The following is a 119,612-nucleotide window of genomic DNA, read 5'->3' on the forward strand; positions in this document are numbered from 1 at the left end:
AGTGGGAAAAAGTGGTCTGGGAGCTGCCAGCCCCCTCCCCAGCTTTAATCCCCGGCAGCTGTTGCGGCAGAAACAAAGGTAAAATTACAGGCAGCAAAGCTGGGGTCTGCGTCTGCACCGTCACAGCCGGCGGTGGGGGGGAAAATGCAACAGCACGAAACCCCTTGCACAGAGTCAAGGCTGGTGGCAGTGCAGGGACTCTCCAAGCATCCCAGAGAAAGATTTATAGCTAAAATTTACTGCATATTCCTGACACGCTGATGATGGTTTCTATAAAAGCCAGGCACAATCTTGCTGGCAGGTATTATGGGCGCAGAGTTTAAGCACATAAAAAGCAGATGTGTGTAGGTGGGACCGCAGTGGAGAAGGGCTCTCAGCAATATTTGGTTCTTTTTCCTCCGGTGACAAGAGCTCTTCCAAAACATATAAAAGTATTTTTGGTGGTTTTCTGGCCAACCTGCAAGGTTATAAGGGGAAATTGCTTTAAGCTGAGAAAACCACAGACAAGTTGGGAAGTCAAGAATAATTTTGTTTGAGGCCAACACAAAAGAGATTTAAAATGAAATGTCCTTTCAGGGCTGGGTGTCTGCTTGCGTGCCTGAGTACCTCTCTGGACAGCAGGCTTCTTCCAGATGCCTCCTTCCAGAAGGGAGGGAAGATGACCCCACAACGAGTGTTGCAATGAGGTTCCCACACACCGAGGGGTTGGCCGTCCTTCGGGGACACCCTCCTCACCCACACCATGACAGTACCTATCCATTGCACAGTGTTTCATAAATAGTTATGCACTCTAGTATTTACAGGAGCAAAACCCCCTTTCTGCTAGGGCTCTGTTTGTAGTATCCCCATAAAAATGCCTTCCCTCCTCTGCAGAGCAGACGAACGGGGACCTGCGAAGGTGGCTCTACACCACTTAGAGACACACGTCTCCTCCCAGCACTCTTCCCACCTAACCTCTGGCTGGGGCTTTATGCTCCTCTCTTATGGTCACTGTCTGTCCTGACCATGGCCCATGGGCTTGCTCCCAGGTTCTCAGAAGAAGAAAGATGAGTAAAAAGCAGCAAAGCTTTTGGTTTTGTCCATCAAAGTGTCTCCGTGCAGCCCTAGCAGTGGTCATTAGAGCTTAAAAGCTGGGGGAGGAGTGTTAAAAATTTATTGTGCAGGCATTTTCTTTGCTGAGCAGCCAGGAGAAAGGTGGGCTCTTGTGAATCTCGGCAGACCAGCCTGCCTGTAAAATCAGATTAAACAGGTATAGCCAGGTGAGGGAGGAAGGAGGTAGCTGTGCAGAGGGGCTGGCAGGGGTTGTATGGGAACTCAGACCCTCTTGCATCACTTGTTTCATGAATCCATCAAATACTGTGAAATCAAACAATCCCCCTTGAAAGCAGGTTACAAAAAATGAGATCCCATCAATCCGAAGAGCATTGTCCCTATAACATTTTAACAACTGGCCCAGAGAAGCACAGCGTGTGAGAGACATTAAATGTCTCCCCTGTTAATAAAGAGTATTTACGGGAATACTTTTATTGCCACCCGACATTTTGGTATCCAGCACAATGGGGTGGTTGTCACTGAACAGCACTTTTTTCCCCCTTTTTTTGCATAGGGAATGCTAACTTGGTTTTCTCAAGTAAGTGACTGGGATCAAGGGACAATTCAAGGACTGTAAGGAAAACTCATCTCGGGAGGTGGGGAGCTGGCCTAGTTTCTTCTCTTCTCTCAGAGGAGTGGGACTGCAGGGGGGGTTCTGCAGTAGGACTTGGGTAGCTGAGGTGTAGAGCAGGACATGAGATCTCACTGAGCACCCAACACCCCCGTCCTCACATTACCCACCTTGTACACCTTCAGCTTGATGGTAGGTACTTTTCTAGACCCCCCCAAAAAAAGAAAAACCAAGGAATGTTTTACACCTTATTGTCAGCAAGGTTTCCAGGCTTTGGATGGGTCAGACATGGGCAGGCTGAACGTCCTACAGCCCAGGCCACAGTCAGGTGTCCTTCCTGGCTTTGAGCCTGGTCAACAGGCAGAGAAACGCCCAGTGCATGAACAAAAAGGTGGTAAACCAAGGGCTCTGAGTGCTTCCTTGTGCCCTTGAGTCTGCTCGTCAGCCTGCCGCAGTGATGTGACTGTCACCGGCAGCATGGAGAGGTGGTCGTTCCTTCAACCTTTCTTCTGGGGAAGGAGCATTCCCTAAGCCCAGCCCAAGACCAATGAACCAGAGCTCTCAGTCCCTCCTCTTCTAGATGTTAGCAGCAGCCCTGGCCTCAGCGTTGGAGTGACACAATCCACCTCAAAACCTTATTATGGACAGAAGCTGCGCTGAAATGGGTGTCCTGGGCATGACAGCTTGATCCTTGCTGGACAAGGGTATGATGAGAACCAACGGTATCTCCTGTTCCAAGTGCACATTTGGACTCAAATATCTCTGGGGTCACTGAGTGGATTTTCCAGGCAGAGGATTACTGCAGTCAGATGGATTTTGGGTTTTATCTTCTCTGCACGTTTTCTGCCTGGGCACTCCTTGTCATATATTTTTAAACACTGTTCTTTGAAAGCGCTACCAAGTAAGAGATGCAGAAAGGAAAGAGTCTGAGATGTACAGGCTGACCATCAATCTGATGAGCGAGGAGAGCATCTGCTCACCCCAGGGCTCTGTGCACCCTGATGCGAGCTGGTGGTGGCCCTTGATTTACTGAAGCAGCCGTGGCCAGCTGAAGTGGGTGAACAGACCCATGAAATCACCTCTGCTGGCCGCCAGCGCCTCAGATTCAAGAGACAGTTTATGGACTCACCTCCCAGCAGCTAGCCGGGATGCGACTGTCCAGAAGAGGCATATGCAGATAAATTAAGCAGATGGTGGGAAAAGCTCTGCGGAATTCAAGCCTGCATCAGGAGAGATGGGTTTGGTGATCTGGACAGGCTCTTCCACATCTGCCTGCTCATGCACGATCTCATGCCAGATCTCAAGCCAGGACAGGATGTGCTGGTAGGGAAGCAGGTCACAAACCACATGTATATCAACTTCTTGTTTGCTGAAAAGAAATTTATTTTTCTTACAAGTAAATATTGGCCACAGCTTCACCTCAATCAATATTTACTTCATGGGCCAGTAGAACATGATAATCACTTCAAGGGAAGGCAGTGTCGTTCAGCTTCTGTTTCTATTTATACTTCCTTCTTTTTTCTTGGGGAAAAAGTTCCTAGTTCCAGTGAGTTGGATGGTGGAGAGTTAAAAAAGCCCAAAATCTTCCTGAAATGCATTAAAAGGACACGCTCAAGTACTAGTATCCAAACTCTATAAAAAGCCAGGATACATGCATATATTCTCTTGAAATTTTTTTTTTTTTTTAGATGCATGAAAATTTCTTTTGAAATGTGGTGACCAAGGTTCTTTATTTCAATATTTCTCACGGAATGATGGGATCTGAAGTAAACCCAGTGCTTGCTAGTACATAAGGGAGAGCAGGGGACAATTCTAGTTTCCAGAGATGAATGACTTGCAAAAAGTCCTAGAGAGCTCACACTGAGAATAATTTAGACCTATAAAAAGTGTTTGCTTTTAGTCATTTAAAGCAATACTAGACTTTATTATAACTATTTATTTATTAAGAGTAGCAGGATTTATTCTTGTTTGTACCTCTGATTTCTGTTTTCAATTACTTGGGCACAAGCCTGGAGTCACTCCTTTGGCTTCGAGCTCCAGCTGTACACAGATGTTAATGGGAGAAGAACCCATAAAGGAACTCAGGCCTTGGTGGCAGCCTCCCAAGTTGACAGCTCACCCATCATCCAGAGAAACCAAAATGCAGACAAAAGCGATAAAGGACTGCCTGCTTGGCAGGAAAACGGAGACTGGGAGGCAAGCCTTTCTGAAAATAAACCCACCAAGCTCTATATTAGCCCTGAAACCACAGACTCAAAGATGGGTAGAAAGATGCAATTTCTATCTCCTGGGAAATTATTATATTTTGGATTTGTTGTTTTTTTTTTTTTTAAGACAAAAGAGGAATTATCAAAACTTTTTGCAAAACAAACTGTGAATCTCTTTGGAAAATGTTGAAATGGAAAATCTCTGACCTCGAGTCCTGAACAAAGGCTGTGCTAAGAGAAACCCCGAGTGTGCAAGGGAGGTAATCGGGAGCCAAAAGCCCTGGGTCTGCTTTCAGCTTTCTGGCGGGAAGACACAATGGCAAAGGGACAGAGCAGATGGTGGAAGCAGGAACAAAAGAGGAGCCCCACAGAGAAATCTTTGGGCAGACGGGAAAAAGACACAGAGGGGTTTTTGTAGGAGAAGAGAGGTGGTTTTTCTGCAGGAGTGACCCAGACAGAGAAAAAGCTGATCGGGGTGGGGACAAACTTGAGCTTCAGGAGGGCCGATGTGGACAGTCTCAGCAGATGTGATCGCAGACTCCCACCGATGGCAAACAGGCAGGGGGGATACCTGGAGAGGATGGGTCACTGCTGTGGGGGATCCAGGGGCATGGGGCAGCAATGGGGCAGTCCGAGCCATAACACCACCCCGGGCAGCGGAGCGGGTGCACAGCAAGCATTTGGGCTGAAACAGCCAAGGCTCCCACCACCAAGAGGTCTTGGGCAAAGCCATAGCGTGGCAAGGGCACAATGCACTGCCAGGCAAGGGGGACCTTCAGCCTAGCTGGAAACTTCATCAGGAGAGATACAGTTCCTCCCATTAAACGATCTTTATCAACTCAGTCCATGGGTGCCCTTCAGCAACGCTCACGCAGAGCCGGCAAACATCAGTGTCATTAATCTTCACAAACCTCACGTGGGAAATCATTCACTGTAAATACTACTGATCTCTTCAGTGTGTGTTGGAAACTGCTCAGGTCTGTAACGCTGAGGACAGTGGAAGGACCCACACAAGACACTGGGGAATATCAGGGCTCCAACAGACAGGACCAGCCTCCCCACAGGGCAGATAGGAGATGGTGCGAGAGTCTTACTTATGAGAGGATGGGTAGGAACACGGGAAGCAAATGGACCTGGCTGAGGAGAGAGGTCAGGCTATTGCCCATATGGAAAAGGCTGTGGGGGTATGGGCTGGGGCAAATGAAGCCGTGCAACGGAGGAAAGCATCAAGCAAAGGGCATCAGGAGCCCACACCCAGCACGGTGCCCTCTCCTGCCTGCCCCGTCACACACAGAGCTTCTTGCAGGCAGCAGGCTGAGATCATGGGCCAGAAACATCTTCTCTCCTCTCCTCTCCTCTCCTCTCCATTACACCAATATCTGCAAAGAGAACGGCAAGGGGGGATGAGGGAATGCTGCAGGATAATTTCAGGTTAGCATCCTCTCAAGCATGAGCACAGCAGCTTTTCTTGGGCTGGGACATTAGATCTGCCCCTTGTTGGCACCCCAGGGTGCTACAGCAGGCACAGGGCACATAGCCCCAGTGACAGCACTTCTGGGACGGACACTGGGCTGGTGTGAGAGACGTCTGGGAGCCAGGGACCTGCTGCTTCTCATGTAGGCAACCGGAGGTAAGGCTTGTGCGCTCCCCTGGGACTCTTTCAGCTCAGTATTTCAGATAGGATTTAACTCTTACTGCACACGAGCAAGCAAGCAAATCCCGGGCAATGCTCAGCACAGTCTTGCAGCACAAAACAATACAGAGCTAGCGGCTCCATGCAACATTAGCAAAACTGATGAGGAGCAGTATTAAAAACAAAAAAAATGCTGGAAAAACAACACCCTTGTTGGGGCCATGTCTGTCAGAGACACTTGCTGCTCTCTTTTCATGTTTCCACCGACTCCCTGGAGACCTCGCAACGAGGGAGGCACAGAGAAATGCCAGCAAACGAAATGCAAGCATTCACAAACCAGAAGCGTCTCATGTTTTTATGGTATTTCTTCTGACCACAGAGGAATGCCTTTGAAACCAAAACCTCCGGAAAAGGCAGCACTTGGGAAATCGTGTTGATATTACGTTTTTGAACTTGAGGATTCATGCTAATTAGTGCCCTGCTGAGCACTTGCAGCGCAGAGCACAGCGTGGTGGAAGGTCTCTCCTTTCTGGCCTTTTAGACACTGGCCACAACTTGTGGGCGAAAGGAAAATGAGGCATAGATGGCTTTGAGCAAATGATTGCTTAAATCATGATCTCAGCCCCAAATAAAGAGGATACATGTAATCAAAGGAGACAGCTTCCTACTTTAGCTAGGGAGCAGCAGAGAAAAACATGAAAAGAGCAGTGCAGCTCATCACCCGATTAATATATGCAAACAGAAATGAGCAGTTTCCCACCTCGCAGCAACACAATAGGATCCATAAGACACCACGCTCAAAGTCTCTCACCCTACCCTCAAGCCAAGCTTCACTGGGGAAATACAGGGTTGGTGCTGGTGGAGATGTAAGCAGGGTCTGGCCCAAAGACATCGGTGGGGCATAGTACAGGGCCATGATTTTCAGATGGGCTGGGGATTTCCAGAGCTGCATTTTCAGGGACCCAAGTTAGGATACTTAGAGGTGCTTGATTTCAGAAAATGTAGAGACCCTGCTTTCTGGTGAACAAAAAAAACTTGTGTGAGGACTCTTTATAAAAGCCATTGTGCATCACCCAGATGCTGCTGTGCCTGGGCTCAGGACATCTGGACCCCCGAGAAACCACTTGCTAAGACACAAACCCTTCCAGCTTTTACCGTGGGGGCTCCATGGGAGCTGCAAAGGGTCCTGGCACCCCCAGCAAATAGGGGCTGTGCTGACCCGGGATGGCGTGCTGGCGCCTGGGCACGCTTGCTGTGGACTTCCCACTCCCCTTGCATTTTCTCCTAGGAACAAAGCCACCAGCAGCCAAGGGAAAAAATCAAATGGCTGATGCTTTGCAGTCCTAGCTTCCTAAATAGTGTATGAAGAAGAGAGAGGCTTTCACGGCACATTTCTTCTGTCGGTTTAATCCAGCCACTCCTGAAGATATAAATAGCACCTGCGTGCTCCTCCACTCCCTCCCACCCAGAAGGGATGGGGGCTGATCCTATGGTCAGAGGCATCGTGCACAGTCAGAATAAAACCATCCTGTGTTTTGCTTACTGGTCCTGGATAAACTTGTGCTTTCCCCTGCAAGCCTGGTCTGAGCAGCGGCTGAGGTGGGCAATGTCACCCTGCTCCAGAGGCCCTCGGGAAGCTGGTCTAGGACCCCTCCTGCCACTCATCACACCTACAGCGTGATCAGCTCCTGTGCGGTGTCACCGCTGGCCTCGATATTGCTGTTGTGTCCAGTGCCAGAGATGTGTGAATTTCAGTGACATTTCTTGGAAAAATCCATTTCTGGACAGAACAAGTGATTATTGCCAAATAACAGCAAGACCTCAGGACTCTTTGAGGCAAACAACAACTTGGAAAATCAAGCACTGATTGTGTTTTGAAAGAGCTCCAGCCACGGATGACCAGATCTCCTTGGCCTGGACCCAGGTGAGGCCTTAGACATCCCATGGCAAGGGCTACAGTGAAAGGTGCAGGGGTGCTGGAGGCTAATATTTGAGTTTGGGCCAGTAGAAGTGCTTTGCAGGCATGAGCAGAAGGACCAGAGGCACAGCCACGGTGGCTCTTCAGGCCTCCTGGAAGAGAGGACACACAGAGGGAGGGAGGGAGGGAGGTTGTTCGCTCCTGCTGCTGCATGTCAAGCTGCCACCTTGGATTTCACGCTTGTGAAAGCACGAGACAAACGGCTCCCCAGCAGCAGCTGAGGACAGGCACCGCACATCCCCACACTGCTGCAGAGGAGCATCCACCCCGTGGTGGCCAGAGAGGATGGGAGGGTGGGCATCACACGGGCATCCCTCGCTCTCTGCTCCATCTCAGTCCAGAGACTGGTCCAAGTGCTGCAGCAACGGCCAAAGGATGGCGAGGAGTGGGGATAATGTGAATTCTCCCCCACGCCTCCCCACAATGAGTGTGCGAATACCTCTGCCACCTCCCAGGAGGATCTCTGAGCACGTGTGAATGAATAACTGCAGAAGCAGCCTGTAAACTCTGCCTTTTATTAATAAACATTAGTTAGTAATGAAGTGTCGATATGATCCCACGTCGTGTAGCAATCGGTACCTGCCTCCCAGCCTGCGAACCAATGCCCACAGTCATGCCGTAGGCAAAATTCCCATTCAAGTCAGCAGGACTGAGGCTCTGGGCTTTGCTCATGAATAACTCAGCTATCCCCAGCCTGTGCCAGAAACCTCTTATGCCAGCCCCTGCCTCCGCAGGTATTTCTGTGCCAGTCACAGAGGGAAATGCTGGGAGCAGAAACAGTACTTGCTCGGGCTCTGCTGGAGATGTTTGCTGGGATGAACTGGGGCATGGGTCTGGCTCTGACCTCTGGGTCCCTTCGGACTCCGCACACGTGGGGAGCTCTGCATGGATGACCCCGTCCATGCCAGAAGATGCTCCCCGACAGAAGTTTCCCAGGAGGCAAGGTTGGGGTTACCATTGGTCTACACGCTCTTCTGTCCTGATTGAGCTGCTTTGGGGACTAAGCCTCTAACAGGAGCCTAGAGCTGCTGGGACCACCCAAAATGGGCATTGCCTGGGCTGCAGTGGGGCTGCAGACAAGCAGGTTTGAGCACAGGTCCTCTCTGCTCAGCTGGGTCATACCATTTTTCTAGGGCACATGGAGACCGGTGGTCCTGAAGCCATCCTTGATAACGACGCAAAGGCACTCACCCCATTTAGCCTCCTAATGGCTGGGACAGTCTGGCCCTGATGCAAACTGCATCTGGGGTGCTCTGGGATGGGGAGGCACAAAATCACTGCCACATCCCACGGGGACCCCGTTCCTCTCACCCCATCTGGTTGGGATCTCCTTGCTCCCTGGGGCATACAGCAATGATTAGGTAAATAATTGTTATTTTCTCATGAGTGAGGAGCCTGCGGCCAAGCGGCAGCTCCATGACATGAGCCGCAGGAGGACCCCTAAAGGTGACTTGTCCCCAGGCAGGCAGCTCCCCAGGCACTGGGAGGCTCAACCGTTCACAGCTCGTGGCTTCCTGATTGCTGAACTGGTTTGGGTTTTTTCTCATGCTTCCGCTGTATGAAAATCAGAAGGAATATGGGGTCTGGGCTTTCCTGACACACACACACAAACAAGGAGATGTCAGGAGGTAATTCCTGTTATTAACCTTGACTGGTTTGTTTGTGCCTTGCTAACTGAAATAACCACCGAAGCCACGCTGAAAATACTGCTGTCAAAGCCCTGAGGACACCAACAAGCCTTAATGGCCCTGAGCAGCCTCACCTGGGGCCTCCACCCACACCCAGGCACCCAGAAGAGCTATTTAAGCTTGGCCCCAGGCTTTTGCTCCCTCCTTGAGCTGTGCTGGAGAAGTGCTGGTCTCCAGCTTCAGCCCCAGCTTGTGCCTGGCTACGGAGCCTCTTGATCTGGACCTCAATCTGCGGGCTGACCTCCTGGATTGACCTTGTCTCAGCCTTGTCACTATGGTCCTGCCTGATGCTCCTGAGCCATGAACTGACTTCCCAGCTTGACCTTGGACCTGCCTCATCACCATGGTGTTGCCTTATGATTTGGACTCTTGGTTGGACCTGACCACCACCTCTGTGTCTGTGCTGCTTGCCTTGCCTGGCTAATGTGGGACTGGGTCCTGGCTGGCCCCTGCCCTGAGGGCTGTGTGGTCCACCTTGGCTCTGGGGTCACCTTCCTGAAGGGAGCAGCTCTGCTTTAGCTGTTCCATGATGACTGGGAGCAAGTGGGTGGTTGCAAAGCTTCAGCTGCGTGTGGCTGTTACTGCATATATGAGTCCTCTGCTGGGAGCATAAAACAAGAAGAAAAACCTGAAAAAAAATGAGGTAGGTTTATGCATGGCGTATGGTCTTTCTTGAAAGTGCCTCGCATCTTTTGTAATGACAGAAAGCGTTTTGCTGAGTGAAACGAGGTTTTTGTCTAGAGTAAAATAAAAATGCAACTAGCCACACCTCCTACTTTCTCATTAACTTTCCAGCTACATCACAGCTCTCCCTCCTTGGCTAGATGCTTATCTATTAGTATGATTAGCTGGGTGGAAGTAGCAGCTTGCAGCCACTACCCAAGGAAATCTATTTTGGGATATTAGAAACACTGCTGTTTTTCAGCCACATGCTAAAATGCTTTGATTTCTGGACAGCTGAAGTCCTCTTTTTGTTGCAGAATAAATAGGATATGGCTTATCATATTTATCAACCCCACTATAGCAGGTGCCCCTTCTCTCATAAGAGGTAAGGATTGGCCTCTTATGGACCATCTAGACTCTCATCTCTCACAGGAAGGACATTTATTATGAACAGGTAACAACAGACAAAGGATTTCATGCTATCTTCACTGCTCCTTTCTCTCAGCCATTGCTGAGCTAGGGGAGGAACCAAAGCCTTCAGAGTCCTTGCCAAATCCCTTGAGCTCTCTTCAGCAACTAGGACATATCCACCAATTAATGAATATAGCTAGATTTTATGAAAAATGCATGATGAATGTACATCTCATATCAGAAAAGGAGATGTACATATCTTTCAACCCTGGAGATGCACCAGAACCTTGAGGAAGGTACCTGAAGTTCACCTGAATGACCTTGTAAATATGGAGAAATTATTCTGCCCATACAGCTAAGGACTTGAGTGCTCTTTGCTGCCTCTGGCTCACACAGTGAATGAGTAAAAATGTATAGTGTTGTCTTGCTAACATCCCTAATGTCAGGGGCACATCTGAGCCCTTCCATAATAAACATGGTGGTGGGAAAGGCAGTGTCACCTCCATTCAAGGGTGGAGTCACGCTCTTGGTGTCTTACTGTCTCTTCTGGAGACACAGCCTCTGCCCTTATGGGGAGGGACTCCTGGACACGAGCCTGAGAAACTGGACTCTACCTGGAGACCAGCAGCAAGTGGAGTACTTCAAAGGTCTATCCTGGGACCTGTCCTTTTTAATACCTTTAATGACCTGGAGGGGACGGAATACTTGCTCAAAGTTTGCAGATGACATCAAACAGGGGGGGAAGCAGTTGATATGCTTGAGGGCAGCATTATAGTGATTGAATATATCAATCTATTCCTTTCTTGGGAAGTTCCTGAGCCCTAGAAACTAAAAAAATCAGGAAAGCCTATCCTGCAGCCACAGACTGTATAATAAAAACCTGTGTGCACAATTAGGCATTTTTTCCTGCTTTCTGATTGTTCAGAAAGTATCAGGATCCTGAGTTTTTGGGAGAGAAGTGGCCCAGCAGCTAGCAGTGCTGGGGAGGAGAGCAAGAGGGAGTTTTGCCATGGAGCTGCTGAACAAAGCCAGCAGCACACGCTGGGGAGATGGCACATCCAGGGCTGCAAACATCACACTGAGTTCCTCTATTATATGCTTGTCGATGGCTTATTGCTTCGTCGACCAAGCTGGTGACCGGGTGTGAGTCACAAAGCCAAGCAGGCAGGGACAAATCAATGTGCTGTAATTCCTCCCTTCCTGCCTCTCTGGTGAGCACGTACCAGAGTTGTGCAATTGGTGCTGATGTTGACAGTGAGCAAAGTAAGGGAAAGGGATGCTTGCTCACTTGGAGGTCTGTGGTGTCTCCACATCACAGCTACTGCATTGCTGACTTGACCGTGCCAAGAGCTACATATTGCCCTAGAGAATTTCATGCTGCTGAACTTGGTCTTGACTGCTTACCATTTTAAGGCTAACCTTGAGCAGCTAATTCCATGCAGATTGTTTAGATATTCCCACAGTTGATATCAACCTACAATCAACGCTAGCTGGTGGTTGACCGTAGCTTACATGGTACATTTGGTCACCCACCTCCCTGTGCTCCTGACTGCACAGTTCATCCTTGGATGGAGTGATGAGGTTTTGGAGATTTAATTCCCCTGGATTTCTTAATATAATTATGTTTCAGATATTGATTCCCTTCAGGGCTGGAGCACTTAGATGTGCAGAGGACAGTTGTCTTTTTGTCACGAGAGCATCTTCAGGCCATCTTGCCTCTCCTGGTGCTGGTGAGGCACTGACAGACCTTCTGTCCTAGATCTACACTGGGGTGAAGCACACATCTCTGCTGCCCAGAGCTGTTAAAGACCTCTGTCCTGCAGCTGAATTGACTTACAATGCATCTAATTGAATTGTAGGAGGCATTGTTTACTGGGAATCCCACAAATTTCTCCCAGTCTTTTCTCCATCCTGAATTTCAATAGACGACTAATCTGCTTATCTGTCATGCTTGCTGTGATTCCAGATGGCCTCAGCTGAAGTCCATCTGTTGGGAAGAGACTTTTCCCCATGGATCTTCCCAGTAAGCAAGCATCTGCACACCTTTCTAACGTCTCCAGTTCAGAGTCAGGCTGATCTTGTCCCAGCACATCTTTTTGCACTTCCCCTAGGAGTGAGGATTGCCCTGCAAAGGATTATTACTTGAACAGCCAATGGCTTAAATACCTTTGTTAGCTTGGTAAGGGCATCGAGAATGGTCTTGGCTTCCTATTGCCACTTATCTCGTGAAAGATAACAGGCAAGTCTCTTCCCATATTCTTATTTAGGCTTTTGTTTGGTCTTGAGACTGCTTTGTGTATTGCTGCTCCTGCACAGGGCACTAGGTCACCAGAAGGAAGTCATTCAGAAGTCCCTACAAACCGATCTTTTTATTGGCAAATCAATATAAAGATTTCTCACTTTTTAAAAGAGCAAAAGAAAAACTCAGGGAAACTAACTTTTTTTTTTGCCTGCCTGGCTAAGTCAACAAAATTTGTCAATACACTAGACATCCATATCTCTCTCAATCATTCCCTGCCTCAAATAGTATCCAAACTAGATCACCACTTTCACCCAGTTTGAATAGAGGTGCAGAAGACTTTAGGACAGTCAGAGTCTTACTGACCTCGTGAAAAACAGTAGGTTAGAGTGTTTTTTCCACCTGGTCATCTTAACATGTTTTTTTTCCCCCCAGATTTTACTGGGGTGGGGGGAAAGGTTTCCTATAGCCGAAAATGTCATATGTGGGGTTTGTGGTTTTCTGCAAAAGTTTAAGAAAAATTTTCCATTTCTGCACCAGCTCTAATAAATAACGAAGACTTAAAGCCTCCGACTTAGCTAGAAGTGTTATTAGTAACTGGGAAATCTCAAGGTTTTTCCTGTTCACTCTTGCTGAAAGAAATGAATCTCATAATCTCCAATGGAAAAGCAGCAAAGCTAATGCATATCCATTGCCAGCCCAGGCTAGAAGGATAATTTTTTTGGCCGTGAGATTTTGGATGAAGCTCTCTCTGTGGTTCCTGTCTTTGTGGGAGATGAGTTTCATTCAGACCCTTCTGCAGGGGTCTGCTCCATTTCTTGGCTCTGTGTTATTTACTCTGAAAGCTGGAGCAGGTCTATAGTGCAAGAGAGAAGGCAGGGTCTTTTAATAAGTTCTAACAGCTTGTGCAGTCGGGGAGCCCAGAACAGGGAATTTATTACTTTACTGTCACAAAACCAGCAATACTACTACTTACATCCTGAGATGTAGGTGGACAGTGGGAGCGTCTTCACGACAGCCACTTCAGGCTGTGTCAGACACCTAACGCAGGATGCTGTGCCACAGCCTTGGCTGAGAGCACCATCTTCCTGCATGACCTTCATGGTGGCTTTGGCTGCCTGACTTGTGGAATGATGTGGATTTTGGTATTTCACCTCTCTCGGGTGACAGCAGGGCTCCTGCTGGCAGCCCCACCCCTGGGTCTGGTCTTAGGACAGGGGGTCCCATCTCAGAAGTGCTACTGCCCTATGATGGCACTGAGGGCTGCATATATACCCTCTGCAGCTTCAGCTTTATTTCAAATTGCTCTGAAAGGGGAGGTTTTTTCCAAGGAGCTTTTGTGCCAGGTCACCATTTTCCACTTCCACGGCTGTGGGAGGAGATGGGGTTTCACTCCTGATCTGGAGCTGAACAGAGGGATCCCTCTCAAGAGGCACTGGCTGCTGAGGAAATACAACTCCCGGCTGACATTTTCATCCATCTACTCATCCCTCACAGTCTTCAAGGTGGATTATGTGAAATTCCAGGCTGATATGGATTATTTCAGCCAACAGAAGTGTGGAACAAGCTCTTTGTGCATCGTGCACAGGATTGCTGTGCACAGAGACTGCACCAGTGGTTTTGGGCTGGGGGAGGCAGCACAGTTTCCTGCAGCTAACCCACCTCTTGTTTGTTCTGTTGGAGCATAGGGAGAGAGAAGGACATATGGAGAATTTTGGACAGGAGATCTTTTAATGTCATGCAACCAAGCAATCTTTTGAAGGCTGGCTGTACTAACCCAGCAGAAGGGGAAACTGGCTGAGGTTTAAGGACTCTTCCCTTGCTGATGGAGTCAAAACAGCCTTCACCCTTCTGGGGACAGCAGCCCTATATGTAGTCCCAGGGACCCTGCCAGAACAGCCTTTGTCCTTGGACAAAATGTGAGCCAGCTAGGAAGGGCCAAACTGAAAGATGGGGGTCACAAGTCTGCTTCAGTGGGATGGTTTTCCTGTTGGGTGGGAAAACAGAGCAAAACTACAGCAAAACAGTAAGGAAAAGAAAAAGCTCCCTCTTTGTGGGGTAGGCTATAAAGATAAACAGGCTTCAAAGGTCTGGTTGCTTCCACCTATTTGTAAATCAGCAGCACTGAAGTCAGTAGCCACCTCTGGCAGAGAAACTGGAAGATGGCTTTATCAAATCAGGCCTTTGAGAGCCCCTCATTTGAGTCGAAGTCTGCTCCTTGCCTGCTGTGTGCATTAGCATTGAAAAGGCCCCCACTGAAGTGCAGAGCAACCTTTGCAGCCACTGATTGTGTTTATAATTCACCAGGGCTGCAAAACCCAGCAGTTTTCATCCATGGCAGTGAGGCATAGCTCAGGCAAAGGAGTGCCCTGCCTGTGCAGAGCTTCCACCTTGCTGCTGGCATCCCTGTTTGTGTTTTCAGGCCGTGTGTCCTGGGAGTCAAAGGCACAGTACACTCACGTGAGCCATTTCCCCATCTGCAGGACCAATGTACAAAACCAAAAGGCCTTTTTTAAAATATAAGTAATTTTAATATGTCTGTTTTACCATCTCCACAAAAGCAGATGTTCTGCAATGTAACTCTCTTGGTACTCCATGGGCATGCAGGTTAAAATGTGCGTGTCTGGGGTTTGCATTCTAAATTTTGAGTGGAAGCTGGTGAATGTACATGCTGAGTGAACGTGATTATTGGTGATGTGACTGGCTCAGGGCCCAGAGTTGAAGATGCTCTGGAAAAATCACCATTAGGATGAGCGTTAACGAGGGAGGAAAAGGCAGGGTGGAGCAGCCCCTGGTGCATATGATCCTCTGCAAGGGAGTTCTTGAGTGCTAATTTGTTTCAAAGTCCATTGAAAGAGCGAGCTTGTGCCAAGCAGCTGTAACCCAGGGCCAGATCTGCAGGAGCTTTAATTTGTTTTGTTCTGCTCTGGAGGAAGAGTTGGGTGACAGCTTGCTGTTCACCACTGCATTAAATGACTGTCCCTCCTGCAGAATGTGTAGTTACAAATCAAGATAGTCTGTGGAATGAAATTGTCAAAACACTGAAAGTCCTCACCCAATTCCTGACCACCCAGGGAGGTTGGAGAAGAATCTGAGCTGGGGTGATAAGGGCTGGGATGCAGCTGATGGACTTGGGTATGTCAGAGAGAAACAGGAGATACAGCTTGTTGGGCCTGAAGAAGGTTTAAAGAGAAACCAGAAAGCCCTGGAAATGTGGAGGAAAAAAATGAATAGGTGAGTAGAGACCCTTGGGCTGAGGTGTTGGCTTTTCTTGCTTCAAAGAAACCTCACATCCAGTCACCTAGAGCCTCCAATCACAATTTTTAATGTCAGGGCAAAGCAACCCATCCCTTCCACAAGCCCTTGGAGAGAGGATGAAGGTTGAGGGCATGTGGGAGTCTGCTGCAGAAGAGGCATCTGCTCCCACCAACAGCTCTGGGGGTGGGTGGGACTGTGGTCTCTACTAGTATCTTTTCACCATAAAAAAAATGGAGCTAAACAAATCATTACTGAATCCTTGTAACCAATAGCCAGTGATCTGGTTTTCCAGAACATGAGTATATGTGGCAAAGATTTAACTTGGTATTTGAAAAGCACCTCTAGAAGTGCCAGTAGCCCAGCCTGGGCCAGCAGATTGGCACATCAGCCTGGAGGACATAACTGATCTGAAGACTCAGCATTGCCATCAACAACCCTTGAGGATTCATTCTAGCGTCTCTTCTGTTGACCACCATTTTTGGCAGGTTACAGCTCTCAGAGGAAAGGCTGTTGGTGAGACTCAATAACACCTAATAAAAATCCTTGATGATATAAGCCAACAGGACAGTCCCAGAGCTTGTGGCATTTGAGGCCACAACAGACAGGGAAGCCAAAGCAGGGAGAGCCCAGCTTGCTGGTGCCTACCATTTCTTGCTGAACATTGGTTGCTGCAGCAGTAGAAGTTGAAGTCTCCAGTGTTAGCTTTGAGAGACAGGCTGCTACCCCTGCCATGAAATGTTGGCAAAGACCCAGATGGGGTTAATGGGAAGCACAACTGGGAAAACAGTGGAGCTGCCAGGGCAGACTGCTCTGAGGACTGAAATAAAACCGAAATTTTGGAGGGAGGTTGGCTTCCATGATAGCCTGACCCAGGAGAGGTGACGGAGCAGTGGCAAGATGTGCCTGACATGGCTGAAAGAGATAGGGGGCTGCATTTGAGCACAAGCTGTGATGGGACAACCAAAGCCTGATGCATCGCTCTGGAGAAGTGCCTTATACAGCTCCACCCTGACCCCCTTGCTGGAGATTGCCCTGTTAAGAGTCACTGGAGGAGCAGCCCTCCTATGGCCAGACATCCCAGCAGCTTGCTCCAGCCCAGTGCAAGTTTTTTCTTGGCTGCTGGAGGGGCAGAGGAGCACAGCGCTGGTGTGAGCTGGAAAGTGTCACCGAGAGTGACCTCAGCTTACACAACATACTGAAATGTCTTCTGCTTTCTTCCAAAGACTTCACTCATGCATAAAACAAGAAGCTGGCCAAGATGTTTTTATGCTTATGAGGCTCTCGGGAGGGAAGACTGGGAACCTGAGGCTGGGGATGAGAGGAAGGACATGGCCCAGGCTGGCAGCAGAGGTGGAAGAGTGGTGACACGGCAAGGCTCTGCAAGGTTTCTGCCAGGGGTAAGAGTAGCAGGGGAAAATGTCTAGGAGTTTTTCTTGGAGGGTCACTCGATAGCTCGTGTTAGTCTCCTCTATTTCTGCTTCAGTTGGGTTTGATTTTCTTTTCGCTTAGAGAATTGACTCTCCCCTGCTTAGGCAGTTCTCCCCTAGAAAGCTGAGGAAAAGGGGTAAAAATAAGCATTGAAATTTCGGCTCTGCTTCTGTCATCAAGCAATGCAGGCACCACTATGACTGGGGGCAGCAGTCTGGCTTGGAAAATCACAGCTGAGTCTCAGCAGTTAAAAACACCCTGCAGTAAACTCTGCTTCCTTCTTCCTTCCTGGCAGCAGCAGGAGGATGGGTCCTCCTTCTCCCAGCTCACTTGGGCTCAGATTTAAATCTGTGTCCTCATTCATACCCCCTTGCTGCTTGCTAAGAGTTTTACAGCTCACCCTATCTTAAAAAAAAAAAAAAGAGAGAGAGAGAGAAAAATTCAATGAGCAAGGAGTTTCTTTGCTTTTTTTTTTTTTTTTTTTTTTTATTCCTGCAAAACTCCCCAGCTTGGTTGATCTTGAGCTTCATTATGTCACTTTTGGCTTACCGAAAGATGAAAATAATGAAGTAATAAATCCCCCTGAGGAGACAAGAAGCCACTGTGCTCCCACCTTCATAATGCCACATCCAGTCTAGGCTCATGGGGATACAACTAAGATGAAGATTGTCCTTGGGGCTTCCCAGGAACAACTCTTCCATGTTATCCTTCTGGTCAAAGGAGTTGTCAGACACCAGGAATAATGTGTGTTTGTGTACGTGCAGGGAGAGGTATCTCTTGCAAGGCTTTCCTGCCCGTCGATGCCTCTGAGACTGCTCTGTGCGTGCCATTAGGCCAAGCCGTGAAAGCAGCTCTGTCCTCAGGCTTTGCCCAAGAGGATGGAGAGCGTTAATGCGGCACTGGAAACCTCATGTTCTTGTCAAACCCCCAGTGATTAGTGTTCCCAGATTAATAGATACGGCTCTACTTAAAGCCAGATCAATAGTTTTCACTCACTTTTTTGGTCCCGTTCCCTGGAGCTGAGGCATTGAGTGATCGCTCCTGGAGATATATTGCACAAGGTGCAGTTCTGTATGGAAATGAGCTTCCCGAGGAGAGCAAATGTTCGGATAATAGCTCATGCCTTTGACCATGCCTTTATGGATGGCGACTGCCTGATCAGGGGTATGTATTATTTCAGGGCTGTGAATAATTACTAACCTCATTCGGTAACTGATGTAACTAGAAAAGTTTCTGGGGACTCAACCAAGTGTTAGTAAATAAAGGAATGTGTATCACTTGCTGTTCACAAATACAGGGAGTTCAATCATCCTGCCCAGAGATAAGCCTGGTGAATGTCGGGTGGGGTTGGGGGTGTTCTGCTGTTGTCCATCCCCTTACATCCATTTTTAGACTTAGATTTGTTTCCTTGAGACCCGCTTTGCCCTGACACCAGCTCGCTGCAGCAGCCTTGCAAGGAAACTCAGAGCACAGGAGATGTTTGGCTTTTTCTGCAGTTTAGTGACAAACTGTGGGGCCATGTGGCATCCTGTACATCTCAAATTCAAAGACTAAATACCCATTGCACAAGCACATCTGGGTAGCAAAGAGGGTTCTTGTGTTTCTGGTTTTCTCCAGGCAGGGATGATGCCTGCTAGAGACCATCGTCACAGGATAATGGGTCCCCCGCTGATGCATCAGCACCAAGGCAAAGCTGAGACACTTATTTTCCAAGCAGGAGATGCTCATCTTGTGACAGAGCTTCTTGTCTAATGACACTAAATGATTGATGCCGCAGATGCAATCATTTGCTTCGTTGGACATTGCGGGAGCTGTGGTGATAGACACTAAAACCCATTACTGAACTGCTCCGTCCTCATTGTCTCCCTCACGCTACAGGACTCTTCTTGAACAGACATCAGCCCATCTATAAAACAACTCCTCATCCAAAATGCATCTTGACTCGGTATCAGGAGGGCCCCTGACTGGCTAAGCTTTATTTTATCTTTTAAAATGTTTTCCTGTCTGCTTCTCTTCTTTTTGCAGGGTGACAATGTGTCCCTTGGAAGATATTGCACTCAAAGCAAGGCGGTGGGAACTCTGAAATGACAGTTTTGTGTGGGGGATCTGTTCCTTGTGCAGAGGCATTGCACAAAACAATAAAACCTTTCTGCCCCGGGGAGCAAAAAGCCCCCAAAAACCAATTTCTGCTATGTAAATGTTGACAGAAGTTTGCTTGTTTTTTTTTTCCTTTCTGTCTGGCTGTGATGATCTCTTTTTGGAGGACATAAACTTTGAATCTGAGTAGATTTATGTATGTTGAAGGGCTGAGTTTCTATAGGAAATGGCTTGGTCCTGACTGGACCCCAGACCTGCCCCGAGCCCACGGAGGTGCCCGATGCCCTTGGCTGGGGGCTGCCTACCCTGGAGAGAGTTACCAGGGTGTAGTGATACTTGAGAAGCAGGCAAGGGACTGGTTATCAATCTGTTACAACATTGCAGCAGGGCAAGCTGGTTTTAGACTTGCTTCAGCACTGTGTGTTGGGGAGCAGGCAGGAGTTTTAGCAAATGATGGTTTTTTGAGTCTCTCTTCCCCATGGGTGCTGCTGTGATGGGAGACCTTAAGGGCTGAGCCTGCTTCTTTGGGCAAAGACCCTACAGGAGCCAGTGGGGCTCATGTAGTGGGGTGCAAGTGCTCCACACCTCCCTGGGTGCAGCCGTGAGGATGCTGGGCTCAGTCCTGTAAGACCTCTTCAGGTGTTCTTCCTTTCCCATGAACCTCTCTGCAGGGGTTACATCAGCAATGGAAAGGAGGAAGGGAGACCAGGACAACTTCCATCCAAACCCACGTGCCCAAGCCTTGCCAAGAGGCTGCATGGCCCTTCCCCTTGTCCCGAGGAGTCTCTGTGCCCATAGAAAGAGGTGCAGACTGTGCCCAAAGCCTGGCACTCCTTCCTCCGGATGCACCCTTCTCCTGGAGATGACAGATCATAGTCTGTAGCACAGGTATGAGCAAAGAGCTGAGTCAAACCCTGGTCAAGGCTCAAAGCTCTGAGTTTCTTGAGGGCAGCAGGCAGCAAGGTGACAGACTGTCCACCCTCTATTGCCCCCGTTATTCTCCCTTCTCGGCACCCAGAGACATTTGCAGCTCTGAGCCCCCAGCAGCTGAATGTCCTGCCGTCTGGAGCTGTACAACCGTGTGCCTTGCTTCCTTCATCCCTAATTTGGTAGCCCCAGCCATGAGGTGATACGGGGTATGCTGAGCCTCCAGGAAGGAATGGGCTCTTGGGGCATGTCTGGGCACACAAAAAAGGAAAGAAAACAGAATGTTGTCCCCCTGAGCTAGCAACCCTTTGCATTGAGGCACATTGGGCTCTTTGGTATTTGCCCAAGGTCACAAGTTGAACCAGACTGAGAGCTGAGCATGGACCTCAGAGGCTTTGGCTTGGTCTCCAGCCCACAGCAGCTCAGGATGAGCTATGGTCTGTCCATGCAAACCCCACCAAGCACCTCTGACAATATTCCAGAGCTAGAGCAGAGGCAGGCAATAAATAAGATGTTTCACACAAGGCTGGCCCTGCTCTGAGGTCCAGAAAGCCTCCGTTCCGTTGTCACTTTCTGCATTCCTCCTCCCGTTTTTGCTGCCAAGTCTGGAGAAGCCTTAAACCATCACAAGGAAGGCTGCGAGCGTGTTACTGCCGGTCTGAAAGCTGCCCTGGCAGGGGCAGGGCTGTGGCTTCATTTAGATGAGCATCACTTGCCACACGGAGCACAGAAGGGTTGAAACTGGCTGATGGCAGAAGAGCTCCTGGTACTTTGTCTGCTAGAGGGAGTGCTGGGCAGAGGGGGCTTGCTTCACGTCCTCCCTTAGCTGGAGACGCTGGAAGTGCTGGGGGTCTGCCTAGTGCAGACATCCCATTTACTGTGAAAAACCCTTGGAATCTAGTGCATTTCCACTGAGTACTTCTGGAATTACCTTTTATTATTTCCAGTAAGCACAAGTTGTATTTTTAATGTAACACAAGCCACATGCTGTCATCAGCACACCACTGCACTCCTGTCAATATGAGTTAATTGGGGAAGCAACTTCCCCTGATAAAACAGCGCAGAGTGGAGGCATGCTGCAGTTCTTATGCAACGGGCCAAACTTTTTGCATTGCCGTTTAAAGTGATCAATGAGCCTGACACATCCTTGTAATTAGATTTTGTTGCTGATATCTAAGCTCATACTGAATTAGACTAATCTCTTGCTTTCAGAAGCAGATGCAGGTTATCTGCCATTGACACGCTCCAAGCGCAGAAGCAACTAACGGTTCCCAAAATGTTGATTTTGCGGCGCTCATTTTGATGGAGCAATTCCCTGCAGGGAGTTACCTCTCTGGGGTCTTGCAGTGTTTCTCCTTCCCCTGAAAACTCACAGATTTACAATTCACTGTGGTTCAGGGTGAAGTGCCAAGTACTCTTGGGAAGTTGCCAGTGGACCCAGCCAGACGTGGCCCGACATGATGTTCTTCCCCTCTGGCTGTTTCAGCTGGGATCAAGCCCCTGGTTGTCCAGGGCTTGGGAAATCGCATTTTTGCTGTGGCTGCAAGGTGCAGCATCCTGGAGGTGCAGGTTAGTGGCAGGTGAGTGATAACGAGGGTTAAGGGATTGCTGAGTAATCTTGGCATTGAGTTATTCTGAGAGCATCAAATTTTCTCTCTCCCTACTTTAGGGTCTAGCCCTGTACTAGTGCATGGGTGTTATCACCCACCAGCTACACCCATGTGCTTTCTGCTCTGGAGATGTGATGTTCTCTTCTGTGAGGTTCTTGCTGTCTGATTGCTCTTTTTGGTCTCTCTCTCTGCTCTAGCCACCTCTTTACAGCAGGCTTCAAGAAATTGGGAACTCCAGGGAACAAGAAACTCCACCAGAGGCAGGAGGATCTGCAGCCAGAGATGGGAAAAGCACAAGAGAAATAGTTTTCCAGGATGGAGCTCAGGGTGGCAGGTAGGAAGGACCCACCATGGAGGGTGGGCTCATAGTCTGCACCTCTGCTGGCAAGTAAAATCAGCCAGGGTTCGTCTCCGAGCCTTGGGGTCCTTGGTTGCGACAGCACTCGTATCGCCTCTGCTGCCTTCCCCCCAGACGGGGCATCCTCAGCCACGCTGACTTTTGGGAACGTACCCTGTTGGGATATGGGCTATCCTTTGGGAAGGTATCCTGTTGGGACATCCTTTTGGGAACCAGTCCCCAGAAAGGCAGCACAGCTCTGCCCTGCCCTAGCGCGAAGAAAACCAGCTCAGCCTCAGGAGGCAGTCAGGCAGGGATGGCCATCAGCAGCAACGCTCATTACTATGTGCTCCAAGGCGTGTTAAGTGATTTCCACAGACAAAAGCAGAACCAGGAAAGGTTTAGAGAACAAAATAACATCTTCCTAGAGGAATCTGAATTTCCGCTGCTGCACTGTGAAGCACACAATGTTTGGGTCACAGTGTTTGTTCTCCATTTTATTCATCTGTCAAAGGAAGCATCTTTTCTGAGCCAGAGGCAATAACAAAAGGAAAAAGCCTTGGAGAGAGTTTACAAAATGTTTTGGAGTAGCAGGAGAAAGGGCTGAGCTGGAAGTCCTCCCCAGGCCCTGCCAGCTTCATCTGGAGATGGGAGCCTGGTGAAGGGGGCCAGAAGCTGGGCTGTGTACCCACCCCGGGACCAGGAGCCCCCAGGGACACACCGCTGGCTCCCCAGCTGGCTTTGCTGGTCCTCAGGGGTGGGCGACATCTCTGGCTGCTGGGAATTTTGCCCAAAAAGGAAGGGAGGGGAGAGAGACCTCAGTAACTGCAAACTGAGGTCAAAGCTGACAAATAGCTTTAGTCCAAAACATGAGGGGAACCTTTTTGAAAGTGTCAGAACATCTTTTGTTGACATTTCTTTAAGTGTTTCCATTTGATCTGCTCTTATGATACTTCAGGATTTCCTGGCTTCAGGGCAACATTTTCTTCCTTTAAAATGACATCTGCTCTTTTTTTCTTTTTAAAGGTCCCCATAAAGTGCAGAACTCCAGTAACCTCAACACGATGCTTCGCTTCGGGCCATGTGAAGGGCTCTGGGACGACGCAGTGGTTTCTTCTTCTGCTGTTTCCAAACAACACCAGCCCCTAAATTCTGCTTGGTCGGCCCAAACCTTCTCTCTCTTCTTGTGCCTTGGCTGAGGGACCATGCTACTGCAGACTGAGTCTTCCCAGGGGGTGGGCAGTGGTGTGAGAAGCTGGACCACCTTCCCTCTCAAGTGATGCACTGCTTCCCATCACGGCGCAGCCAGGGGCTTTCCAGGTACCTTTCCCTTGTCCCAGTTTCCCAAGCCTGGGAATTTAATTATGAACCCAGTGCTGCCTCCGGCTTGTTTAGTCCCAGCAGCTTGTCAGCGTTTGCATGGCCCATGGGGCAGAGCAAGCCCAGGAGTCCCTCACCTCGCAGCTCCTCTCCTTTGGGGTGTGTGCAGCAGGTCTCCTCTGGCAGAGTATTGCCTGCTCAAAGCATGTAGCCGGAGGAAAAATGGGAGAGGGAAGGAAAGGGGGATGTGAACTGTGGGACCCTGGAGAGGCAGGATCGCCCCAGCCTCCTTGCTGAAAGCAGGGTCAGGAGAAGCCACAAACGATCTCCGTGTTTGCAATAAGGAGAACAGGAGAAAGAGAAATAGCCCAGATAATGTTGCTTTGCCGGATACATCATCCTCCCGGGACAGAGGTGGGTAGGCGCAAGCAAGAAAGGTGAAACCCCACCAAAGGAACACATCTCCCTCCCACCCATGGGCACTGGGTTGCTCCCCACGGGCGGCTCTCCCTTTCTGCTTGTTACCTGCTTAACTGAAAACAGATCACCAAATTTGACCCAGATCTTCCTTCTCAGAAGTGTAGGAGTTTGTGCCTGGAAGCACTTTGCCCTCCTTGCTCCCTTCTACAGCCCCATCTTGCCTTTCAATCTGCGGTGACCGCTCATTGCCAGGGTCCCCGACGTCCTCGTTAGCACCCCGGTGTGTGCTGACCCACCTCCCCCGTGCACAGAGACCTCAAGAAATGCCGCGTTAATGATGCTGCTCCCGCTCTCCCCAGCAGACTCAGCCTCCGCGCCCGGGCTCTCCGGGGACCTCCCGCCTGCGGGTGCCCTCAGTGGGGTTAATTGCAGCAGGAGCCCCGGCAGCTTTCCAAGGAGGCCTTTCCAGCAGGGTGCCAGCACAGTGGAAATCAAAACTTTTCCCTGTCTCCGTTGCTCTCTGTAGAGCTCAATTATGCCCAGGACGGCTGCCCTGCTGCTCCTGCAGCACAGATGGATGAGGTATCATGCAGCAGACACTGCTGCAAAAAACACGGTTTATTGTGTAACTGAATTTACCGTTTCCAGCCTGGATGGGTCTGCGCGAAAAGCACCATTTCACAGCATGCCTTTGTAAAAAGGAGTGCAGGAGAGGACAGGCGACCCAGGCAGAGAGCACCTGCGTGCTGCTGCACTCGATGCACGCACGGCTTGGCGGTCAGACAGCCGTGCAGAGCGTGCTGCCGCATCTTGCAGGCGAGACTGCATCGGGCACGCACATCCTCGGCAACACCGGCACGTACACAGCATGCACGCTTTCACCCAGCTGGCTGGGTGTTTGTGGCAGGCGGGTGGTCCCTCCACAGCAAAAAGGACATGCGTACAGCCCACAGCCACACACACCCAGGTGGGAAAAACACATATAAGCTACTGCAGTTGCTTCAAGCACTGATGCTATGGAAGGTGTCAGCGGGGAGAAGTATTTGATATACGTGGATGATGCCAAGGGGCCGGGACAGGGGAGAGCCTTTTCTCCTGCCTCAATTAGATGATTCGGGTCACAGAAAACTGGCTCATTTCAGGACATGCTACATGGATGCTCTTGGTCCTCAGAGAACATTCCCACCCTTCCCAGCTCAGCAAAACTGCATCAAACTGGGAGAGGAGGGTCTCCTAAAACTGAGGATCCTGACCTCTCTGCTTGAACATTTCAGTCTGCAGGACATCTGCAGAGATACACGGAGTTTGCCCAGATCTCTTGTCCTAAATTTCTCTTTTGTGGCCAGACATTCCCAGAGAAGCTGACACCCTCGCCCACCCAGCTCTGTCTGCATGGCGGGCAGAATGCTGTTATTTTAGCAGAACATAGGTGGTATCATGATAAGTTAGAGCAATATTGGCTGAGGGAAAGGCTTGCAATGTGTCCTATGCTGCCAAAGATGTAGGAAAAGATATGGCCACCGCAGGTGTGGCCTGGGGTTAACCGGTATTCCTTGAAGTTATTAAATCTGAAAAAATAGCTGTCAGGTGGCGTGTTGTGATTAGAGCTCTGCCCTCTTGGGAAGATAGGGATCTGTCAAGTGCTTATAGACTTAGAAATTCAAGAGCTGCTTCTGCTTCGGTTTAAAGCAACCATGTATAGATTCACCCGCGGGAGCTGTCTCCATCAGCTCCACCAGAAGTGGAGCTGTCTCCATCAGCTCCACCAGAAGTGGAGCTGCAGGTGAGCCGGGAAAGGGTGCTGGGCACGACTGCCTGTGCCAGGCAGAAGGTGAGGGCACAGCACAAGGTAGCATTTCCCAATCAAGAAATCGAGGGTTTGGATGAATAGCGGCAGCAGGCAGGGGACAAGAGGTGCCAAAATGCTCTGGGAGCAGAGCCGAGCTGGGCAAGGGCTCTGCATCATTCCCCGGCAGCGCACCGGTGCTGGGGGAGCCATAAATGCCACTCGTGCGATCCGCAGTCCCTGATTTATGAACCTCGCCTCCCTTCTTCCAAGCGACTTTCCTTTCTGCTCACGAAAGCAGCCACCCGGCTGCCCGGGAAGGCAGTGTCTGGGTGCCACCGCTCCCACCGCCTCGACACGGGGGAGCCTCACCCGAAGCATCCCCCCAGCAGGGTCCCGCCTGCCCCTCACTGCTGCCAGGTCCCCGAGCCGCAGGTCTGGCTCCATGCTGCATCCCAGACACGTCGTCCGGCCACGGGGATGAAGCAGTCGCTCCAGTGGGTACCCAGACCGACCCCTCTCGCCTCCCAGCCTGAGGAACGCTGCTGGTGCAGCTGACCACCCCCCTGCCTCATCTCCAGTGAGGACGAGCCCTAATTACTGCTTGTATCAAATAATTTATTATTTATTACACTAGTAGCATCCTAAAATGCACAAGCAATATCTTGTGGCTCTGTTCTGGACCGAAAGCCAATTGAGATTGCACTGCAAAGCTCTGTTTTATACAGAAATCTTCTCAGGCTTGTTTATTCCATGAGGCTGAATGGTATCTGCTCCTGGGGCACTTAATTTGTCCCTGTTTACTGGAGATCACCCTGGGCTCTTTCTTGCTTTCGGGGCTGTTCTTGCTGAGTAACCCTGCTGGATAGGCTGGCTGAGCTCTACAAATGTCCTGCCTCGGCATTTTCTGAGCAAGTGCAGAGAGTAATGCAAGAGCGAGCTGCAGTGCAGATAAGAGAGAGCTACCTGGGAGCTGGTGCAGAGGACTCTGCCCTTTATTTCCTACAGGCCAGCAAGCAGAGACGGACTTTTTTCCTTTTTTTTTTTTTTTCTGCAGTCTGCAAGAAGTTAGGTCTTGATAAATACCAGGCAGGTGACAGTGGCTGTGATGTGACTTAGAGAGAAAGCAAAGGTTTCTAACTACTGTGGGGACACAACTGCTCTGCAGGGAGCTGCCCAAGTCCCGAGGTGATGCCAGCAGCCTCCCAGGGCAGATGTGATACACCCGGTGTCAGCAGTGGCAAGGGAGCAGGTGAAATATTAGGATATTAGGATGAAATATTAGGATATTAGGATGAAATATTAGGATATTAGGATGAAGAAGCAAAGTGTATTCTCAAGGCTGCAGTCCCATTCGACCCAGAGAAGTGGTGCTCCCCTCCCAGGCACGTGGGAAGAGAAACCACCCGGTCTTGCCCACCAGCATGACAGGTCTTCGATGCATCATGCAGGGAGAATTCACAAAAAAAGCTGTGAATCAGCCCAAGGTAAAGCTCCTTTAAAAACAGCACCTGCACCTTTGTTCTGCTCCAGTTAGCTGAGGAAGGAGACCACCTCTTCAGGCTTCCCATACCATTAAACCCCCTTGGACTCTTGTAGCAGGTCTGCATGGGAGGATGCTGGGCTGCATCGGGGCAGCGCATTGACTGGGGTGTGCGTGAACGGGAGCAGATGCTGGATCACAGGCACGTGCACCTGAGAAGTGCCGGCACTGCTCAGCTGCCTCGGGAGAGCTCCAGCACGTCCCTCCAGCCAGCATCATCGCGAGGCAGGCTGTGGTAGGAACCCTAGCTTCATTTCCTTGCGGTGGCTTCTGCCAGGTCATGCCAACAGCTTAGACCGGCTGCAGGGAGATCAGCCACTCTCCTCCCGCCTTGCACGGCTGCAGCCAGGCAGGAGGGGGTACCACAACAGGCAGAGTGACCTGGAAAACCCAGCCTTTCATTTGCAATATCAGCACCACAAAGAGGAACCATGCAGTCCCCATGCCTCAGCTCCACCTATGCTCCTTGCTTTAGCTGTTGGAGGGGCCCAGGACACCAGCAACACGCTGCAGGTAGAGGCAGGGCTGCTGGCCAGTGTCGGAGGGGATACCCACATGGTGCCAGTGATGATGCAGCACGTCTTTCACAGGCTTACAGTAAAAATATCTCTTGCCAGCGAGGCTTGGTTGCATTGCTCCGGTCATCCCAGGCAAATGTTTCTCCTCGCAGTGCAATCCCACGAAGCACAGGTTTTCCTGGGGCCACCACGAGCAGCTGCCCGTCCCTCTGCCCTGCTCCAGTGCTGCCAGGCAGCTCTCAGGGCTGTAGGAAAGGGGAGGGCAGGGCAGGATGAAGGCAGCCAGAGGAACATGCGGACACCTTGCCCACCTTGCCATCTCCATCTCAACCAGCAGGTCCTCCATGCTGGCTGCTTGCTGAAGCACCATCCGTAGAGCAGCACAGCTCCATGAAACGGGGCTCCCCACCCAGCACAGCCGCCAGACCCGAGGGTGTCAGAGTTCAGCAGGATGAGCCGAAGCAGGGGGATGGCCGCTGACCCCACAGACCTTCTGCCCCAAGGCTGAGCGCAGCAAGTGATGGATGGCCTGACGGGCGCTGCTGGGGAGAGGCAGGGGGTGGAAGAAGGGTGCAGATAATTTCCACCACCCTGCAGAGCTGGCAGTCTGCAAGGAGCTCGCCAGGATCTGAGATGTTGGGGGTGGGGATGGGAGGTTATTTATTTATGTATGGCTTTCTTCCTCTCCACAAATCTAAAAATAAATCAATTGAAACAAATAGCGGGAGCAGATCAAGGCCAGAGCAGGCTCCCAGCACCTCTGAAGAGCAGCAGCAGCAGGAGCAAGCGGCAGATTTGGATGCAAAGCAGCCTGATGGGGCTGGCATTTTATTTCCAACTTCCTTTTGCCCAGGATGCAAAGGTCACCGCATCTGCTGCCTCTTTGTCTGCCTGCCCCTCTTCCCTCTGCCTGCTGGGATGAAGGCTTGCAGGCAGGCTTTGATCTTTAAACATTGCAAGCTGAAACCTCAAGTGTCTCCTCTTGGATGTGAACCCCTCCAGAGTTGCCACAGGCACCCTTGTGTGGGAGACTGCAGCATCCCAAAGGTGCCATCGGCTCCCCTGCAGACCTCCCAGCCCTGCCCCAGGCATAGGGAGGTGCCCACATCATTCCCAAGCCTTACCCAAATTCCCTCACCCATTCCTGGTGCTGTGGCCACCCCAGGAACAGGAGCACTTGCTGCTTCGGTGCATGCCAAGGGCCCCCAGCCCTGCCCTTCCCGCCCAGCTCCTCAGGGAAAGCCCCCAGAGATAAACTCACCCATCAGTCGTGGCCCATTACAGCAAGGCTTGTGATGGGTCTGGAGCCTGAGGAAAGGAGAAAATGAGAATATTTTCTTTTCTCCTTGTATTTTGCACCATTCACTGAAAGCTGAACTTTTCTGGGACTTTGGAGAAGAATTTTCACTTCTGATTATTTTTTTCCCTGAGGTTTGATGGGACAACACATCCTAGCTAGTACTTCTGCCCTTGGCTCCTAAAAGGCTTTGCAAAGTGCACTGGCTCTACTGTCATTTCTCTTCCCCTGGTCAACCAGGGACCCAGGGATGTGATCCCTTGAGCACAGGTCCCTGGCATACAGCTGACTCCTGGCAGTGGTATGACAAACCCTGCTTGGGTGGTGCCTTCTCCAGCAAGGTCAAGGAGAAGAGCGTTAGGGGCAGCACGAGCCCTTGGAGACCAAAAATCCTGGAGTTTAGTCCAAAATCTGAGGCTGAACTGCTGGCAAGGGTGGCTAAAAGTCCTTCTGCTGCTTCCCCACTGATAAAGGAAGGGACTTGATCCCTTTGTAGAAGGCCATTGCCACCTCTATAAATAGCAAGGGATTTTCTGATGGGCTTGTGCTAAGTGTCCTCCTTATGCCAAAGCTCTGTGACATTTAAATGCTGATTCACTACATGCCTCAAATACATTGTTAGGTATTTGCAGGGGAATCACAGTCAGTTACGAGGCTCCTGTAAAACCCCCCTTCCCACAAGGTGATCTTGCGGCTGAGATGGCGGCGTAGATGCCCCAGCAGGACGGCAGGGTGGCTGCACAGCCCTGTGCCGCTGCCTCCCTGCAGGAACTCATCGGGATGCTGAAGATAAGATTGAAACGGTCCAGGAGCCTATTTTCCAAATCAGAAGAAACATTTAAAAACAGACATGAAAGATTTAGACCCTTCATTCCCTTGACCCTTGAGTGGATGGCAGGAGCTTCAGACTCAGAAGCAAGTCAGCAGATTCGGATATTGTGTCCCTCCTCCATCCGCTACAGCCCTAAAAGATGCTTATTGCTCATCCCCGTTTTCAGAAGTGATTTTGGATTCTACTCATCCACAACCAGCAGTCCTACAAAGTCCAGGGACTTGGGCCACAGCCAGGAGCCCCTCTGGGAAGAGGAACCAGTATTTGCTTGGAGAGAGGGTCCCCCTCTTTCTTCAGGAGTCTCAAAGCCGCTGCCTTGCCTGAACCCCAAAACTTTGGCCACATTTCTTGCAGCCTCCAGATTTTTGCTGCGGACGAGATGTCCCAGCATAGTGATTCATGCCTTGGAGAAAACTAAACTGGGACAAAGTGGGAAATTCTGCCTGTTGGTTTCCATTGCCAGCAGTCCCGGGTTGAGCCGACGGTCAAGCACGGAGGCTCCTCTGCCTTCCCGTGACACGGGGAGCAGGAGGACTCACCGGTGCAAGGTGCTCACCGCACTTGCTTGCCGGTGGTCACTGAGAACCTGCTCTCCTGAATAACTCCCCGGTAACTCTCCCTGTCCTTCCCCGGCACTGTGATTTGTTCTGGGTGTCAGCGCAGCACTCCCCGGGAGCCATTAAGATGAATCTAATAAATATAAATATGACCTTGAAGATTCCTCCACCGGCAGAGGCTGGAAAGAAAAGAAAAAAAAAATTATTTTACATGTCAGTAGCACGGAGGACATGCAGCAAATGACACTGCTGCCACAAAGCACATTTGCAGTCATGGGTTACAATAGGGAAGGTCTCTGCTGGCGCTTGGCCACCCGCCGCTGCCTGCAGTGAGGGTCACTTGCACCCCCCATTCTGATGGACCCCATTAAGCCCCTGCGGGAGCAGCAGCGACAGGGTGCAAGGGAGCTGGCTGTGGCCATGGGATGCAGGGACAACGGCAGCACTGTGGGGACCGTTCATCCCCATTCCATGGGGACCCACAGCTAAAAGGGGGCTTATAAAGCGTCCCTAGGCTTCTGCCAGCTCCCAGAAGCAGGACGGGTCTGTTGCTACGCTGTGGGAAGAGCTGCCTGGGCTGGAGGTGTTGCTAACTACAGTTCTGCACAAAAAAAAACCCAAACCCAAAGTCTAAATCCATTCAGGACACGTGAAATACTTGGCTTTTTTGTATGTTTTGACCTCTACCACACTTAAAGCCAGCCTCTAAGCATCACAGATAGAAACACTGGCATGTTTTCATACAAGTGTACCGAAGACTTTGAAGAGTTTTAGGAAGTTATTTCTAGTGGGAGAAGTGTTGTTTTAGCCTCCTCTTGCCGACTGAGACTGTCCCCACGCCAGCCTCTCCGCACAGATCTGCAGCCTGCCAGGCTGGTTTCAGTGGGACCACGCAGCAAGGACGTGCTCTGAAATATGTGCTGCTCTGCTCTGCGTTGTAAAAATGGACAGATCAATGATGGATGGATGGATGGATGGATGGATGGACGGACGGACAGATGGATGGATGAAGAGACCCAAAAATGGCCCTTCTACAGAAAAAGCAGCACCCTGGGTGGTATGAACATCAAGGAATGAGATTATCCCCCTTTTGTTTGACCACGTCTGGAATATTTTGTCCAGTTTTGGGCCCCCAATACCAAGAAAGACGTTGATAACCAGCAGCAACTTCAGCAGAGGACCACAGAGATGGTTAGGGGCTGGAGCCCTTGCCCTGTGAAGGAGCTGTGGGACTGGCCCCCTTGTCCAGGCTGGAGCGGAGATGGCTTTGGGGGACCTGACAGCAGCTTTCCAGCCCCTGGGAGAAGAGCTCAAGAAGATGGAGCCAGGCTATCACAGCAGCACATGGTGGGAGGGTGAAAGACAACAGATGGAAAAGAAACAAGAGTGGGAGACACTGGATATAAAAGACTTTTTCACAGGAAGGACAGTTGGGTCATGGAGCACATCCCCCCTCTGGGGATGTGCTACCTCCTCCCTGGGAGGTTTCCAGGACCCAACTGGATCAAGCCTTAAGCAACCTGGTCAGGTCTTACATCTGGCTGTCAAGGCCCTGAGGACACTAATTGGCCTTAATGGCCCTGAGCAGCCTCACCTGGGGCCTCCACCCACACCCACGGTCCCAGGAGCCCATTTAAGCTCAGCTCGTGGCCACCATTCTCTCCCTGGGCTGGGCTGTAGGGGTATTGGCCTCCAGTTTATCTGCAGCCGTGCCTGTCCTTGGCCATTGATAATCCTGATCCAGACCTTGATCCATGGAGTGACTTCCCAGCTCAACCTTGGACCTGCCTCATCGCCATCAACTTGTCTGGTGATCTGCTCGTCTGACTGCAGGTGATGTCCCCATGTCTGCTGTGCCTGGAGGTGGTGGCACCAGGTCCCTGCCCTGCTGGCTATGTGTCCTTGGGTGGATCTCCTGGGGGGCTCCAGAGGGTTTAGTGCCTGAGGCTTCTCCTTGCAGGAGACCCTGTCCCTGCTGCAGGAGGCAGGGCAGGTCCCTGGGGCTATGCAGCATCTGCTCCAGCTCCTGGAGCTGCCTCCAGACATGCAAACACAGGTGAGGAGAGGCACCAGGGTGGGCATTGCTCCTGCTGCACTGGTCTTAGTGGTGCTATCCAAAGCAGAGGATATTTTAGACCAGTGTTTGCAAGGTCTGGTTTCTCCTTGCTGCAGTCATTGTGAGTTCCTGCAGGCGAAGCTGCTGTAGAGGAGTGGTGGGCAAGGGGAGTCTGATGTCAGAGAGGGAAATGTGGAGCCCACTCAAGCAAGTGTGGGTTCAGCTTGATGATGGGAGCAGCCATGGCTGGTGGCTGAAGCTTTTTTGGCAGTCAAGGAGAGCTTAAAGCAGTCCCAGCACCCACTGGGGAAGGGCTGAGTGCTGTGCATGCAGTGCAGCTGCTCCGGACCACCCAGGGGTCGGGGCTGGATTGTGCTCTCCCCTGGCGGCTGTGGTAATGAATATCGCCAGGGAGGTAGTACACAGATATTAGTACTTGATGGTGATTAATGGGTCTAATAGGATTCTACCAGCCAGTCATTTTTGTTTTCCACTGTGTCTTTCTGAGCCTGGCAAATGTAATAAAAACTCTGAAATAAAGACCATATTACTTCAATATTTCAGTGCTCTGTTATTGAAAACCATTAGTTGAGGCTTCTTGCCACTGTGAACTCACGCACTAGCGCAGCCCACCTCCCTGCACTGGAGGGATCGGTGATTTCCCATCCTACAGAGCCAGGCGCTGCTCCCACGCACGCACGGCCAAATCGCAGTGCTCCCTTTGATGCGAGCAGTTTGTCTCTCTGAGGTCGGAGGACCAGAGGGGACCTGTGAACCCAGGTCTACAAACCTGTCCTTCCCCAAGAATTCCTCCTTCTTTAGAGACTCTAAAGATCTTCACTTCCTCCCCAAAGCATATGTTAATCTAATTTAATTGTACCTAGTAATACTGAACATTAAGTCCTTGGTGAATTCCCACAGTGATTCTCTTTAGCAGCATAGCAGCAGGGCTGCTCTGCTGAGCAACTCTAATTCCTCTGCTGGAGGCAGTCACCTGCTGCAAGTAAAACAGCTCATTTAATGCATGGCTCCGGGCTGTGTATAGCTCTTGGCAAGAGCTGGCCTCCAGTAAACACTGCAGAAGCTGGAACCAGAGCTGTGTGGCAGGCTGTGCCTGCACAGCAGTGTTGTATGCTAAATACCTCCTGCTGAAGCACCTGGTGGCTCTGGAGATCATGTTGTGAAGTGGGGACTTGATGCTCTGTGCAGAAAGACCACCCTGGGTCAGCATTTCTGTAGTAAAAGGCTGCCCAGAGCCGTACTGGCCCTTCGGGCTGTCTTGGTGCAGGCTGATGCCCACCTCTTCCCTGGCAACTCCTTATCTCTGCTGCTTCCGCCTTTGGTTCCTGCCACAGTCTGGTTTTTGCATTACTTGCCCCTAAATGCATTAGCTGGCATCTCCCAAGCTATTCAAGAGGAATGTGGATACATGAGCTCCAAAATGGACCTTCCCAAACTTGGACTGGGGGCTTCTGCAGGCAATGCCCCCTCCACTGTTGCAGCTTGCTGCAGAAGGGGTTAACAGAATCCAGCTGCTGCCAGCAGCTCCCTGCCCATATTTCAAAGCTGTCCATGTCCTCCCCCAAATGCCATCCAGCTAAGGTGCAGCCTAATTGATTCTTTCCCCAGCCCCTGTTTTGTTCCTTGCCAATGAGTGTTATTAATTGTAGTCTGCCCTCCCTGTGGGTATAATCCAGCGAGGACAGCTGTGCCCTTCGCTCCATGGCAGAGCTCATGAATCTTCTTAGAGGAGGAATGGGAAAGCCCTGGAGGACCATGAGACCAAATGAGCTTCAAAGAAAAGTTCAGGATGTTTTGCAAAACCTCCTATAAGCCTTGGCATAACCTTAAAGCAGCAGGATTAGACTGGGATGGGAAAGCAAGCTTTGTGTGCACAAAGGAGGTTTTAAAACATCTGAAAGATAGGGTGGATGTGGAGTCCTTTTCCCCATCGTGCTGTGGAGAGTGAGCTTATCTTCAGTCTCCCCCGTTAGCACAGCTCAGGCACTGCTGTTGCTTTCTACTAGTGCTGGTCTTGGCAGGACTGTTAGTGTTACTTGTTTTAAAAGAGAAGTCAAATGCATCTCTCGACCCAAGAGAAACGTTCTGCCAAGAACTCCCTGATGTCTGCTGACCCCGTGCCCATGCAGAGCTCCCTCGCTCAACCTCACGGTCATGCAGAGCTCGCTGGGTTTGGCGCACTGAGTCTGCACTGAGCAGCGCCTTGGGAATGGCCGAGGACCAGGCACCGGAGTCGCCTGGGCGGCTCTCACAAGCGTGTCAATCTACCTGGTTCATCTCTCTTCTGTGCAGCTTTGAGTGCTGCCCACCCAGCTGGCTTGGAGCAGAGCTTTGCTGGACCCTCTGCGTGTCCAGGCTGACACGTTTCTGAGACCCCTCCATCATATCAAGGTGGGCTCTGAACCTGCTTGTGGAATGATGGTGCTGGTACAGGTGATCTGGGGCGGTCTCTGGAAGCTCTTCTCCAAGCAAAATGCATCTCTCTTCCAGCAAATTTGTGAAAGCTCCGGAGAGATCGATCAGCTCTGAAAGGACTGGGCTTATCCATTGGGCTTAGTGTTCAATTAATGCCCCAGATCTAATCACGGGGCCATTTTTCAAAAGGGACACCCCCCCCACTTAGGAGTAATGCAATAGCTAGTGCAACCTAATCACACTTCTCAATGAGCCCTGTCGCTGCTCGTGATGGATAGTGTTAATTACAGCCTGCCCTACGGGAGCGCGGGCCCAGCCCAGGGGAAGGGTCCTCCGAGCACTCAGCAAGGCACCGAGCGAGGATGTAAATGCTTCTTGCCAAAAAAGCTGGAGCCATCAGCATCAGGAAGAGTTGCCCTCGCAGCGGCCACATGCGGTCTTTTTGGCAAGCTCTTGTTCGATGGGCAGCTTTGGGATGTTTTGTACTGCAGCTCTGAGGCTTCCCGTGTGAGGCTGGTCTTGATCCTGCACGTGAAATGGGGATGGTTGCTGTGGCTCTGCAGTAAGTGTCTGACGATGTGGTGGAAAGAGGCTAGAGATTCACCTTCTGCCTAGAAGCCCACTACTTGACACAGTTGCTGATGTCTAAGAAAGTTTATCCATCCTCGTGGCATCTCACTGAAACGAAGCATTTTGAGTGGCAGCATCTCACTTTGATGAGATCTCACAACAGACTTTTCCTTCTTGCTTTTAAAGCGACTCTTCAAAGCCGAACTCTATCTGCTGTAGATAAGAAAACCAATAAATCAGCTTTTCCTTCCACAGGAACGCTGCTGGCTCTAGGAAAGCAAGACCTCCCTCCAGCTGAAATCCTGGTTGGAAGGAGTCACAGCTCCCCACCTGAGCCAGAGTCCTCCTGCGCTGCTTTTTTCCTCCAAACACTGCTGTGTTTTGCCCCAGGTTTGCTTGCCTGGGTATACCCAAACATATTTGCCCTAGGGAAAGGGGATGAGCACTTGCTGCCCGGGTCCGGCTGGAGGTGGGAGCTCTGCTTTGGTCCTCGGTGGTGGAGGGATGCACGCGGGCTTGTTTCTGGTGCTGCGTGCAGCAAATGCAGACCTTTGGAGTGGACTCTGAAAGCAGATTCAATTACTGAGAGAGCAATGATCTTCCCTTATTAAGTGTTCCTCTCCAGGCAGCTTCTGGAAGCAGCCAAGCAATGGTATTAGAGGCTTTTAATTTGTTTTTCTGGCCCTCCTGGGTGAATACGCATACCCAGTGCTAGCGTGGGGAGGGCTGGACTCGCAGTGTCCTGTCTAGTCCTGCCAGAGGGGACCTGACCCGGTGTCCCCTTCCCCCGGCTGGGCAGGGCTGTGGGGTAGAAATTGCCAAAAGATAAGTGGGGTTTTTCTGCCGCTGTCCTGCGGTATGTAAAATTAGGGTCTTGCTGGGGTATTGCAGGGGGCTGTGTTGGTGTCCCCAGCTCCAGAGGGATTTTCCCACTGGGGGAGCAGGGCCAGCATCCCACTAGACGGCACGGCAGGACAGTCAGGGCACTGCCCCCTCCCCAGCTGCCAGTCCCAGTGCAAGGGCCAGGGCGGCCTCCAGACCCCCCTAACTGCTCCGGCCTCCAGTTTCCCTAGCTGGGAAACAGCGAAGGAAAATATCCCAACGCCTTTGCGTGAAGCTTTGAACTCTGCCAGGAGCCTGAGCAAACCTGATGGTGTGGACATGCCCTGCTGGTGCCATCCATCTCCTGGGTGATGCTTTAAATGACAGCTTCAACCATGATTTGAGCCCCTGGCACAGCCAGGACCTCTCTCCACTTCATATTCCTCCTCTTCCAGTATTGTATATTTATGCAATATATAATTCTGACTGCTCTCCCACCCGGAGCAGCCGTGGGAGCCGAGGCAATGGGCTTTGAACGTGGGGCTGAGTCCCTGATCTTCCTGGGGGTCCTCCTCCCTCCTCAGGCTGCAACTCTTAACACTGCTTTCTGCGACGCTGCTGCCCCGGCGCTTGTCCGAGCATCCTCCTGCAGAGCTCCGCTGCGAATGGACCCAAGTGGAAAACACTGCCCACCTTCCCGCAGCTTTCCGCACCCTCGCTCAGGGCTGGGCGGAGGGGAAGAGGAGCTCCTCGGACGGGTATCACCTCTGCTGTCCCTGCTGCCAAAATTCACCCTGGGCTGGCCCAGCTCCCAGGACTTATGGCTGAAGCTCCAACCAAGAGCAGGGCTCTGCTGCCCCAAGTGCTGCGCAGACGAACGGCATCGGCAGCCTGAGCTGGGAGAGCCGATAGATGAAGCGGATGAGTTTGGGGAAGGTGAAGGAGCCGGGGCTGAAGACCTGGCTTCTGGCTCATCCTTGCCCTGGCTGGAGATGCGGGAAGGAGGCAGATCTCTTCTGCTCTTCCTCGCACCAGGGCTACTGGCAGATGCGTTGGTTCCTCCTAAGCATGGAGACCTGTCCTGAGCGAAGGGGGTGGCATCACCCCCAGAAACGAGAACCCCTCCCAGAATGCACAGCCCTCGAGCAAGGATGTCGCCCCTTCCTCCGGCATTGTGCAACTGCACCCCCGGTCTCCATTGCGCCCGGACGGGCTGGAGGACGTGCAGCCCTGTGGCTGGTTTGTTTGATCAGGGCATATTTGGCTCCACGTCTCCTCCCGCAAGGCGAGGCGTGCTGGCTCTGTTGCGGTGCCTGTTTACACAGGCCTCCCGCTCCGTGGCAGCTCCCCGGCGTTGCTGTGCCCGGGCGCTCCATGTTTCAGTTCACAGCGGGGGCAACCCCAGGAGCTGCGCCAGCGTCCCTGCCTTCGCACCCGGCCATCAGCTCTTTTGCAGGTTCTTTCCTCAAACATCAGCCCGGGTGATGCAGGGCCCCAGTACGGAAGGAGGGACCAGCAGAGACAGAGATTAATGTAACCACTGGAAAAATTCAGTTCACTAGTGCAATGAGTTGCAAGGTCTCTGTGCTGGCTCGGTTGAACTGGTGTCCAGTGGGAGGTGGTGGGAGCTTCAGTGGACATCCCCGCAAGTGCCCAGGGTGGGCTGCAGGGCCTGAAGTGCCCCATGGCCCTGGCGAGTCAGAGGAGATGGTGGGAGCAGAAAAGAGGTTCCTGTGCAGGGTGGGATTAATCCTCTTCTCATATAAAATAGAGTTTGCTCTCCTCCCCTGCACCCTTCACAGTCACGGGAGAAAGCCTGGCATGTTCAGAAGGCGAATGGTGTGGCAAGGGGGTTGAATCATCCTCTCCTGGCGCGTGTCCCCTCCTGGCCACGCAGGGACCCTCAGTGACGAGCCTGGGCTCCACATGCCCCTCCGGGTGCCTGTAAGGAAGCAAACAACCCCCTGTGTGTTTTGCACCCTCTGATGCTCTCCAGCTCAGGGTTTGTCCTCCCTTTACCATCTTTGTGGTGTTTGAGATAGATCTGAGCTTCAGCGGGGCAGTTCTCCATCTGGCTTTGAGAGCTCACATTCTTCCTGGTGCCAGCGGGGATTTTTTTCACCAAAATCTTACCCGGTTTGATTGCACCCAGCCACCTCTCTCTCCAACCCACCCACGATGAGGTTAGGGCAGAGCAGACCACCCCCCCCAGCAGTTCGAGGTCCCCATTTTCTTCAAACCAAAGCCAGCCCCGGGGGACACCTCCTGCCCTCAAAGGCACTCCAGAGAAAGGCGCTTTGGGAAGCAGGGATGGTTAAATCCTGCCAATGCCCAGGCCCAGGGAATCGGTATGGGAATGGGTTGTTGGAGGGTGCTGGAGCTGTTTGCTGAAGCAGCTCCTCCTTGGAGGAGCAGAGCAGAGCAGCCGTCTCTCTGGTCCTTCCCCTGGCCCTGCTCTGTCTGCCAGGAGTGTCGAGGTGAGCCAAAAAGCAACGGGACTTGGCAGGGGTGTGGGGAACCAATTATCCCGCTGCGGGGCCCCTCTGCTTCCCACAGTGCCAGGTAATGCTCAGGTCTCCTTGGTGATGGATTACGGGATTAAAGGGTTCAGGTGAGCCCTCCTGCATGCAATTCGATTACTCCTGGGAGCAGCATCGTTTCAGCACGCTGGGGGAAGCCTCCCCGCTGCTGCCGTGTGCCCAGGAGGGACCATGCACCAGCCGAGGGAAGGACCAGGAGGGCAAAGGATCCGTCCCACTGCCCGATGCTGTGGTCACGGGTGCTGGCACTGAAAAGCATGGGGATGTCCCATGTCCCCTTCCCCACCTCTCCCACCCAGGAGCACCCAGCCGTGCCCCCGCGGAGGGCAGGGACTGATGGGATGTACTCGTGGGGCTGCAAAAGCCACCAGTAAGGCTGGGGCTTCCCAGTCACTCCCTTCCCACTGCACTGGCTGCTCGCAGCAAGCCAAAATCAGTGTGAAATCAGCGCTCCCAGCACTTCCCCGCATTGGAGATGTTGCTCCCATCCAGGCCAAGCACCTGCAGGACTCCATCACTGGGGGTGGCAGCCCCCAGCTGTTTTTACACCCCCAGACTCACAGTTTGGGGGGCTTGCCCGGCTGGCGGCTCCCGATGGGGCTGTGGGTCCGTGGGCAGGGACAGGGCACTCCATGCATTGGGTCACACACCGGCCAAGCTCGGTGCCTTCGATGCCTTCCCACTGTCCTGGCGTGACTCTCCCAGTTGGCCTCTGTCCCCCAGTGCCTCCATGCTGGTCCTGCAGCCTGGGTGTTGCTGCTTTCCCACTGCCTGAGCCTTGCATCCCATCAAAAGCTGCCTGCTTCTCCAGGTCCACAACCCTTACAAGGCTTTCACAGACTGCTTTCATCCTTCTGCATCCCATCACCACTCTTTGCCATCCTTCCTGAAGGCCCTGGACACTTTCCTTGCTCTTCTGCTCTCCACGGTTTTCCCAAGGTCCTTCCAGAGCTGCCCATGGGTTCCCTATCGGGATCTTCCTTCAAACCTCCCCCCGGGCTGAGGCTGTGCAGACTGCCCCGTCTCCTTGCAAAACCCCCGCTGATCCATAAAGCCACCGCCACAGCAGTGACACCGAGACCACAGCATCTCCATGCACTATTACAATTTCAACAGGCAGACCTTGGATCATTTTTACCCCAAATCAACTGGCCGTAGCAGCTGTGGGAATGGTCCCTTTCTTGTCTCGGCTAGCAGGTCCTCTGCCCTATAGCAGCAACTCGCACAGGGTCCCCTCTGGGGAGAGGAGAGAGAAAGAAATGGTCTTGGGAGTGGAGAAAAAGGACTTATTCCAGGGCAGCAACTTGTTTGGGGCAGGGTTGGGACTGGGGATCCCTCTGCTTTGGGGATGTTCAGCTTCAGAGTTGAAGATGGGTGATGCCCCTCTACAACCCAAGGAAAGGTGTGGATGTGGATGTTCCCTACCCTGCCTCCTTCTTCTGCCTGATATCTGCATGGCTGATGGGGGTAGGGAGTGGGATGAGCAGCCGTCTGAGTGGAGACACAGCGTGGTCGGAGATACAGCGTGGGTGTGCGGGTGGAAGGAGAAAACATCTGAAAAGGGAGGATTTCTCCCCAAGGTTGCCCAATGACAAAAAGCCAGGGGAAAGCTTGTAGAGACCTTTCCTCCCACCGGTACAAGACAAACCCCCCTGTACAGGGCTCCCCGTGGGCTGGGGGGACAGCGAGGCGTCCCAGCCGTTCGGCTGCGGCTCAGAGGCCGGCGGTGGCCAGGGCTCTCCCATCCCACCTCCCGGCAGCACTGTTTGCTGTCTGTTATTTAAGCATTCATCTTGTTTAAGCACCACTTTAGCGCTGCGGGGCTGGCGATATCTTGTAGAAAAGAAACAAGAGCCTTCCTCCTCCCCTCCCTCACTTTCCCCCGGGCCTGTATTACCCCAAATAAACACTCATTTTGGGTAATAGTTAACTTTAATGGCTCAGTCCTGGCTTCAGCTGCATGATAGGGCACCACGGGGAGACTCGAGAGGTTGATAGTCCTCAGGATAAAGGAGATAAGGTCTGGGTTTGAAGGGCAGCGCTCATGGCTGCTGTCACGGCAAGCATGGCCGTTCCACAGGGATGGGAGCAGCCACTGGCACGTGCACCCCTCTGTCGCCCTCTCCAAAATTTAGCCTGCCTTTGGCATGCCCTTCCCAGCCCTCGTGTCTTCCAGGCGAGCAGATGGCAGGGGCTGACAGCAGCACCACGGGAGCTGGTCCCCCGTCCCCCAGCTGCCAGGCACCATCCCAGCCCTGGGGTGCCATCGGAGGCTTTGCCGTACCCACTGGTAGCCACATCTCTGGCCTATGCTGCAATCCTTCGCTGAGCTGCAGAGATACCTGAATAACCCGCCCAGCAGCTCTTTCTCTCTTAATTGTGTTTTCCCAAGTCAATGGATAACTTTACAGCCCAGGCCATGAAAACATCAAACAGAATAACCTTGGGGAGACAGCTATCTGCCACGGGGGAGAAGCGCCGGGTTAGTCACTTGGGGGGAAGGGACAATAAAGTTCAAAAATAAAACCATCCTGAAAGTCACTGCCGCGTCCGGCAGGCACCCGCGGGCAGAGGCTGGCACTGGGCTTGCTGCAACGACAGCGCTGCAAGGTGGGCATCCACGGCGGCGTCTCCAGATCCCAGGGGAAGCTGGGTTAGGTCCTCTCCCATCTCGGCCCACTACGCCTTGGGCATAGGGTGCCACTGCATCAGTGCTTCGCTGTCCCATAGCGGTGGGACCTTCCAGCCTTCCCCTCCAAAATCACCCTGGGGGGCAGAGGGAGACCAGAGCCTCACTGAGCCTCCCCCACCGAGCTGCCCATCTCCCCCAAGCCCACCAGGCCCTCCTGCCTTGGTGACTCCCATTGCTTCCCAGCTGCTAGCCACGGCATGGTAGCATCAGCGTTGCTTCCTTCTGGATGCCAAGCAAAAAAACCCAGAGCACCCTTGGGTGCTCTCCAGTTGGTACCTTCGCCTCCTGGCCATGCCATGCGAGACCATGCGGCAGGATCCCCTCCTTCAGGCTTTCACCTCTGGTTTTTATCCCCCCCTCCGCCTCCTCCTTCCCTCCCTGTCCTTGACCAGCCACGATCTTGGCATTCCTGCAGCTTTAACAGCCCCGTAACTGCACAGGAACAGTCAATCCGATCGAACCAGGGTTTTACAGCAGCGTTGCTTCATCGCCAGAGCACAAACAAGGTGAAGACGGTACCGGCGGCTGGGGGGACACGGGAGGCAGTGAAAGTCACGGGGTGGGTAAGGGGGATCCTCTCGCTGGCTGGGTGCTTTCAGCAGGATGAGATCCTGCTCTGCTGAGGACCCTTTGGGGGATGAGCCTGAACTTTCAGCTCAGCTTTGAGCTGCGCCCCAGATTTGCCACTGTTTGGAGAAAGAGGATTTTTTTTTTTTTTAATTGCCACCTTCTCTGTGTTTCAGGGAGAGAGCTGACCCACAGGGACCTGAGCAGGGTCTTGCATCTCTCCCTTGGGGATGCCCAACACAAAACAGCTCCCCAGTGCCCAAAGGGACTGTGTCCTCCCAGGACATCCCAGCCTGACTTTGAGATGGACTCACCACCCCAGGGTCAGCAGCTGACCCTCAGACCGGAGCAGGGCCTTCTCAGGTCCGTGATGCCGTATGGGTGAAGCAGAGCATCACCACCCCCAGGGCAAAGGACCAGGGCTGGGGGCCTGGGCAGGGAAAGGTCCACGATGGAAAACTAGGGGTACGCAGCCCTGTGCTCCAACAGGACCAGTCCGTGGCCACCTACTGTCCTCAGCACCACCAACACGCTCCAGCCAGCCCTGTCCCCCAAAACTGGGGATGGTACACATCTCTTTTGGCAATGGAGGTAGAGATGAGTGAGCAGAGACAGCTGTGGGTGGGCTTGACAGGCTGTTTTCCAAAAAAGGATGGTTTGGAAACCTGACTGGGGCTTTCCTGCAGGGGCATTTCAGCTTGAGTGACCCAGAAGGTGAGCCCCTCTCACCACCTCCGGAGTTGTCCCCCCCTCCAGCTGTGGCCCATGGCTATGGGAAGCCTTTCTGGGACAGGAGGGTCCCCATCCCACGCGACAGCAGTGCCACTGAGGAGAAGGAGCCATGGCAGCCCCATCCACACTCTCCTCTGATGCCCTCTCCAGGATTTTCCCCGCTGGAGCTCCATTGAGGAAGGATACTTCAGTTTTGCGTGCAATAAAATAGCCACTCTCTGGACTTTCCGGACATCATGGCAGATCTTCCCCGTTATTCGCTATATCTTGGTGATCTCGCCAGGAACAGCTTGGCTGCGCAGCCAGAGCAAAGTCCGGAGCGCAGCGGTATGCCGAAGGACACACTGGGTGGAAGAACAGGGTTCAAGGAGAAGTTCAGGTGTTCAGGCATGTGATGCCTCCTTCCATGGGAAAGTATTTAGCGAAGATGAACAGCATCCCAGCTCCATCCACACCAACCAGCATGAGACCATACACCAAAAAATGAATTCCTGCAAATACTTGCAGAGCAGAAGATGGCTTCAAAGGCAGCGTGTTGTACCCAGCAGTCAGTCCGTGATGGGTCCATCGCAATCTCCACAAGGCTCTCCTTGGTCTCCAGACCTCCCCAGAGGCTCCAGTCACTGGCCCACGTCTTCCCAACGCCTCGCTCCGCAGAAGCTCCCATCTCCTTTCCAGCCCCAAACCTCCCTCCCAGGTGCCTCTGACATCCCCATGCGCGAGGATGGGGGTCCCCAACAGCATCCCCTGCCTCCCTCCCACTTCTGACATTATTTTCAGGCAGAAGAAATTGGAAAGGTAAAACTGAGGCTGTTCAGGAGCTGAAGTCAGCAAATAACCACAGGTTTCTTCTCCCCTTTGCCAGCCGTGCAGCGAAGGAGCAGTTCACGGTGGCGGTTTCTCCCCCAGCCTCCCCTGCCTATGGGCTGCACAGGTTTGCACCGAGCATCAAACACCCTGGAGAGCTGTGGCCGGACCCTTCCCAGGCAGGCAGCGGCTCCCTCCAGCTCCACACAGGCAATCTGCAGCAAAAACTTGGCAACTGCAGGGAAGTGACAACAAGAGAAGGTGCGTGGCTCGATGTCCTGCTCTCCCTGCCCCTCTAATCTTAATTAGATCTTGGTCCCCAAGTTATTTTTCAAGTGATGGTGAAATCTGGAAACAACCGAGGGAGAAGGACTTGGAAGGTAAAACAGTTGAATGCCTGGGGACCATCAACAGGGTCTGAAAGCCACGGGAGAAGGATGTAAAACAACACGTCTCAGCATCGTAATGAAGTTCGAGCTGAGGGAACCTAACCAGTAGGGAAAGAGGATTGCTTCATGAAAGATGTGGCTGAAATGCAAGACCTTTGGAAAGCAATAGGGAGTTGTTGATTTTTAACAGGGAATAAGACTCGATCCTGCAAGTGTGGCCAGGCGAGGAGGCGACTGTGGGAAGCAGTTACAAAGAAGAGGCTGGAGAAAGCAGATGGGATCCTGCCAGGAATGGCTTATAAAGAGCTGTTTAATTCAGCCTATATAGAGAGAGATGTGCGTGTATTTGTAGGTGTTTGTGTATGTGCGTGCGTGCGGGTGCGTGCAAGCAAAAGGCGTGAACTCAGCAGCCCTCGCTGAACCCCTGCTGGCTGTTTGCATACGTACAAACGTGCGTGTGTGTATATACACACAAAAGCGCACAGACGGGGATTTCGAAGGCCGCATCCCCAGCCCAGCACCTCCTCCTGTCCCGCCGTCTCTTCTCTCTTCCCCCTGCCTGGCCCGGGAGCGAGGAGGCTCCCGCTCTGCTCCTGCTCCCCCGGCCCGCCTGGCCTGAGGATGCCCCCTTCTCCTCGCACCGGGCAAAAAATGGGAGCACACAGTAAAGGCGGAGGGGATTAAAAAAATAAAAGTGTCCTGCCCCTCCTTTTTCTTTGCACAGTGTTGCAACATCGGTTTGAGAAAGGGCTCGCCATTCCTCCAAAGTGTCAGCTTAGGCCACGGAACAACACTAACAGGGTTGCCTGGTGCTTATGCACCAGGCTTACACCATGCACGGATCGGTCCCCTGCTCGGATACCCATTTTCCTAATCCAACCTAATAAAAAAGCTTTTTTTTCCCTTGTCTTAAGCCTGTGAAATCAACACACGCACAGGCGACCGGAGGGTAAAGGCAAAAAGAGCATTTGCAATGGGAGGGAACAGAAGAAAGACCACGTTGCCACATGATAAAATTTTATTACAAAATATGAGATAGATTAATAGTTGTAGGGGAGTTTCGGGGCGGGGAGAGGGGCTATGTAACAAACAAAAGCATCACCGGAAAAATAAACCTTCCACCCAAGTTTTCCAGGTCCCAATTTTTTTTTTCACATTATGTTCATCTCGGACAGTAAACAATCACTTTCAATCCACGCAGACCCGCGAAGCGATACAGTGCTCTTTTCCTATTTACAGCGATTTTTTTTCCCTGCTATGATACAGGCGCTCGCCTCCCGGCCGGACTGCCATTTGTTCTGCACCGAGCACAGGCTTGCAAAGCCTCCCAGGCTTGCAAACCTTTCCCAATGTCCTCGTCACGTAAGTGTCCCAGGGGACCGGGGACGGAGGGACCTTCATTCCGCTGGGGTTCGCGCACCCCTAGCTACAGCGCTCGGCTCCGAGCCGTCCCTCCCGTCCAAAGAGGGGCTTTGCTCCATCAGCATCGCTCCCCATCTCCCCTGGCTTCCTCCCAGGGAACAGCTGCCCTCGGCCACCGAGAGCTGCAATGAAATGCAAGGCTAGAGGCTGTCCACTTCTGTACACACAAAAATAGAGAAATAAAAGCCAAGGCTTGCTGTGGTTTTCCTTTGGAATTTTTTTCTAAAAGTGTTGCCTTTGTACTGCTAAAACATTTGCATGTCAGCATTTTGCATGCAGACCAGCGGTGCTGCTTGGGAAGCAGTACTGGATTGGGGTGGGGTTTTTTTAAGACATTTCTTCCTCTGCCCCCCCCATCAAATTAAAAAGAAAAAAAATATATATATACATATACACACACATAGTCTATATGAGGACAAGCAGATGCATTTTTTTCTGTAGTGAAAAAAACAAAGATCATCAGGAAAATTACTTAAAATTCCCCAAAGACTTAAAGCTGCCTGTTGGTTGTTTTGGCTTTGTACTGTATTTCAGCGAACAGGTTTTGGGGCCCCATCAGCGCAGCAGGGGAAGGAGAGATGGAAATGGGGGGTGGAGGTTTCCTTCTCCAAAAGAAAGAGGGGGGGCAATGAGATGCCTCTGAGACGGCCACGGGTGAGGGCTAACCCCACGACCAGCCTGATGGCACACGCGGTGGCTGCGCCGACCCTGTGCCCTGTAGTTTGGCTCACACGTTTAGGAGGTTCAACCACAACAGATGCACCGAATAAAAACATTTTCCCGCATGGAGGTTGTGATTACAGCCGTGGGGGCTGCCAGCTCCTGGGGGTCCATGGGGACCGCGGTGCCGCAGGCTCGCCGTGCCAGGGCTCACCTGCCAAGGAGCCAAACTGGCGCCAGCGGAGTGGGGTGGAGCCCAGCAGGTCCCAGCATGGCCGCATTGAGTCCCCACCAGCCCCACCAAGCCGGCCTGAGCTTCCTGGAGACACCAGCGGGGACTGGCTGAGGCACCTCCGCACTACCCTGAAATTCCTTTGGCGTGAGCTCAACCCGCCCGTGCCGGCAGACACGCACGCTCCTACACCCTGCACCACCGCCGTTCTCCAAGGGGTTTTTCCATAATCAGAGACCTTCCCTGAGGCTCTCCAGACCCATCTCTAAGCAGAAGCAAGAGGTAAAACTGCCCCCTGCATGGAGGCTTTAGGCCATGCACCACTCCTACACCCCCATTTTTGGGGGGGGAGACGGCACTGCATGCCCTACTCGCTCATATGGTTCAACCCAACCTCCAAGGTGAGGTGGGAAAAAGAAAGAGCCCAGGTCACGGTGGTGGCATTGGCAAGGTCCTGCTCTGTGCCCTGAAGAGGAGCCAGACCGCACAGCCAACAAGGTAGATTTGAAACGAGCCCATTTGCTCCAGCACCCGCTGATCCCCAGCGAGCTGTGGCAACAAGCAATGAAAGAGTTGGAAAAAGGGTGTGGAGGACACAGACGTGGTCAGCAAAAGCTGATTTATGAGCCAGACTCTCCAATCCTCACTTGAACACGGTGTCAAGAGGGTGCTGGCACCAAACCCTCCAGCCAGGCAAAGGCCCTAGTGCTGAGGTCTGGAAAGCCCTTCCCACACTCCGTCAGGGAAAGTCACCCAAGCCGGCTCCCAGCAATTTGGTGGCCTGACTTCACCCCTCCATTCCCACCCTCCCCGGTGGCATGGAGAAAGGAGGAGGCTTCTTGCCAAAGAAGAGCCACACGAAGGGCTCGCTACAGCGCTGCACCACCAGCCCCAGGCACATCATCCACCCCAAAGCCTACACCACACCACGCTCCCCACCCCAAATCCTTCCTGCCTTCCTCTCCTGTCACGCCAGACCAGCCACGTGCACCGTAGGTGTGATCGGTTTGATTTATCCAAGGCAAAGGACAACCAGGAACCCGGCTGCGGTTTTCAGCTAATGTGCAGTTGGGCAATACCAGAGAGGGGCGGCCTTCAAATTTCCACTGCCTGAAAATGCCACGGTTCAGCGTGGCCTTTCAGTTCACGCTGCAGACACACATCAGTCCGCATGTTACTTAAATTTGTTCAAGGAAGAATAAAACAGAAGGATGGGGTGGAGGAAATCAATATTCTGTTGAACATACCAGGCCCATTATTTGTTCCCGATTTATTTATTACCTGCACGGCTGCTGTTTAAACTGGCATGGCCTGGTTCTTGTTCTGCCTAAGTTTAACCCCCGGTAGACTTTGAAGAATGGCTGATGTGCCCCACGCATCACAGCACCCCACGGAAGAAGAAGGAAGGTGCCTTACGGAGCCCGAGGCGGTGAACCTGTGAGGTAGGTAACATGATTACAATCTGAACAGCAGGATTTATTGGAATTTGTTTCAAAGATGCTTTTTTCTTTTTTTTTTTTCTTTTCTGTCTGAACGTGATGAAATGGCAACAGCAAAAGACCAGTGTGACTGGCGATGACTGATTCCTTGTGTGCGTGTTCAAGGCACGAGCAGAGCCTGCCCAGTGCTCTTCGGAGAAAGGCACAGTGTATTCTGGGAAACCAGTGCTTTATCAGTGGCTTTTTTGCAGTCCCTTGGGTGACTTCAAGACGCTTGCTGGTCCTCCCAGAGACACCTGAAGTCAAAATTCATCTTGGAAGCAGAAATGCTAAGGACACAACCAAAAAACCTGGCCAAGCGGGGCAGATATTCACAGCCCTGAGTGAGCCGGCTGCCGGGAAACCGCAGGTGGGCTCAACGGGACACAGATGGTGGCTTTTGTCATCTGCTTTTGTGCTGTCCCTTGCTTGAAGGCACGTCAGGTGAGTATGTCATAGGCCCTTTCATGCCCCCACAGAGACTGGGATTGTCAAACCAAACAGCCCTGGGCATGTGCTCCTGTCCTCGCACGTCAGAGGTGCCACATCCACGGCTGTGCCATGGGGCAGTCCAAGAGGATTGCACCAACAGTCTGAAGTGAGACCTCTCACGCACAGCCAGCCTACCAACCCGTCACAACCCTCCTCGGGCTCACCAAAGGCACTGCCCTGAAAGGAGTAAAAAAAATATCCCAAAAAGCTTGAGACACGAAGGACAGTTGCTCCTGAGTGACAAATAAATAGCAGGTTTGCTGGAAGAAAGCCCTTTGGAATCCAAGGTCCAACGCCCCAGTGCCGCCAGGAGCCTCGTCACGAGATCAGGCTGTAATTATAACTCTTTTTTAATGAGATTTCTTTTAAAACCAGAAACAGTTGGGGACAGGGCTTGCAGAGGGGGGCTTGCCTGCCACCCCTGCCCTGCCAGTTGATCACAGCATTGGTTTGTTCCTACGTACAAGAAGAGGAGAGGCCCCTTGGAAAAGAAAAGTTTCAGCTGCTCCTGGAGAAGTGGCGAACGTAGGCGGCTCCTAGTTCTGGTGCCGCTTCATGTGGAGAGCCAGATGGTCAGAGCGGGAGAAGCACCGGCCGCAGGCTAGGCACTTGAAGGGCTTGGCGCCCGTGTGCTTCCGATAGTGCCGGGTCAGCTCGTCGGAGCGGGCAAAGCGCCAGTCACAGCCTTCCCATGTGCATTTATAGGGCTTCTCACCTGCGGGGAAGAGCCACAGGTCACAGCCCCGCCACGCAAGAGCCTACACAGCCACGCATCTGCCCGGCCTCCCAAACACCCACCCCGTCTTCTCAGAGATACCCGTCCTCCTTGGGAGGCCCCGGAGGGCACCCCGGGCTGCCCCGCTGCAGGACGGGGCTAGGGGCCACACTGACACTTTGCACTACCACAGTTCTCTTTCTGTACACAGTCCATAGCCACCAAGGGACCATAAATTGTTGAGCTGCAGTAACCAGGTCTTGTCCATGTGCCCCGCTTTGCTTTCTAGGCTTGGTTTCTAGTGCTGCTCCAAGTCCCCGTTGGATTTTGGAGCATTTCTGGCTAAGAATTTCTCTGACTCCTTTTTTTTTTTTTTAACTAAAAAGCCAAAAATTCCTAAGGAAGGTGTTGCTGCTCATACAGGTGTGGGGGGCATCAGGAGGAAGAAGGGGTTATGCCATATAAATTTTCTTCAAAGCCTCGCATCTTTGAAACCACCATCTAACGCTCTCTGCCTCAAAGTTCAGCCCTGCAGCAGCTCTCTGTACACAAAACATTATGTTTTCTTCAGAGCATTTGGGTGACGTAAGGCCTCTGCCCTCTCCCCCCTCCCGCCCATACACACCTATTCCCGAACTGAAATCAATTCAATTGTACAACTTCTCAGCCAGCTGGGAACTGAGCTGGAAAAGCCCGTGCCCGCTTCCAACTCCCTGCGTGCCCAGGTTGTAGAGCTGAACCCTGGCTGCAGCCCTCTCCGTGCATGGGTGTGGTGCTCTCAAATATTAGCCCTCGCTCTTAACAGCCTGAACAAGCAGGCAGAGTTCAGGGAATGTGCTGACTTTCCCGACCTCAAATATTTACCGTTTCATCGGCCAATTGCTGAGCGCACCATCGCGGCATGAATGCACGTACACATGCAGTATGCATGCACAGGCATGTGTGTCGTGCTCTGACATGTTTCCCAGTGAACGGCCGTTCCTCCCTGCAGCCCGTGTGCTAGGCAGGCGGTGTATTTGGCCAGGAAACATAAAACATTCAGCCGCAGCAAGATCTATGGTGTCTTGCACGCACTGGACAAACCATGAAAGCACGGACACGTGAACCTGGAGGAGACGGGGCACCAAGACTACATCCCGCTCCTCAAAAAGCCCCTGGGCTCTGCACCACGGGGAGGAGAGAGGTGCATTTCTTACGGCTCAGGTAAATAGAGAACTTAAAGTCAATTTACAAGCACTGCGCTGTACGTTTTACGGCACGCTGGGGATCTCGGGGTTTGCGTTAGCATGCTAAGACAAAGGCGGGATTTGCACTGTGCAGCCACAGACATTGTCCCAGCCAGGTCACCTGGCTGGGTCAACCCTACCAAGGCCCTTTAGTTTCAAACAATAACAGGTTGATCTCCAGGATAGAAACAAAATGCTTTCCATTGTCCCACGAGCTGGCTCCATCTCCCAGGACAGCACGGCAGGGCAAGCTCAAACAAAGGACCCAAACTGGCATTCCCAGCCCCCGGGAGGCGGGTGAGCAGCCACCGGGTTATATATTTAATCTCACAATGGCACCCAGGAAATGAATGGTGTCTCCAGGAGATGAATACAGCCCAGCCCATAGCAACGGGCAAACCACAAGAAAAGATCTTAGAGATCATGTACTTCCCAGCCCAGCTCCCATCAGGCAAAGAACCGAGAGAAAGGGCGTTATTAACCCTTCAAGTGATGGAGCTGAAGCAGCATCGAGCATACTTAGGTGGCCGGAGTTGGGATGGGCCCTGCCGTTGCAGCTCCGGTGCTGCGCTCAGCGAGGCTAAGGCCTCAAAAGGAAAACACAAGGCTTCAAAAACTGGACGCAGACACGCTGAGCCTGCTTGTGCATGGGTCTCTGGTTTGGATTCCCTTTCTTTTTACCCGTCCCACAACACTACCGGTTTTCTTGACAACTCAGGTCACATCCTCCTTCACCTCTCTGCCCTTCCCTCTTACAGCGAGTGAAGTGGAAGGAGGCAAATGCACTTGGATTTCCAGTCCAATTACTGGGACACTGAGAAAAATGACTGCATTTTATTGGGTTCAAAAACCACTCACGTTTTCCTGGATACATCTTTATATTGTGACTTGTAAGGACGGTGCATATCTCAGATGGGTATGGAGCTAAGACCCATGCTCCGAACAGAAGGGGAAAAGAGATATTTAATTTTCAAGCGAGAGCCCTAGCGTAGCCCTGAATACAGCCTGCTGTTGTGACAAATGCTTATCACCACCCAGCTCCCGGAGCCGGGACAATGTCCTTCCTGTTCCTTTCTTCCACCCCTTCCGTGTTGTTCTCCAGCCTGCTCCTACCCAGGCCCTGCCAAAAAAATATTGTACCTCATGCACAAAGAAAAATTCTTTGCTGGCTTGTTCGAAGGACTGATAAGACAAAAACGGAACAGAGCCAAACGCAAGAACTGATTCCCAGCCTCAGGATGGGTTTTGTTCGTTGTTAATAAAAAAGAAAAGTGAACTCTGGGCCAGCTTAATTGCTTTCAGTAAAGATCAGCCGTTCTATAAAAGAGATTTATGAGGGCACTGATGGTTCCTGGACTACCTGGGGATCTGATAAAGTTTCAGGTATAATAAATGCCTTAATGAGAAGACCTGTGTTTGAATGCACAAGTGCCACTGAGCTAGGTTTACCCCGGGGAAGCTGGTTGTGGTGGGAGCTCCTCTGTGCTAGTGACCCTGTTTACACCAGCAAGGGCAGCCCACGGCACCTGTGCCCTCGGGAATGAGGGCACAGCCCTTCTGTACATGTGTCCAGAACCCTTCTGCACATGTATTCGGAGCCCTCCCGTATGTGTGTTCGGCAGCTCCAGTGATACGCCACTGGCAGCTGCTAAGGGGACAAGCACTGGGCATGAGTGGTCCGTGTGGCTGGTACACATGGAGATACAGGGGTTCCTTCCTCTCCTTGGGAACCACAGGGGTGCTTGACACAAAAGAGACAGCCCTTGTCTCCTCAGAGGTCATATATATGCACCGCATGCCTTTATGCCATCTTTTTGTAGGCTAAGCAGGATCAGACCTGGCTAGGATTCAGGAGATCTCAAAGGAAGAGCACAGAGTGGCAGAGGTTTTGGGGGCACCTCCTCCTCCCAATCCAGTGACTCGAGAGCCTCCAAGAGTTCCAGCAAGCACACACAGCAGCGTACAGTCACTATAAACCAGTGCAACCATTGGACTTCTTTTAACATTAACATCCATAGACTTAACTGTGCTCCTTACCCCGATAACCACCCTAGATTAAGGTAATCAGCTACGTTATCACCGCCATTAACGGGCACGGTATAAGAAGTGTAGGCTGGCAGAGTTTCCTGATGATGTGGTGCTCTTACCTGTGTGAGTCCTCTGATGTGCCTTCAGGTGGGAGCTCTTGGTATAAACTTTTGAGCAACCTGCAAAGACAGAAAAGACACAACTTTTCTGTGAGAAAGGGGCCCTTGCTCAAACAAACCCAGAACATTTCTATTTGAGGTTAGGGACAGAGCAGGCCCGAAAAGCACTCTGGGTGACAGTATGCAAATAACCCTGGCTATACCCATTTTGTTTCAGCAGTAACTAAAGAGCGTTTGTTCTCCAGGACAGACCTTTACAACACTCCATCTTTTGCCACACAATCCTGCCACCCGTGGGCATTGTGCTGGGAATTAGGGGCGGAGGGGAAGAGTCAGTCATGGACTTTCAAATCCCCGCTTCATCAACCAGGTCTTCGAGGCAGGATGAAAACATTAAATTCACCACCATTAGCTGCTGGCTTTGTGCTGCCGTTCGTCTTTCTGGATTCCGGACGAAACGGATATCACTACCGCAAGGCTGGAGGGAAGATGTATTTTGTAATAGTCCCAGCACCAACAGATGTGGTGAAAACGTTCCAGGAAGGAGGAAACGCCAGGTACGCTGTGGAGCCACAGCCTGGCTTGCAGGATCCAGAAAAAAGCCAGTGGGAAGTTTTTTTTCAGATCAGCAACAGGTTTAATCAAAGAAAGGCTCTTAACAGTAACACCATAACTTTGGCAAAAGTTTCAGCAACAGGCATCTCAAAATGAATCATTGCTAGTTCCTCGTCTCAGTTAGATGAAGTTTAGAAAAGCTTCTCATGCTGCCTTTATGGCCCTGCTTCATTGTTTTTTGACAAGTATATTAAAATATGAATTTGAATTTTTATGACCTGCATAAGCAAGATAGATAGTCTTATTTTTCATTCCAGTTTTTCCACACAGCCTAAAGAAGCCTCTTGCACGAGATCAGCTCTCCGTCTTGTCCTGCCCAGGAGGTGCGGGAGCAGCTAGCTGCCTTTCCCCTCCACATGGTGGGAGGGACAAGGGTTGGTGACCCAGTTCAATTTTGTTTCTGATGCTCTGAAGCCTCGGAGGTCCCTCACGCTCAGGAGAGAGACGAGTATGCATGAGACCAAGGACTGCCTGCTGGGCACGGAAACAAAGCCAGCGGAGCACCCAGCGCAGTTTCCAAACCCAGAGCGAGCATCACAGAGAAGCCAGAGCAGGGCACAGCTGAGCTTCATTTCCCCACGAGCACGCAAAGGAAAAAGTGCTGGGGTCACCCCCTGGAAACCTGGATGGGGGCTTTGCAAACAGGTCTCCCCTGTTCATCCAGTTACCGGTGTGAATTCGGCATGCCTCCTGTCGTTTCCTCAGGCAGACCACATCCATAAGACCTGCTGCCCCTGCCGTCAGTCCTTACTGGTTTTACCTCTAGCTGAACCTCAGTGTGAAGGATCAGAAGCAGCCCTCCACTGTCTCTGCATGTAGACACTATTGAGCCACCCTGAGTTTATTCAGCGCAGGTTGTTTGGGTTTTGGTTTTTTTGCACCACAGATGTGTTCCTGCCTTCCTAGGCAGGCCAAAATCCTGCTGAAAACAGGCGAGCTTTGCCTTGGTCATGCATCTTGCAGGATGAGGCTCTTGTTCTGACCAGTTCCGACAAGAGCAGAGGGGTCTGTCTCAGTGTAGTGGTCCACTTACACCCTTAATCTGCCTCCCACCGTGACCAGTAGAAAGTAAAAAATTCAGCACAAGCTGTTAACCACAAGAACACGGGCGCAGCTTCTGGCTCAGAAAGTCCCGAATCTGCAGGTTGCCAGAGGGTGGGAAGGTGTCGGCACAGAAAGATCTCTCTAAACATGTCCTATTCTTATCTACTTCCTCGGGTCACTGCTGGAGACAGGATCTGGGCTAGACAGGCCTCTGGGCTGACCTACCACAGCCACTCCTGTACCACGGAAAGAGCACATAAATCTTGCAGGAGGCAGTTAGGAAATGACTTTCCCCAGTTCACACACCCCCATGGGAAAACTGTTTGCTAATCCCCAACAGCGTGATGGCTGGGCTCGGCCCAGGAAGTGGGAGGTGTGTGTGCCTGCGCAAGGACTGGTGATTTTCAAGCCCTCACGCTGGTGTCACTGGGGTTTCTCGCTAGGGATACGATTGCTTCCCTCCCACGTGGCATGAATGAGTGTGCAGCTGTGGGTCCTGCAAGCTCTCTGTGCACAGTGCTGGAAAGCCTGCAAGATCTCCTCCTGCCGAGGCATTACAGGTCTTTAGATGGACATGCTCCTGCAGTGAGGTGACACGCAGGGAACAGCTTCAGCTCTGGGCTGATCATTACCCTGAAATGCCTTTCCCCACCATCCTGATGCAGTACATGAAGCCACGGCAGGATATGACGCAGAGATATTCAGCTCACTGCCTCTTTGGACGAAGAGAATTTGGGCTACAGACAGAGACCGTAAAGGCTGCTTATGGAAATTACTCGATGGTTTGCCACCCGTTACAGGAGAGTGGGAAAGGAAAGGTCAGTGAGAAAGCCAGCATTGTTTCACCTGCGGAGAGCATGTGGCAGCTCAGGGTTAGGCAAGACCAGAGTGAAATGGGCAGCTAAGGCAGCAGATTTCCAGGAGCATGCCCGTGCCCTGCAGGAGCTCTCTGCCTCTCAGAGTCAGGCTTGCTTTTCCCAGAGTGCGAAGAGGAAAGGGAAGGGGAGAAAAAAGGCATCAGCTAGCGCGAGCAGGATCAACCTCTTCTATTCCCTTGGTGGTGGTAGGAACCCCACTTCCCTGGGGCTCTCCACCCAGCTCCATAGCTCCCTTCATCATGCAGACAGACAAAGTGATTAAAACTTTAAAACAGATTAAAAAAAAAACAAACAGATAAAAACAGATTAAACTCCTCCAGCCTCAGTGTGTCAAGAAGAGACCCCCTCCAAAGCCAAGCCAGTACATCAACTGTGAGCATACCTGGGTAATCGCAGTGGTGGATTCTCCTTTTCTCCAGCTCAGGGTTGTTGCGTCTGTTGTATTTGGGGGGCTGCATGACAACGTGCCCTTGGGAGAGGGTCCCAAGGCCATTGGGGACTGAGGGGACCTGGGATGACTGGACCAACTTCAGTCCAAAAGTGGCTTCATAGGATGGTGGGGGAGAGATGGTGTTGATGAGCTCGGGTTGATTTTCTGGGCTGCCAGGCTGTGAGTTGGGGGGTGAAGGGGGCAGGTTCACCCCTGGAACAGCGTAGAACTGCCCTGAGATGTTGAAGTTTCCCTGTCCCTGGGAGACATGTGGGTACTGCTTGACTGGCCCTCCTGGCTGGATAGGTCTGTGGACCACGCTGGCCATGGTGTTACCTGTGGACATGGTGACACCACTGAGACTGTTGATGGCTGTGGTGCTGTTGGAGGAGGATGCCAGAGTGGTCATGTCAGCGCTTCCGTTGCCAAGAGGCATCTGGTAAAGCTGGGGTTGCTGTGGATTGGTGGATAAGGGAATCTCAGAGGGCATCTCCTGCTTGATGAAGATGTTGTTCACTGCCACTGACTGGGGCATGCTGAAGACACTGGTGAAGTCGGGCAGGGTCTGCGTGGAGCCGGAGGCAGAAGAGCAGGGCTGGGCGAAACTGGTGCCAGGCTCTGTTTTGATCTGGGGGAACGGCGTCATGGGTTTGGGTGGCCGGTAAAGTCCAGTGCGCAGGTGCGTCGTGTCTGGCAGAATCACATTGATGTTCACGCTGTACGGCGTAGAAGTGGGCTTCTCTGTGGAGAAGAACTCATCCACCACCGAGGCGCTGTCCCGGCGGTACTTCTTGTCTGGTATCATTGGGATGGGTGGCACCTCGTTTGAAAGGTACTTATCCATTTCGGACCGTGCCTATGGCAAAAAATACAGACAAGAACTTGTGAAGGGTGATTTTGACACGCTGGTGGTGGGGCTCCAATGTTCAAAAAGTACTTAAGCTAGCAGGAAACCGAGAGAGCGGCAAGAACGGCCCAGGAGTCACAGGCTGCGGTGATTTAGCCTCCTCTGACTCAGCCACAGACTCCCCAGGAGTGAATCACTGTCCTCTGTCCCACTTCCCTTCTACCTATCTGTGCTGATAACAAAGGGTAAGCTAGGCGGAGGATGCAGTTATGAGAGAAATACAGCCCAGTAAAGAGCCAAGCTTTAGGTACAAAGCTTTGGTCACACAAACAAGAGAATTCAACACTAGAACTGGATGAAATGAGAAACTGCTCCAGTCAGCCTCACACTTCGGGCATGTTGGATCTGCAGCCCACCTTAGACATGCTGAGTCTGGTCTCCTTTAAACTCGACGGCCTAAGATGTACTGCATTTTATTCTAGGACAATATCTTTAATTAATTGAGAATAATTTGGGCTATAGCCCTAGAAATCTAGGTGGCGTTGCCACTAATTCAGTGGACAGTGAGCCTAAAATGGAAACTGCCAGGCATACTATTACTGTCTTGTCTTGGTAAAGTGACTCAGCCCTCACCTAACCTTTGGTTTAGTTCTAGTTTTGTAGAGCTGTTTTTACAAGTCTGGGTCCTCCAAGCTAACAGGACCTCTAGCTCAGACAATCACCGCTTGCCAGGTTTCTTCCCCTCCCGGTTCATGTCTGATGCAGCATCCCACTGGATCCAGGCCCAATAATTCAGCAACCTGATGGAGCAATCCGCTAGGAAATTCATCCCCTGGCATTTGATGACTCAAGTTCTGCTCTTTGTGGTTAAAGATACCAGCGCTAATGCTCTTCTATATAGCTACAGCCTTTAATTATGTGGTTATCCATGTGTCGAGCTCATTGCAAAACCCTCGTAGACTCATTCATATGTAGAGGAGCTGGCAAAACCACCAGGTTTCCCTGGCAGAGCCTACAGCGCACTTCAGGAGAGCAAGCTGATCTCGCCCCACACCCTGCACGCTTGAGCCGAGGGTTTTACAGCTCTGAACTATGTCACTGGAGTGCAATGGGCCAAAGTCATCCCTGCTGCAACTTCATTGCTCTTAACAAAGCTGGACGGGACCCAAGAGATTTCCTCACCCTTTCCAGCAGAACGTATCACCTGTGCTTCCAGCTAATTCAAAGAGCCTTTGCACCTCTGCAAGCCATACTGGCAACGCATGGGTAAGCTGGCTTCCACCCAAATACAGGTACGTGCCACAAATACACCCTTTTCTACACAGGTACAAGTTCACAGCAGCTGGACTTGGAAGTGCTACGCTGCGCTGGAATGAAGCACACCACCCTGGGACTGTGTTTTCTACGCTGCGCTCGCTGGGCTGGTGTGTGTACACACTGTGCTGTAAATCCTATCTGTCCTCATCGAACGTGCAGGCCCTGAAAAGTCCCTGCCCTCATTAAAGGAAGCTACGTGTTGGCACTACGAGCTCACTTTGTGTCACATCCTCACCTAACCGCCTCTGCTCAAGGCAGCGCTGCCTCCAGCAACACCTCCCACCACGCTCCAGTGAGGAAACCCTTGCTCAGGCATACTCTAAAGCTAAGGCACCAGCAGGAGGCAGGGAAGAAAATCAGAGACCCTCAATTCAGTCCTCACAGGCTGGTCCAAACCCCTGATTTCCTCTCTGCTCGCCCCTGCAGTGTCCAGCTTTGGTCCCTGCCCGAGGGAGAACCATGGCAAAGCTTTGGAGCTGCATGCTCCTGCCCTGTGCACCCACACTGGCATATCGTCGTTACCCTTGGGAGTCAGCTTGCTCTAGGTAGTACCAGAGGCTCCGAATGCCGTACATACCTGAGCAATGAAGTGACCCACTTGCCAGGAGTGGGGGCAGGGGGAAGGAGTTGGATGCCTTTTACGTCTACACTTCCCTTATCTCTGGCATTTAACTTTCTCACCTTCAGTTCCCAAGGGAAGGTCTCCCCTCCACAACTCTAGTGGGTGACCAGGCAGGTATATTAAATGTAGAAAGGCATGGAGGGCCCTAATTTCAGATCCAAAACGTGCATTCTCAGCCAGAGTCCCGCTGTCGGCTGCCTGCCCCCCATTTGGTGTCTCCCAGCCTCCTTTTCTCCCATAACCACCCCTACCTGCAGAGCAAAGCCGCCTTCCTGTCATTCCGTTAAAGCCTGATAAATCCAATTCTGATCCTGAGCAGCCCCAGGGTCCTGGCAAAAGGGGGTGTTAAGGGGCAGCTGGTCAGCAGAGCAAAAGCGATGGGCTTTCACCGGTCCTGTCCGTAGCTGCAGCCCCACTGGTGCGTGCAGGACTGGGACGGTGAGGGCCCCACCCCGCTGGAATCCAGACTGTCATAATGCTGCTGATTGTGTCACAGGTCCCGCACGACCCCGAGGGCCCCAGCCTCCTTCAAGGAGGGAGAAAGGGGCACTTTTTCCTTGTTTGTGGTGCAGAAACACCTAACAAACCTAATCCCCTCCGGCACTGCTCCTGCTGGGTTGCTGACACCTAATACCAAGCCATTTCCCTAAGAACCTCCCAACCAATGCTCTATCCAAACCTAACTCCTAGGCCCACGGTCAGCACAGTTGGGATGACTGAGTGCTGACGTGTCTGCGTGGGATCCAGCTCAAGCGTCCTGAACGCAGGTGTCTCTCTCTGGCTGTCACTCACGGCTCCTTTCACAGTCAGTAGGGATCCAGTTAATGGAGCTACAAGAGACATGGAGGAGATATAGCTACACAGCTTCCCGGGGTGGCTTGCACAGATGGAGACACCAGGAGCGGGAGGAAGGCACCCCGGCTGGCGGCGGCAGGAAGGAGGGAGCAGAGGTGCCGCCACGTCCTCGCTGGCGCAGCCGGGTGGCCTGCCCTGGGGCTGGCTGGCTGGGGAGAGGTCCCAGCTCAATCTCTTCGGCGCGTTAGCGGTACCTCTCACCGAGGAGGGAAGAAGCATGAAGAGAGAGGAATGAGGAAAGCGCTTCACCTCGAGAATGAGTGGCGGCATCCGCTGTTCCATCCTCATGGGGTGCAGCTGTGGGGCAGACAGGGCTGGGTTAGTGGGGTGGCCTCCCCCGCGGCCCAGCCGCCCCCCGCAGGCCTCCCCGACCACCCCCCCACCCTCCCCGGCCCCTCGCAGCCCCCAGGGCTCCCCGCCGCCATCACCCACGCCTCCTCCCCGGCCGCCCCCGGGCATGGAGGCAGGCGAGGGTTGCCCGTCGGTTGGAGGCAGTGGGAGGCCAGAGTGCCCCCTGCCTCTGCGTCACCCCCTGCTGGCCGGGAGGACCAGCGGGGAGGGCAGGGGCGGAGCCAGCCCGGAAGTGGGTGGAGCGATGCCCCTTTGTGGGCGTGGCCAGCCCCAGTGTGGGCAGGGCTGGGTGGCAGCCATGTTTGCCCCGGGCATGTGCCCTGGCTACCCCGGCGCGGAGCCATGGCACAGGGGGACACCGCCCACCTCCCGCAGGCTCCCAAATCCAGGCTTCGCGTGCAGAAATGGGGACGGGGGTTCGGAGGCCGTGGGAAGAGCCGGCAAGGGCTCAGCCTGCCCAGCCTGCGTGGGGATGACCTCCATTTTCCAGAGGTGGGAGCGGAGTCGGCTATGCCTTGATGTCGCCTTCTCTCTGTTCACTAACAGGGATATTTTTTCTTTTGGGAGGTCTTTCTTTCCTGGTTAACACCACCTGTCCCGGAGCGGGGTGGGAGGCGGGACAGAGCATCCCGCTGTGGGGGTGAGCAGGGACTCGGTTCCCAGCTCACACAGCCAGTCTCATTTTTTATGTCTTAATCCTCGCCGAGAGGCAGAGCAGGATCTGCCGCGGCATCCGGAGCTTGCCCAAGGAGGGTGGCCTCTTGGTGAATCCAGGCAGCAGCTCAGCCTGGCTGCAAGGTTTGGTGAACTCTGGGCTTCTCATGGGGAAAGAAAAGACATCTGAGAAATACAGAGCTTTGCAGAGGAGGCTTTGAGGCACGGCGCAAAGACCTTCAGAGATGTCCAGCCCAGTCAAACCAGTAAGTTCTCCCAGCTCCCATGGGGCAACCATCTACAAAGGCTATCTTAGGCAGAAGGCAGAAATGGTCACGCTATGTCCTGAGAACTGGCTGGAAACCACTGGAGCAGGCATCGAGGGCTGAGCCCACAAAACTCACGCAAGTCATGCATGAGGATTTTCTTGGTGCAGACCTGGGGCTGGGGCTGTGCCAAGGGCCAGCACCCCCTCCCTGGCACGGGCACCCACCATGAAGTGCTGTGATAGCCAGGAGACACCGTGCTCAGCTGCACGCCCAGGGCCTCAGGCACAGCTCCTCTCCTCTGCCCAGCACCTAACGAGCTCCCCATGCCACGGGCCATGGCATCTGCAAGAGCAAGGATACGAGAAGCTTTCCCCAGGAAGAGCCTCAGCCACTCCACCAGTGCTCAGACGGACCCTGCTTCCTGGCAGAAGCGTGGCACAGCACCGCAAGCTGGATCCAGCCCCTCCAAGGTAAAGCTCCCGGCATCACACCACTGCCAGGCTCCTACAAAGAGAGGACTTGGGGGACTCCCACCTCCTCAGGCACAGGACCAGGTTCCCCAGCCACCCCTGGCAGCGAGGTCCCCAGGGACCTTCTCTGCAGTTTGCCTTCAGCTAGCCCATTCCTGCGCTTAGCAATCTCCAAGGTGGAAAGACTTTGCCAGGACTTAAATCTCATTGAGCATTCCCTGTATGCACTACAGCGTGCTTCCAAGTGTCCTGCATGCCTCTCTTCTGCCTTGATTTCCCCCAGCTTTCCACAGAGGACTGAGGGCTCTTCTTACATCTCTCATCCAGACCCTTTCTCCAAGGTCAGTGCCCAAAATAGGCCACAGTCCTCCAGCCCTAAGTAAAGGGGCAGAGTTATCTCCAAACCCCAAAACAGCATTTATCTGCCTTGTGTGGGTTCAGCATCAGCCTGTTCCCCATTCTCATTCCACATCCTTCTCTTGCAGCTGCTGCTGCCTGCTCGCTTCCAGTGTGCCCATTTTCTCCTCCACAACCACTAGGTTTCACCCTAACCACCCACCACCATTTCTCTAGTTCAACAAGATTGTGGTAAAGCCTTTTCTCGCCCTCCCAGTTTGGGGTCACGCATACATTGTCAGGCTGGTCAGTCAGACCAGCAAGGGCTAGAAACCAGCCCAGGCTCCCCTCTCTTTCACAGAAAACCAGCGAAACCAACTCAATGGACTCAGTTTTCCCATTTTTGGGGTGTTCATATTCTGGGAGTTGCATCTAAATGGAGGATGTTCCTTGTGAGGCCATGATAGACCACAGAGCCACATGGCCTTGAGAGGATGGGTGCCAAGGAGGCTGGGGATGCTGAGAGCTGCCATCCCTGGACAGCCACTGGTCTCCATGTGGTCCTCATGCCTGGAAGCATGAGGAGATGCTTAAACACGAAATCTCCAGGTCAGAGCTACAGGGGTTTTGGGGTTGAAAGCTGTGTCCCATCACCCTCATCAAGGGGAAGAAACAGCTTCAGAAGCACCTGCATACTTCAGCCAAGCTCCTTCGCAGGTAATGCTTGAGCCTGCAAGTGGTGGTCCAGCTGCTGGATCCTTCATTTTGGGGTCAACCACACCAGGAGACCAATAAAACCCTCTGCCCTGCCAGCTGTCTGCATTCCAGACCTGCCATGGTAAGCAGCACAAATACAAAGGAAGCAATTGAGGGCAAAGCGGGCCCCACTGGGAGGAAGCCCCATAGATGCTGGGTCTCTGCAGACTCCTCGCCCTGTCTGAGGTGGCTCCGGAGAGGGCAGCTGAGGACACTATCATGGGCTCACATGAGACAGCAATGACCTGGAATGATCAGCCCATCCCTTCCTTCCTGTCTGCCAGCCACGGGCAGGGAATTAACCATTCTCTTGCCTTTTTGAGAAGGACTGAACTTATCACAAAGCCAGGGAGCTCAGTTCATCTCAACACTGCAAGAGAGAGACCCACCATGGCTTGATGGAGAAAGCCTCCAGGGCCTTCTGGCTGAAGAGCCACTAGGTCTTTAGTGGGTTCAGTGGCCCAGTTTCCCCTATAGTCACTAGCAATGCCATCATTGCAATCACCGGAGACGTGAGGATGAGATACAAGGTCTGGAGGCAGGCATGCCCCAGACCCCACCAACTGCATCAACAAGGGCTCCAGCAGCCGTCATAGGTCGCTAGCTCAGGCAAAAAGTGAGCAAAGGGGAAATACAGACAAAGCAGACATCAACAAAACTGTGAGGTTAGAGGTGTCCAAACTGGGATCTTTGGTTTGGCCAGGAAGGGAAAGCCAATAAGAATAGCCTTTCATACAATAAAAGCACTGAACTCCTGTGGTATTTTCCCCTCAAAGTCATAGTATCTATTGCTGACCACGGAGGAGGGTCTTTTCAACTTGCCAGAGAAAAGGAAGCCAAAAAAGAAAAAATAACAAGCAGGAAAAGGGAAGGGGTTAGAACGAGGACTTTGTCCACTCCAGACAAAGCCATTGGACACCAATTTGTGTCACTGGACCAGCAGGACCATGTTACACTCAGCACTGGCACATCCGAACCTGGGACCTGGTGACCGAAATTCCCTGGAGAGCAAGATAACCTCAGCAACCTCTGAAAGACCTGTGTGTTGTGAAGCACCCAGCACTGTGAAATCAGTAAATCAGTAAAAACCCAGCCCTGCAAGCCAATTGCTCGATGAAGAAAGCAGACAATGAAGCCCTGCTTCCCCCAGCTTCCTCCAGAGTGGATTCTCCTGTGGCTAATAGGCACTGACATGAGTCTTCCCCCTCTCCCATCTGCCAATTTTCATCAATCCTGCAGGAACCTCCTGCGTGGAGACCTCTATCCCTCTTTCAGGTATCGTCAAAGGCAGGGCGAGGCGTTATCAGGACATCGATCGATACATGCAGAGTCCAAGGCAAACATTTCTCGGGAGGACACAGAAGAAAATGGCGCTTGAGCCAACCATGCCATTTTGCCAGTGATTAACCACGAGCATCGTTAGAAGAGCGCTAGGCATGGCAGGCTGTCAAGGCAGGAGGCAGGACGTGTATTTCCCATGATTAAACGCTTTCTAATCTGAAGTTGATAAATAACAAACCGCCATAGAAACATCAGATGTTGTCACCACACGGGCAGCAGCAGAGAACAAGGAGAGAAATCAATGTTTGCTAAACAGGCAATGAGCTTGTAAAGTTGGCAGAGGGAGCGGTTGCGGGGGAAAGGGCTCGGAGCGGAGGGGGGAATTTCTTCAGTGCTCGGCAGCTTCGAGCCCTGAGCTGGCCCCTGCCTGGCCGCAGCCTCCCCATCCCGCTCTGCCGTGCTGGGAGGCATCAAACCTGCTTGCCCCCTTCCCCTCTGGGTCTCAGGCTCTTGCTCCCAGCCCCAGCCGCAACGCTGTGCTGGTCACCGATGCAAAGAGCTGTCGGGAGAGGGGTGCAAGGAAAATGCCAGCTTCACCAGTGCAGGTCAGCTAGCAGCACAACCCTGTGATGGGGGGTTCAAGGGATGGGGGAACGGCAGGGCACCCGCTCCAGGTGCAAGGGGGACCCTCCCCGAGCACAGGCGTGTGTGGGACAACGGTTGCGCCTGTTGTCCAGGTCCTGGGATTACGCAGTACAGCCTCTTTCTCATACATGCACCTGCATGAAACTCCAGCCTCCAAGGGAATCAGCAAACAATGGGGAGGATAATCATCAATCAAAACCCATGGCAAGTACCTGGCAGTACCCCTTTAAAGGGACACGTTATAAATAGACCATATTTATATACAGATTTGGTTCAATATCAGCATTTATTGTCTCCTAGTTAAATATTGACCTGAGTAAATATTTGTTTCTCTGATCATTTGGTTTTGATATTGACCTCAATCGACGTTATTTTCTGTTTGTTCCTCAAGTCTTCTGGAACTCTCTGCAAAATGGGATTAGCAAAGAAACCCCCCGGGCTCTTCCTTTCAAGTACACACAGGGCCAAATGTTCAGCTGCTGTAAATAAGAAAACACCATTGCAGGCAGCAGAGCTGAGCTCTGTGCTCACATAGGTGGGTGGTGGGCTGCAGAAGGCCCCGGGTGGACTCCTCTGCTTGCTCTATCTCGAAGAGGTTAGGAGCAACTCCAAGAAAACAACGCTGCCCTCAAAGCCTTCAGCTGTGTCCGCATTACATGCAGTGGGGCAAGATTCATCTTCACTATCTTTGGCTACCTGGAAAGTGAGCATCTAAGCTGAAGTCTCTGTGCAAGCTCTCTCTGGAGTTCATGGAGAAGATCTATCCCACCAGCTTTCCATCCTGAAGCTTTCACACCTTTCCACTTGCAAGAGCAGCTCCTGGAGCAGGAAAAGGCCACAAAGATAAACCTTTTCTCCAGGTTTCTGCCAGAAGCTCAAGGATGGCCCAGGAACTGACCCACAGTGCTCTGGAGGGTTATTCTGGTACTCTTTTTCTACCCTTGTGTTTGAACTACCCAAGGTAATTATCACCTCTCAGAAGCAAGGCATTTCCTTGAGGCCAAGAGTCACCATCAAGGCAGATGTGGGCAGCTGGGAGGCTGGCCAGCCTCTGGCTGAGCCAGTAGGCAGCAACATTTCCAGCAGACTTGCTGACTCTGTTTGCTATTCCTTTCCTCCCGGCAACTGATAAAGACTCACTCAAAGGCAATCTACCTTGGTTATTTATCACAGCGATCATGCCAGTACAGTCAGCAATCCCAAAGGCCAAAGAAACCAGGAAAAACACCCTCATCCAACTCCAAGGTCAAGTGCCTGGAAGAGGAGCAGTTTGGAGCAGCCAGGCTCCAGCAGGCTTTAAGAGAGAAAGCAGAAACCTTTCAAAAAATAAAGCCATAAATGGACTGAAAAATAACTAGAATCATAGAATCGTTAAGGTTGGAAAAGACCCTTAAGATCATCGAGTCCAACCATTAACCTATCACTGCCAAATCCACCACTAAACCATGTCCTCAAGAAAGGTAGGGTAGACCTTGGAGACACTGAGCTTAGAGAAAGCTCTGGCCTTACTGAACACAGTGGCCATTCAGCCCATCTGGCCTTAGGCAGGTCTAGACTGGGGTGGGGGGTCCCAGGTTGACACTAGAGTATCTCCGCACTGGTTTCGCCTTTTGCAGGCCTACCACATACAGCCTCGGCGCTGGATGGAGCCCAAAGGCAGGTGGGGAAACAGGGACAGCCCTCCCTCCTCACCCATTGCTCCCCGCTCTGCCCTGGCATGAGGGCAGCTCTCTTAAAATGGGGGAGGGCAGGACATGAGGACTTAAGGGAGTCGTGTCTTCATACACAGCTTTCTATTTCTGAGCTGCTCTTGCTCAGCACAGTCAAGCCCATCAAAGCCAACTGGAGGTTTTCTGTGAAGCTAAGCAGGCACCTGCTGTTGGAGGCAGGAGGCTGAGCTGGGTAGACTTTTCGTGTGAGCTGGTACAGCCGTTTGGATGGTTTTTCTGGGAAGGTGAAACAATCTAATGTTATTTCAACTCCTGGAAGATCAGGAGGCTTGGAGCTACTTCAGCCCCAGCCAAAACACACAGGAACTCAAGTGTTCCCTCGTTTTATCCATGCGTACAATCAAAAGTTGAATTTGGATAGCCACGCAGCCCCTGCTGGCACCATCAACTAGAAGCAGGCCCACCGGCAGCTCCATTTCTTCCTGGACAAATCTATTCACCTCTTTTTAGCTATTGCATGGCCACAGGACACTGGGCTTGTCCTTGAGCCTTCCAGCTCCCCCCCTGGTTACGCATCCGTGCCACGGGTCCTGATCCGAGTGTGACACAGGAGAAGCTGTTAGAGCTCAGAGGGAGCTTCCCCAGCCGGGTTATGGGTGGGATTCATTCCACCTCATTCAAACCATCTAAAAGCTCACACTCATCACCTCGCCTCCTCTGATCAGAAGAAAAGAAGCACATTCCCAGGGCAGGGTCTGACAAAGGCGGAGTGAGTCATCCGCTGCTTGCTGGGGCTTGTGAAGTCCTCCTGGCATTCAGCAAGCGATAAAACAGGCCAAAAAGCCTGTTCTTCCCCGTACAACGTGCAAGGCAGACCCAATACCCCATGCACATCTGGGAAAAGCAAGGTCAGGTTTCAGGTGCGGAGAGCAAATCCCACCATCCTTGTGGCCCTCAACTTCCTCGCCAAACCAGTTAGCAAAACAAAACAAACCAAACCCTAAGGCAGATGAAAACATTGTGTTCGAGCGAGTAGGTCTTTGGGCCGACTTCTTCCTTCCAAGCTTGCGCAGCACCTCGCACAGTACAAGGCCAAGAAGATACTGCCAGAATCAGGGACCGAGGGGGACGTTGGAGCAGGTCCGCCTGCTGCAGCCCCTTCTGCCCTGCGTGCTACCCTATGTATTTCCTAGCATTGGTGCTGCTAGGAGGGTCCTTCTGTTAGCCTGAGAGCAGAAAGCCTCAAAGAGTTTCCTCAAGATCCATTCCCTCAACTTAAACCCTCTCTTTCCACATTTTCCCTATATAGAAATGAATTTCCAATTGTAATTAAGGGCGACTGATTATGGCACAGGCCAGTGACAGCCAATTCATGGTTCCCATGGAGAAGGCACCGAGCCCTGGAGAAGCTCCAGCCAGAGCATTTTGGAGCCCAGGGTTTGCCAGCTCCTGGGAGACGCGAGGGCTGTGACACTCGTCCTGTCCCAGAGGTGATGTCAAACAGTCAGCCAAGCTGATGAGTTTGAGCTCTCCCAAAAGCAGAATCACAAAACCACCAGATACTGAAAGTTGCTCAGAATGAAACGTTATGTCTAAACCAACAGCGTTTTGAATGATCAGCTGGGAAGGGAGGTGCCCCAATTTTTTCCATTCAATTTAACAAACTTGGGTCATTTCCACATTTTAGAGAACACCATCAAACCTTCTAGTCATCCCGAGAAGGATTTTCATTTGAATACGTACAGCCACCCCTGGGTTCAGCTCCCTAAACCGTCCTTGAGGAGCCACAAAATGGAAAAGGATAATGTTGTACAGGCAGCATTAAATGATGGGCTGGATTGGCTGGTACCCACATATCCCTGCCCTCTCCAGGATGGGTTCAGATTCATGAAACAAATTGCCTTAGATGCGATAGACATGATAACGGATGGATAATATTTTTTTTCTTCTGCAGGTGATAAGTACCTGTGTTTTCGGACCAGCTATACTGGGACCAATTTCTTGCCATTCTCTTCTCCTGCTTATACTGGAAATACTACAAAGAGCAAGGTCATTAAATGCATTTTAATACTTGCAAATCCTGTCCTTGGTGGAAACTTGAAGGTCCCCATCACATTAAAAAAAAATTAAAAAATAATAATTTTCAAAGAATTCTCCAAGCATTTCTGAACTTAATGAAAGCTTCTTTGTTTGAGTTTCAATCTGAGCTTGGAAGGGGCTGAACTTCTTTGATGTGGTAAACAGCCCATGGGGTTTTTTTAAGAGTTTTCATGCTAGCTCAAGTTCTGAGAACATCTGAATTGTAAACATTAGTTATCCAATCCCCAAACACCAACTGTACCCTGTGACTCATGTAATTCACCAATGGAGTACAAGAAAAGCAAATATTCTAATCAAGGGGCTCAGCTAACAAGACGGTCGTAAGTGTGATTATTTGCAGTGGATGGGTTACATAAAAGAACTCACTGGACCAGGGAACGAGAACAAAATAGCGTAGGTAGCTGACCAAACAGGTTTGAGAGGGGGAAATTCACCGTTGATGCACCGTCCAGCAATGCGCTACCCTAGACCTTCGTGAGTCATTTCAGATGACTGTGTTTGCTTCCCACAGACTGTTCAGGAAGAGTGATAAAGGAAAATCCGTTGCATTTATTATGGAGTCGGAGTCCCCTGCTCGTTTCCTCCCTTAAATACCTGCCTTTTCAGTGTTCAAAAAAAAAAAAAAAACAAAAAAACCAACCCAACAACATGCTTTTCTAGCTAATTTGCAACCTCTCCCGTGTCGGCAAGTGGAAAACAGGTTCCAGCGAGGGCTGCGCAGGAGGAAGAGGAACAGCACACCTGTAATCTTTTTCTTTCTCGGCGCTGTCCCTTTCTCTCGCTCCCCACCTTGCCGAGCCAAACTTCCCCCAGGCAGAACAATCGGCCTTTGTACCACCCGGACAAAGCCATTGTGCTCCAACGAGCTCAAAGTTCGGCCAAGCCGTTTCATCCTACACCTCCTCTGCTTCCAGCAGCGTTTGCATGCGCACCCGCACGCACAGAGGGAAGTCTGCGGGTTTGGGGGATTAAGAAAAATAAAATAACAAACACAGTGGCTGAGATCCCCCAAATTTCCTGGTCTTTGGCTCACCGGTAACACCGGTTTTGTCCAAAGCCTGCTGAGCAGTAGCAAGCTCCTCGCTGACTTTGGACCTGCTCCCACAACAGGATCGGGTCTGCAACGAGCTGACCACCACCCGGACACAGGGCTGCGGCAGCGGACTGTCCCCGAGGGTCCTCCTGCAAGAGTGGAGGGACAAATTCATCCCTTCTGGGGACTCCAGCTTAATTCCCCATGGCCCTGCGGACACCTGCCAGACACAAAACCCATCAGACTGGCAAATCTGCGGGCCGGCCATGAAAGCATCAGGCTTCAGCAGATCCCAAAGCAAAACATCCTGGAAGGATCCCTCCTGCTGAGACCCCTCTAGCCAGCAGCCACGCAGGGCTCAGCCGCACCAGCTGCCAACCCACCATCTTGACTTGTGCTGGGAGGGACCCAGTGAGCCCGTTCCTCCTTGCCCGGCCTTTAACTTGACATCTCTGTATCGCCAGTCTGTTTCTGCACACCCCTCGAGCCTGCCGGCACCCTTTGAATAAGAATTTTGCACACTTCTGCAGAATGCGTGGACATTTTTGAACCCTTCTGCAAAGCCAGAAGGATCCCAGAGGGCAGAACATCCCGACCACCCAAGAGGGAGTGGAGAACCGTGACTTCATGCTGCCCACAAAAGCACATTATATGGACCGAGCAGCTCAGAAAGAGGAAGAAGGGACCGAGTCACTGAATCCTCGGCAGATCACACCAGCCTGCTCCACTTCCACTGTTTGCACAGTGGTAAATGCAGGATCCTGGTGAGGCCTGAGCTCAGCTCCTTGCTTGGCTGGTGGAGTAAAAGGATGGGTGAGGACTGAAGGCAGCACACGGCTCCTGCCAGCATTGTGAATCATGGCTTGTCCGACACGTGGCAGTGCAAAGCCTGCGTAGACCCCTTGCACCATCACGATCTGGCAGAGATAGGCAAGGGAATACCTTCACATTGCAACACCGCGAGCTCAAAGCCTGTCCTCAAACATGGGCACAGCCTTGAAAACAGACACTGCCCAGTTGAGCTCGTGTTTGTGGTGTCCCCATACCCGGGGCCACATTCAGCAGTGTGACCTTCTTCTCCCGAGCGTGCTGGGGATGAGGAGGACTCAGGGAGAGGACACAAGATTTTCAGTCCCCTCTGAGCACCCAAGGAGTGACATTAAACTGCAGAAGGATGCCCGGGCTCAGCTACCCCCAGTCGCAACAAGCTGTCAACATCTCATTACAGGCCCAGAGCAAAACTCCAGACATCTCCCCTTTCCCTGCAGAAAAGCTGAAATCATTCATTGCATGCAACTCCTGACAGCCCAGGGAACTGAATCACTCCTTGACAGCTGTGCTGTGGGCTTCTACATCTCTACTAATAAATAAAGTGGAGCAGGACTCCTTCCTGGCCCCGATGCAAACCATGTCTGTATGAGCAAGACCCATCACCCTGCTTCCAACTGGGCTGCGCTAGGTGCTGGACCACCGGGGAGCAGGAAAGCCCATCCCTGGTCCAAGAGAGAGCCACCATCCAGTCATCGCCCCGGCACAGCCACGTTCACGACAAGGATGCGGCCAAAGGGGCTCAGACCCCTGAGATGCAGGACACAACACACAGGGCCCCACAGGGACAGAGCAGGATTGAAACAGCTCCTGCGTTGTCCAGAAAGCTGGAGCACACCTAAAAACGCTTGGCCCAGCTTCTCCCCTGGTACCCAAAGCAAAATCCCTGCCAGAATAAAGTTGGAGAAACACCATGGCACCTATGTCCACTCTGTTGAAAGGGTCTGGGAAACGCCATTCGCGGTACTGAGGATCTGAAGCGCCAGGAAAAGCTCTCGGGGAACAGCAGCATCCTGATACCATCTAATCTGCTCAAGCACCTCCCAGATGCTGGAGCTGTTGTCTTCCATGGGAGCCCCCCGCCCAGCCCTCGGGCAGGGCAGAAGGGAGGTGTGCCAAGCAGAGGGGTGGGAAACGGCCTCTGGGGTGGGAACTGGGCTTAGAGGACGCAAGGGGAGCCGTTTGCTGCCGTTTCTTGGCTTGCAGCAGCATAGCCCACCCGAGGAAAAGGAGGCAACGAAGGATGAGCTGGCTTGGGGCTATCCCCAGCCACACTCACCAGGATCTTCCTCGTCACCCATGACAGCCTCTGTCCCAACTGGGTGCTCACCAGTCTCAACACAACTGCCCCCAGGGCTCCTGATACAGCTGTAGGCAAGGGGTTAAACCAGGGGACAGGCTGTGGGTTTTGTCGATCTCTCTTCCCAGCAGCTTCTTCGCCGGGTCCTGACCTCACTCAACACGGCCGCAAACCCAAGTGACCCTCCTACATCAGACAGCAGCTCTGAATTCGTGGCCAGTGCAACCCATTGAGACAGGCACTGCCTTCCCTGAATCCTCGAGGACAGGCGATTGCACCCAGCAGCCGATGGCAGGGCTGACACCCCCGATAGCCCCTGTTCTCCCCACCCCTTCGTTGTAGCAAACCCAGCCACGGAGATGAGTGCAGGCCACCCTTCCACCTCACCAGCACCTTGTCCTCCTCACAACAACAGGAAAGCCCCTTAGGAGCCAGCTCCCATCCTGCACGTGTTGGGCAGAGAGCAGGGTAGGTACCATCTCCTTCCCAACCATACTGGAAATCTTCCTTCTAGAAACATCTCCGGGATCGTGGAAGCCGGGGTCGGCTCTCACCATCTTACTGTCCATCACCGCAGCTGTCTGCCCAGGGACAGCTCTCACAAGAGAGCAGGGATGGGGCTTGCACCCTTGAGGACCACACTTACACCCAAGGGAGGCCACGGCATAAGGCCACAGGTGGCTGCAGGAGGCTCGGGAGGGATGGGGTGGCTTAGAGGACTTGGCAATGGGGTAGCTCATCTACCATGAGGTCAAGGCCAGCCCAGAGGGACCCAGTCACCCGTCTGAAAAGCGGCAGATGATCCCAGAAGGGTTCCCCAGCCCCAGGTAACAACAAGGTGCCCGGGAGCTGCTTTGGCTCATCAGACCTGGAGAGCAAAGGGCAGCAAGGTGGGAGCAGCAGATGAGCCCCGGCGCTCCCCCAGCCCCCTTGCGCAGCGGGGGTACCCGGCAGCCACGCAAAGGGAACGAACGTCTCCTCCTCTTCTGAAATGCTTCCCTGGACATGCCTTGCTTTTGGTTTCATTTATTATTATTTTTTTACCGTCCTTCTAGCGTCGGCCTCTTGAGATTTAAAGGGGAAAATTCTGGTTTTGGCCGATCCAACTCAAATCCAAAAGGAAAAGTGCTTTTCTCTCACAAGCCCTTTTCTCTCCTCTTTTCTCTTTCTGTTTGTTTTTTTAATTTGGGGCAGGGCATCTGGAAAGGCAGAGAAAAGGCAAAAACTAATCGTAAACTCCACAAAGGATCTATTTCCACCTGACTCAGATCGAATAAAATTTTCGACAGCAAATAGCTCCCACCTTCGACTCTTGTTTGAAAAGCGATTTGTGGAAGGGGGCGGGGGGGGGGGCGACTTTGCAACCAGCGAGATAAAGAGATTAGCTGCGAGTTTGCTCCTTTCTTTGCCGGAGATCAGAAGTCAGAAGAGCTGGAGCAGCGGGAAATGCCCTGTGGGCGATAGCTGGTGCTGGAGCTTTGACAGGTCACAGCCTTTTCCATAAGTCTTGTCAAACTGCTTTACTAAACACCCTCCCGGAGCAAAGGGTTTCCCAGATGTGCAGCCATCCAGCTTTTCCACCCTCCAGCTACAGCAGCTTCTTCAGCATCTCTTCTACAACGACCACAGCCTTTGGCACTTGTTAAGAGAAAGGGGGGCCAACAGTCGGAAAACTCCTCCCCGGGAGATGCGGGGTCCAGCCCTGGGCTGTCAGGGTTTTGCCACCCATAAGGTGGGTTTGCACCCTGGGCGGGTTTGCAAAGACGTCCCGAGGTGGCTGTTGGGGGCTGAGCGGGTGATGCACGGAGCACGGGTGAGCTGGTGCTCAGCTCCAGCCCTGCCCTTTCCCAGCCTCCATCCCAGGGACCCCATTGCCCCTAAAGGGACACGGGATGGTCTTACGGCAAAGGGATGACACCTCTGATCGGCCACCCCCAAGACCCACCCTCGGCTGCCTCCACCCCGCAGCAAACCGGTGGTGGGGTGGCATTGCCCCAGGAACCAAACCGGGGTGAGAAACCCCTCTTCTCTTTGAAGAGCCACAAGAATAGTGTCGTGGGATGAAGGTGTTTCCAGTCATGGCTGGGCTCTGCATCCCCACGTCCCCCACGAGGAGGAAAGGTGGCACGGGGCTGGCCAAAGCCAGGACGCAGCGCTGCCCGTCCGCCCCCCACGGCCACGGCAGAGGTGTGGGGCGAGAACCAGCCTCGCCGCCTAATCCCACCCGGCAGCCGGGGTTACGAAGAGGGAGAGAAAGCAAACCTCGCCCTCCCCCCAGAGCAAACAGGGAGCTGCCACCCTTTCGCACCAGGGACGAGCCCCAGAGATAACCCACACCTTTCCGAAGAGCGACCACCCAACCCTCCGACTTCAGATAACCCACCCCAACCCGGCGCGGAGGGGCAGGGGCTCCGACAGCCCTGGGGTTACGGAGTGAGACGCCGAGCCAGGACCACCATGGGGGAAGAAGGAGTGGGCTGCATAGCCCTCTCCCCCCATTTTGACCCCCACATCTGCAACCACCGCTCACAGCCGCTGTGGATGCCGGACCGCCAGTGCATCATATGGAAATACGGCAATGGAGACGCTGCCTTCATCTCGCCACCTCCCTTTGAAGGACAGAGCCCCAAAACTGGCCCTTGGGGCACCAGTGCCGCCAGGAGAGGGGAAGCAGGCAGCATAGGCACAGCCCCAACCCCTGCCCCATGCTGAACCGTGGCCGCCCACCATGGGGATGCCCTCCCGGGGGTCCCCAGAGGAATGGCGACCGGGACAAGGGGGTCCCTGCAGGGTGGCCATGGAGCAAGGGGCCGGAGCCGCCCTCCCACTCCAATCAAAATGGCGCTGGGGACACGGGGCGCGGGGTTAATCATTAGCTGCTGGCGGTGCCGGGCACCCCGCACCCCAGCTCGCCCCATCCCTCCGGGGGGAAAAAGGGCCGAAGCTGAGGCAGCAGGGTGGGGGCAGGCCTGGCTCTCCCCCTTTCCCACCAGGAAGTGCAGCCGAAGGCTCTTTGTGGTGGGACGAGGGGTCCCTCACCCAAAACACCAGCGAGGAGCCTTGCCTGGGATGGGCAGCGGGGCTTGAACGTGCTTCTGCCATGGCCCAGGACAGGGCCAGGCGTGCAAGAAGAGCAGGCATGCAAGAGGGGCGCGCGTGCAAGAGGGGCGCGCGTGCAGCAACGCCCCAAAGCCGCTTATCCGGGTCTTTATCTCCGGCGCGCGCAGGGGGGACGCCGACAGGGAATTTCAAGGAGCATTCCTTCCCCGCCGTGGTGGCAGAAAAAATAAATAGAATAAAATAAAATAGAAAATAACCTCCCGTTCCCCCCCATCGTGCACAGACGCAGCCATCCCGTTGCCCACGTCTTTCCCAGCGAGCTGGCGGCGGCGCAGAGCCCCTCGTCACCCCCTCACCTGCCGGCACCGGGGGAGAAGGGCCAAGCCCCCGGCTGCAGGGAGTGAGCAAAACCCAGGCTCTCCTCCAAAACGGGCGACAGGGCATTTCGAAGAAAGCCAGGAGGAAAAAAAAAAAAAAAAATTGAAACCCAACACGCCCAAGAGAAAATCCGGCGGAGGGGGAAGCACAAGCGTACAAAGCGACGGAGGTGTTCTAGCAAAGAGCAGAAAAAACAAAGCAGAATTAAGTCAAAATCCACGCTTGCGTTTGCAGGAGGCGTTAGCAGCCTCCCTGCACCTGAGCGGGCAAAGCTGGCCCCTTCCCGCTGCCCCACGGCAAACGGCCGGCCTCCGCCTTACCTGCGCCAGGTCGGGTGGGTTTTCCAGGGGCCGGGCGAGGGGTTTGATGTCCTCAAAGACGGGGGCGTCTTCGCCAGGTTCCCCCGACATGGTGACGGGCTTCAGCGGCGTAAACGCCGAGGCGTCCTCGGGGAGCGGGGTGCGCAGCACCAGCCCGCTGCTCATTCCTCCCGCGCCCCTTGTGCCCGCTCCCCCGGGGGGAAAACAAATCTTATTTGAAAATAATATAAAAAAAAGAGGGGAAAAAAGAAAAAAGGAAGGGGAGGGGAAAAGGAAAAAAAAAAAAAAAAACTGAAGGCAGAGGCGAGCCAGAGCGAGTTGCTAATCCTGGGAGGCCAGGTGCCGGGTCGCGGGAAGGCTTTACCTGGGCTGCGGGAGGAGGAACGCCAACCTGGAAGCGATGGCGAAGGCCGTGCCGAGCCAATCAGGCTCCCGCCGATAGCCCCGCCGGCAGCTCCACCGGGCCACCGGCAGATAAAAGGCCGTCAGGAGCAAGCGGGTGGCCGGGAGCCTCGCCGTCAGCCATGCTCTGCCACGGCGGCCGGGCAGCACCGGCACGGTGCATCGGCTCTTGCCGGGACGGAGGGACCGGGTCCCACCGGTGCCACCCCATCCCCAGACCCCCTGCCGGGGTTGGAGCCCACCCGTAGGGCCGGGGAAGGGCGAAAACAACCCACAGCAGGGAAACTCTCTCCCATATTGAGTCCCCTGCACTGAAACAAGGGGTTTATTTTAGTTTTTAAAAGCAATGGCTTTTGTTTTAATGAGAAAAATGCCATTTTCCAATGAATGGCTGAATTTTGCACAAAAACTGATTTTTAGAGACAAGGAGATTCCTGCTTGCTCACACTTCTCATTTCCAGGGGAGAAAAAGGAAAGGATCAAAAATAAATAGATTAAGTGAAGCGGAAAAGGGATAAACCTTGGGGAAAAAAAATAACAGCAACGCAACAACAAAGGAGAAGTTTAAAAGTTGCAGATACGAGGGCACAGTGCTTTCCAGCTTGGCTCCTACAGAGAAACCAAGCAACTGCATTTGGTTTTCTCTTTTTGGAGGGGAGGAAGAGTGTAAAAAGCCAGAGCAACAAGGGAGTAAAAATCACCTTTCTGACAAAAAAAAAAAAAAAAAAAAAGCCATTTCTCCTCCAGATGCACCCAGCCCCAACTGTCCCCAGCACCTTCCCCAAGAGCTGGACTGTGTCAGGCTAAGTAAGAGCCTGGTCGCGGGGTCTTCTCTCTTCCCTCCATGCTCACCCACCCCAAATCAGCCCTGAGACCTCCCTTCCCCACTTTCTGGTGCCTCCTGGGCAGGATCCCGCGTAGGCTGAGCCCTTGCAGGGTGGCTGCTGCTGTCACCCCCTCCTGGGACATCCCCAGCACCGTCAGGGGACTCGGGGACCACAGAAATAGGGTGGAGTGGGTGGGGGCTAAGGCTGCGCTTCCCCCCTGGCCAAAGGGAAGGGTACGGGGGGGCCACGAGGACTCCACACCAGCTACGCACATGGTTGAGGCCCGTGAGCGTTCAAATGATGCCAGGAGCCATGGCCGGCGAGTTTTGGTGTCTCGCAGCTGGCATTCCCCCCTGCCGCATCCAAGCCAGGGGCCGAAAAGCATCAGCTGGGGGGGCTGAGCATCCCAGAGAGCGGGGCGAGGGGCGATGGCTCCGAAACGCCGCTTGGGAAACACCTTCCCTGAGGGCACCAAGTCTACAGAGTTGGCGTAAAACATCCTCCAGTTGTGAGAAAACTTGGCCCTGAGCAGGATGAGGCCCTTAATAAAGAGGGGGAAAGCAGTGTGGGACAGGGATCAGCCGGGTTTTAACAGCCCCCGGCTGCTGGCAGCATAAATGCACAACAAATATGAACGGCTTCTGTCGATGCGAGATGTTGGACCAGCGTCCAGGTCCTCCTGAAGAGCAGCTCGTGCTTTCCCATCTTGGAAAGCAGCTAGACGATGATCAACATCACCCTCCGCATCATACAGCCCTGAGGAACGCGCCGGTGTGTGATTATGAATATAAGAGCTTTGGGCAGAAAATACTAGAGTTAATACCTGATGAAAGTCTAGCTGCTGAACTTATTCGATATTCAGATGCAAATTTGGGTATTAGGCTCAGGAGACTATTTTGGTTCCATTTATCTTGCGTAGAATCTGGGGACAATTGTGTTATTGAATTTATAATATCCTATGGAACCTGAATAAGAACTCCTGCTGCATGCAGACCAGTGAATGCACCCATTCCTCCATCCTTACCCGGGCACTGTCACAGACCAAGGAGAAGACGACCAAGAACTCCATTTAGATCTCCTAGAAGAAGCAGTTGTTCAAAGTCCCTGTGCAGAAGATCTCCATCTCCCAAAAAGTGATCAGCCCACCTTACACATCCTTAAGGACTTTGGAGGACTATAGCACAATCCTGAATCGAAATTGAATAAGGACTGGAAAATTCCTCAATTTCCTTCTTGCCACCTAGAAGAAAGTTGTAAACTAGCCATACCAGATAGAAGGTGGTCCTTACTGCTACCTGCACGCTTATACGTACCAAGTGCAACTTATTTGCCATTATTTTGTGCCATCAAAAATAAATATGAGGCATCATTACTTGATCTGACCCTGTGTGCTGACCACCTATATAGTCTTTTTTGAGGCTGGTATTGTTTATAGAAAAGGCAGTAACAAGTCCTGGGAGCGCTGGGGAAAACTCTACACTTCGGAGCGTAGCTTACCACCTACGGGTGGGAGGCACAATAGGGCTATCAGCCCCCAAATTTCAAACAGCAAAAAATTGGTATCGGCATCAACAAGGACAGCAAGGAACTGTTCCCGAGGTTCCATCTTGGGAATGGGAACAAGCCAGAAGATGGTATCTCAGGGATCGTGGGTACCTGATAAATCCTATGAACTTGGTCTTGACTGGGGCAAGGACCCAACTGATACAAGATGCAGCAAAGGTCCTTACTGGACTAAAGAAGAAGGAACCTCCTCCAGCATCACCTCAACTGCAAGTACCTCCAGGGCAACCACCCCCATCCGTAGGGAATTGCCTGGGAAGAGGGTGGATGGGCTAAGGCAAATTCCTCAGGATGCTCTGGCACAAGAAGTGGGGTTGGGGTCTCAAGGTTCTTTCCAGGTGCTGGATCCGGTAGCGTTCCAGGAACTGAAGCAAGAAATGGGAGATGTAAGAAACGAGGGAGAAGTACAATCAGTGATCAGCAGAGCAGATGTGGCACAGGTAAAGGTAAAACAGACACCCCCAAGGAGCTCCCAGTCACAAAACAAATTTGTAAGGCCTGTTGTGACATCCAGGAATGGTTTATCCTTACCGGCCTCGGGAACAGCATCCCACAGGGACATCCTTAGTGGTATCACAACAAGAGAGAGGGTCTGCACGTATAGAACATACACCTATCGCAGTAAAATCAAAAATGTCCCCGTGGCTGGTCGTACCGTTAACAGGGTTACCGGGGGCTGCTTTCTTGTGGACAAAAGTCCTAGAAATACTCCAGAAGCTGAATTGGTGGTGGACTTCTCTCAGTTTTCAAGGAAACCTCATAAAGTGTCCTGGCCTAAGTTTGCTTGCCCAAGCCTCAGGGCCTTGTCCCAAAGATCATCCTGAGCATCGCTGGATGTCTCTGCGGCTTTTTATCACATTCCTTTTAATCCTTAGGCTAGTCGCTTTGTTACTGTTGGGGTACCTGGATTACAAGGGTTGTATACCTGTATGTCCCCCTCTACTCGATGGGGATTGCCCAGAGAATTGCATCTCAAATCAGCGCTGCAAGAAAACCCAGAGCTGTACAAAGAGCAAATCTCGTTGCTGTTACAAAACCACAAATGGGACCGGCTCGTGTTATTATGGCACCCCACGATCATGGGCTTCAGGAAGATTCCTATGGGGATTGGCCTTAGCCCATTTCTCTTGCCTGTATTATTTGTTCAGTATTATAGGAAGCAATTTGACCATATTTTTATTTTTGCATACATGGATGATTTGGTGGTGGGGTGTAAAAACCGTATTCACCTTCATGCAGTGGTCCATCATACTGTTCATCATTTACTGCCTCTGGGAGTAAGTATAAATACAGATAAAAAAGTTTTCAGGAAAATATTTGTATTTCTTGGTTACCAACTGGAAAGTTTTGGAATTTTACCTAGCGATGATAAGATTTATAAATCAAAAGAGTTACTTTTCTCTCCATCCCATCACCAGAGCGTGGGCGTGCAGCAACAGAGGCAGATGAACCCCATTCCTGGAAGCGGGGCGCACGCCGGGCTGCGCCCGCCCGACGGAGGTCGACCTGGCAATGATTCCCCAAGGCGGAGCAGCTTTTCGTTTCAAGGATGGGCCAAAGCCATCCGCAGCGCCCTTATCTGCCGCCAGCCCCGCGGGGAAGGGAAACGGCCTTGAGTCTATCAACGCCGCCAGGCACTTTGCTCCGTACGCCCCCGCCGCAGCCGCCAAGGAGGCCCCGCCGTGCTGCGCCCGCGGAGCCAGGCGTACCCCGACCCGTGTCGGTCTAAGGTCCCGTTTTGTCCTCACGTGCCACGCAACACCGAGGACAGCATGTCTTGCTTGAGCGAGGTACAGCGATAACGGCAGCTCTCCCGTGACCCGGCTACGCAACCCACTTTCCTCCCGTCGTTCCTCAGGTACAGAACCCCCTTCTGTGGGGAAAAGCTGACACTGAGATGCTGAAGGGGGTCTGGGGAAGGGAGACCCTGTGAAGAGGGTGAAGGAGGGTCCATGGTGGAGCTGAAAAGGGCTCTCAAAACCATCTGTAGCCGAAATCTCCTCCTTGCAACGCGAAGGAGGGGATGGGGCTTGCTGGTGGTTGGTGGGGGAGAACTGGGGAGCCAGACCCTGATCCCCCCACCCAGCACTGGGTGTGGATTGAGCACTCGGGGTTCATGGGAATGGCAAGGAAGGACACCTGGGTCCTCCTCTCATCGGTGAGCAGAGGGTGCAGGAGCCAGGAGGCGAAGCCCTGGGCTGAGTTACAGAGACTTGAGCTGAAAGGCAAGAAAGGCTCTGAATTTTGAGGAAATCTGGATCAGGCTGAGAAATAAATCTCGGCTCCCACCTCCCCAACTATCCCCAGCGCTGCTGGCAGCCAGAGGCCCCCCCAGACGGTCCCCAGCAGCGCCGGCTGAGCCACCACCAGGCTGGGTCACAGGGGAGCCCCAGTAGCCACCCCGCATGGGTGACAGCCCAGCATCACAGCCCTGGTCCCGTCCCTGCCGGGGTCCCGCAGCTCATCCCACTGAGGAGGTGGCGGCAGGCACGTGGGGCAAGGGAAGGCGGCCAGACCCTGGCTGGGGGTCGCTGAGCCTTGCTTTCCTCCTGCAGCAGCTTTTCCTCACCCTGCTGCAGCCCCCAGACTCAGCCGTCCAACCCCCAACGCGGTGGCTGGAGCACCCACCTCTCGCTGTGCCGTGGTGGACGTCCCCAAGTCCTCTCGGAATCTGCCTCCCTGGGGCGAGACCACACCAGATTTGGGCCAGGAGCTCCTGGTTCAGCCTCGGTGCTGAGTGGGAGCCTTGTGGGAGACACACGCTGGCCAGGGAAGGGGGGACACCTTGCCTTTCACCACCACCAGGAGACAAAGGTCTGCAAAGCTGCCGGAGCAACCCAGCCACCTCGCCTCCCCTGTTCCCCCACCGAAACCCAAAACCATCTATTTTTGTCTTTTCCTTTCTCCTCCTCAGGAGGTTTCCAGCCATCAAATCCTTCCTGGGAGCCCTTCAAAGGGAAAGCGGCAGCCCCATCCACTCGCTAAACCAGTCTGAGCAGTGCCGGGCTGGCAGGCGGGAGAGGCCCCCGGCACCCCCCTGCCTGGCGCAAGCCGGGACTGGGAACGGGCCGAGCCACCGGCCGGAGGGACCTCGGGTGACCCCGGAGCAAGGAGACGGACGAGCATCGCGCCCCATGGAATGAAGGCATCGCCACCCCATTGCGTGCCCTGGGGACGCGGGGATGCCACCAGCCAAGCGGGGACCTCCCATTGCTCACCCGCAGCGGAGGAAGCAATTTTAGGATTGCTAAATTTTTAGCCTGGCTGCAACGTAAGGAGAGGCCAGGGAAAAGGGCAGCTGGGTGATGGGGAAAGAGCCCCGAGGAGCCAGGGCAGCCCCCCATGTCCCCAGCCCGGCGGTGCTGGAGCACAGGGAGGTTTCGCACCCCCGGGCAGGGAAATGCAGCAGCTACCCCAGGCTTTCCTGGAAGAGGAGGAGGGCGGTGAGGAAGCATAAGGGCCTGAGGCTGAGGTGTGTTTCCAGGACAAATGGCAGGGTGGAAGGAAGGAGAAGATACCTGCCTTCCTCTCCCCAGAAACCCAGCCTGGGACCTTTGCCAAACCCAGAAAACAACCAGGGGGGTTTCCCCGTGCTCCCACCTGGGCTGCAGGGATGGACCTGGGGGTCCTGCAGCACGGTTTATCTCACCAACCCTGCACAAAGCATGAATAAACCCAGAACACGGGAGCCATGACATATATAGAGGGGTTTTAACTATCTGCCCTCCCCGAAAGAGCGATGCCAAAAAATTAAAGGCGACAGCAAGAGCCCAGACCAGCCCGAACAGCACCGGGAAACCCCTCCAACACCCACCGAGGGAGAAGCCAACCTGTGAGCACAACCCTACCCAGCCACTGGAGAATCCACCCAGAGGACGTGGTGCTGGGTGCCCCCCTCACGCCACGGGGGTCTGGCAGCTCTGCAGCCACCGAGGGCCTTTGCCGAAGCTCTGGGACCACTTGCCCCAAGAAAGGGGGTGGCACAGACTTTCCTGGGGTTCACCTTGCTCTTGGCCTGGGCACAAGCAGAGGCTGAAGGGGACTTCTTGATGGTGTTGGTTGGACATCAAGAAGGTCTCGGAGGTCACAGAGACGTTGGAAAGTCACCTGGGGGTGTCACTGGGTCAAGATTCAGCCCTGCTGTCTCCAAAACAGGTCCTGGACAGCTTCACGGTCAAGAAGCTTTGCCAGCTGCTGCCTGCAGCCTCACCACAGAGGCCACGAGATGCACGGCCCCACGCGCAGGGCATGGCGAGGGCCAGCAGCTCCCATGGGAGCGACAACCCAGCCGGCAGCCCGGGCTCACAGGGGCGAGGCAGGTCCAAGGTCAAGAGCCAGCAGGGTCCATGGCTGCGGTAGGGCTGAGACAGCTACAACCCAGCTCAGGGAGGAGCTGGAGGCCCCAGGCTGAGCTTAAATGGGCTCCTGAGCCCATGGGTGTGGGGGGAGGTCTCAGGTGATGCTGCTTAGAGCAATTAAGGCCAATTAGTGCCCTCGGGGCTGTAGACAGGAGAGCAGGCTGGGAGGAGGCAGAGCCTGGACCTCACTGGATGATGCTATCAACCCCTGGGCAGGGGTTAGCACCCTGCTGCCTTTTTGGCAGGATCTCAGCGTCTTCTTCAACCGCAGGGCGATGCCCACGCTGGAGAGAGAGGGCTGATGTCCCCTTGACACACGCGTTTGACGCAGGTCCCTGCATGACCCCCACATGCACGACCCCGCAACCCCGTGCCTCCTCCCAAGACCGGGGGGCTTCACCCCACCTTCCCACTCCCACCCCGACAGCTCGTAGGGCCGTGCCCTGCTAAGGGACCGGGGGATGCCGCGCTCCAGTGCCGCAAAATGTCTCCTAGAGGCAGGAAAAAGGATGAAGGGGGTGAAATCGGAGCCGGACGGAGCATGGGGGTCCCACGAAGGGGTGCCAGCATGGGCAGGGTGGGCCAGGGGCTTCCCGAGCTCATCCACCAGCAGCAGCGGGGCCGGGCAGGTGGGATGTTTGCTCAAAGGGCTGGAGCGTTTGCCTCGCCTCGATAATGACACTCGGGGCCGTCACGCTCCAGCCAACCGCCCGGCCACACACGGGAGAGGCAAAGCCGGACAGACGGACGGACAGAGGGACGGGCCGCGGTGGGCTGGGGGAAGCGGCTCTGTACGAAGTGGGGGGCAGCGGAGGGTGCTGCCGGCAGAGACGCAGCGGGCACCATCATCCCGTTCTGCGCCCGCCGTCACCAGGGTAAATATTTACGGCTGCTGGGGCCCGGCGGCGGCGGCTCCTCGGCACAGGGACATTGCAAAACCCAGAGCACGTTCGCGTGGAGCTGTAGCAGGTCTGGGCTCCCCCTCCTCAGCCTCCTCCTCCTCCTCCCAGCCCCCCATGGGGCCCCCAGCATCGCACCCGCCGTCATGAAAACAGGGGGAACGGGGCCAGACCGGGGAAAAACAGGGAAAAAGGCACTTTGCCCCAAAACCATCTTCCTGCCAGCACGGGCTCGGCCAACACTGGCACCCGAGAGAAGCGGCTGACGGAGTTTTCCTCCCTGGGGGAATGACAAAGCCGCGGTGGGCAGCCGGGAGGGGCGACACGGGGACACGCGGGTGCTGCGTGCCACCCAGTTGCCACCAGAGGTGTCTCTGTCATCGGTGCAGCGAGCTTCTCCCCCACCAGGTCTCAGCACCCCTTCTGGGTGCAACCCCAGCTCCATCCCAGCCACCGTCACCATCCCCACACGGGGACACAGTGATTTTAATTTGGGAGAGAAAACCAGCACTTTTGCCGAGGGGTTCGGGGGACACCGAGGCTGAGCCCGGCGGGGCTGGGGGCCGTTCTCAGCCCGGTGGCTCGCTCCCCGGCAGCCGCAGGTCTCGCCGCGCAGGATGCTGCGGAGCCGAAGCCGAGCGCTTCTAGGCCGCCTTCACGGCGGTGGATTTTCGCAAACACGAAGACACTTTCCCTGGAGAAACAGCGCCTCGGCACCGCCAGCGCTCTGCCGCCTGCCTGCCAGGGTCCCTGCATCTCCCCTCGCAAAGCCTCGCGCCCAGGGCGCCCGCGCAGCCTCCTCCCGGCCTCCGGTTCAAATCTGGGCACAAACAGCTGAGGGTTTGATACGCCAAGGCCAAAACCTCCTGCAACACCATCGCCTTGGTTGGTTTTTTTTTTCTTGGCCGAGAAAATGCCTCTTCTCGTTGCCGTTTGCAGTTTGCTCCTCCGACAGCAAACCCAAGCAGCCGGCAGGAAAGCAGCTCGTCCGCCCCAGCCACTTCGACGGCGGCTCTGGAGCAGCGTGTTTCCCTGGAATACCATCGCCTGCTCCCAGGTATTTGGGGATATTCAGCCAAGCTGCTTTAAAAGTCATTTTTACCTTTAAAAAAGTCATTTTAACAAGCCACTGAGCCAATGGATGGCAGCAGGAGCCACGGCAGGAGGGGAGGATGTTGCGGGGGGCTTCGGCACCTCTCCCTGCCCGGGGTGCAGTGGGGGACCCCCAAGCCCCTTCACTGCCACCTCGGAGGGGTTCCTCATCCCCCTTCTCCGCCTCGGGGGCCCGGGGAGGCGGGCTGGGGGTGCCGCAGCGGTGGGTGAGGGGCTCGTCGCGAGGGGAACCCCCTCCATCGCACGGGTCGCTCCTGAAGCCAAAGGCAGGCCAAGGTGCCGCTGGGGATGTTTAAAAGGAAGAAAAAGCCACATTTTTTTTCCACACCTCTGAAATTTCTTCAGTTCCTGGGGAAGGGAATTATTATATTGTAAGTTATTAAACCGAAGAACGTCGTTTTGCCCAGCTCAGCCCCTCTCCTCCGGGCACGGAGGAGGCAGGAGAGCTCCCGCTGCCGATGCGTTGCCCTGGTCCCGGTCCCTCTCCCTGCCCCGCCGCTGCAGCAAAGCAAGAGACACACGGGGGAAACTCATCTACTTTCAATATTATTCCTGTGTAGAAAAAAACATCAAACAGTTTTGTATAAATATCACAGCTCAAGAATTTAAAATTGCATGTTGTTTTGTTTTGTTTTTTAACAACAAAAAGGAAAACAGAAGTGCACCCCCCCACCGCCCCAGGGCTCGGAAAGCAGCAGGGGGGCAAGATGGAGTCCCTGGCTGCGGGGGTCCCGCGGGGCCGCCAGCCCTGCTGACCCCAAAGCCTCGGAGGAACAGAGCAGCCCCCAAACCCTGCGGGTTTTCACAGCCTCCCCCTTCGGGGTTTCTCACCTTCTTTAGGCCAGTGCTGCCCAGGAGGATTCGGGGCCATGCTGGGTGAAGGAAGGACACGGGGGTGCAGCCCCGGGAGCAGCCAAATCCGCTGGCGAGCACGGCTTTGGGAGAGGGAGACGCGGCGGGACGGGGACACACACGTGCACGCAGACCTCGCCGAAATCACAGAACCACTTAGGCTGGAAAAGACCCTTAAGATGATCGAGTCCAACTGTTAACCCAGCACTGCCAAGGCCACCACTAAACCATGTCCCTCAGCACCACATCTCCCCGGCTTTTAGATACCTCCAGGGATGGGGACTCAGCCCCTGCCCTGGGCAGCCTGGGCCAGGGCCTGACAGCCCTTTGGGGGAAGGAGTTTTCCCTAATACCCAACCCAAACCTGCCCTGGCGCAGCTTGAGGCCGTTCCCTCTTGTCCTATCGCTTGTTACTGGGGAGAAGGGACTGACGCCACCCCTGCCCCAGCCTCGCTGCCCTGCTCTGGCCACGCTCCAGCCCCTCCATGCCCTTCTTGGGGTGAGGGGCCCAGCGCTGAGCACAGCATTCGAGGGGCGGCCTCACCAGTGCCCAGCACAGGGGGACGATCCCTGCCCTGCTCCTGCTGGCCACACCATTCCTGATACAAGCCAGGATGCCACTGGCCCTCTTGGCCACCTGGGCACACTGCTGGCTCATGTTCAGCGGCTGTCGACCAGCACCCCCAGGCCCTTTCCCGCCGGGCAGCTTCCAGCCGCTCCTCCCCACGCCTGCAGCGGTGCCTGGGGTTGCTGTGCCCCCAGTGCAGGACCCGGCCCTGAGCCTTGCTGCCCCTCACCCAGTGCCTGGGCCCATCGCCCCAGCCTGGCCAGGGCCCTCTGCAGGGCCTCCCTGCCCCCAGCAGATCGACGCTCCCGCCCAACCGGGTGTCTGCAAACTGACTGAGGGTGCGCTCGATCCCCGCGTCCAGGTCATCGATAAAGACATCGAACAGAGCTGGCCCCAGCACTGAGCCCCGGGGACACCACTGGTGACCGGCTGCCAGCCGGACTCCCGCTCCGGCCGTGCCCAGCCCCAGGAGGGCCAGGGGCCACTGTGGGGCTGGGGACACACTCTGCCCATGAAACACCTCGGCCAGCGGATGGAAAGCAGAGAGGAACAGTAGTTTCCCAAACATGTCAGAGTCATTTGCAAGGGCCGGGGGTCTCTGCCCCCCCCAGGCCCTCCCCACGCCAGTTCCCCCTCCCCAAGCAGCCCAGCATCCTCCGAGCCAAAGGCACGGGCTCAAAGGGAGCTTTCGGGAAGCTCCCCCCCCCAGCCAGCCCCACAGGTATTGGTTGGGGAGGGGGCGTCTGTCACAGCCCCCCATCACCCTTCCCACCACCCAACAGCCCCAAGGCTCCAACCCTGAACCCTGCCACCCTCCCACCAGCGGAGCAGGGCTGCCCCTGCAGGGGCTTGGCTGGGGGGGGCACCCCACAAAAATAATAATTACGATTAAAAAAAGCATGTGGCCACAGTCTGCCTTTTTAACTTAGAAACGATTGAACTGTCCCATAGTCTTCAAAAAAAACAGAAAGCTGGTGGCCCCCGCCCTCCCCACCCCATCCCGCCCCCCCTTAAAACGCCATAAAATCACAGTTCCACGTTCCGCAAAGTTTCCCTTTTTTTTGGTGGCGGTGGTCTCGTTTGTGGGTTGCTGTTGGGTGGCTGGGTTTTCCCCGCCCCCCTTCTTGCTTTTTCTTTCCTTCCTGGCCCTCCTGCGTGCCCCCAGCACCTCCCGTGAAGCCCAGCACACGCCGAGGGATGCAGAGAGGGTGATGTGCCAGGGTCCCTTCTCCCGCGGGGACAGGGGCACGCAGTGGCTGGGGACGGAGAGGCAGCAGCTTTCTGGAGAGGAAAGCGGCCAACAGCTATTGCACAGGGGCGACAGCAGAGCCCCCCGCCTCCGTCCTTGCCGCGGCTCCCAGATTTTGCCCACGGGGACTGGGAGGAGGGCAGGGGACAGTGAGCACAGGAGATGGAGATGGGCAAAAGGCTGAAGAGGCAGACGTGCAGGTCCGGAGGCCGCTGCTGGGTGAATCCCGGGTGAGGAGTCAAGGAGGAGCCTCCGGATGTTCCGAGTGGGGAGGAGAAGCCCAGGAAAAACAAGAAACGGGAGCGAGGGAGCAGGAGGACCAGTCCGGAAACCATCTTTTTACATCTTGTGTCGGTGGGGCTCCTGGAGCTGCCACAGTTCGCTCGCCACCGGGCAGGGCTCAGCCTCTCCGCTCCCGCAGTCCCTCCACCGCACACGGAGGAGCAAAGGGGGGGGGGGGGGGGATGCACCCCCGTTTTCCACCCCCATCCCAGCCAGGTGCCCCAGGGACTTCGGCTCCTCACATCATGATGTGCCGCCGGCGGTGAAGGGCCAGGTGGTCAGAGCGGGAGAAGCTGCGGTCGCAGTCCGAGCAGCGGAAGGGCTTGATGCCCGTGTGCTTGCGGAAGTGCCGGGTCAGCTCGTCGGAGCGGGCGAACTTCCAGGCGCAGCCTTCCCAGGTGCATTTGTAGGGCTTCTCGCCTGCGCGGGGGGGAGCAGAGAGGGGTCAGGACTGCAAAAATTACCACCACCCGCTTACAGAGGAAAAAAAAAAAAAAAGGCAGGGTTTCTTGGCTGCACCCACGGGAAGCCCTCAGCATCTCTGCGCTAGCCCTCGGCCGCCTCGGCGCTCGCCCAGCGCGGTCCGTTGGCGCCACCGGGTGCACGAGCGTGGCTTTTAGGCCTAACACAGCACCGTGCCCCCGCCGCCAGTGAGACCCGAGACAGTGTTTTGGGGTGCGCACCCCCCCGCCTGCAGCATCGCCCGGTCACGCCCCGGGCGAGAGCGAAGGGCACCCCACTGGCTTCACTACGGCACCCCCGTGCGTGGGCAGGACGGGGGTTCCCTCCGCCTGTGGCACCCTCCTACAGGCAGCGTGCGACTGTAGCAGCAACACCCCACCGTCCTCCCCGGGGCCTGCTGCAGCAGCACCCCATGGCGGAGCCTGGGGTCCCACGGGGCACCGAGCACACGATGGGGGCACCAGGAGCCCTCCCCGGCAGAGGGACCCCAGGGTGCTGGCGAGGAGGGGGGAGCCCCAGCCGGGGGGCAGGAGGGTCCATGGGGCACAGCCCTGGGTACCAGCACCCGCAAAGGGCCAGCACAGAGCCCAAATGCCCCCACAGGGGGCTGCCCCGAACCCTGGCAGAGGGTGTCGGCATCCCCAAAGAGCTCCCCAAGGGCACCCCCCAGCCCTGACAAAGGGTGCCAGCACCCTGAGCCCCCAAAGGGACTCCCCAGTCTCTGGCAGAGGGTGCCAGCACCCCCAAAGAGCCTCCCCAAGCCCCCAAAGTGCCCCCCAGCCCTGGCACAGGGCGCCAGCACCCCCAAAGACCCCCCCCGAGCCCAGGGACGGACCACCATCACGTCCCCCAGCCCATCCCCAGGTGCCCACAGCCACATCGGGAGCCAGGGGCACTGATCCTGACCCTCCCGGCCAGGGGGTGTGCGGCGCTGGCCCCTACCCGTGTGTATCCGCCGGTGAGCTTTGAGGTGGGAGCTTTTGGTGTAGACCTTATTGCAGCCTTCAAAGTCGCACTGGTGGATGCGCCGCTTCTTCAGGTCGGGAGAATCAGCTCGCTGCCCCCGCGCCGCCGGCCTGCCGGGAGGAGGGAGGGATGGAGGGGACAGTCCCCGCACCCACGGCCCCCGCGGGGCGCCCGGGGACACGGAGGGGGGCCAGGGCCGGGAGACACGCATACGAGGAGACTCACTCTCTCTGGAGGTCCTGGAAAGGGGCTGGGCCGCTCTCGGAGGCGCTGTCCTCGCTGTCGCTGTTCATGTCCATGGGGTACATGGAGCCCGGGTCGATTTTCACTGGTGGGGGGCGGGAAAGAAAAGCTATTGAGAAACAAGGAGGGAGGGGGTGAGGTTCGTGAGCAGAGAATAGAGACACCCCCCAAAAAAACCCACCCCTGCAGCAGTGACAACCCTCCCCCTGCTCCCGCAGCGCTCCAAATGCTGCTCCCCCCCCCCCCCCCCCAAAAAATAAAATCAAGTTGGGGAGATGGAGAAGCCCCCCACGCCATGGGGCACAGAGATACAGGGGGGCCACGACTTGGGGGGGAACCCATTTTGGCTGCCTGCTCCTGCCCAGAGGAGGGGAGACCCAGGACCCCCGCCCCGGATAAGGCGAGAGGCTGGGAATGTCCTGGGGAAGGGGATGGGAACAGGGGTACCGGGGCACTGAAACCAGAGCTGCTGGCAGCAGGCAGGCAGTGGGAAGGGCAGGCAGGCTGCCAGCAGCGGGATGGGCAGGGCAGGCAGCGGGCAGGCAGGGCAGGCAGCCCCGTGTATCCCCTGCCCTCCCCGTGTCCCCTCGGGGGCACAGGCTGGGGGCCCTGGGGGGAATTTAGGTGAAGGTGGCAGATGTGGGGAGGCAGACGGTGGGTGGGGGGGACACCCAGGGTGGAAAAATCGGATCCCCTTCGGGGGGGAGGAAACACGACCCACTCCCAAAATTTCAGGGTTTCTCCCCAGCGTGCCCTTACCGGACCCGGCGTTCTTGCCGTCGCCCCCGATGAGGGGTACGGTGATGGCGGTGACGCCGTCGGTGGGCATGGTGGTATAGACGACAGGGAGGGACTGGACCACCACGGGGATGGTCTGGAGGTTGCCCATCTTGCTGGGCAGGTTGACAGAAGGGATGGTGTGGATGACGTGGAGGATCTGCTGCCCGCCGCTGCCCTGCGTGGAGGCCAGGATGGAGCCGGGCGAGAGGACGGCCGGGATGGCCGAGGTGGAGCTGAGGCCGGAGGGCGAGATGGAGACGGTGGCGGGCGCGGGGAGGGGGGGAGCCACCAGCAAGGGGGAGGACTGGATGGAGGCGGGGGGCGGTGGCGGCGGGGCCGAGGCCGCCGCCACCTTGGACTTGTTGAGGGAGAGATCGACGGGCTCGGCCTGGGGCTGGCCGCAGTCACTGGCCAGCAGCTCCTCGGGGGGCTCCGTCTTGATGTCGGCCAGCAGCACCGGCGGGTCGAGGGGGCCCTCAGCCAGCAGCGCCGACGAGCTCATGGCGGGCGTCGCCTTCCCCTGGCCCTGCGGGAGACCCACGGCCCGTGAGGAAATGGGGAAACTGAGGCACGGGGGGGGCTCCTGTCCCACCGGCGGCCGCGGGCGCTGCCTCGGGCCGGGCCCTGCCGGGGTGAGGGGGCGGCGGGGGCCCCCCGAGCCGTGCGCGGCTCCGCCCCCGGGTCAGGGCGTGGTCGCCGAGCGCCGGCCCCCGAGGCCTTGGCCTTGGCCTTGGCCGCCCCTCACGACGGCCGCGGGCCGAGCCGAAGGCGGGAAGCGGAGACCACGCCCGCCCCGCCCCGCCCACGGCCCCGCCCCGCGCGCCTTTGTGCCGCTGCCCGGCCCCGCCCCCGCGGCCCCACCCCCCGCGGCCCCGCCCCCCCCCCCGCGCGCCTCAGGGCCGGGCGGGGCGGGGGGGTGGGCGTGGCCCCCGCGGGGCGGTGGCGGGCCCCGCCACGCTCCCCTCCCCCGCGCCTTAAAGGGGCCGCGCCGCCGCTGCGGGGGGGGGCCCCCGGGGCTGAAGGGGGCGAGGCGGCGGGCGGGTCACTCACCGCCCCGGCGGCGCGGGGGGGGCTCCTCCGCGGGTGCGAGGCGTTCATCCCCTCGGCGGGCAGGATCATGCTCCCCGCCGCGCTTCACCGGCCGCGCCGCGCCGCGCCGAGCCGAGCCGAGCCGAGCCGAGCCGGGTCGGGCCGAGCCGAGCGAGAGGTGTGAACGGCCCCGCGGCTCCACCCTGGCTCGGCCCGGGGTGGAGCTCCTTAAAAGGGCCCGGCCGCGGCAGGGAGGGGCTGCGGGCACGGCACGGCCCGGCCCCCGCGGGAGGCACCCGGGCAGGGCCCCACCCGCGACACCCCCACCCCCCCACCCGCTCCCCGCCGCCGCGCACACGCGGTACCCCAGCGCGCGGGGTGCCCCCGCAAACACGCCCGCAGCCTCAGGGACCCCCCCTCACCACCACCACCCCCCGAGGGGTCCCTCCCGTACGCGGGCACGCGTGGGGGTGCCCGGCACGCAGCCGCGGCGGGGGACCGACCTCCCCCCCCCCAAAAGCAGCACTTCATCACCCCAGCACCGACCCCCCCGGGACCCCGCACGTACCTGGGTGCAGGCAGGGACCTCCCCCCACGCACACTCACTCACACGCACTCACACGCACACTCACACTCACTCACACGCGCGGCCCGGCCCGGCCCCTCCCCGGGGCACACCCAGCGCACACACCCTGCACACACACACAGCCGGAGCCTCCCAGCCCTCTCGAGCAGCTCTTGGGGGGGGGGGCACCCTAAAACACATGCACGCAGGGCCAGGGACCCCCCCCAAACCCAGCACAGACCCACGCTCAGCCAGGGACCCCCCAAACACGGGCGGCGTCCCCCAGCCACGCACCAGCGGGACCCCCGCAGCAGCTCCGCGCTCGGGCGGGGACCCCCCGACCCCCTCGCACTCAGCCAGGGACCCCCCCAACACCCCCCTGTATCACTAGAGACCCCCCAACACCCCCCTGTACCGCCAGGGACCCCCAACACCCCCCGTACCGCCAGGGACCCCCCAAACACTCCCCCTATCACCAGATCACCAGAGACCCCCCCAACACACCCCTGTATCACCAGGGACGCCCCCCAACACCCCCTGTACCGCCAGAGGCCCCCCCAACACCCCCCTGTATTGCCAGGGACCCCCCAACACCCCCTGTATTGCCAGGGACCCCCCAAACACTCCTGTATTACCAGGGACCCCCCAACACCCCCCTGTACTGCCAGGGACCCCCCAAACACCCCCTGTATTACCAGGGACCCCCCAATACCCCCCTGTACTGCCAGGGACCCCCCAAACACCCCCCGTACCACGAGGGACCCCCCAACACCCCCCCGTACCACCAGGGACCCCCAAACACCCCCTGGGTATCACCAGGGACCCCCCGACACCCCCACGCAGAGCCAGAGACCCCCCGGCACCCACATATTCAGCTGGGGACCCCCAAGCACACACTCGCAGCCAGGGACCCCCCAAACACCCCCACTCCCAGCCAAGAACCCCCCAAAATGCCCCCCCCAAGGCCAGGGACGCCCAAAACAGCCCCCCAGACTCACAAATCATCAGGACCCCCCAAACACCCCCGCACACAAGCAGGGACCCCCCAAACACCCCCACTCCCAGCCAAGACACACCCCCCCCAAGGCCTCCCCCACGAAGCCAGGGACACCCAAAACAGCCCCCCCCAAATCACCAGGACCCCCCAAAACACCCACAAACACAAGCAGGGACCCCCCAAACACCCCCATTCCCAGCCAGGGACCCCCCAACACACCCCCACACATCACCAGGACCCCCCAAACACCCCCACACCCAGGTACCCCCCCCCGGGGACACCCACACAACTGCCCCCCCCCAGCTGGGGACCCCCAATCCCACCACACCCCCCAGAGCCCCCCCAGGGCCCCCCACACCCGGGGGGGTCCCCACAACCAGCCCCATTTTGGGGGGGGCACAAAGGGGGGACTCCCCCAGCCCTGTTTTTGGGGAGGGGGCTGGGGGGGTGAGAGATGTGGCAGCCGGGTGGGCGGGGGGGGCTCGCTCCCCCCCCAAATCCCGCCTCATGCCCCCCCCGGGGACCCCCTGCACCCATCGGTGAGCTGAATTCCTCCGTCCTCAGCCCAGGCGCACCCCAGGGCCCCGCCACGAAGCCCCACATCGGGGGGGCTTCCCCCTAAAATAGCTGCGGGAGGGACGTGGGGTGTCCCCAAACCATGGGGTGACCTTGGGGGGCGGGGGGGGAGCAAGCGTGGGAAAATGCAGGCAGCTGCCTTCCATCCCTCCCTGCCTGCTCCCTGTGTCGTCCCCCCACCCCGGTCCGTGTCCCCCACCCGTGGGCGTGGGGGCGTCACACCCCGTCACACCTCCCCGAGGAATTTCCTCCCCGCTCCACCCTCCGGCTGCCCGAAATGAGGAGGGGCGGGGAGGTGGGGGGTGGGGAAGGGCACCCGTGGGGTGTTGGGTGGGGGGGGGGGGAAGGGCACAGAGTCCCGCCAACGCCATCTGCTGCGGGGCCACCCCGCCCAGCCCAGCCACCGCGGGGCGGCCCTGCCTGCTCCCCTGCCTGCTCCCCTGCCTGCTCCCCTGCCCTCGGCCACACGCGAGGCCCGGGTGGGGGACACGCACACACACACACGCATCCGCGCACAAGGAGGGTCGGGCCCTTTAAGAGCAAAGGGTGTGGGAGGGGGGAGGGGAGGGAAGGGCGGGGCGGGGCGCGCCGCGACGTCGCCCCTCGGTGCCCCCCCCCCCGGAAGAGGCCACGGTGGGGGGGGGCCACGCGGGGCACGGCGGGGGGGGGGGGGGAGGGAAGGGCGGGGGGCGGGAACCGCCCCCCCCGCCCTTCCCTCCCCCTCCCTCCCCCGCCGTGCCCCCCGCTGCCAAAATCCCCCCCCCCGTGGGCGCTGCCCCTTTAAGAACCCACGCAAGCTGGAAGCGGCCGCGCCCGCCGTCCTCCCCACCCGAGTTCGTCCCGGTCGAGGTCCCGTCCCCCCCCCCGGGTCCGTGTCCGGGTCCGTGTTCCCCCCCCCCTCCCCACTCACTCACTTTCCCCCGCGACTCCTCCGTGTGCATCCCCGCCGCCGCCGCTGCCCCCGGGGCGGTGCCGGGTGGGGCGGGGTGGGGCCCCACGGGCGGGGAGGGGCGGGGCCGTGCTGGGCGGAGCTCCCCTCCCCCACCCATTTTTTTTTTGGGTGGGGGCACCCCCCCTCCCCTCCCTCCCCCAAAAAATTAAAAAAAAAGGGTGCCCCGCCCTGCGGTGACATCATCAGCAGCCAATGGGCGGCTCCCCTCGCATCCGGCGTTGCCGTGGAAACAGATGCAGGATTTGGGGAGGGGGGGGCTCCCCCACCTGCCCCCCCCCCAAATCGGGGGAGGGAGGGGCGCGCTGCGGGGGGGGGCTGAGACCTGGCGCACTCGTGTCAGCGATTGGGGGGGGGGGGGGCGCGGCTCCCCACCCACGGGCGCTGCCCACGCGCCCCCGCCAGGTCCCTGCCCCCCCCCATAACCCCCCCCCCCCAAAAACCCAATACCTGGAGTGCCCGCAGCCCCCCCTCGGCGGGTGGCCCCCTCGGGGGGTCCTGGCAGAGCTGGGGGGGGTCGCTGGGGCTGCAGCCGCGGGTGGGGGGGTCCGGGCTCCCCCCGGCTCCTTCCTGGGGGTCTCGGGGAGCCCCCGGCCCCCCCCGACCTCGGCTGCCGTTGGAGGCAGCGGCCGCGCCTGGGGGGAGCCCTGCGGACCCGGTCCCGGCCCCCCCGCGCCCCCCCCCCCGCGGCCCCTCCGAGCCCCGGGGCCGGGAGGGAGTCGGGCACCGCGGCCCCCGCCGCCCTCAGCGCCGGCTTTCGGGCCTCTTCTGCAGGGACCTCGCCGGACCCCAGCCTCGGGGGGTCCCCCGGGGTCCCCCAGGGTCCCCGAGGGCCCCCGAGCCCGCCGGCCAAGCCCAGCCCCTGGGCCGGGGTTAATCACCCCGCGACCCCCCAAAACGCAGATCCCCGCTGCCGCCTGCTGCGGAGGCGATGGCTTCTCCCCACCCCGGCAGCGTCTCCCCCCTGCCCTTTTGGGGGTGCAGGGGTCCCGTCCCCCCCGGTTTGGGCTCCCCGCTCCCCTGCCGAAGCCCTCTGAGCCAAACCCCCCCCAGCCGCCGCGGCTCAGCCAGGAGTGGGACCGGACCTACCCCTTTTTGGCAAAAATAATGCAACCCCCAAAAAAAAAAAAACGTTCAGGGGGGAGGCAGCGGGCTGAGCCCCCATGGGGACCCCCCTCGCCTCCACGGGTGCGCGCACTCCTCGGCCGACCTCCGCCTCTCGCCTTCCCCGGAGCGGTGAAGCTTTTGGGGACTGGAAAAGCTTTTTGGGGACTGAGCTGGGTGGTGAGAGTGCGCACTGCGCCCGGAGGGACCCCCACCCCGACATCGTCCAGCTGAAGAACGGGCTGCAAGCCCCGACGGGCCAGGTAGCCCTCCAAAAAATACAGAAAAACGGGAGGAAAAAGGCATCGGGTCCCCGTCTCCGTCCCCAGGGCTCCGGCTGCCCACGCTGAAACGCGGCCCTGGGGAGAAGGCCAGCGCGGGCTGGGGTGCAGGCAGCTGCCATCTCCCAGGACAACTTCAGGCAGGAGGGGTGGGACAAGGGGCAGGGGTGGTGCTCGGGCTGGGGGGTCCCCGCAGCTCCCGGGGGTCCCGGCCCCGCAGCACGGGTGCCTCCCGGGGCTGGGGTCAACCCCTTCCCTCGGCCTCCCGCCGGGTTTCCACAGGCAGCAAAACGAACTCGCGCTTTCGCTGCGCCCACGGGACGTGGGGCACCGGCTCGTCCTTTCCTTTATCGAAGAGGAAGGGCGTCGGTGAAAAAAAATCATTTATCTGCCTTGAGAAGAGCCAAAGTCTTCACCCGCGCTCGCCCCACGACGTCCCGGGGCGGAGGGCGCTGGGGAAACGCGGACGCGGCTCTCCTAGGGAAGGCCAGGGACAGCCCCCCGGGAAAGGGGCCATGCGTGTCCGTGCTCCGAGTGGTCCCTTGCACCGCGAAGCCCCAAGGGGAAGGTCCGACACCTTTCCGCTCCAAGAAGCAGCACCATTGGTTTCGGCCTCAGGACCGAATCCAGGTCCATGGGGACGGCTGCCAGCGCCGGGCCGAAGGCGAGGGACGGAGCCTTTGACACTTTAACGCCGCGCTCTGCGACCCGCCAGGACAGAGGAGGGCTGGCCGCAAAGAAGGGAAAGCAGAACAAGCGAGAAGGGCGATGGACGTGCTGACGGGTGCTGAAGGCCACCAGCAGCCCTCACGTCTTTGATGCAGCGGAACAGGGGCCAGAAACATCTGCCGGGCTGCAGAAGTGGCGCACGTTGTTCTTGCCCACCCTGGGAGCAGGCGCAAAATCAAAGCACCCCAGAAACGGGGGTGTTTCGGCGTTCACCCGCCGCCCCGAGGCGAGGAGCTCCGCGTTGAGCGGCACCAGCTCCCTCCTCAACGCAGCCATTAAACCCAGCGCAGCAGCTCCCTGCCTCTGCTTTCAAGGTTAACCACGGACGCGCTCATGGATCACCCAAAGTAAAACCCGCGGGATCCCGGGAGATTCTGCTTTGGCTCCGCAGGGAGACGGCCCGCGCCCACGGCTCTGCTGCGGGAGCAGAGTCCCTCCGCCGCGGCCGCTGCTTCTTGTGGCCATGGTTGGGTCGAAGGCTGCGGGGGGACTCAGTTGCGTCCCTCCAAGCGCAGGTCTCGGCCCCGTCCAGCCCGGCCGAGCGCGCACCGCTCCGTTCTTGATGCGCTGAACGCGCGAGCAACACACACCACCACAGTCTTCTTGAGAAATGTATGGAAAAAGGGATGGTAAGGTGGGAAATGGAAGGAACTACTGGATTCCAAGGGTTGCGATGAGCATTAGGAAGTCCCGGTGGTTGCTGGTTATGGAGGAGGTGACATTCCTCTCTCTTCAGCACTTTTGAGACCACAGTTCTGCCCAGTTTTGGGCTCCCGAGTACGAGAAAAGCAGGGATGGAGATAGCGGAGCAGGTCCGGGAGGTGCAGGGAGAGGCTTTCGCTGCTGCCCACAAGTGCAGGAGGGTACGGGGCAGAGCCAGGCTCTTCGTGGAGATGGGTGGTGACAGGACAAGAGGCAGCGGCTCAAGTGGCAACGTGGGGGATTTTTATTAATAATTTTATTTTTTTTATTAATAATTTTAAAATCGTGAGGGTGATCGTGCAATGGAACAGAGCTCTTGGAGGGGAAACCCCATCAAGTCTCAGCTAGGCTGGTCCCCGAGCCATCAACCTGGAGCAGGAGGATGGACATGGAGATGGGGCCTTGCCTACGTAATCCTGTGCCGACTGTTGGAGATGCAGCACCACACGATCTTAACCACCCAAATTTATCCCTTCCCCATCACCCATAGGGGGAAGATCCCTCATCTGGCCAAAAGCTGTTCCCCAGAGGGTCACGGAGGCCATAGGTGATTTGGACGCAAGATCTTCTCAACTCCAGGCCCCTAGGGATGGGGCAGATGCTACTCGTAAGGTGCCTACAAGCCACAATTAAGCAGAGCAAGGCTGTTGTCAGGGAACTTGAACTCCCCCTGCAGAATCCACATCACCCACTGGATGCGTTCGAGGAGCTCGCTCCAGCTGGAGAGCGGCACCCGGCAGCTGATGGACCCGTGTCCCTCCCACCCAGCCGCTCCTCAGCTCCTGGAGACTCCGACACTACCGCTCGGACGTGCCGCTGAGGAGGTAAAATGAAGCGCAGCACCCTTTGGGAGAGCTCCGCAAGTTCAGCTGATCTGATCGCAGCTCATCACGGCGGTAACGGCCACTTGTCCACCCTCGAGTCAACTCGAGTCATCATCCATGCTTGGTCCAACGCAGGCAGCAGGAAGGAAACGGTTGGAAAACCCACGAGCAGCGAGGCACGGTACTAAGACGTAGGAAAAGCCAGGAGCACAGCACAAGGACGTAGGAAAAGCCAGGAGCACAGCGCTAAGACGCAGGAAAAGCCGGGAGCACAGCACAAGGACGTACACGCGAGCACAACCTGCCCGCATCGCTGAGAAGAGGAAGAGCTGAGCTTGCAGCGACCACCCCACCGCCCCGTCCCCAGCCACGCAGCAGCTCCGGGAGGAAAGGCAGCCTGCGGAAAGGAACAGGGGCGTTTATTCGGTATCTTAATGACAGGTAGCATGAAGTTCCTACTAGTTCCAAGGTCAAGTCCTGAAGAAAGGATGGACCTCTGCAATCGCATCGATTGTAGACTTTGGCTCTCTTTGGGGCCAGACTTGTGTGCAAGTACATTTGCAAGAGCAACGTCTGGAGCAGGCATCAACTTTTTTTTTTTTTTTTGATAGCAAGAGCTGCCAGAGGAAGGGGGAAGAGTCTTCCAGAAGGTGCTGGAGCCTGATCACCAAGCCTCGCTGCTCGGCAGAGAGCGGCTGGTCGCTGGAAGGACCCTGCCCGGCGCAGCTGCGAATCAGCCTCTGCTGGCAGCGACCCCGAGAAAGGCCCCGAGGTTTGCTTTTGGGAGAGAGACAACCCAAATACAACACCGCACTGTCGAAAGAGGTGAGGCCGCTGCCTTCAAATAAAGCCACCCGGGTATTTTTGTCCACACTGCGGATGGTGGCACAGAGCAGCGCCAGCAGCGTCTCTGCCAGAGAGCAAAAGGAAAACGCTGATTTCAAAAGAGCCCCCAAAATACGTGTACTTTGGGAAAATAAATTTGCAGAAAGAGAAAACAGCAGAACTTTAGCTACCACCACCACATCGCTGGCCCCAGAGAGGCTTCAGCGAGCCAGCGTACCTGCACGCTGGGTTTGGCTCCCGATCTACCCCACATTCCCCCCCCCCCCCAACATTATCCCACTTTCACATGCTAAACAGTTTATCCCCTAAGGAAACCCAACGGCAACTCCTTGTAACCATGGAAATAAGGCAGCATTTCCCACTGTCCTTCCCTCCTCTCCGGCAGGAACAGCTGCCCGCTACGAAATCCCGCTCTCAGCAGAAGGTGCTTCAATCTGCGCTGGAACTGCGGCCGTGAGCCATCTTCTGCTCTCCTGAAGCCGTGACAGCTGCCTGTCTCCTGCAAGCGGAGCCCTTCCCGGTAATCCCTTGGAGGTGATGCTCCCGAGGCTCAGACAACAGACGGATCGGCCGCGACGCATCCTCTTGCTCCGCCGCACAGCGCTGAGGGCAGGGTTTGGGTGCAGAAAGCCGTGAAGTTCCTTCACCGACCGGAGGGAGAGCAGGGCCTGGCCTCGGCCAAGCGGTGGGGCAGCATCCGCAAGAGGAAACTGTAGTCGCCTTTCGGCTTGCTCCACCCCGACGTCAGGCAAAAGCGACGGTGGGCAACATTTGCTCTTCCCATTCCAGCACCGTATTCCACACCTGGGAGCACCAAAGACAAACGGGAACCCTCCGCCACATCTCCAGCCCCTTCACGAGTTCTCCAGAAACTCAGGCACCTGAATCGTTAGTAGGAACCTCGGTACGCTCCTCTCCCCCAGGGATGCCGACTTGATCCTCACTGAAAACACACCCAGCCTGACAGAGCACCCACGCATCTGCTGAGTAGGCGGTGCAAGACGCGGGCGTTTAACACCCTAACGACGGAGAATCGATGGAAGATTTCGTGCGGAGCCCGTCCTCAGCTCTCCAGCCGAGGCGTGCCCTTAGCTCCCCGTTCCCGCGTCACGGACTCGCCCTGTGACTCTCTCCCTCCCACCAGCGCGTGTGTGGGCAGGGATACAGGGGGCAAGCACGGTTTCGAGAATACAAAGCGGAGAGCCAGGCTCAGAGTCATCACACCCTTTTTTATACAGCAATTTGATGCAGCAAGAGAGAAAAAAGGAAACGAGATGCTGACAAGCATCAGCTCCCACCCAGCGAGGCAGAGATTCCCCTAACTCACAGTGCTTTTGTTGTTCCTATGTTTAATGGAAATGCACACAAAAAATTCATTAAAAAATAGACAGCAACGTCAAGTAACATCGGTGCCAAACACTGTCCAACTGGCTCGGCGCAAACACAGCTAATATAGCTCATGCACACACCACCCACAGCAGGCGCGTTCTGGGGCTCCTCCGCGCCCGCGCCAGCCCCTCCGGGCCCACCAGGACGGAGACCAGGCGCGCCAGGACCATCTCGCTGCTTGGTCAGTTAGGGTCTTTAAAACAAAAATTAAAAAATTATCATCTTAAATGAAACTCTGGAATGGCCTTCAGTCAACACCTCCCAATAACGTGAAAGGAGAAATGCAGCTATTACACATCGGCTGGCCAAAGCTGCCCTAGGTTTTAGAAGAAAGAAAAGCCACTTTCCAAAGCTCTAGGATCTGAAATCCCTGGTAGCAAAAATTTATTTTTGTAACTGAAGACAAGGAGAAATTTATAAACGTATTCTAGCAACCCACCAATAAAACAGTAAATATTCCATTCCTGTGACTTATATGATCACCCGGGAGCCAAACATCCGAAACGGCTCTGCCACGTGCCACTAGGACAACCAGGAGTAGGAGACCACCTGCACATCACCCGTCCTCGCTCCTTCCCAACCCCACGTACGCCAGGGAAGTCTCTTTTCAAGGTCCGCAGTGTATCCAGACATCCTCCGAGTGACTAGTGTCCGACGTTAAAAGGAGAAAAAATAAAGCAGCACACCCATTTCAAAGCCCAACAAAGACATCAACATTGTTAGATTCTCCTAAAAATAAGTAGTTCCAATTCATTTTTTCTCCCCCCGAAGACCGTGTGCCTTGGCCAACGTTCAGCGCATGAGCAGGCTGTGCTTTGGTCCATCCACTCTCTCCAGCTTCTCAAAGTGTTTTCTGGCATTGCGGATGTTGATCAGCGTAGCCGCAGAAGCTAGGACGGAAAAGGGACAGGGGAGATAAAAGAAAGTTAAAAAGGGATGTGAGTAACCAAGCCCTCAGAAGCAAAGTCCTGCCTAAAAGCAACGTCCCCGTCAGCAAGCTCTCTTATTCCAACCCCGCTGCTCCCCAGCGGGGCACAATTTAACGCTGGAAGGTCTGGGCTGTTGGCTGATCCCAGGGCAGCGCCGAGGAAGAGTCGGAGGGAATGACGGTCCTGCAGTTTGCTCACGGGGACAGCCGCACAAGTCACCACAGCTGCTCAGCGGCCGCTCCTCCGGCGCAGCAGTACCACAGCTGGTAATTCAGCCACGGGGTTTGCAGAGGTTTTCCCTAATTCAGTAAACCACCCGAGAAGAGGAGGACAGGAAGCATCAACACCGTAAGCCCCAGGGCTGGCCTGGACAGCGTCTCTTAAGCGCCTCAAATCCTACCAGGAGCAGTTTCAACTGGAGCTGTGTAAACAGCAAAACAGTCACACGCTGCCTGTAAGGGCTGGCGCTGCTGCTGCAGCTTCTTCTTTAAGATAAATAGATGCTGCTATAATTAGAGTCCTTGCCCACCAAGAGCAAAAACTCAAATATGATCCGTCTCTGCTTCCTCTCCAAAAATCACTGGGGCTGCCAGATCAGAACAGCCCAAAATAGGTTATTAGCCATGACCTAGCAATTCAGGTCACATCTGTTATAGTGGTTGCCCACTGCTGCTACGATCCTCCGCTCGGCAGCAACAAATAGCTCAGCTGTCAAAGGCACACGTCTCCGGCCTTCTGCAAAGTCAGTCACTTTTTAACCCCCTTCCCCCACCCTCTGCACAGACGGGGCACACCAGCAGGACAGCAGATCCCTCTCTATCTTTTAATTACCATCAGCTTTACTGCTTTGCCTGGTGTTTGTCATTTTCCAAGAGGAACACAGTTTAAACTAGACTCATTCGGCTTTTTGTCCCTGCAAACAACAACAGGCCAGAGGCGTATCTTTGCTTCGACTTACGTATTGAAGGGTCTGACATAACCACCATCACATATGTATTTGATGTAAAGATGTCAATGAAAGCAGCAAAGTTAGAGTTCCTGACCTCCATGCTCTGGAAAGAAGCTGCCAGCTTACTAAGAGAGGGGAAAACAAACAAACAAACAAACAAGAATAAATTAACCGTTACTGTAACATTGCTTTTGCGCCCACATAGCCAACACCCCATTATCTGAGTTGTTGGTGACAAAGAAGTGTTCGAGTCTGCACCTGGCAAGCAATGCCAGGTGCAACTGCAAGTTTGGTTTTTGGTTTGTTTGGGTTTTTTTGTTTTGGTTTGGGGTTTTTTGTTGTTTTTGTTTTGGTTTTTTTTTTTAAAAAAACAAAACTCTTGAGCTTTATGCTAAATGAGAACAATATAAAATGATTTGCGCACCGCATGGTGAAGCTAACTCAAGATGTACAACCCCACCGACTGTTTGAGTCTGCTGTGCCCAAGCAGCCAACGTCCCTTGCCCCACAGATGTACCAGCTCCGTCACTTCGGACAGCTGAACACTCTGTGCATAACCAGGAGAAACAAGTATACAACTGAAACATCTGGAGACAGCTCTGTAAACCATGCAGCCACTTCTCCAACCTATTTGGGCTCCAGACCCGAATATCAGGTTCACCTGATAGCAGGTATCACCAACAGACTGCGGAACCTGGAGCAGCTTGGCTTTTGAACAGCCTCCAAAGCAAGCTTTCCACTTTTCCGTTCAAAATATCGATAAACAGCATCTGCGAGCCTCTTCCTCCCCAACCAGCGCTGGGGCACAGGGTCTGAAGCAAAGCTCTGCACCTGACTTCCCGCAGGACTGCTGACTGTCACTGACTTATCAGCTCAGGCCTGGAACCTCCCTACCTTGCCCAGGAGAATGAGGCCTAGAAGAAAACGGTTGTTTCAAAACAAACCTCTTTCACCCATCAGCAGAGGAGGAAGTTACAGAAGATAACAATTAACTCGGTTGTGTTTAAGCATGGTGCAATTTAACTACAGCATCTCAGCCTGCTGCGGGGTCACAGAACCAGTATGAATGTGGAGAGCCTTCGTGCCTCTGGATGAAGCCGAAATACCTGCTGAGGTATCTTCCCCACCTAATGATTAAACCAGCTCACCTGCAACTTAGCTTGAATTGTTTAATAATGTTGCTGATTTTCTCAAATCTGTGGACATCCCGCTGTTCTTTGCATTGATAGTGAGAAATGACCTGGAAGGCAGAAAGAGAGAGAGAGAGTGCAGAGTGAGTTAGGAATTTATTTCAGCCCAAGTTTCTCAGGCTCAACAGCAATTATGGGAAACGGGTGGCGACCAGGACAGGGACTCCCTTTGCCTTTTGCCGATCAAATCGTGGAAACTATTTGCAACCATACTTGTGGTGCTTCCACGGTAAAACACGACGCAGTAACACAATCACCAGGAAGCCCTTCACAAGCCCAGGTGCAAGTAGGTAAGATATGCAAGAGACACTGTTGTCCATTTGAGGTCTGGATACTGCAACTTAGCAGCAAATTAAATCTTGATTCAAAGAAAAAGAAAGTGCAAGGAGAAGAAAAAAAAAAAAAAACGCAAGACCATCACCTCAGGTAGGGGAAAGAGGCACTTGACGAATGCTGGAATAGCTTTTCCTGCCCAAGTCTATTGTGCTGCAGATTCTCAAGGACTGAACCTGAGCAATTTCCCATTCTGCAACACGTAGGATGCACAAGCTCTGCTCTCAAAGCCAAAGCAAGCCGTTCCTCCCCAAGAAAAGCGGAACAAAGGCAGCTGGTTTCCTAGGGAGTTCTCTCTCCATCGGTTAACTGAGTCAGACCAAGACTGTGCTAAGCTGCCTGCATTCAGATCGGTTCCCTCCTCTTCCTCCCACACAGCGATCCATGCAGACCTTAGTGCCTGGCCGCAAAGATGCAGAGGACCACAGGTTTTTAGGAATCCTCACAGTGTGATCCACAGCAATCTCTCCCCGACCATTTTCACAAGGCCAGTAGCCTACAGACCCTTACTCCTCAGCCGAATTAGCTAACGGGCCGAGAACTGCATTTACTACATAAGGGGAACGGCACACGATCAAACAGTTACCTCATCTCTGTTCCCACAGCAAACCAAAAAGGAATATTTTAAAAACCTTATGCTGTGTGCTTTAAGCTCTTAAGAATCATGAAACCAACTGCTTCTGGCAGTGTCAGGCACCCTGGCGCAAGGATGTTAAACTCCTGCTTTTCCACATTTAACAGCCTTGCAAGAACTAACGTTTTTGTTTTGTTTTTTTCCTTAAGCACCTTAAAAAGATCATCACGTACTTCCGACTTTTAAATCTGCCCAATTATTCATACAAGTACAGGTTTAGCCAGATTCAAGGATTACATCCATACCAAAGCCTTCACTGTACGCAAGTTCGTTCCTTAACTTCCCAGATAGGTTTTGCTGTTACTGTGATTTGAATACAATTTCAGAGTAAGATTTCACTTCGGGAGAAAGGAGTCCTGGGAGAAGTTTAAATATATGAAAAAAGCGAGAAGAAAGTCTTTTAAAAAGTCACCATCACACTGAAAAAAAGCACAGAATTTCTGTAGCAAAGATTATTCTTTTTCAGTAAAAAAATGTACTTACAACAAAAGTACTGTTACACACCCCCAAGGTGGAACTATTATCTACAGAAGGTCAAAAAGCAGAACTTGCCAGAAATGGCAGCTGTTTACTTCTGGCAGTTTAAGAAGTGAGAAAAGTAATGGCTCCTTTTCCACATTCCCTCTGTCATTTCCAAATCAGACACTTGGCCATCAAGGAAAGCACTCAAAAAAATTCAAAACCACTCCTTCAGGTCAGCAAGTGTTTTGGTGCAAAGTCTGAAGAGACCAATCCAGAAACCGAGAGTATGGAGGGACACGCAGCAATGGTGGCTTTAACCAACCCATTTTACCTTGCAGAGGCAACAGACGGGAAGCACAGTTACCCTGCAGCCGGTAACTTCAAACGCCATTGCAATCCAATTACTTGTGATCCTCTATCCATACTCCGGGTTTGTAGAGCATCAGACAAAAAAAATAAGAAAAGAAATCAAGACCAGTTAAAATGCCAGACCAGGAGGAACTGAAAAGGCTTATTTCCAGGCAAAGAAGGTTCTCGCCCTGTGCAGAAAGGAATTCTCAAAAAAGTCCCACGGCCGACAACAGAATGGGGATATGAAACCCTCTCAGAGCCTGGAAGAGGGAAACACCGATCAAGCCCTCAGCTCAACTGCTAGAAGTAGAAATTTTGGGAAGGTCCCGTGAGCTATGGAGTCATGTCAGCTACTTTCAATATCACAAGGCCTGGATCAATGCGTTCTGCCACCCGGCGCTGGCACCTCTCTCTGGGCTACTGCCACAACAGCACTTTCCATCCAGGGAACTCCGTCCTAGGCTGGGCAGAGGAACCCGAAGGGCAGAACTGCTGTATTCACCAGGAAAGTGGCTCTCTCAAACAGAAGCACTTCATCTGCCTCGATGATCTGAGCAAAGTTCCTCAGGTTCATTTCCAGCTGCTGGACATTGGGGATCAGCTGATAGACTATACTGGACCAAGCCTGTCAATAAAGAAAGACACAACGTAAGGGCTGCATCAGCACTTCTCTGCCGCCTCCTCTTGTTACGCAACGTGCTCAAAAACTGATTATTTGCAGTTCTGGGTGTTGATAGCCTAGCAAGACGGAGACGCTTCTCCCACCTCCGTGTCCAGGTATACAGCGGAGACTACCAGTGGTACCCCAGAGCTGAGTAAACTCTTCACTAGGTCAAGTTCTTCTCCCCGTCAGTCACAGAGAACCTAGAATACTATCAAACTGCCTTAAATTGTCCTAATTTTAAGCTGGCAATGCTTCTATCTACCACTCCCAGATAAACCCCCTCAAGTTTTCAGAGTTTTTTTTAATCTTGAGCAAGGTCAACATGCAGATGGATACTGGGCAGCCCGTCACTGATCCAAACAGAAAGGTCTAATCTAGCCCAGTGAGGCAGGAACAAGCCCAGAAGGGACTGGGGATGCTGTAACAGGCATCTGTCCTCATTCACACTCGGGTCCTCTGAGCTCAGCTTCACCTCGCTGCCTACCTACGGAGCCAGGTTTGCATCAGCGCCTGACCACACGCTTCCCACCGGACTCAGGGGGGATATTTGCGTCTCCTATTTACCAAGTACCTGACATTTCCCAAACACTCCTACCATCCCACCTGCCAAACGCAAAGTTCAAAGCCTGAGCCAAGGGCGTGAGCTCTGAAGAGCTCTGGCAGTGCTGTGTCCAGAACAGCACAGGTCTGCCTCTATATAAGCCGCTCGAATAGAGTAACCAGCGTAACTGATGAACGTTAGGGATGCCTGCAGGAAGACACGGAATGCCGCTGCGTAGGAAGGTTGATTTCTAGAGGGAGCTGGGGACGGGCTTTGTGCAGAGGGATGTCTGGCGTACGGTACTGTACCGGCCTTCATCAAACACGTCACACGCTGAAGGCAGGGGAAATTCACTACGGCTTTGGATGGATTTGCCAGGCTGGTGAAATCTGCCATCCCACTGAAGTCAAGAGCCAAACAGCCCTCACCTTCAGACAAGCAACCCAGCTGCTACGCTACCACCACTGCTTATCAGCATTAGCTGGCAATTATAACAATCATTTGCTACCAGTGTAGCCCAGGTAGCACTCACCACCCTCACACCTGGGAGACCTCTGACACTGCAGTCCAGACTGACTGATCGCAAAAAACCCCCATCCCCTCCTGAAGGCAAAGCAAATTCCCGGAAGGGTAAATGCCCGTGTTTTAACAGCACTGCAGAGAAACACAGGAAACAATTCCGTGCTGGATAAACATGACTAAAAGACGCAGGAGCTCTTTCTAAAACAGCCAGGCAAAGTGTTCAAGCGGTATTAACATACTGATGCCATGACTCCAACACGTGGAGGAGTTTTACTTTTTCTAGTTAAACCCTGGCTGCTCTGACGCCATTTACAACAGCTAACCTCCAGCAGCAGTTGCTGCAGAACTAAAAAGGGCCAGTCGCTAACAAACCAGCAGCAACTATCCACTCGCCCTCCTCAGGCTCTTGTTTTCAAGTGGGAGGGAGGAAGCCAGATACGGAGAGGAAGCTCTACGAACCTTGTAAAGTGTTTCATCCCAGATGGAAGTTCTAAAACACACACATTCCAAGGGACGGGAAAGGCGCTTCAAGTCTTCCTCACGCTCTTTAAAAATCTGGGAAGTAAAAAGAGATAAGCAGTTGAGTGTAAATATTTCTGCCCTTGGTGTGGTTGCTGTACTGCATTTACAGCATGCATTTCAAACAAATCTCGAGTACCTACAGCACTGGAGCAAAGACAACAGCAGAGCACACTGGCCAGGACAGGCCGGCAGAAACCCCCTCCACTGGAGCAGCAGGGACAAGCCGACCACGGCTGTCTCGCAATAGATCTGACTGGGACTGAAAGACGAAATAACTACGGGTGTTGTGGAGTAGGAATGGAAGCGGACAGGCATGAGTGTCCCCGAGGACCTAAATTTTGACAAGTCCCTGGTCATCGGCAAAAAGCTCCGTCACTGAGAACAGGATACGAAGAAAGCACTCAAGGGTCATCAATATGAGCAGCTCTGGGGCATGTACTTATACAGTCTTCTCTTCTCACACCATACTCTGCCCTCAGAAGTTATGGTTGCAAAAAGAGGGGAGCAGGAGGAACAGCAAAGCCCAGACAGCCTTGTGCCAGGCTCCTACAGAACGGCTAAAAAGGCAGCAGTACAGCCAGCAACGTGCCTCTGCAGGGGCAGACACAATGACCACCTTCACCTCAGCTCGCTGTTTTTAGGAACACGTCGGAACATTAACCGATCCCCATGAAACGCTGCGTAGGCCAACACTTACCCAAAGGGTCCTGGGATACCAAAGGCTTCAGTAAGATTTACAGAGATAGTGCTTTGGCCCAGTATTTGCATGTTCTTCTGAGTAGCAGATACCTTAAAAAAGATCTTGATGGGTGTGCAACGACACACACTGAAAGCCTATCTGAAGTAAGGCCCCTCTTCTCTCTGCCCCTCACTTCAGGGCCTCACTAGAGTCTGCACAACTATGTAAAAACAGCATTTGTCCACCAGTCCCAAACCAAATCTGGACAGGACAGCATCCAGAAGATTTTAGACTCATCCTTCAGTCTGGAGGGAAGGCAGACGGAAATGAGGAAAAGCTCCTTGAATCAACCCTACAAACAAGCTCTTTGAGCTATTTCTGCACTGGCTGGAGGGCAGAACTAAAACTGGAAGAGGAGGATCACCACTCTCAGGCAGCATGAGTGATCTGAAGCCAGCCGGCTACGTGGAAGAAGTCAGTCTACGCAGGGAGGTCAGGGTGTGGTTTCAGCCACAGGACCTCGCGCGGCCTCCTGCGCAGCTGCCCAGGCACATCCTCACCAGGAATCAGAAGAAAGTTTAACAGGACTTCTTACTTCAGCCAACAGCCTAAAGGGGCCTCCAAACTTGCTGCAAGCCAGGGAGCGGCCAAGCGGCCAGGGCTGTGCTTGTCTAACCCACAAAGCCCATTTTTCTTTTGGTATCGGGAGTTGGTTGCTTTTCAATCCAAGCTGAAAAAGCAAGGTTAGTAGGAACTAATCATCTTCCAATCTCCCTGCAACCTTTCAAAAGCTCCAAAAAGAACAGAAATGACCAAACGTTTCTGAAAGGTTGATCCCCAGCCTTTACAGGATGCCTCTTGGGGCAGCGGAGCGCTTAAGAGGTGATCTCTGGGCAGGCAGGCCAAACCGACAGAGAGCAGAATCAACTGAGAGAAACCACCTTCTAGTTACCTGGGAAAGGTTCAACTCTTTTTTTTTTTTTGTTATGCTTTAAAACAGAGCCTATGCTGGACTGAAAGCAACAGCTAAAGAGAAACCACCCGTCACTGTCACCACCACCATCTGAAAAGCCGTCCAAATGGTGAGCAGCGAGTTTAAGATCGCCGGGTTTCTTTCAGTTCTGCCTTCTTTCAGTTCTACCTCTCTTCTGGAGCCAAGGCCTGGTGCAAGTACTAGAATCAGTGCTATAAAAGAAAAGGCTCAGAGCAGCTGTCACTAAAAATCATAGTTCTGTTCTCCACTGGATGATACGCAAGAGATAGCGGTGACATACAATTTAGACGAGGCAGAAAAAGCTTAGAGGGCTTTGACAATTCTTAACATCTGAGAAACCCTTCTAGGAACAGTGCTGATGGGGCTGCATTTGAAGTATGAAATTGCAATGCATTAGCACAGTCAAAAGATGCTCTATTTGAAAGCATTTCTATGGCAACTATCAGTTTCTCACCAAATCCCGCTGATCCTCCTGCACCAAGTCCATCTTGTGCACTAGACAAAAGATCTTTGCATCAGGAGAGTTCTGAAGAATTGCCTCCAAGCATGACTGGTAGTAGTGCATGTCCTTCTCCAGTTCACGGCTCTCTACATCAAAGACATAGATGAGGACTTCTACGTTGCGGAAGATGTTGTCCCGCTGACTGGTGAAGTAGTTCTCCATAAAGGTGTCCTGTCTGAGAAGGAGCAGAGTAACAAAGCAAGGAGACTCCCATTAGAGCATCCAGGTCTCGCTTCGCATCGTCAGGAAAGGTGCTACGTGTAAAACACCTCCTGCTAGAAAGGCAAGGTTTGCGTTTGAGCTAGAGACCCCATCACAGGAGTCCAGACAAGAGCCCCACAGGTGCCTCAATTCCCCACGACATAAGGCTCCCTAAGCATTTCCAACGGAGCAAAGTTGGATGCTCCCGAAGAGCATCTGCTCACCAGTCTCCCAGGAAGCTGAAGCTTCCCTCAGGTCTCAGCTGGCTGCTCAGTGTCCTGTGCAAACGGAGCTACGGTGCTTCTGGACCCAGACTGGCTTTTGGAGAGTTGCATATAAAAAAGCCACAGCAGCAGAAGCTAAAATATAACCAAAACCATCAGTGTAGCCTCTCATTGCAGGATCTGAATCTCCTTTAACTTTTGCTGAATATGGCTCAGGCAGTGCATGAGGGCACGAGAGCTGATGAAGCTTAGCAGAGTTGGACAGCTCTGCTGAGGCTCTGTCAACGGGAGAGCGGTCTTCAAAAAGCTGCTTCCAGGAGCCATGGGATCACTGTCGACCTTTAGCATCGCTTCCCAGCACACGCCCTGTTTGGATCGAGCTGGCAAAAAGCGATTCTGAAACCAGCATCACCTCCCACCACCTCAGGAGAAAGTCCAGGTGAGGGGTTCAGGCTTTTCGCCAGCAGAAGCAAGCAGCCAGCAAGGGAAGGGTGGACCTACGCACTGCTCCTTTTACATAGGGATAACTCAAAAGACAGTGTAATCCTGCCAACCGCTTCCACCCACAAGCCTAAGATGTGGCATCCATTCTTTCCAGAGCTGTCTCACCAGTTTTACAGCGCGCACACAACGCCTGTTCTATCCCCTTCGTTCACAAGCAGCATACTCATCCCTGCGGGGCAGGAGGACCTCTGTTCTGTTACCTCCCCAGCCTTATTCCCCAGAGCAAACCCCCAACGGTTTCAAAAGCAAAAGAATAAACAGTACCTACCCTCCACAGTCCCAGAGGTTTAATACCAGGTTTCCTAGAAATCTAACGTGGGAGTGCTCCACATCAACTGGAAAGAGACAACAGGAGTTTACCGACTGTACCACACACCCAGATCAGAGCTACCTCCTCGGGCAGCCGAAAACGCCGTTCTTCACAGCACAGCCCACAATTTGTAAAATCCCATCTAAACACCACTGCTGTACGTCAATCTGTAGCTGAAGGCACCAGGGAAAAAGACAGTTCCCAGAGTAACTCACGCCTTCCTACTTTCTACCCAGGACACTATTCTCCTGAGAAGCACATCAGGTGGTTCCCCTTTAACAACATGTTCTCTGATCTTTGTGTTATTTTCGGAATGATGTCAGTTCCAGCACACTCTGCGAGGCCTTAAGCAAGCCTTAAAAAAGAATCGGTAACACAAAGAATGTAAACTTTATAAACAGGCCAAATTGACGGCAAAGAGGAAGCGTACACCAATCCGTGACGTTAAGTCCTCACAGGCACTTCGCAGCGAGAAGCGTTAGATCCTGACAATTCATACCCCTGTTTCAGAGGAATCACTTATTGCTTTTTCAGATCGGTGGCTTTGGAGGGGGAAAAAAAACCAAAACAACAACAAAAAAAAGAGGCAGAAGACATTAATTAATCCTAGTGCATCATCCTGCCAAAACCACAGCTGCACAGCAAGATCACTGCGTCTCCAGCTGCACTAGTGATCAGGAAAGCATCACCAGCAAGGAGGACCATGAGGAGGCTCAAACTCCTCTAATAACCGGGGTAGGAACAGCAAAGGCTGCCTCCTGACCAAAAAAGGAGAGTAAAGGATAAAAGTTCAACTACAAAGCAGCAAAACTGAACCCCGAGCTGCCTTTCCTTTCACTCCAGCTTCCTACTTGCCCTCAGCTGAACCCAGCAGTGAAGCGCCCTGTGAGGCGTGGCAGCTGGGAGGATCGGCAGACACCCACCTACTCCGGAGCAGAGGAGAGGCAGGGATCGCTGGAGGGAACAGCCTCGCCCCTTTAATGAAGGGGGTTTGAGCCCTGAGAATGTGCAGTTCAAAGAAGAGAAGTCTTACTTGTGGCACCCAGGCGCCGCGTGTCCCTGGCGATGTAGTTTGCAAAGATAATGGACCTCATGCTGGTCTTCCCAGACCCACTTTTACCCATCAGCAGCACCTGGGAAGGAAAAAAAAAAAAGAAAAGAATTAACTACCACAGAGCACCAGGTCCTTCACGGCTCCCTCGGGGTTAACACCTCCCTGCCGAAGCCACCAAAACACAGAACCAACGTACTTCAGATGTGAATGCATCAGAAAAGAGAGGCAAAGAAGAGTACCATGCCTGGGAAAGCGGGAGATAGACGTCCTTATCTCCTTGCTATCCACGGTCACTGAATTGTGGTCAGACTGAAAACCTTTCCATCTTGTTTGCATTCTTGAACTACGTCCCCCACCCCCTCGGGAATCTCGGGCCTTCCAGGCACCACGCTCCTGTTCCTTCAGCCGGCTGCCTACCACCCAGAAGGAAGCGCAGCCAGCCCACAGCCACCATCCACCGAAATCCCTTTTCCCAGCCCACGCTGGCAGAGAACTTGTGGAGTTCAGAACCAGCACCGGGGGAAGAGCGGGAGCTGCTCCCGAAGCTGCCACGGCCTCCCCCGTCCCCAGCCCCTTGCACCCGCACGCTTTCCTGGCACCACAGGCGAAGGCTTGATGCTTCTGATGACAGCAAAGGATTTGGCCAAGACGAAAGAACAGCTTTATCTCAAGCCTGTAAGATCAGGCTGGAAGCAATCCCTTGCCCACTCAGCACAGGTATTCTCCACCCATTACATCTCTCCTAATCTCGCTCTTTTCCTTCTCATAACGGTGCCGTGTTTTCCCTGACAGAAGTGAAATACAAGTTACATGTCAAGTTTCAGGTGTCAGAAGACCAGCAAAGAGTTAAAAGCAGATGGGACAGCCCAGTTCAAGTGCACCGGGCTATCGTGTAGGGGGGAGACTTGACTCCAGAGTCCTGTTTGCAGATCATCAGGCCGAAGGAGAGGTCACACCTCTGGTAGCCCAAAACTAAGGGATGATTTGGGGCAGGGGGGAAAGAGGGGAGACAGTCACACAGGGCAAGGCTCTACATTGTGATCTAAAAATAAAAATTAAAAAACCCCAACGGTGACAGCCAACACAGGCTTGCTCACAAAAACAGCTGTTAAACAAGTTCCAGTTACAAAGTCAAATTCAGCCTTTGGCAACAGCTCTGAAAATCTATCATCAAGTACAGGTTTAGCGAAGGCGCAACCGGCCCGAGTCTGCCTGCCCAGCCCGCTCCAGTGCCAAACGCCAGCTGGGAAGGCGCTCACCCGACTCCCAGCCTCATTCCACCACCGCACGGCGACAACCACCAGGCTCTCGGGGCAGAGCAGGGGAGGCAGAACGGCACCATCCTGTTTGCACAAGTCACCCTTCCGAGAGCGACTGCAACGTCTCACAGGCTGGCGAGCACCCTTCCTTTCCAAAAAGCAGCTGACCGCAGGCCTCGATGATTTGGCAACGAGGGCTTTTCCTCAGAGAGGCAGGCTGGTCAGGTAACACCTACCAGCCTTTGCGCAGCAAGCCCCCAGAAAGCTTCGCCCTGAGCTACACACAGAGCAGCAAGAGAGAACACCAATATCTCTTATTTCAGACCACCTGCAGAAAAAGCACATGCAGAAACCCAATACGGCTGCAAGGCACAGCCCAAGCCAGCCTAGAGGTGAACCCAATTCCCAGGTTTTAGGCTGAGGAGGCCTTTTAAAGGGATCAGGCACCAGCACGTAGGGCCGAGCAGGAAACCCAATCCTAGCACACCACAGAAAGACAGCTGTATATTCTCCACGTAGCCACTTTAACAGCTTTGAACACGCTTACTGCTGGAACGCACCGATTCTCACTGAAAGTGCTACTCCTTCCCCGTGTGTTAAGTTTCATCCTCCCGGGAGCCCCCAGTGAATTATGGGCTCCCCGCGCAAGTTTCTGTCGCACATCCGAGGGGTCTCCCCACGGGCCAAGGAAGCGGGTCGGGGCTTATCCTCTTCCCTCGCGCCGCGGGAGGCAGGCAGCGAGCAGAGGGTTTTGCAACACGTACCAGAAACACTCACGCAGCAGTTATCGTGGACGGCTCTGCGGCGAGCCTGCTCTGCTGCTCGTGCCAGCGAATAAACTCAAACCTGATTTTAACTTCTAGCACTTTAAGCAAAGGATGCGTCTGCTGACTCCGAGAGTCTTAGGAGGCACCTGGCAGCCAAAGAACACACCAAGGTACAGAGGCAAACACATAACGATGTTAGCAAAAGCAGATGGGGAAGGAAAACCCAACCGCAAAGGATTCTCCTTTCAGTTCTTACCTTTTTCTTCATGGCTGTGCTTGGCATCACCCACCTACAGAGAGAAGACCATCTTCTTACATTGCTCTACTTTCCCCAGTTACAGGCTTCGCTTCAACATCCAAATCCCACCCACAGGAGCGCCGTGCAAAAGGGGAAGCGCTCCCATGCTGACATAATCCCCCCAGCCTCCACCTCACCAGGCACTTGACAGCTTCTGCTCCAGACGGCGAGGGGAAACTTTAGCAAAAGCCTCCCGCTGTTAGAGAGCCCTCTAACACGCCCATGACGAACAACGTTCCCGTAATCACAGGGCCGAAACAGGCCCAAGCAGGATAACCGCGGCCGGCGCTGGAAGGCAGCGGGGGACACCGCGGAGCCGCCACCCCGCCCCCGGCAGCCAGGGCCGGCCTCGCCCGCAGCCCCTGCTCCCACCCCCTCCTTCCCCCGGGATGCTCCGGAGCCCGCACCAAGCAGCCCACGGGCGGCGTCGCATCTCCCCGCACCCGGCGGCCGGCCCGCACCGACCTCCCCCCCCCCGCCCCGGGCCGGTGCCTCCCCCGCCCCGCTCCCCCCCCGCCCTCGGCTGTCCCCAGCCCCACCGGGCCCGACAGCGGCTTCGCCCCCCGCGGCTCAGCCAGCGCCGCCGGGCCCCGCCGCCCCCCGCTACCTCTAGCCGCGACAGGCGCCTCCCGGGCCGGCTCGGCAGTGCCCGCGGGCGGCGGCGGGGGTGCCTGCCGGCCTGCCCGCCGGAGGCGGCGGAGCTCAGCGGGACCGAGCGCCGCCCCCCACCCCCCGCTCCGGGGTAGGCCTCAAAGCCGCGGCCTGGCGTGAGCCCGCCGCCCCGCCGGGGCCTCGCCCGCTCCCGCCGCGGCGCCCGGGACCCCCCCCCCCCCCCCCCCAGCGGCGCTCACGAGACCCAGCGCTCGGCAGCCGCCGCCGGTCACGTGAGCGCTCACCCCGCCCTCTCCCGCGCGCCCGTGCCCCCTCCCGTCATGTGATGCGGCAGCGAGGCGGGCGGGGAGAGGAGAGGGGAAAGGGGCGGGGCGGCGGCGAAGCACCGGCCGCCATCTTAGGTGTGGGCAGCCCCTCTCTGGCGGGAGGGAGCGGAGCGCGGCGGCCGGGGGCGGGCAGGGGCCGCGGCGGTGCGTGCGGGGCGGCCCAGCGGGGCCCGCCGGAGCCTGGGCCCATCCGGAGCGGCGGGAGGGTGCGGGCAGGCAGGGCTGTGGGGCGGTCAGAGGAAGCAGCATTCAGCGCCTCCCATATGGTCTAGCGGTTAGGATTCCTGGTTTTCACCCAGGCGGCCCGGGTTCGACTCCCGGTATGGGAAGCTTCCCTTTTTTCCTGCCCGAGACGGGAAGTGCCACCTGCCTTTCTCTCCAATTGCCTCCGTTTTTTCCTTTCCTTCTTCCTCCCCCTTTCCGCACAGTCCCCTCCTGACTCTTTCAGACCGGATTTTTGCCAAATATCTCCACCCCAGGAGTCTCCTGAAGCTGTAGGAAGCGCTCTGCCATTGCAAACCCTGTCTCCCGCCCGAGTCTAAAACGTTCCAGCTGGAGAACAGAGCACCTAAGTAACGTGGAGTTAATTGCTTTTTTCTCTAACGCAAGCAAGAAAATCACTGCTTGTGTCCCATGGTGTGTTTTAAACCGCCCTGACTATTGTCCAAGGAAAATAGTATTGTAGGGCAACTCTAGCAGCAAAAATCTGCTACAGATATACATACATAAAACCACATATATATAAAAAATATATAACATATATATAAATTAGTGTGTAGGGCTGTCGTTTACGAAGGGAAATTCCTTGACAAAGCCAGGTACGTCCAACAGCTTTTGCGTTAACCTGTCCGTACGCGGACAGAAGGCGCCCAGGGTGGGCAGCCGCTCTTTTGCCCGCCAAGCCGCTCGCCCGCCCGCCGAGCCGCTCGCCCGGCGAGGGCAGGGCCCCCCTGGGGCACCCCGAGGCTGGGGGACGCGGAGGGGTGCCTCGCCGCCCGCCTGCTGCGGCTTTGCCGGGCTGACAGAGATCTCGGCTTTGGCAGCTCTGCGGGCAGCCCCCGAGCCGCTGCGGCCACGAAGCCGGAGCCCCGACACCTCAGGTACCCCCCTCCAGAGCCCCGTCACCTCAGGTACCCCCCTCAGAGCCCCATCACCTCAGGTACCCCCCCTCAGAGCCTCGTCACCTCATGGACCCCCCCCTCAGAGCCCCATCACCTCAGGTACCCCCCTCCAGAGCCCCGTCACCTCAGGTACCCCCCTCAGAGCCCCGTCACCTCATGGACCCCCTCCAGAGCCCCGTCACCTCAGGTACCCCCCTCAGAGCCCCATCACCTCAGGTACCCCCCTCAGAGCCTCGTCACCTCATGGACCCCCCCTCAGAGCCCCGTCACCTCAGGTACCCCCCTCAGAGCCCTGTCACCTGTCAGTCTGTAGCCTGTATTAGTAATGATTGATCTTCGTTACATAAGAGCAAGTACAGACGCGGTAGCCCCGTGGGCTCAGGATGGATCAGAGTGAAGATCAATTCCGATTTCAGTCAACACCAGTTGAGGGGCCGGATCACGGTCCGGGTGCAAACCCCTCTGTGCCCCCACGAAGGCTGACAGAGGGCCCGACTGTTAACAAACCAAAGAACGGTCCCGTAATCCTCGTCAATATTTGAGTTTCCTTGTCGAGCTTGCCATTTCTGTAATGCATTTGCCTTACTCCCACACGCTATTCAAACAGCAACATGTGCCATGCTGATGCTCTGTAAGAACTGAATTAAAATCAACTCGTTGGTAACTTCTTAAGAAGCGAAGCAACAGAATTGCTATCCCAAAGATAATCGGTAATGGGATCTGCTCAAAATATTCCTTGCCTTTTGGCGTGATTTGAAAGGGGCTCTAAAATCAGAGCTGTCAGGTTTGGGATGACTCTAGGAATGGTAGAGATGTACAAGGTAATCAGGGCGGGCTTCTGGGCACTGTAAGTTGAACAAAACTTGGAGCTCTGCGTCTGATGGTACTACAGCGTCTCTGGGGACAAAGAGCAGGCCACGCAACAGCGTATTGCCGTACTGAAAGGGTTTAGAAGGAAGGAGAAAAAACAGCTTGGCCAGAGCTTCAGCACCGCAGGAGGGGTCACCTCGCAATGGAGATGAAGGTAATAGGAATTTACCTCGAGGAACTCGGGACACCACCTGTAACAAATGTCTCATTCAGTGTCTATCCATCAAACGGGACACAGAGAACTAAAAACAGACCAGAGGAGACAGCCAGCAGAGCAGTCTGAAGTTCTGGGAGGGAAGAATGCCTGCAGCAGCTCAAAAGATGAATCTCTTAACCAGGAGAAGGCTGGTTAACCACGGGAAGAGGTGTAGTCTGTTGCAGTCGCTTCTCTTAGGCGTCTTCAGGGGCAGGATTGTTGCTGCTAGATTAAATAACTGGCTGTTTAAAAGCCTACATTAGACAATTCTATATATCTAAATCAGGTGCTTTTTTGAAAATAATTGATAAAAATTACCTAGCTTATTCCTCATGAGCTGAAGCTTTTAGATTAAGGCTTGATGTCCCCCCCCAAAAAAAAAAAATGGAAAAAAAGGCTGTCTAACATCAAAAATAGTATCTGTGATCTTTGCCAAGAAGTGACTTCTGTCTTTAAAATTTATGCAGGAATGGATCTCCGAATATTTGGGAGTATCAGAAAGGGGAGGCATGGAATAGTTTATTTTTTCTCTCTGTGTACTGAAATTTTAATTTTCTCCGAACAGGCACACCTACGTGAAGCCCTCCACCAACGCCACGCTGTAGCTCTACTGCTCCTTCCGCACCAGAAGTCCGTAGCCAGGCCGAAGCAGCTCCCCCGGCTGAAGGACGGGCTGCTGAAGAGGATGTGTCAAATGCAAAAGGAACAACCCAATCCCAGTATCAAGACAATTCTTTTAAGGTCTCAAAACAGCAAAGGGAACATCTCAAAGGGGTGAGCGTGTGATACATCTTAAGAGAAAGAATTTCAGCCCACCAGGACAAAGGCAGTATCAAGAATATTTAGTGTACAATCTCCCAGGAGGACTCTGCTCTCCCTAGGGAAGGTCAGTGCTGCTCCTCTTCCTCCTGCCCGATATATCAGCAACGCTTTGGCTATTAACTGCTCTCGCATGCCTCCTTGTGACAGTACGCAGCCTTGGAAGCACATCCACGGCCCTGTATTGACTTGGGAAGGTGTTTCCTTCCTCTTGTAACTAAAGGAAAGGTGGTTCCTGGCACCAACGCCTGTGAACAGAAGCTCGGCATCGTCAAGTGCGACAAGAATGCTCTTTCTAGACCCCATTATGAAGAACGGGGTAATTGCACATTCCCCGTAACAGCAACTGAATGAAGGCGAGCAGTCACTTTCTTAGATGACAGAACAGATTGCCTTCTGCTCGAGAAACGCCTTTCTGCACAGCAGCACCCAACAGCTACAGGCTGTTATCTACATTGCTTACACAGCCAGTACTCTAACAGGTTCCTGCACAAGACCAGAAGCGCAGGCCCTCAGGCATTTGCTTCCCTACCTGTGGAAACAGATACGTAAGTAAAGCAAAGCGTTCCAGAGAGCCGGGGAACAGAATATGCAGCTAGAGAGTACGTAAGGCTGCAGAGAGGAAAGACAGGGCTGACTGATTGCCTGAAAGACAATCTGCACTGGAAGGCTGAAGGCGTATGTCCTGATGGTTTTAAAAGCTACGGCAGTTGTTGCAGCCAGTTTCAGCTGGATGAACGCTGTAGGGAAGATGCTAGCAGATACCTTACTGGGAAGAAAAGCACACTGCTTCTAAACCAGTGAATGGGCAGCTGAGGCAGAAAACAACCCCTTTATAATCAAGGATTTCCACATACGTGCAATGCAATCTAATGGAAGTTTAGCCAGGAACAGTAGTTTCTTGGACGTGGGATAAAAGGTGTCCACACAGCACACGGAAGTATTTTCCAAAGATGGCAAATGGCAGCTGGAAAGAGCGCTTTCTAAGACAGACAACACCCAACAACCCTGTGCTTCCTGCAGGATTGTTGAGGTTGGAAGGGACCTCGAGGCTGCCCACCCTGCTCGCAGCACGGTTACCCGGAGCAGGCTGTCCAGGAGTGTCCACCTGGGTTCTGACGTTCCGCAGCCTTTCTGGGCATCCTGTTGCAGCGCTTCATCACCTTCGCTATGTTTTGGGTTTTTTTTAAGTGGCTATTTCTGTATTTCAGTTTGTGTCCACTCCTTTTTGGTTTACTAGGCACCACTCTGAAGAGTCTGGATCCATCTTCAGTCTCACCAGCAGGTATTTATACCCTCAGCTTCCTCTTCTCCAGGCTGAACACGCCCAGCTCTCAGACTCTGCTCATCTGACAGACGCCCCAGCCACCCGACATCTCGATGGCCCTTCACCGGACTCTCGCCAGCCTGTCCCCGTCTTTCTCAGGCTGGGGGGCCCAGAGCTGGACCCAGCACTCCAGGCATCCCACCGGCGCTGATCACCTCCCCGACCGCGCTGGCGATACTTCTTAGGGCAGCCTCTTGGTAAGTAATGGGCTGGTAGGCTGCTAGGAGATTCCTCTCCCTGCTCCTTAGGCAAGTAACCTGAATTATCATTAGTTTAATTTAAAAAGCAGAAATTGCACAGTCAAAATACTTCCAACATTTTTCACTCTGGCAAAATGACCCTTAACTATTTAAGTGCTGGAATGGAAGTGATTGCCCCAGAGGATTTCAGGCTTTTAAGCTTTTTTTTGAGCTTTAAGCCTTTTTTTGTCCCCATTACTTAAGGCTTTTAAGAGCCACCACAGACATGAAGAATGATTTTACACATCTCCATTTAAGATTAGGAAAAACGTCAAGAAAACATCTTTGTATATTTGCTCATTTCAAACACCCAGTGCCACGTTCTCGTCAGACCTTGAACCTGAAATCGTAGAGCTGTGTCGTTTTGTCTGACTCTGTGGTGTATTTATCTTACATTCATGCAAAACATATATCAGCAGCAGCGGTGATAACGACGTTGCGTTCTGTAACAGCGGGCCAAGGTCCACCTTTGCCATGGGAATGTAGAGGCATTTCACCTCTTCGCTTCTCCTGTTCAACTCTTACATGTCCCAATTAAGTAGAAAAAATGAAAGGCGTGATTAGCTGTGAAACAGCATAGGAGCAGGCCTCTTTGCCAAATTTACATTTTGCAAAGTACCATGCTGCTTAGCAGCTGGTGGAAAGTCCCAAGACACGATTTTGCACAATCACGCTTACAAGCTGCTGCTATTAGATAGCTGCTCTCTGTTTCTTTTTGAAGGGGGAGTAGAATAACATAAGTTTTCTCTCCCCCACCCCCTTCCTTCTGTACACCTCCCCTATTTTTAAAGCACATTTTCAAAGAAAAATGTACAAAGTCAGAATATTTTGATAAAATCCTTCTAATTCCCTGATATTCTTACAGGAGAGAAACTTGTCTTAAATTTTGGAACTGAATAAATTTATAATTTAACTGCACAATCCCAGCATTCACTTACTGCCAGCGCCTAATCTGAGCTATCATTCTTTACGAAGTGCCTTCTGCTACGTGGATTCTGTACCTTGTATTCCCAGGTTGTTAACGCGAGAAGCTTGACTGCCAAAACTTCCCCTTGACCAATCCAAAAGGCGCTAAAGCCATCGAAATCACAGCTCAGGGACGGTATCGAAACACCACCACCACTTCACGAGACAATCTGCAACCGCTGAACAAGCAACCGTACTGTTTTGGACTTTCAACCTCTCGCTTTCACGATTGTCACAC

At 54.4% G+C, this 119,612-nt stretch overlaps 3 protein-coding genes and 1 non-coding gene across 11 annotated transcripts; 1 reads left to right on the forward strand and 3 right to left on the reverse strand.

Moving 5' to 3' along the window:
• Positions 1-45,027: 45,027 nt before the first annotated feature.
• On the reverse strand, positions 45,028-74,773 carry LOC104021087 (Krueppel-like factor 5). Its single transcript, XM_087748335.1, has 5 exons — positions 74,455-74,773; positions 59,253-59,300; positions 55,315-56,218; positions 52,396-52,455; positions 45,028-49,022 (listed from the first exon to the last, which is right to left on the reverse strand). The coding sequence occupies exons 1-5, from the start codon at positions 74,617-74,619 to the stop codon at positions 48,844-48,846; spliced, it is 1,356 nt and encodes a 451-aa protein (XP_087604461.1). The 5' UTR covers positions 74,620-74,773; the 3' UTR covers positions 45,028-48,843.
• Positions 74,774-84,067: 9,294 nt separating this feature from the next.
• On the reverse strand, positions 84,068-93,169 carry KLF8 (KLF transcription factor 8). Of its 5 annotated transcripts, none has more exons than XM_087748337.1 (7): positions 93,100-93,117; positions 90,069-90,250; positions 88,998-89,544; positions 88,221-88,347; positions 87,972-88,105; positions 84,448-86,987; positions 84,068-84,168 (listed from the first exon to the last, which is right to left on the reverse strand). In XM_087748337.1, the coding sequence occupies exons 2-6, from the start codon at positions 90,135-90,137 to the stop codon at positions 86,806-86,808; spliced, it is 1,059 nt and encodes a 352-aa protein (XP_087604463.1). In that variant the 5' UTR covers positions 90,138-90,250; positions 93,100-93,117; the 3' UTR covers positions 84,068-84,168; positions 84,448-86,805. The 5 variants fall into 5 exon arrangements, with proteins under 5 accessions (XP_087604463.1, XP_087604467.1, XP_087604464.1 ...); XM_087748338.1 differs by having other exon boundaries at positions 84,069-84,168; positions 88,221-88,323; positions 93,100-93,118; XM_087748341.1 differs by lacking the exons at positions 90,069-90,250; positions 93,100-93,117 and adding an exon at positions 90,616-90,893.
• A 6,193-nt stretch (positions 93,170-99,362) lies between these two features.
• On the reverse strand, positions 99,363-113,771 carry LOC104021086 (ras-related GTP-binding protein A). Of its 4 annotated transcripts, none has more exons than XM_087748343.1 (10): positions 113,750-113,771; positions 112,857-112,890; positions 110,554-110,653; positions 109,479-109,545; positions 108,234-108,456; positions 106,044-106,139; positions 104,360-104,482; positions 102,036-102,127; positions 100,897-101,012; positions 99,363-99,899 (listed from the first exon to the last, which is right to left on the reverse strand). In XM_087748343.1, the coding sequence occupies exons 2-10, from the start codon at positions 112,881-112,883 to the stop codon at positions 99,802-99,804; spliced, it is 942 nt and encodes a 313-aa protein (XP_087604469.1). In that variant the 5' UTR covers positions 112,884-112,890; positions 113,750-113,771; the 3' UTR covers positions 99,363-99,801. The 4 variants fall into 4 exon arrangements, with proteins under 4 accessions (XP_087604469.1, XP_087604468.1, XP_087604470.1 ...); XM_087748342.1 differs by lacking the exon at positions 113,750-113,771 and adding an exon at positions 113,506-113,725; XM_087748344.1 differs by lacking the exons at positions 104,360-104,482; positions 113,750-113,771 and adding an exon at positions 113,506-113,728.
• A 322-nt stretch (positions 113,772-114,093) lies between these two features.
• Positions 114,094-114,165, forward strand: TRNAE-UUC (transfer RNA glutamic acid (anticodon UUC)). Its single transcript has one exon. It is a non-coding gene; the product is annotated as a tRNA-Glu (tRNA).
• The last annotated feature ends 5,447 nt before the right edge of the window (positions 114,166-119,612 follow it).

Source organism: Nipponia nippon, unplaced genomic scaffold (assembly GCF_047370975.1).
Source record: "Nipponia nippon isolate SJK-2023a ecotype South Korea unplaced genomic scaffold, ASM4737097v1 scaffold_12, whole genome shotgun sequence".
Lineage (NCBI taxonomy): Eukaryota > Metazoa > Chordata > Aves > Pelecaniformes > Threskiornithidae > Nipponia > Nipponia nippon.

What these genes read in the sequence shown, in the direction of transcription:
- LOC104021086 (XM_087748343.1), bottom strand. Translation starts at nt 112,883, where the DNA reads ATGCCAAGCACAGCCATGAAGAAAAAG. An exon ending in AGGAGGATCAGCGGGATTTG is followed by an intron (nt 106,140 to 108,233) that starts GTGAGAAACTGA and finishes TTTACTTCCCAG; the next exon opens with ATTTTTAAAGAGCGTGAGGA. An exon ending in TTGAGAGAGCCACTTTCCTG is followed by an intron (nt 102,128 to 104,359) that starts GTGAATACAGCA and finishes TCTGCCTTCCAG; the next exon opens with GTCATTTCTCACTATCAATG.
- LOC104021087 (XM_087748335.1), bottom strand. Translation starts at nt 74,619, where the DNA reads ATGAGCAGCGGGCTGGTGCTGCGCACCCCGCTCCCCGAGGACGCCTCG. An exon ending in ACCCACCCGACCTGGCGCAG is followed by an intron (nt 59,301 to 74,454) that starts GTAAGGCGGAGG and finishes TCTGCCCCACAG; the next exon opens with CTGCACCCCATGAGGATGGA. An exon ending in TGCCGCCACTCATTCTCGAG is followed by an intron (nt 56,219 to 59,252) that starts GTGAAGCGCTTT and finishes TTTTTGCCATAG; the next exon opens with GCACGGTCCGAAATGGATAA.
- KLF8 (XM_087748337.1), bottom strand. Translation starts at nt 90,137, where the DNA reads ATGATCCTGCCCGCCGAGGGGATGAACGCCTCGCACCCGCGGAGGAGC. An exon ending in CGGCAAGAACGCCGGGTCCG is followed by an intron (nt 88,348 to 88,997) that starts GTAAGGGCACGC and finishes GTTTCTCAATAG; the next exon opens with CTTTTCTTTCCCGCCCCCCA. An exon ending in TCACCGGCGGATACACACGG is followed by an intron (nt 86,988 to 87,971) that starts GTAGGGGCCAGC and finishes CCCCCCGCGCAG; the next exon opens with GCGAGAAGCCCTACAAATGC.